At 42.2% G+C, this 126,419-nt stretch overlaps 2 protein-coding genes across 4 annotated transcripts; both read left to right on the top strand.

Annotated features, from left to right (window-relative positions):
* Window positions 1–7,006: 7,006 nt before the first annotated feature.
* On the top strand, window positions 7,007–83,117 carry LOC128689903 (beta-galactosidase-1-like protein 2; the record flags this gene model as incomplete). Of its 2 annotated transcripts, XM_070080707.1 has the most annotated exon segments (9): window positions 7,007–7,159; window positions 32,284–32,430; window positions 46,140–46,235; window positions 63,090–63,184; window positions 64,622–64,773; window positions 71,099–71,191; window positions 73,056–73,259; window positions 78,352–78,574; window positions 83,009–83,117. In XM_070080707.1, coding segments are annotated over 9 exon segments (1,232 nt in total), but the record flags the coding sequence as incomplete, so codon positions are not given.
* An 8,240-nt stretch (window positions 83,118–91,357) lies between these two features.
* LOC128689902 (mitochondrial nicotinamide adenine dinucleotide transporter SLC25A51-like) lies at window positions 91,358–125,029 on the top strand. Of its 2 annotated transcripts, none has more exons than XM_070080706.1 (5): window positions 91,358–91,632; window positions 101,805–101,985; window positions 108,254–108,365; window positions 118,490–118,754; window positions 120,136–125,029. In XM_070080706.1, the coding sequence occupies exons 2-5, from the start codon at window positions 101,805–101,807 to the stop codon at window positions 120,307–120,309; spliced, it is 732 nt and encodes a 243-aa protein (XP_069936807.1). In that variant the 5' UTR covers window positions 91,358–91,632; the 3' UTR covers window positions 120,310–125,029. The 2 variants fall into 2 exon arrangements, with proteins under 2 accessions (XP_069936807.1, XP_069936806.1); XM_070080705.1 differs by having other exon boundaries at window positions 91,362–91,802.
* The last annotated feature ends 1,390 nt before the right edge of the window (window positions 125,030–126,419 follow it).

Genomic DNA, 126,419 nt, shown 5'->3' with positions numbered 1-126,419 from the left:
TCGTTCAAGACACTGTGCACTGTGTACGTCAGGCCCATACTGGAGTATGCAACACCTGTCTGGAACCCGCACTTGATCAAGCACGTCAAGAAATTAGAGAAAGTGCAAAGGTTTGCGACAAGGTTAGTTCCAGAGCTAAGGGGAATGTCCTGCGAAGAAAGGTTGAGGGAAATCGGCATGACGACACTGGAGGACAGGAGGGTCAGGGGAGACATGATAACGACATATAAAATACTGCGCGGAATAGACAAGGTGGACAAAGACAGGATGTTTCAGAGATGGGACACAGACACAAGAGGTCACAATTGGAAGTTGAAGACCCAGATGAGTCAAAGGGTTGTTAGGAAGTATTTCTTCAGTCATAGAGTTGTCAGGAAGTGGAATAGCCTAGTAAGTGAGGTAGTGGAGGCAGGAACCATACATAGTTTTAAGATGAGGTATGATAAAATTCATGGAGCAGGGAGAAAGAGGACCTAGTAAGACTCAGCGAAGTGGCGGGGCCAGGAGCTGAGTCTCGACCCCTGCAACCACAATTAGGTGAGTACATGTATACAGTACGACCGCCGTATCCGCGTGTCCGGTTTCCAGTCATCTGCTCTTTACCATGGCCCGAAAATATTGCTTAATAATGTTAATATTGCTTAATAATGAGACCAAAGTAGTGATGGTGACAGTTTTCACAGCACAAGAGACGTCGTGAAGTGCTTCCCGTCAGTGATAAAAGTAGTTAGTTACTTAGTTAAAGATTAGCCGGTATTCTCCCGGCCCGGGCCTTGTCCAAGTGGTGGCCCGGCCTTGGCTCCCTCTTTAGGGAGTGTCTGAGACCTAAGTCTCCCATGGGAGGAGGCACAAGTACCTCCTCATCTTTGGGACCAACTGTCCCAAGGCCTAGCCACAAGCTAGGCCTCTCTGGTCTGCCATCCCCGCCACAAGGGGGCTAATGGGAATGACAGTCTTATGAGCTAAAGGCTCGGGCTCAGGCACCTACCCTACCCTAGAAGGGTTAGGCATGGTGTCGATCAGTGATAAAAGTACTAATTATCGATTTATTGTGTATAATTTACCAATTAAACTTAAACATAGGTATGTATGTAAACAAAAAAATTATTTAAATGTAGGCTTTGGTACTGCCACAGTTTAGTAAATGACTTAAAATCACTTGTTTCGTCATATCATTGCTATTATAAACTGCTCGTTGAGGCGGGTATTCAAACAGGATGAGGCTGAAATCCTTGAGATACCACTGCCACGAGTGTCCTCGGACCAAAACAAACACCTAGCTAAGTGCTGTGTGCTTGGTTCTTGTAGGATCAGTGGTGTAGTGGTAAGGTGATGCCTGCGTTGTTCTCTCTCTTGAGGCGGTACAAGGTTCGTAGGGTCGAGTCCTGGCTTAATGCAGTTTGATAAATGACTATATATATATATATATATATATATATATATATATATATATATATATATATATATATATATATATATATATATATATATATATATATATATATATATATGTATATGTCGTGCCGAATAGGCAGAACTTGCGATCTTGGCTTAAATAGCAACGTTCATCTTGCCATATAGGACAAGTGAAAATTTGTTTATGCAATAATTTCTCCAAAATCATTCTGAACCTAACGAAAAAAATATATTTCATTGTGTTTGTTTAGTATTAAATTATTGTAAATTTATCTAAAATATATTTAGTTGGATTAGGCTAAATTAATTTGCGCTTATTATACTAAGGTCAGGTAAGTTTTCTAAGGTTCTTTTGGTACAAAATTATTAATTTTTAAATTAACATAAATGAAAAAAAAAATATTTTAAATGTATATGAGAAAATTGTTACAAAGGACTTAATTTTAAATGAGTTCTTGTTAACTGACCAATTATACGTATTCGACACGACATTATATATATATATATACATTATATATTTTTTTTATCACACCGGCCGATTCCCACCAAGGCAGGGTGGCCCGAAAAAGAAAAACTTTCACCATCATTCACTCCATCACTGTCTTGCCAGAATGGTGCTTTACACTACAGTTTTTAAACTGCAACATTAACACCCCTCCTTCAGAGTGCAGGCACTGTACTTCCCATCTCCAGGACTCAAGTCCGGCCTGCCGGTTTCCCTGAACTCCTTCATAAATGTTACTTTGCTCACACTCCAACAGCACGTCAAGTATTAAAAACCATTTGTCTCCATTCACTCCTACCAAACACGCTCACGCATGCCTGCTGGAAGTCCAAGCCCCTCGCACACAAAACCTCCTTCACCCCCTCCCTCCAACCTTTCCTAGGCCGCCCCCTACCCCGCCTTCCTTCCACTACAGACTGATTCCTTCCACTACAGACTGATACACTCTTGAAGTTATTCTGTTTCGCTCCATTCTCTCCACATGTCCGAACCACCTCAACAACCCTTCCTCAGCCCTCTGGACAACAGTTTTGGTAATCCCGCACCTCCTCCTAACTTCCAAACTACGAATTCTCTGCATTATATTCACACCACACATTGCCCTCAGACATGACATCTCCACTGCCTCCAGCCTTCTCCTCGCTGCAACATTCATCACCCATGCTTCACACCCATATAAGAGCGTTGGTAAAACTATACTCTCATACATTCCCCTCTTTGCCTCCAAGGACAAAGTTCTTTGTCTCCACAGACTCATATATATATATATATAATATATATATATATATATAATATATATATATATATATATATATATATATATATATATATATATATATATATATATATATATACTTAAAAATTCGCAAACGGGCGAAATTATTTGCATGCATCTTCTCTCAGCTACCTGCACATTATGTATCAGAGTACACAGTACTTTTGCCTCTCATCCAGACTGAAGAGTGGAGAAAATGCTGTCTACTGTGCTACAGACTGCTCAGGTTCGAATCCTGTTGTGGGATGATAGATAAAATATTTATATATGTATGTATGTATGTAGCTCCATCAACGAATGCCAATTTTTTTCAACTGTCTCCAGTATATTAGTCACTTCTGTATTCAACTGAATAAGCCTGCTGCGCTGGAGAAACGTTTCAAAAGTAGAGGATCCGATTTGATGCATATATACGCTGCGTGTTATTCATGTGTTAATGTTTTAGTTTAGCTTTTAGTCACTTAACCAATTTCTGGCGCTGACTTACCAGTCCTTTGACTGGTAAGTCAGCAGATCTTATTGTTATGATCAAGGTTTCTGCCAACATAACTCTCAGTTAGTTGAGCGAAGGCTTCTGACAACATAACTCTCAGTTAGTTGAGTGAAGGCTTCTGCCAACATAACTCTCAGTTAGTTGAGTGAAGGCTTCTGACAACATAACTCTCAGTTAGTTGAGTGAAGGCTTCTGACAACATAACTCTCAGTTAGTTGAGTGAAGGCTTCTGCCAACATAACTCTCAGTTAGTTGAGTGAAGGCTTCTGGTAACATAACTCTCAGTTAGTTGAGTGAAGGCTTCTGCTAACATAACTCTCAGTTAGTTGAGTGAAGGCTTCTGCCAACATAACTCTCAGTTAGTTGAGTGAAGGCTTCTGGTAACATAACTCTCAGTTAGTTGAGTGAAGGCTTCTGCTAACATAACTCTCAGTTAGTTGAGTGAAGGTTTCTGCCAACATAACTCTCAGTTAGTTGAGTGAAGGCTTCTGGTAACATAACTCTCAGTTAGTTGAGTGAAGGCTTCTGCTAACATAACTCTCAGTTAGTTGAGTGAAGGTTTCTGCCAACATAACTCTCAGTTAGTTGAGTGAAGGCTTCTGGTAACATAACTCTCAGTTAGTTGAGTGAAGGCTTCTGCTAACATAACTCTCAGTTAGTTGAGTGAAGGCTTCTGCCAACATAACTCTCAGTTAGTTGAGTGAAGGCTTCTGCCAACATAACTCTCAGTTAAAGTGAAGGTTTCTGCCAACATAACTCTCAGTTAGTTGAGTGAAGGCTTCTGGTAACATAACTCTCAGTTAGTTGAGTGAAGGCTTCTGGTAACATAACTCTCAGTTAGTTGAGTGAAGGCTTCTGGTAACATAACTCTCAGTTAGTTGAGTGAAGGCTTCTGCTAACATAACTCTCAGTTAGTTGAGTGAAGGCTTCTGCCAACATAACTCTCAGTTAGTTGAGTGAAGGCTTCTGGTAACATAACTCTCAGTTAGTTGAGTGAAGGCTTCTGCTAACATAACTCTCAGTTAGTTGAGTGAAGGTTTCTGCCAACATAACTCTCAGTTAGTTGAGTGAAGGCTTCTGGTAACATAACTCTCAGTTAGTTGAGTGAAGGCTTCTGCTAACATAACTCTCAGTTAGTTGAGTGAAGGTTTCTGCCAACATAACTCTCAGTTAGTTGAGTGAAGGCTTCTGGTAACATAACTCTCAGTTAGTTGAGTGAAGGCTTCTGCTAACATAACTCTCAGTTAGTTGAGTGAAGGTTTCTGCCAACATAACTCTCAGTTAGTTGAGTGAAGGCTTCTGCTAACATAACTCTCAGTTAGTTGAGTGAAGGCTTCTGCCAACATAACTCTCAGTTAGTTGAGTGAAGGCTTCTGCCAACATAACTCTCAGTTAAAGTGAAGGTTTCTGCCAACATAACTCTCAGTTAGTTGAGTGAAGGCTTCTGGTAACATAACTCTCAGTTAGTTGAGTGAAGGCTTCTGGTAACATAACTCTCAGTTAGTTGAGTGAAGGCTTCTGGTAACATAACTCTCAGTTAGTTGAGTGAAGGCTTCTGCTAACATAACTCTCAGTTAGTTGAGTGAAGGCTTCTGCCAACATAACTCTCAGTTAGTTGAGTGAAGGCTTCTGGTAACATAACTCTCAGTTAGTTGAGTGAAGGCTTCTGCTAACATAACTCTCAGTTAGTTGAGTGAAGGTTTCTGCCAACATAACTCTCAGTTAGTTGAGTGAAGGCTTCTGGTAACATAACTCTCAGTTAGTTGAGTGAAGGCTTCTGCTAACATAACTCTCAGTTAGTTGAGTGAAGGTTTCTGCCAACATAACTCTCAGTTAGTTGAGTGAAGGCTTCTGCTAACATAACTCTCAGTTAGTTGAGTGAAGGCTTCTGCCAACATAACTCTCAGTTAGTTGAGTGAAGGCTTCTGCCAACATAACTCTCAGTTAGTTGAGTGAAGGCTTCTGCCAACATAACTCTCAGTTAGTTGAGTGAAGGCTTCTGCCAACATAACTCTCAGTTAGTTGAGTGAAGGCTTCTGCCAACATAACTCTCAGTTAGTTGAGTGAAGGCTTCTGCCAACATAACTCTCAGTTAAAGTGAAGGTTTCTGCCAACATAACTCTCAGTTAGTTGAGTGAAGGCTTCTGCCAACATAACTCTCAGTTAGTTGAGTGAAGGCTTCTGCCAACATAACTCTCAGTTAGTTGAGTGAAGGCTTCTGCCAACATAACTCTCAGTTAAAGTGAAGGTTTCTGCCAACATAACTCTCAGTTAGTTGAGTGAAGGCTTCTGCCAACATAACTCTCAGTTAGTTGAGTGAAGGCTTCTGCTAACATAACTCTCAGTTAGTTGAGTGAAGGCTTCTGCCAACATAACTCTCAGTTAGTTGAGTGAAGGTTTCTGCCAACATAACTCTCAGTTAGTTGAGTGAAGGTTTCTGCCAACATAACTCTCAGTTAGTTGAGTGAAGGCTTCTGCCAACATAACTCTCAGTTAGTTGAGTGAAGGCTTCTGCCAACATAACTCTCAGTTAGTTGAGTGAAGGCTTCTGCCAACATAACTCTCAGTTAAAGTGAAGGTTTCTGCCAACATAACTCTCAGTTAGTTGAGTGAAGGCTTCTGCCAACATAACTCTCAGTTAGTTGAGTGAAGGCTTCTGCCAACATAACTCTCAGTTAGTTGAGTGAAGGCTTCTGCCAACATAACTCTCAGTTAGTTGAGTGAAGGCTTCTGCCAACATAACTCTCAGTTAAAGTGAAGGTTTCTGCCAACATAACTCTCAGTTAGTTGAGTGAAGGCTTCTGCCAACATAACTCTCAGTTAGTTGAGTGAAGGCTTCTGCCAACATAACTCTCAGTTAAAGTGAAGGTTTCTGCCAACATAACTCTCAGTTAGTTGAGTGAAGGCTTCTGCCAACATAACTCTCAGTTAGTTGAGTGAAGGCTTCTGCCAACATAACTCTCAGTTAGTTGAGTGAAGGCTTCTGCCAACATAACTCTCAGTTAGTTGAGTGAAGGCTTCTGCCAACATAACTCTCAGTTAAAGTGAAGGTTTCTGCCAACATAACTCTCAGTTAGTTGAGTGAAGGCTTCTGCCAACATAACTCTCAGTTAGTTGAGTGAAGGCTTCTGCCAACATAACTCTCAGTTAGTTGAGTGAAGGCTTCTGCCAACATAACTCTCAGTTAGTTGAGTGAAGGCTTCTGCCAACATAACTCTCAGTTAAAGTGAAGGTTTCTGCCAACATAACTCTCAGTTAGTTGAGTGAAGGCTTCTGCCAACATAACTCTCAGTTAGTTGAGTGAAGGCTTCTGCCAACATAACTCTCAGTTAAAGTGAAGGTTTCTGCCAACATAACTCTCAGTTAGTTGAGTGAAGGCTTCTGCCAACATAACTCTCAGTTAGTTGAGTGAAGGCTTCTGCCAACATAACTCTCAGTTAGTTGAGTGAAGGCTTCTGCCAACATAACTCTCAGTTAGTTGAGTGAAGGCTTCTGCCAACATAACTCTCAGTTAGTTGAGTGAAGGCTTCTGCCAACATAACTCTCAGTTAAAGTGAAGGCTTCTACTAACATAACTCTCAGTTAGTTGAGTGAAGGCTTCTGACAACATAACTCTCAGTTAAAGTGAAGGCTTCTGCCAACATAACTCTCAGTTAGTTGAGTGAAGGCTTCTGCCAACATAACTCTCAGTGTAAAAGAATTTTAATGTACTTAAAAATCTGATCTCAGTTCTTCCCCCTGTGTAATGAATGTGTTGGGTGGTATGACAGAACTTCCACTCCATGTTAACAAATCTAACAATATTTTTCGTACGTAGTGCTGATGACAGCTAACTTCCAAGGCAACGTGGAGGAGAACCTGTCCGTGTTGAAGGAGCTTCAGCCAGACAGACCTTTCATGGTGGCGGAGTTCTGGACGGGATGGTTTGATCACTGGCTCGCCGACATCCATGCCACTTGGAACCCAACCAGTGAGCAACCTGACACTCTAGTTATATTGCTAGTATATTCATCCCGTTTTCTCAGTTACAGTCAGTATTTCACTGTCGCTAAGTTGGACGAGTCACTATTAATGAACCGTAAATATTGGCGATAATTTGGTCTGGTTCGTTCAAGCTCTGATAACGTTTTATGGTTTGTTCTATTTGACGTATTAGAATTGTGGGACGTTGAAATTGGTTATTTGTTTTAAATAATAAAGACAAAATAATCTGTTCAATTCAAACCTAACCTAAATTACTCTAACTTAACATAACTTAACCTAAACTTACCGAACCCAACCTAACTTAACCTTACGTAACCAACTTACTCTAACTTAACCTACTCTAAACTAACCTAACCTAATCAAACTTAACCTACTTGGGCCTCTGATACAATAAGTGTCAGGGGCCCAAGACTGTTCAAATGCCTCCCAGCATACATAAGGGGGATTACCAATAGACCCCTGACTGTTCTCAAGAAGGTGCTGGACAGGCACCTAAAGTCAGTACCTGATCAGCCGGGTTGAGGTTCGTACGTCGGTTTATGTGCGGCCAACAGTAACAGCCTGGTGGGTCAGACCCTGATCCACCATGAGGCCTGGTCGCAGACCGGGCTGCGGGGGTGCTGATCCCCGAAACCTTCTCTCGGTATACTACAGGTATACCAGTGATTCTCTAGCATCACCAGTGATTCTATAGCACCACCAGCGATTCTCTAGCACCATCAGTGATTCTCTAGCACCACCAGTGATACTCTAGCACCACAAGTGATTCTCAACCACCATCAGTGATTCTGTAGCACACCAGTGATTCTCTAGCACCACCAGGGATACTTTAGCACCACCAGTGATTCTCTAGCACAACCAGTGATACTCTAGCACCACCAGTGATTCTCAAGCACTATCAGTGATACTCTAGCACCACCAGTGATTCTCTACCACCACCAGTGATACTCTAGCACCAACAGTGATTCTATAGCACACCAGAGATTCTATAGCACCACCACGGATACTCTAGCACCACCAGTGATTCTCAAGCACAATCAGTGATACTCTAGCACCACCAGAGATTCTCAAGCACCATCAGTGATACTCTAGCACCACCAGTGATTCAGTACCACCAACAGTGATACTCTAGCACCACCAGTGATTCTCTACCACCACCAGTGATACTCTAGCACCAACAGTGATTCTATAGCACACCAGAGATTCTATAGCACCACCACGGATACTCTAGCACCACCAGTGATTCTCAAGCACAATCAGTGATACTCTAGCACCACCAGAGATTCTCAAGCACCATCAGTGATACTCTAGCACCACCAGTGATTCAGTACCACCAACAGTGATACTCTAGCACCACCAGTGATTCTCTAGCACCACCAGTAATACTTTAGCACCACCAGTGATTCTGTAGCACACAACTGATTCTCTAGCACCACCAGTGATTCTCTACCACCACCAGTGATACTCTAGCACCACCAGAGATTCTCTAGCACCACCACGGATGCTCTAGCACCACCAGTGATTCTCAAGCACCATCAGTGATACTCTAGCACCACCAGAGATTCTCAAGCACTATCAGTGATACTCTAGCACCACCAGTGATTCTCTACCAACACCAGTGATACTCTAGCACCACCAGTGATTCTCTAGCACCACCAGTAATACTTTAGCACCACCAGCGATTCTGTAGCACACAACTGATTCTCTAGCACCACCAGTGATTCTCTACCACCACCAGTGATACTCTAGCACCACCAGCGATTCTCTAGCACCACCAGGGATACTCTAGCACTACAAGCAATTCTCAGGCACCATCAGTGATACTCTAGCACCACCAGAGATTCTCAAGCACTATAAGTGATACTCTAGCACCACCATTGATTCTCTACCACCACCAGTGATACTCTAGTATACCACCAGTGATTCTCTAGCACTACCAGTAATATTTTAGCACCACCAGCGATTCTGTAGCACACAACTGATTCTCTAGCACCACCAGTGATTCTCTACCACCACCAGTGATACTCTAGCACCACCATTGATTCTCTAGCACCACCAGTGTTAATCTAGCATCACCAATGATTCTCTAGCACGACCAGTAATTCTCGAGCACCACCAGTGATTCTAAAGCACCATCAATTGTACTCAAGCACCACCAGCGATTCTCTAGCACCACCAGTGATACTCTAGCACCACCAGCGATTCTCTAGCACCACCAGTGATACTCAAGCATCACCAGCGATTCTCTAGCACCACCAGTGATACTCTAGCACCACTTGTGATACTCTAACACCTCCAGTGATTATTTAGCACCACCAGTGATGCTCTAGCACCACCAGTGATTCTCAAGCACCACCAGTGATACTCCAGCACCACTAGTGATACTCTAGCACCACCAGTGATTTTCTAGCACCACCAGTGATACTCTAGCACCACCGGCGATACTCTAGCACCAGCAGTGATTCTCAAGCACCACCAGTGATGCTCTGGCACCACCAGTGATTCTCAAGCACCACCAGTGATACTCTAGCACTACCAGTGATTCTCTATCTCCTCTTTTATCCCATAAACTCACGCAGAAGGAATAGTGCGGAGTGGCGCATAGATTACTACTGCAGTATTAATGTATGATTCCCTAGCATTTAATGTTTGTAGACACATCCTCAAGTTATTTCTTTCAAACTCATTTATTTCATAAAATAATCAAAATAAAACTTACAGAAACCAAAATCAATGCACCTTGAAGACGACGCTCGTCAGCAGTGAGATTTTGACGGTGACCGAAACTGGAAATCAGGAATTATAACACAGAATCCATCAGTCGTACGCCTCTGTAGGTGAAATATATAGAAAAATCCTTTTTATAAAATGTATCAGATATTAAAATTGGAAACATTTAGAAAAGGCCTAGTCAAGATATTTTGCAAGAAAAATTACCAGACCATTTAAAAAATAAAATGAGAGAATTGGCTCCTTCACGTAAAATTAAATATCTTCTGTATAAGATACACCAGGTTTTTTAAGTTTGAAACCGATCCGAGGGTTCTTTCTCAAGTTATTACATGGAAACTATCGGGGATGGTCTATGAAAAGTTGTCCATAAGGCACTTGTTCACTGTGTGGTGACCCTTCCCCGAGGTATATTTCACTTGTTCACTGTGTTGTGACACTTCCCCGAGGTATAGTTCACTTGTTCACTGTGTTGTGACACTTCCCCGAGGTATAGTTCACTTGTTCACTGTGTTGTGACACTTCCCCGAGGTATAGTTCACTTGTTCACTGTGTTGTGACACTTCCCCGAGGTATAGTTCACTTGTTCACTGTGTTGTGACACTTCCCCGAGGTATAGTTCACTTGTTCACTGTGTTGTGACACTTCCCCGAGGTATAGTTCACTTGTTCACTGTGTTGTGACACTTCCCCGAGGTATAGTTCACTTGTTCACTGTGTTGTGACACTTCCCCGAGGTATAGTTCACTTGTTCACTGTGTTGTGACACTTCCCCGAGGTATAGTTCACTTGTTCACTGTGTTGTGACACTTCCCCGAGGTATAGTTCACTTGTTCACTGTGTTTTGACACTTCCCCGAGGTATAGTTCACTTGTTCACTGTGTTGTGACACTTCCCCGAGGTATAGTTCACTTGTTCACTGGTATAGTTCACTTGTTCACTGTGTTGTGACACTTCCCCGAGGTATAGTTCACTTGTTCACTGTGTTGTGACACTTCCCCGAGGTATAGTTCACTTGTTCACTGTGTTGTGACACTTCCCCGAGGTATAGTTCACTTGTTCACTGTGTTGTGACACTTCCCCGAGGTATAGTTCACTTGTTCACTGTGTTGTGACACTTCCCCGAGGTATAGTTCACTTGTTCACTGTGTTGTGACACTTCCCCGAGGTATAGTTCACTTGTTCACTGTGTTGTGACACTTCCCCGAGGTATAGTTCACTTGTTCACTGTGTTGTGACACTTCCCTGAGGTATAGTTCACTTGTTCACTGTGTTGTGACACTTCCCCGAGGTATAGTTCACTTGTTCACTGTGTTGTGACACTTCCCCGAGGTATAGTTCACTTGTTCACTGGGTTGTGACACTTCCACGAAGTATAGTTCACTTGTTCACTGTGTTGCGACACTTCACCACTGTGTTGTGACACGTCCCCGAGGTATAGTTCACTTGTTCACTGTGTTGTGACACTTCCCCGAGGTATAGTTCACTTGTTCACTGTGTTGTGACACTTCCCCGAGGTATAGTTCACTTGTTCACTGTGTTGTAACACTTCCCCGAGGTATAGTTCACTTGTTCACTGTATAGTTCACTTGTTCACTGTGTTGTGACACTTCCCCGAGGTATAGTTCACTTGTTCACTGTGTTGTGACACTTCCCCGAGGTATAGTTCACTTGTTCACTGTGTTGTGACACTTCCCCGAGGTATAGTTCACTTGTTCACTGTGTTGTGACACTACCCCGAGGTATAGTTCACTTGTTCTCTGTGTTGTGACACTGCCCCGAGGTATAGTTCACTTGTTCACTGTGTTGTGACACTGAGGTATAGTTCACTTGTTCACTGTGTTGTGACACTCCCCCGAGGTATAGTTCACTTGTTCACTGTGTTGTGACACTTCCCCGAGGTATAGTTCACTTGTTCTCTGTGTTGTGACACTTCCCCGAGGTATAGTTCACTTGTTCACTGTGTTGTGACACTTCCCCGAGGTATAGTTCACTTGTTCTCTGTGTTGTGACACTTCCCCGAGGTATAGTTCACTTGTTCACTGTGTTGTGACACTTCCCCGAGGTATAGTTCACTTGTTCACTGTGTTGTGACACTTCCCCGAGGTATAGTTCACTTGTTCACTGTGTTGTGACACTTCCCCGAGGTATAGTTCACTTGTTCACTGTGTTGTGACACTTCCCCGAGGTATAGTTCACTTGTTCACTGTGTTGTGACACTTCCCCGAGGTATAGTTCACTTGTTCACTGTGTTGTGACACTTCCCCGAGGTATAGTTCACTTGTTCACTGTGTTGTGACACTTTCCCGAGGTATAGTTCACTTGTTCACTGTGTTGTGACACTTCCCCACTTGTTCACTGAGGTATAGTTCACTTGTTCACTGTGTTGTGACACTTCCCCGAGGTATAGTTCACTTGTTCACTGTGTTGTGACACTTCCCCGAGGTATAGTTCACTTGTTCACTGTGTTGTGACACTTCCCCGAGGTATAGTTCACTTGTTCACTGTGTTGTGACACTTCCCCGAGGTATAGTTCACTTGTTCACTGTGTTGTGACACTTCCCCGAGGTATAGTTCACTTGTTCACTGTGTTGTGACACTTCCCCGAGGTATAGTTCACTTGTTCACTGTGTTGTGACACTTCCCCGAGGTATAGTTCACTTGTTCACTGTGTTGTGACACTTCCCCGAGGTATAGTTCACTTGTTCACTGTGTTGTGACACTTCCCCGAGGTATAGTTCACTTGTTCACTGTGTTGTGACACTTCCCCGAGGTATAGTTCACTTGTTCACTGTGTTGTGACACTTCCCCGAGGTATAGTTCACTTGTTCACTGTGTTGTGACACTTCCCCGAGGTATAGTTCACTTGTTCACTGTGTTGTGACACTTCCCCGAGGTATAGTTCACTTGTTCACTGTGTTGTGACACTTCCCCGAGGTATAGTTCACTTGTTCACTGTGTTGTGACACTTCCCCGAGGTATAGTTCACTTGTTCACTGTGTTGTGACACTTCCCCGAGGTATAGTTCACTTGTTCACTGTGTTGTGACACTTCCCCGAGGTATAGTTCACTTGTTCACTGTGTTGTGACACTTCCCCGAGGTATAGTTCACTTGTTCACTGTGTTGTGACACTTCCCCGAGGTATAGTTCACTTGTTCACTGTGTTGTGACACTACCCCGAGGTATAGTTCACTTGTTCACTGTGTTGTGACACTTCCCCGAGCTATAGTTCACTTGTTCACTGTGTTGTGACACTTCCCCGAGGTATAGTTCACTTGTTCACTGTGTTGTGACACTTCCCCGAGGTATAGTTCACTTGTTCACTGTGTTGTGACACTTCCCCAAGGTATAGTTCACTTGTTCACTGTGTTGTGACACTACCCCGAGGTATAGTTCACTTGTTCACTGTGTTGTGACACTTCCCCGAGGTATAGTTCACTTGTTCACTGTGTTGTGACACTTCCCCGAGGTATAGTTCACTTGTTCACTGTGTTGTGACACTTCCCCGAGGTATAGTTCACTTGTTCACTGTGTTGTGACACTTCCCCGAGGTATAGTTCACTTGTTCACTGTGTTGTGACACTTCCCCGAGGTATAGTTCACTTGTTCACTGTGTTGTGACACTTCCCCGAGGTATAGTTCACTTGTTCACTGTGTTGTGACACTTCCCCGAGGTATAGTTCACTTGTTCACTGTGTTGTGACACTTCCCCGAGTTATAGTTCACTTGTTCACTGTGTTGTGACTCTTCCCCGAGGTATAGTTCACTTGTTCACTGTGTTGTGACACTTCCCCGAGGTATAGTTCACTTGTTCACTGTGTTGTGACACTTCCCCGAGGTATAGTTCACTTGTTCACTGTGTTGTGACACTTCCCCGAGGTATAGTTCACTTGTTCACTGTGTTGTGACACTTCCCCGAGGTATAGTTCACTTGTTCACTGTGTTGTGACACTTCCCCGAGGTATAGTTCACTTGTTCACTGTGTTGTGACACTTCCCCGAGGTATAGTTCACTTGTTCACTGTGTTGTGACACTTCCCCGAGGTATAGTTCACTTGTTCACTGTGTTGTGACACTTCCCCGAGGTATAGTTCACTTGTTCACTGTGTTGTGACACTTCCCCGAGGTATAGTTCACTTGTTCACTGTGTTGTGACACTTCCCCGAGGTATAGTTCACTTGTTCACTGTGTTGTGACACTTCCCCGAGGTATAGTTCACTTGTTCACTGTGTTGTGACACTTCCCCGAGGTATAGTTCACTTGTTCACTGTGTTGTGACTTCCCCGACTTGTTCACCACTTCCTCGAGGTATAGTTCACTTGTTCACTGTGTTGTGACACTTCCCCGAGGTATAGTTCACTTGTTCACTGTGTTGTGACACTTCCCCGAGGTATAGTTCACTTGTTCACTGTGTTGTGACACTTCCCCGAGGTATAGTTCACTTGTTCACTGTGTTGTGACACTTCCCCGAGGTATAGTTCACTTGTTCACTGTGTTGTGACACTTCCCCGAGGTATAGTTCACTTGTTCACTGTGTTGTGACACTTCCCCGAGGTATAGTTCACTTGTTCACTGTGTTGTGACACTTCCCCGAGGTATAGTTCACTTGTTCACTGTGTTGTGACACTTCCCCGAGGTATAGTTCACTTGTTCACTGTGTTGTGACACTTCCCCGAGGTATAGTTCACTTGTTCACTGTGTTGTGACACTTCCCCGAGGTATAGTTCACTTGTTCACTGTGTTGTGACACTTCCCCGAGGTATAGTTCACTTGTTCACTGTGTTGTGACACTTCCCCGAGGTATAGTTCACTTGTTCACTGTGTTGTGACACTTCCCCGAGGTATAGTTCACTTGTTCACTGTGTTGTGACACTTCCCCGAGGTATAGTTCACTTGTTCACTGTGTTGTGACACTTCCCCGAGGTATAGTTCACTTGTTCACTGTGTTGTGACACTTCCCCGAGGTATAGTTCACTTGTTCACTGTGTTGTGACACTTCCCCGAGGTATAGTTCACTTGTTCACTGTGTTGTGACACTTCCCCGAGGTATAGTTCACTTGTTCACTGTGTTGTGACACTTCCCCGAGGTATAGTTCACTTGTTCACTGTGTTGTGACACTTCCCCGAGGTATACACTTCCCCGAGGTATAGTTCACTTGTTCACTGTGTTGTGACACTTCCCCGAGGTATAGTTCACTTGTTCACTGTGTTGTGACACTTCCCCGAGGTATAGTTCACTTGTTCACTGTGTTGTGACACTTCCCCGAGGTATAGTTCACTTGTTCACTGTGTTGTGACACTTCCCCGAGGTATAGTTCACTTGTTCACTGTGTTGTGACACTTCCCCGAGGTATAGTTCACTTGTTCACTGTGTTGTGACACTTCCCCGAGGTATAGTTCACTTGTTCACTGTGTTGTGACACTTCCCCGAGGTATAGTTCACTTGTTCACTGTGTTGTGACACTTCCCCGAGGTATAGTTCACTTGTTCACTGTGTTGTGACACTTCCCCGAGGTATAGTTCACTTGTTCACTGTGTTGTGACACTTCCCCGAGGTATAGTTCACTTGTTCACTGTGTTGTGACACTTCCCCGAGGTATAGTTCACTTGTTCACTGTGTTGTGACACTTCCACTTCCCCGAGGTATAGTTCACTTGTTCACTGTGTTGTGACACGTCCCCGAGGTATAGTTCACTTGTTCACTGTGTTGTGACACTTCCCCGAGGTATAGTTCACTTGTTCACTGTGTTGTGACACTTCCCCGAGGTATAGTTCACTTGTTCACTGTGTTGTGACACTTCCCCGAGGTATAGTTCACTTGTTCACTGTGTTGTGACACTTCCCCGAGGTATAGTTCACTTGTTCACTGTGTTGTGACACTTCCCCGAGGTATAGTTCACTTGTTCACTGTGTTGTGACACTTCCCCGAGGTATAGTTCACTTGTTCACTGTGTTGTGACACTTCCCCGAGGTATAGTTCACTTGTTCACTGTGTTGTGACACTTCCCCGAGGTATAGTTCACTTGTTCACTGTGTTGTGACACTTCCCCGAGGTATAGTTCACTTGTTCACTGTGTTGTGACACTTCCCCGAGGTATAGTTCACTTGTTCACTGTGTTGTGACACTTCCCCGAGGTATAGTTCACTTGTTCACTGTGTTGTGACACTTCCCCGAGGTATAGTTCACTTGTTCACTGTGTTGTGACACTTCCCCGAGGTATAGTTCACTTGTTCACTGTGTTGTGACACTTCCCCGAGGTATAGTTCACTCTACTCTCTTAACTTTCTCACCTGTAAACAGGGAGTGTCACTACTCTCTTAACTTTCTCACCTGTAAACAGGGAGTGTCACTACTCTCTTAACTTTCTCACCTGTAAACAGGGAGTGTCACTACTCTCTTAACTTTCTCACCTGTAAACAGGGAGTGTCACTACTCTCTTAACTTTCTCACCTGTAAACAGGAAGTGTCACTACTCTCTTAACTTTCTCGCCTGTAAACAGGGAGTGTCACTACTCTCTTAACTTTCTCACCTGTAAACACGGAGTGTCACTACTCTCTTAACTTTCTCACCTGTAAACAGGGAGTGTCACTACTCTCTTAAGTTTCTGACCTGTAAACAGGGAGTGTCACTACTCTCTTAAGTTTCTCACCTGTAAACAGGGAGTGTCACTACTCTCTTAAGTTTCTCACCTGTAAACAGGGAGTGTCACTACTCTCTTAAGTTTCTCACCTGTAAACAGGGAGTGTCACTACCCTCTTAAGTTTCTCACCTGTAGACAGGAAGTGTCACTACTCTCTTAACTTTCTCACCTGTAAACAGGGAGTGTCACTACTCTCTTAAGTTTCTCACCTGTAAACAGGGAGTGTCACTACTCTCTTAACTTTCTCACCTGTAAACAGGGAGTGTCACTACTCTCTTAACTTTCTCACCTGTAAACAGGGAGTGTCATTAATCTCTTAACTTTCTCACCTGTAAACAGGGAGTGTCACTACTCTCTTAACTTTCTCACCTGTAAACAGGGAGTGTCACTACTCTCTTAACTTTCTCACCTGTAAACAGGAAGTGTCACTACTCTCTTAACTTTCTCACCTGTAAACAGGGAGTGTCACTACTCTCTTAACTTTCTCACCTGTAAACAGGAAGTGTCACTACTCTCTTAACTTTCTCATCTGTAAACAGGAAGTGTCACTACTCTCTTAACTTTCTCACCTGTAAACAGGGAGTGTCACTACTCTCTTAACTTTCTCACCTGTAAACAGGGAGTGTCACTACTCTCTTAACTTTCTCACCTGTAAACAGGGAGTGTCACTACTCTCTTAACTTTCTCACATGTAAACAGGAAGTGTCACTACTCTCTTAACTTTCTCACCTGTAAACAGGGAGTGTCACTACTCTCTTAACTTTCTCACCTGTAAACAGGGAGTGTCACTACTCTCTTAACTTTCTCACCTGTAAACAGGGAGTGTCACTACTCTCTTAACTTTCTCACCTGTAAACAGGGAGTGTCACTACTCTCTTAACTTTCTCACCTGTAAACAGGAAGTGTCACTACTCTCTTAACTTTCTCACCTGTAAACAGGGAGTGTCACTACTCTCTTAACTTTCTCACCTGTAAACAGGGAGTGTCACTACTCTCTTAACTTTCTCACCTGTAAACAGGGAGTGTCACTACTCTCATAAGTTTCTCACCTGTAAACAGGGAGTGTCACTACTCTCTTAAGTTTCTCACCTGTAAACAGGGAGTGTCACTACTCTCTTAAGTTTCTCACCTGTAAACAGGGAGTGTCACTACTCTCTTAAGTTTCTCACCTGTAAACAGGGAGTGTCACTACCCTCTTAAGTTTCTCAACTGTAGACAGGAAGTGTCACTACTCTCTTAACTTTCTCACCTGTAAACAGGGAGTGTCACTACTCTCTTAACTTTCTCACCTGTAAACAGGGAGTGTCACTACTCTCTTAACTTTCTCACCTGTAAACAGGGAGTGTCACTACTCTCTTAACTTTCTCACCTGTAAACAGGGAGTGTCACTACTCTCTTAACTTTCTCACCTGTAAACAGGGAGTGTCACTACTCTCTTAACTTTCCCACCTGTAAACAGGGAGTGTCACTACTCTCTTAACTTTCTCACCTGTAAACAGGGAGTGTCACTACTCTCTTAACTTTCTCACCTGTAAACAGGGAGTGTCACTACTCTCTTAACTTTCTCACATGTAAACAGGAAGTGTCACTACTCTCTTAACTTTCTCACCTGTAAACAGGGAGTGTCACTACTCTTTTAACTTTCTCACCTGTAAACAGGAAGTGTCACTACTCTCTTAACTTTCTCACCTGTAAACAGGAAGTGTCACTACTCTCTTAACTTTCTCACCTGTAAACAGGGAGTGTCACTACTCTCTTAACTTTCTCACCTGTAAACAGGGAGTGTCACTACTCTCTTAACTTTCTCACCTGTAAACAGGGAGTGTCACTACTCTCTTAACTTTCTCACCTGTAAACAGGAAGTGTCACTACTCTCTTAACTTTCTCACCTGTAAACAGGGAGTGTCACTACTCTCTTAACTTTCTCACCTGTAAACAGGGAGTGTCACTACTCTCTTAACTTTCTCACCTGTAAACAGGGAGTGTCCCTACTCTCTTAACTTTCTCACCTGTAAACAGGGAGTGTCACTACTCTCTTAACTTTCTCACCTGTAAACAGGAAGTGTCACTACTCTCTTAACTTTCTCACCTGTAAACAGGGAGTGTCACTACTCTCTTAACTTTCTCACCTGTAAACAGGGAGTGTCACTACTCTCTTAACTTTCTCACCTGTAAACAGGGAGTGTCACTACTCTCTTAACTTTCTCACCTGTAAACAGGGAGTGTCACTACTCTCTTAACTTTCTCACCTGTAAACAGGAAGTGTCACTACTCTCTTAACTTTCTCACCTGTAAACAGGGAGTGTCACTACTCTCTTAACTTTCTCACCTGTAAACAGGGAGTGTCACTACTCTCTTAACTTTCTCACCTGTAAACAGGAAGTGTCACTACTCTCTTAACTTTCTCACCTGTAAACAGGGAGTGTCACTACTCTCTTAACTTTCTCACCTGTAAACAGGGAGTGTCACTACTCTCTTAACTTTCTCACCTGTAAACAGGAAGTGTCACTACTCTCTTAACTTTCTCTCCTGTAAACAGGGAGTGTCACTACTCTCTTAACTTTCTCACCTGTAAACAGGAAGTGTCACTACTCTCTTAACTTTCTCATCTGTAAACAGGAAGTGTCACTACTCTCTTAACTTTCTCACCTGTAAACAGGGAGTGTCACTACTCTCTTAACTTTCTCACCTGTAAACAGGGAGTGTCACTACTCTCTTAACTTTCTCACCTGTACACAGGGAGTGTCACTACTCTCTTAACTTTCTCACCTGTAAACAGGGAGTGTCACTACTCTCTTAACTTTCTCACCTGTAAACAGGAAGTGTCACTACTCTCTTAACTTTCTCACCTGTAAACAGGGAGTGTCACTACTCTCTTAACTTTCTCACCTGTAAACAGGGAGTGTCACTACTCTCTTAACTTTCTCACCTGTAAACAGGGAGTGTCACTACTCTCTTAAGTTTCTCACCCCTGGCTGCCTTCAAGAGAGAGCTGGACAGATACCTAAAGTCAGTGCCGGATCAGCCCGGCTGTGGCTCGTACGTCGGACTGCGTGCGGCCAGCAGTAACAGCCTAGTTGATCAAGCCCTGATCCATCGGGAGGCCTGGTCGTGGACCGGGCCGCGGGGGCGTTGATCCCCGGAATAACCTCCAGGTAACCTCCAGGTAACCTGTAAACAGGGAGTGTCACTACTCTCTTAAGTTTCTCACCTGTAAACAGGGAGTGTCACTACTCTCTTAAGTTTCTCACCTGTAAACAGGGAGTGTCACTACTCTCTTAAGTTTCTCACCTGTAAACAGGGAGTGTCACTACCCTCTTAAGTTTCTCACCTGTAGACAGGAAGTGTCACTACTCTCTTAACTTTCTCACCTGTAAACAGGGAGTGTCACTACTCTCTTAACTTTCTCACCTGTAAACAGGGAGTGTCACTACTCTCTTAACTTTCTCACCTGTAAACAGGGAGTGTCACTACTCTCTTAACTTTCTCACCTGTAAACAGGGAGTGTCACTACTCTCTTAACTTTCTCACCTGTAAACAGGGAGTGTCACTACTCTCTTAACTTTCTCACCTGTAAACAGGGAGTGTCACTACTCTCTTAACTTTCTCACCTGTAAACAGGGAGTGTCACTACTCTCTTAACTTTCTCACCTGTAAACAGGGAGTGTCACTACTCTCTTAACTTTCTCACATGTAAACAGGAAGTGTCACTACTCTCTTAACTTTCTCACCTGTAAACAGGGAGTGTCACTACTCTCTTAACTTTCTCACCTGTAAACAGGAAGTGTCACTACTCTCTTAACTTTCTCACCTGTAAACAGGAAGTGTCACTACTCTCTTAACTTTCTCACCTGTAAACAGGGAGTGTCACTACTCTCTTAACTTTCTCACCTGTAAACAGGGAGTGTCACTACTCTCTTAACTTTCTCACCTGTAAACAGGGAGTGTCACTACTCTCTTAACTTTCTCACCTGTAAACAGGAAGTGTCACTACTCTCTTAACTTTCTCACCTGTAAACAGGGAGTGTCACTACTCTCTTAACTTTCTCATCTGTAAACAGGGAGTGTCACTACTCTCTTAACTTTCTCACCTGTAAACAGGGAGTGTCACTACTCTCTTAACTTTCTCACCTGTAAACAGGGAGTGTCACTACTCTCTTAACTTTCTCACCTGTAAACAGGAAGTGTCACTACTCTCTTAACTTTCTCACCTGTAAACAGGGAGTGTCACTACTCTCTTAACTTTCTCACCTGTAAACAGGGAGTGTCACCACTCTCTTAACTTTCTCACCTGTAAACAGGGAGTGTCACTACTCTCTTAACTTTCTCACCTGTAAACAGGGAGTGTCACTACTCTCTTAACTTTCTCACCTGTAAACAGGAAGTGTCACTACTCTCTTAACTTTCTCACCTGTAAACAGGGAGTGTCACTACTCTCTTAACTTTCTCACCTGTAAACAGGGAGTGTCACTACTCTCTTAACTTTCTCACCTGTGTCACTACTCTCTTAACTTTCTCACCTGTAAACAGTGAGTGTCACTACTCTCTTAACTTTCTCACCTGTAAACAGGGAGTGTCATTACTCTCTTAACTTTCTCACCTGTAAACAGGAAGTGTCACTACTCTCTTAACTTTCTCACCTGTAAACAGGGAGTGTCACTACTCTCTTAACTTTCTCACCTGTAAACAGGGAGTGTCACTACTCTCTTAACTTTCTCACCTGTAAACAGGAACTACTCTCTTAACTTTCTCACATGTCAGGAAGTGTCACTACTCTCTTAACTTTCTCACCTGTAAACAGGTAGTGTCACTACTCTCTTAACTTTCTCACCTGTAAACAGGGAGTGTCACTACTCTCTTAACTTTCTCACCTGTAAACAGGAAATGTCACTACTCTCTTAACTTTCTCACCTGTAAACAGGTAGTGTCACTACTCTCTTAACTTTCTCACCTGTAACTCTCTTACACCTGTAAACAGGGAGTGTCACTACTCTCTTAACTTTCTCATCTGTAAACAGGGAGTGTCACTACTCTCTTAACTTTCTCACCTGTAAACAGGGAGTGTCACTACTCTCTTAACTTTCTCACCTGTAAAAAGGGAGTGTCACTACTCTCTTAACTTTCTCACCTCTAAACAGGGAGTGTCACTACTCTCTTAACTCACCTGTAAACAGGGAGTGTCACTACTCTCTTAACTTTCTCAAACAGGAAGTGTCACTACTCTCTTAACTTTCTCCCCTGTACACAGGGAGTGTCACTACTCTCTTAACTTTCTCACCTGTAAACAGGGAGTGTCACTACTCTCTTAACTTTCTCACCTGTAAACAGGGAGTGTCACTACTCTCTTAACTTTCTCACCTGTAAACAGGGAGTGTCACTACTCTCTTAACTTTCTCACCTGTAAACAGGGAGTGTCACTACTCTCTTAACTTTCTCACCTGTAAACAGGGAGTGTCACTACTCTCTTAACTTTCTCACCTGTAAACAGGGAGTGTCACTACTCTCTTAACTTTCTCACCTGTAAACAGGGAGTGTCACTACTCTCTTAACTTTCTCACCTGTAAACAGGGAAGTGTCACTACTCTCTTAACTTTCTCACCTGTAAACAGGGAGTGTCACTACTCTCTTAACTTTCTCACCTGTAAACAGGAAGTGTCACTACTCTCTTAACTTTCTCACCTGTAAACAGGAAGTGTCACTACTCTCTTAACTTTCTCACCTGTAAACAGGGAGTGTCACTACTCTCTTAACTTTCTCACCTGTAAACAGGGAGTGTCACTACTCTCTTAACTTTCTCACCTGTAAACAGGGAGTGTCACTACTCTCTTAACTTTCTCACCTGTAAACAGGAAGTGTCACTACTCTCTTAACTTTCTCACCTGTAAACAGGGAGTGTCACTACTCTCTTAACTTTCTCACCTGTAAACAGGGAGTGTCACTACTCTCTTAACTTTCTCACCTGTAAACAGGGAGTGTCACTACTCTCTTAACTTTCTCACCTGTAAACAGGGAGTGTCACTACTCTCTTAACTTTCTCACCTGTAAACAGGGAGTGTCACTACTCTCTTAACTTTCTCACCTGTAAACAGGGAGTGTCACTACTCTCTTAACTTTCTCACCTGTAAACAGGGAGTGTCACTACTCTCTTAACTTTCTCACCTGTAAACAGGGAGTGTCACTACTCTCTTAACTTTCTCACCTGTAAACAGGCTGGACAGATGTCACCGGATCAGCTGTAAACAGGAAGTGTCAGGGAGTGTCACTACTACTCTCTTAACTTTCTCACCTGTAAACAGGGAGTGTCACTACACTCTTAACTTTCTCACCTGTAAACAGGGAGTGTCACTACTCTCCTAACTTTATCACCTGTAAACAGGGAGTGTCACTACTCTCTTAACTTTATCACCTGTAAACAGGGAGTGTCACTACTCCCTTAACTTTCTCACCTGTAAACAGGGAGTGTCACTACTCTCTTAACTTTCTCACCTGTAAACAGGAAGTGTCACTACTCTCTTAACTTTCTCACCTGTAAACAGGGAGTGTCACTACTCTCTTAACTTTCTCACCTGTAAACAGGGAGTGTCACTACTCTCTTAACTTTCTCACCTGTAAACAGGGAGTGTCACTACTCTCTTAACTTTCTCACCTGTAAACAGGGAGTGTCACTACTCTCTTAACTTTCTCACCTGTAAACAGGGAGTGTCACTACTCTCTTAACTTTCTCACCTGTAAACAGGAAGTGTCACTACTCTCTTAACTTTCTCACCTGTAAACAGGGAGTGTCACTACTCTCTTAACTTTCTCACCTGTAAACAGGGAGTGTCACTACTCTCTTAACTTTCTCACCTGTAAACAGGGAGTGTCACTACTCTCTTAAGTTTCTCACCCCTGGCTGCCTTCAAGAGAGAGCTGGACAGATACCTAAAGTCAGTGCCGGATCAGCCGGGCTGTGGCTCGTACGTCGGACTGCGTGCGGCCAGCAGTTACAGCCTAGTTGATCAAGCCCTGATCCATCGGGAGGCCTGGTCGTGGACCGGGCCGCGGGGGCGTTGATCCCCGGAATAACCTCCAGGTAACCTCCAGGTAACCTGTAAACAGGGAGTGTCACTACTCTCTTAAGTTTTTCACCTGTAAACAGGGAGTGTCACTACTCTCTTAAGTTTCTCACCTGTAAACAGGGAGTGTCACTACTCTCTTAAGTTTCTCACCTGTAAACAGGGAGTGTCACTACCCTCTTAAGTTTCTCACCTGTAGACAGGAAGTGTCACTACTCTCTTAACTTTCTCACCTGTAAACAGGGAGTGTCACTACTCTCTTAACTTTCTCACCTGTAAACAGGGAGTGTCACTACTCTCTTAACTTTCTCACCTGTAAACAGGGAGTGTCACTACTCTCTTAACTTTCTCACCTGTAAACAGGGAGTGTCACTACTCTCTTAACTTTCTCACCTGTAAACAGGGAGTGTCACTACTCTCTTAACTTTCTCACCTGTAAACAGGGAGTGTCACTACTCTCTTAACTTTCTCACCTGTAAACAGGGAGTGTCACTACTCTCTTAACTTTCTCACCTGTAAACAGGGAGTGTCACTACTCTCTTAACTTTCTCACCTGTAAACAGGAAGTGTCACTACTCTCTTAACTTTCTCACCTGTAAACAGGGAGTGTCACTACTCTCTTAACTTTCTCACCTGTAAACAGGGAGTGTCACTACTCTCTTAACTTTCTCACCTGTAAACAGGTGTCACTACTCTCTTAACTTTCTCACCTGTGTGTCACTACTCTCTTAACTTTCTCACCTGTAAACAGGGAGTGTCACTACTCTCTTAACTTTCTCACCTGTAAACAGGGAGTGTCACTACTCTCTTAACTTTCTCACCTGTAAACAGGGAGTGTCACTACTCTCTTAACTTTCTCACCTGTAAACAGGGAGTGTCACTACTCTCTTAACTTTCTCACCTGTAAACAGGGAGTGTCACTACTCTCTTAACTTTCTCACCTGTAAACAGGGAGTGTCACTACTCTCTTAACTTTCTCACCTGTAAACAGGGAGTGTCACTACTCTCTTAACTTTCTCACCTGTAAACAGGGAGTGTCACTACTCTCTTAACTTTCTCACCTGTAAACAGGAAGTGTCACTACTCTCTTAACTTTCTCACCTGTAAACAGGGAGTGTCACTACTCTCTTAACTTTCTCACCTGTAAACAGGGAGTGTCACTACTCTCTTAACTTTCTCACCTGTAAACAGGGAGTGTCACTACTCTCTTAACTTTCTCACCTGTAAACAGGGAGTGTCACTACTCTCTTAACTTTCTCACACCTGTAAACAGGGAGTGTCACTACTCTCTTAACTTTCTCACCTGTAAACAGGGAGTGTCACTACTCTCTTAACTTTCTCACCTGTAAACAGGGAGTGTCACTACTCTCTTAACTTTCTCACCTGTAAACAGGGAGTGTCACTACTCTCTTAACTTTCTCACCTGTAAACAGGGAGTGTCACTACTCTCTTAACTTTCTCACCTGTAAACAGGGAGTGTCACTACTCTCTTAACTTTCTCACCTGTAAACAGGGAGTGTCACTACTCTCTTAAGTTTCTCACCCCTGGCTGCCTTCAAGAGGAGTGTCACTACTACTCTTAAGTTTCTCACCTGTAAGCAGGGCTGTGTCACTACTCTCTTAACTTTCTCACCTGTAAACAGGAGGCCTGGTCGTGGGAGTGTCACTACTCTCTTAACTTTCTCACCTGTAAACAGGGAGTGTCACTACTCTCTTAACTTTCTCACCTGTAAACAGGAAGTGTCACTACTCTCTTAACTTTCTCACCTGTAAACAGGGAGTGTCACTACTCTCTTAACTTTCTCACCTGTAAACAGGAAGTGTCACTACTCTCTTAACTTTCTCATCTGTAAACAGGAAGTGTCACTACTCTCTTAACTTTCTCACCTGTAAACAGGGAGTGTCACTACTCTCTTAACTTTCTCACCTGTAAACAGGGAGTGTCACTACTCTCTTAACTTTCTCACCTGTAAACAGGGAGTGTCACTACTCTCTTAACTTTCTCACCTGTAAACAGGAAGTGTCACTACTCTCTTAACTTTCTCACCTGTAAACAGGGAGTGTCACTACTCTCTTAACTTTCTCACCTGTAAACAGGGAGTGTCACTACTCTCTTAACTTTCTCACCTGTAAACAGGAGTGTCACTACTCTCTTAACTTTCTCACCTGTAAACAGGGAGTGTCACTACTCTCTTAACTTTCTCACCTGTAAACAGGGAGTGTCACTACTCTCTTAACTTTCTCACCTGTAAACAGGGAGTGTCACTACTCTCTTAACTTTCTCACCTGTAAACAGGGAGTGTCACTACTCTCTTAACTTTCTCACCTGTAAACAGGGAGTGTCACTACTCTCTTAACTTTCTCACCTGTAAACAGGAAGTGTCACTACTCTCTTAACTTTCTCACCTGTAAACAGGGAGTGTCACTACTCTCTTAACTTTCTCACCTGTAAACAGGGAGTGTCACTACTCTCTTAACTTTCTCACCTGTAAACAGGAAGTGTCACTACTCTCTTAACTTTCTCACCTGTAAACAGGGAGTGTCACTACTCTCTTAAGTTTCTCACCTGTAAACAGGGATCAGTGTCTCGTACTACTGCTGCGGCCAGCAGTAACAGCCTAGTTGATCAAGCCCTGATTCTCACCTGTAAAAACCTCCAGGGAGTGTCACTACTCTCTTAAGTTTCTCACCTGTAAACAGGGAGTGTCACTACTCTCTTAAGTTTCTCACCTGTAAACAGGGAGTGTCACTACTCTCTTAAGTTTCTCACCTGTATACAGGGAGTGTCACTACCCTCTTAACTTTCTCACCTGTAAACAGGGAGTGTCACTACTCTCTTAACTTTCTCACCTGTAAACAGGGAGTGTCACTACTCTCTTAACTTTCTCACCTGTAAACAGGAGTGTCACTACTCTCTTAACTTTCTCACCTGTAAACAGGGAGTGTCACTACTCTCTTAACTTTCTCACCTGTAAACAGGGAGTGTCACTACTCTCTTAACTTTCTCACCTGTAAACAGGGAGTGTCACTACTCTCTTAACTTTCTCACCTGTAAACAGGAAGTGTCACTACTCTCTTAACTTTCTCACCTGTAAACAGGGAGTGTCACTACTCTCTTAACTTTCTCACCTGTAAACAGGGAGTGTCACTACTCTCTTAACTTTCTCACCTGTAAACAGGGAGTGTCACTACTCTCTTAACTTTCTCACCTGTAAACAGGGAGTGTCACTACTCTCTTAACTTTCTCACCTGTAAACAGGGAGTGTCACTACTCTCTTAACTTTCTCACCTGTAAACAGGGAGTGTCACTACTCTCTTAACTTTCTCACCTGTAAACAGGGAGTGTCACTACTCTCTTAACTTTCTCACCTGTAAACAGGGAGTGTCACTACTCTCTTAACTTTCTCACCTGTAAACAGGGAGTGTCACTACTCTCTTAACTTTCTCACCTGTAAACAGGGAGTGTCACTACTCTCTTAACTTTCTCACCTGTAAACAGGGAGTGTCACTACTCTCTTAACTTTCTCACCTGTAAACAGGGAGTGTCACTACTCTCTTAACTTTCTCACCTGTAAACAGGAAGTGTCACTACTCTCTTAACTTTCTCACCTGTAAACAGGGAGTGTCACTACTCTCTTAACTTTCTCACCTGTAAACAGGGAGTGTCACTACTCTCTTAACTTTCTCACCTGTAAACAGGGAGTGTCACTACTCTCTTAACTTTCTCACCTGTAAACAGGAAGTGTCACTACTCTCTTAACTTTCTCACCTGTAAACAGGGAGTGTCACTACTCTCTTAACTTTCTCACCTGTAAACAGGGAGTGTCACTACTCTCTTAACTTTCTCACCTGTAAACAGGGAGTGTCACTACTCTCTTAACTTTCTCACCTGTAAACAGGGAGTGTCACTACTCTCTTAACTTTCTCACCTGTAAACAGGGAGTGTCACTACTCTCTTAACTTTCTCACCTGTAAACAGGGAGTGTCACTACTCTCTTAACTTTCTCACCTGTAAACAGGGAGTGTCACTACTCTCTTAACTTTCTCACCTGTAAACAGGGAGTGTCACTACTCTCTTAACTTTCTCACCTGTAAACAGGGAGTGTCACTACTCTCTTAACTTTCTCACCTGTAAACAGGGAGTGTCACTACTCTCTTAAGTTTCTCACCCCTGGCTGCCTTCAAGAGAGAGCTGGACAGATACCTAAAGTCAGTGCCGGATCAGCCGGGCTGTGGCTCGTACGTCGGACTGCGTGCGGCCAGCAGTAACAGCCTAGTTGATCAAGCCCTTATCCATCGGGAGGCCTGGTCGTGGACCGGGCCGCGGGGGCGTTGATCCCCGGAATAACCTCCAGGTAACCTCCAGGTAACCTGTAAACAGGGAGTGTCACTACTCTCTTAAGTTTCTCACCTGTAAACAGGGAGTGTCACTACCCTCTTAAGTTTCTCACCTGTAGACAGGAAGTGTCACTACTCTCTTAACTTTCTCACCTGTAAACAGGGAGTGTCACTACTCTCTTAACTTTCTCACCTGTAAACAGGGAGTGTCACTACTCTCTTAACTTTCTCACCTGTAAACAGGGAGTGTCACTACTCTCTTAACTTTCTCACCTGTAAACAGGGAGTGTCACTACTCTCTTAACTTTCTCACCTGTAAACAGGGAGTGTCACTACTCTCTTAACTTTCTCACCTGTAAACAGGGAGTGTCACTACTCTCTTAACTTTCTCACCTGTAAACAGGGAGTGTCACTACTCTCTTAACTTTCTCACCTGTAAACAGGGAGTGTCACTACTCTCTTAACTTTCTCACATGTAAACAGGAAGTGTCACTACTCTCTTAACTTTCTCACCTGTAAACAGGGAGTGTCACTACTCTCTTAACTTTCTCACCTGTAAACAGGAAGTGTCACTACTCTCTTAACTTTCTCACCTGTAAACAGGGAGTGTCACTACTCTCTTAACTTTCTCACCTGTAAACAGGAAGTGTCACTACTCTCTTAACTTTCTCACCTGTAAACAGGGAGTGTCACTACTCTCTTAACTTTCTCACCTGTAAACAGGGAGTGTCACTACTCTCTTAACTTTCTCACCTGTAAACAGGGAGTGTCACTACTCTCTTAACTTTCTCACCTGTAAACAGGAAGTGTCACTACTCTCTTAACTTTCTCACCTGTAAACAGGGAGTGTCACTACTCTCTTAACTTTCTCATCTTAACTTTCTCATCTGTAAACAGGGAGTGTCACTACTCTCTTAACTTTCTCACCTGTAAACAGGGAGTGTCACTACTCTCTTAACTTTCTCACCTGTAAACAGGGAGTGTCACTACTCTCTTAACTTTCTCACCTGTAAACAGGAAGTGTCACTACTCTCTTAACTTTCTCACCTGTAAACAGGGAGTGTCACTACTCTCTTAACTTTCTCACCTGTAAACAGGGAGTGTCACTACTCTCTTAACTTTCTCACCTGTAAACAGGGAGAGTCACTACTATCTTAACTTTCTCACCTGTAAACAGGGAGTGTCACTACTCTCTTAACTTTCTCACCTGTAAACAGGAAGTGTCACTACTCTCTTAACTTTCTCACCTGTAAACAGGGAGTGTCACTACTCTCTTAACTTTCTCACCTGTAAACAGGGAGTGTCACTACTCTCTTAACTTTCTCACCTGTAAACAGGGAGTGTCACTACTCTCTTAACTTTCTCACCTGTAAACAGGGAGTGTCACTACTCTCTTAACTTTCTCACCTGTAAACAGGGAGTGTCACTACTCTCTTAACTTTCTCACCTGTAAACAGGAAATGTCACTACTCTCTTAACTTTCTCACCTGTAAACAGGTAGTGTCACTACTCTCTTAACTTTCTCACCTGTAAAAAGGGAGTGTCACTACTCTCTTAACTTTCTCACCTGTAAACAGGAAGTGTCACTACTCTCTTAACTTTCTCACCTGTAAACAGCGAGTGTCACTACTCTCTTAACTTTCTCACCTGTAAACAGGAAGTGTCACTACTCTCTTAACTTTCTCACCTGTAAACAGGAAGTGTCACTACTCTCTTAACTTTCTCACCTGTAAACAGGGAGTGTCACTACTCTCTTAACTTTCTCACCTGTAAACAGGGAGTGTCACTACTCTCTTAACTTTCTCACCTGTAAACAGGAAGTGTCACTTCTCTCTTAACTTTCTCACCTGTAAACAGGGAGTGTCACTACTCTCTTAACTTTCTCACCTGTAAACAGGGAGTGTCACTACTCTCTTAACTTTCTCACCTGTAAACAGGAAGTGTCACTACTCTCTTAACTTTCTCACCTGTAAACAGGGAGTGTCACTACTCTCTTAACTTTCTCACCTGTAAACAGGAAGTGTCACTACTCTCTTAACTTTCTCATCTGTAAACAGGAAGTGTCACTACTCTCTTAACTTTCTCACCTGTAAACAGGGAGTGTCACTACTCTCTTAAGTTTCTCACCCCTGGCTGCCTTCAAGAGAGAGCTGGACAGATACCTAAAGTCAGTGCCGGATCAGCCGGGCTGTGGCTCGTACGTCGGACTGCGTGCGGCCAGCAGTAACAGCCTAGTTGATCAAGCCCTGATCCATCGGGAGGCCTGGTCGTGGACCGGGCCGCGGGGGCGTTGATCCCCGGAATAACCTCCAGGTAACCTCCAGGTAACCTGTAAACAGGAAGTGTCACTACTCTCTTAACTTTCTCACCTGTAAACAAGGAGTGTCACTACTCTCTTAACTTTCTCACCTGTAAACAGGGAGTGTCACTACTCTCTTAACTTTCTCACCTGTAAACAGGGAGTGTCACTACTCTCTTAACTTTCTCACCTGTAAACATGGAGTGTCACTACTCTCTTAACTTTCTCACCTGTAAACAGGGAGTGTCACTACTCTCTTAACTTTCTCACCTGTAAACAGGGAGTGTCACTACTCTCTTAACTTTCTCACCTGTAAACAGGGAGTGTCACTACTCTCTTAACTTTCTCACCTGTAAACAGGGAGTGTCACTACTCTCTTAACTTTCTCACATGTAAACAGGAAGTGTCACTACTCTCTTAACTTTCTCACCTGTAAACAGGGAGTGTCACTACTCTCTTAACTTTCTCACCTGTAAACAGGAAGTGTCACTACTCTCTTAACTTTCTCACCTGTAAACAGGAAGTGTCACTACTCTCTTAACTTTCTCACCTGTAAACAGGGAGTGTCACTACTCTCTTAACTTTCTCACTTGTAAACAGGGAGTGTCACTACTCTCTTAACTTTCTCACCTGTAAACAGGGAGTGTCACTACTCTCTTTAAGTTTCAAACATGAAAATGGAAAGTGTCTGCACAATTCAGTTTTCCTTTTAAGTTTCCAGTTGTATTAGTCAAGCAAACTAGGATTACTCGGAGGGTATATCAATCTGTAGTGGGTAGGAGGCCAGGTAGGGGTCGTCCTAGGAATGGATGGAGGTGGGTAAAGGAGGTTTTGTGTGCGAGGGGCTTGGACATCCAAGAGGCATGAGTGAGCGTGTTATGATAGAAGTGAGTGGAGGCAAATGGTTTTTACGCCTAGAGGTGCTGTTGGAGTGTGAGCGAGGTAACGTTTATGAAGTGATTCGTGGAAACCGGTTAGCCGGACTTGAATCCTTGAGGTGGGAAGTAAATTTTATTAGTTAAAATTTTCTCCATCTGTCTCTCTCTCCCTCTCTCTCTCTCTCTCTCTCTCTCTCTCTTTTTTTTTTTTTTTTTTTACACAGGGTTTGACAAGGTTAAGGATCCCTAGCTTTATTGACAGCTATATTACAGGTTAAGGATTCCTAACTTTATTGGCAAGCTAAGAGCTGTTACCTACATCAGCTCATTTGAAAGCATTTTTATTGTTATGAGACATACAAGTACGGAACAGGATGAAGTTGGAGCCATCTGTGGGCCAGCATTTTCATTTGATCAACTGACTTTATCTCGTTGACATCATTATGCTGTACGAATGTGTTCCATACTCGAGTCATCCTGGGTATGTATGATCTCAGATGGAGTGATGTTCTGGAGAAGGGTACAGCCAGAGTGAAGTTGCTGCTTTCTGACCGTCTTGTGGCATAAAAGCTTGTTTCACGCTGTCCTCGAAGTGGATCCAAGTGTGGTATTTTGACAATATTGGCCTTGTACATAACAGTAAGGCCACCCACATCCCTCCTATGTTGAAGGCTCTGCTGAAATGACAGATCTATCCAGGATGGGTCCAGGCGAGAGATGAGACGTCTTGCTCTGTTCTCTACTCTGTCAAGCAGTCGCAGATGAGAGGGGGGGCAGGCAAACCAAGAAAGTGGAGCATACTCAAGGTGTGAGCGTACTTGTGCCTCGTACAGGATCTTGCAACCCCTACTGTCAAGCAGATGCGAGATACGCTACAAATCTTCAACAAGTTATTTAAATGTCTTGTAAATGCTCATCAGCGGTTACTTTCTTCAGTATTATCTCACTGTTATTAATACTGCTTCGCTACTTACAACATTTTTTTCTAGTTATTTATTTCTCACTGTTAACATTTACATTTTGTCATATAATTTGTAGCCACTGATTTTATAACATATTTCTTTTCTAATCCCCCTAATAATCTTATTTTTTTCTATTTCCTTTCATCAACATCCTGTTTCGCCTGTTCCCGGTGTTACTCACTGCATCTCTTCCTCCATTATATAAAGACTTCGCAGACACACTGGAGGAAATCTTGCAGTACAACTCCTCGGTCAACATGTACATGTTCATCGGTGGGACGAGCTTTGGCTTCATGGCTGGTGCTAACACTCTCGACATCTGGCCAAACTACGGTCCTGACGTCTCCTCTTATGGTTAGTCTCTCTTAGTAACTACACATCATACAAAGTATTGGCACTGTTCTTCCCACTTGGAGAATTATAACGTCCTCACCAGTCTTTCAAAGTGTAGTCCCTTTGTATCTTACCTCCAAGACGTCAACATCTTCGTCCATATTTCATTTCAAAACGCTCTGAAGTGCGACCTTCCCCATCCTTCAGAGCGCAGGCACTGTGCTTTCTACCCCGAGAACTACATAATATCCGCTTATTCTACAGAGTGAGGCATTGTACTGCCACCTCTAGGCCTGAATTATCCCCACCCATTCTACGGAGTGCAGGAACTGTACTTTCAAGTTGCAGACACATTCACCAAGCTAGCAACATTCCCACCCATCATGGAGAGTTTAGATACTACTTCTAACCTCCAGAACTATCACATCCCTACCTACCCGTTATTAGAACTCCAACATCACCAACTATTACAACCTAGGATTTCAAATGGCCTGTTATCCCAGGTGTAATGGGAGCAAATAAACACAGTAGAAAAAGTTTAGACTTATATTATCCTTCACCAATTTAGAACAGCAATATGTACACTATGTACAGTGATAAATATAGTGCACTCCACGGTAAGCAAGGCAGAAATAGAAGCCACAAGATAGCAGACCGTGCTTCAACCAGCTCTAGAGTGGGAATGACAAGGGCAGACAGGAGAGCGGTATCCACATAACCTCTGCGATTGTCAATCCCACCTTCTTATTGGCTAGAACCTGGTCACTAGTTGAACGATGGGGCCCCATCATCAACTCTTAGCAACCTGGTTCGCTGGTTGGGGGAGATAGCCTGTAAATGAGGGTGTGTCCATGCGCCGAATAAAGGTTACGTACTCTTTGCATGCCACACCAACCATCTCTGAGTAAATATTATATAGTATCACAACATCCCTCTCCATCCGTCAGAGTAAACTAACTATACTTCCCACTTAGGAACTGGAAATTCACATTTTCTTTCGTAGCGCAAGTACAGTACCTCCCGTGTTAAGTAAGTAAGTAAGTAAGTAAGTAAGTTTATTCAGGTATACACAAATACAGTTACATAGAATTATCATACATAGCAGCATATGTGTAGAGAACCTAGGATAACCCAAAAAAGTCAGACAGAGTGACTTATTTCCATTGGGGTCCTTTTACCTTATTATTATTGTATAAAGGTTATAATATTTTCTTATTATTCTACAATGAAGATAACATCTTATTATCATACTAAAAAGACTATCTGCTACATCAAGGTCATTAAGACTATCTACAATACGAGGGTCATTACAAGGAATAAGGTAAAATTTACACGTATGTTAGCTAAAAAATAGAAAATCATTCCCCTCCCTTTCTGTAGCTACATTCATCAGACACCTTTTGGCACTCTTCTTGAACTGGTTCACGCTATGACTGGCTTTGACATGTGCGGGTAGTCTGTTCCATTCCTTTATTGCTGTACAATAAAAGGTGTTTGAAGCCTGGCCACTGACTGTGGGTACTACAAAGTTGTGCTCTCTCCCCCTAGTACTATGATTGCTTTGGTTCCCAACCTTGACAAAATTGACAGCAAGATATTCTGGACATTGTTTGTGAGCAATTTTATAAACATGATTTAGCTTCAGTTGTTTTACTCTGTCTTCAACATTCAGCATATCCAACTGCTGTAATTCATCCTGGCCTACATGTTCTCTTGGTCCCAGCCCCAGGATGAATCTTACGATTTTGTTCTGGGTGATTTGCAGTCTATCTTTCAGTTTTTTTGTCAAGGCAGAGTACCAAGAAGTGCAAGCGTAATCCATATGGCATTGTATAAGGGCTAGACATAGGGTCCTGCGAGCCTCAGTAGGTAGACACTGTGCTTGTCTATACAGGAACTTCAGTTTGGCATTCGCTTTCTTTACTACACTGTTCCCTATCAATTCTCCTGACATGCATGGGTCAAAGGGGATTCCCAAATATTTTACTGATGAAACCAAAGTGATGGGCTCCCCATTACATTGAACATTAAAATTATTTACCCTTCTCAGTTTATGTTTCGTGCCAAAGAGAATGGCTTCAGTTTTCCCTAGGTGTAATGATAGTTTGTTGTCTACTAACCATTTGCTGCAGGACTCCAGTTCCAGTGTTAAAACATTAGCAATATCTTGCGGGTCTTTACCTGACACTAACAGAGCACTGTCATCTGCATACAGTAGGAGTTTGCACTTGACACTGATAGGCATATCATTGACATAACATAAGAATAATAAGGGACCCAGAATACTACCATGGGGAACTCCACATGTTATCGGCAGGGGTTCTGATTCTGTTTTGTTGATTTTGACTATTTGTCTCCTGTTGCTAAGGTAGGACTTAAACCAGTCTACAGAACCTATAAGAACATAAGAACATAAGAACGAAGGAACACTGCAGAAGGCCTACTGGCCCATGCGAGGCAGGTCCAAGTCCCTACCGGCTTAAGCCAATGCACCCAACCTAGTCAGGTCAGGTCACATTGACTCAAGGGAGGAACACGGCAACCGACCCGTTAGCACAAGCTATCAGGTCTAACTCACACCCACCCACATCTACTCATGTATTTATCCAACCTATTTTTAAAGCTACACAACGTTCTGGCCTCTATAACGGTACTTGGGAGTTTGTTCCACTCATCCACAACTCTATTACCAAACCAGTACTTTCCTATATCCCTCCTGAATCTGAATTTTTCCAACTTAAAACCATTGCTGCGAGTCCTGTCTAGGCTAGATATTATCAGCACACTATTTACATCCCCTTTATTTATTCCTGTCTTCCACTTATAAACCTCAATCATATCCCCCCTAATTCTACGTCTTTCTAGAGAGTGCAGTTTCAGGGCCCTTAGTCTATCCTCATAGGGAAGGTTTCTGATACATGGGATCATCTTTGTCATCCTCCTTTGTACATTTTCCAGAGAATTTATATCCATTCTGTAATACGGTGACCAAAACTGTGCAGCATAATCTAAATGAGGCCTAACCAAGGATGTATAGAGTTGAAGAACAACCTGAGGACTCCTATTATTTATGCTTCTTGATATGAAGCCAAGGATTCTATTAGCTTTATTGCGAACACTTATGCACTGTTGTCTTGGTTTCAGATTACTGCTAACCAGAACTCCTAAATCTTTTTCGCAATCCGTAATATTAAGATCTACATTATTTAGTTTATATGTGGCATGGTTATTGTCCTGTCCAACATTTAGAACTTTGCATTTGTCTATATTAAACTGCATCTGCCACTTCTCCGACCACTGCATCAGTCTATTCAAATCTTCCTGGAGTGCTCGAATGTCCTCGTCAGAATGAATTCGACGGCCTATTTTGGTGTCATCGGCAAACTTGCCGATGTCGCTCTTTATGCCCTCATCTATGTCGTTTATGTAGATTGTGAACAGCAGGGGGCCCAACACTGACCCCTGTGGAACACCGCTCGTGACGCTTCCCCACTCTGATTTCTCCCCATTTATGCAAACTCTCTGCTGCCTATTTGTCAACCATGCCTCTATCCAGGAAAAAATTTCTCCTCCTATTCCATGTGCTTTAATTTTCCTCAATAGTCTCTGATGTGGGACCCTGTCAAAAGCCTTACTGAAGTCCATATACACAATATCATATTCGTTACCATGATCTACCTCCTCAAATACCTTAGTGAAAAAAGTTAATAAATTCGTAAGGCAGGAACGTCCCTTTGTAAAACCATGCTGAGATTCGTTGATTAATTTATGCTTTTCAAGGTGGCTACGAACTGCCTCGGCAATTATTGATTCCATAAATTTTCCCACTATGGAGGTTAGGCTTATTGGTCTATAGTTCGAAGCTAAGGACCTGTCACCTGTTTTGAAAATAGGTATCACATTTGCCATTTTCCACTTATCTGGCACCATGCCAGTTTGTAGTGATATGTTGAAAAGATTAGCCAAAGGTGTGCTAAGCTCCTCTTTACATTCCTTTAGAACCCTTGCATACAGTTCATCAGGGCCTGGGGATTTGTTAGGTTTTAATTTATCTATTTGCCTAAGGACCATGTCACTTGTGACCCTAATAGTGCACAGTTTATTATCGTCCTGTTCTACATAATTTATCATTACTGGAATATCACTGGTATCCTCCTGTGTAAAAACTGAGAGGAAGTATGTGTTAAAAATTCTACACATTTCCTTATCACTGTCAGTGAGCTGACCCGAGGAACTTTTGAGTGGGCCTATCTTGTCCCTGATCTTACTTCTGTATACCTGAAAGAATCCTTTTGGGTTAGTCTTCGATTCTCTTGCAACTTTAACCTCATAATCTCTTTTTGCTTTTCTAATTCCCTTTTTTATTTCTCTCTTTAACTGAATATATCGATTTCTTAATTGCCCCTCTCCTCTTTTGATTTGCCTATATATGCCTCTCTTTTGACCAATCAGATATTTTAATCTATTGTTCATGCATTTAGGATCATTTTTGTTTGATCTGATTTCCCTATTTGGAACATAATTTGACTGAGCAGCTAGAACTATGCCCTGGAAAGCATCATATCGGCAACCATCACCACCTACCTGACCCCTAGTCAGGTCATTCCAGTTCAGCCCACCTAAGTAATTTTTCAGTCCTATGAAATCAGCCAAGCGAAAGTCAGGGACGGAGACTTGATTGCCATTATTAGGGGAATTCCATGATATGTTAAAACTGAGTGATTTGTGATCACTCTCCCCAAGCTCATCATTAACCTCAAGATTATTAATTAGTGTTTCCCTACTGGCAAGAACCAAGTCAAGGAGGTTATTTCCCCTAGTTGGCTCTGTCACAAACTGTTTTAAAAAACAATCCTGGATCGTATCAAGAAAGTCACCCGACTCTAAATTTCCTGTCAAATTGCTCCAATAGCTTGAAGTTTATTACATAATATATTGTGGTTGACAGTATCGAAGGCCTTTTGCAGGTCTAAGGTTACCATGCCTATGAGGTTCCCCTTTGACATTTCAGTTCTCAGGTAATCCATCAGATTAATAAGGGAGGTGTCGGTTGAGTAGGATCTTCTAAAGCCCGATTGATAGCTATGGAGAATGTTGTTGTCATTAAGGTACTTAACTACTTGAGAATACACCGCCCTCTCCAGAATTTTAGATATTATACTGAGTATACTAACAGGCCTATAGTTGCTTACATCAGACCTACTATTTTTCTTGAAGATAGGAGTGACTCTGGCCTCCTTGAACCCCTCCGGTACTGTATTAGTGGTGATTGATAGATTTATTATGTGAGCAATAGGGATTGACAGTTCAGAAGCACCATCTTTTAGGAACTTAGACGGGATGTTATCAGGGCCTGTGCTCTTAGTTGGGTTTAACCTGCTTAGTTCTTTTTGAATAAAGTCATGAGATACACTTACTAGTTGACAACTGTTTGGGGTTACCCCTTTATTGGTATAGTATGTTTGAAACTTATCAGAGTCTGTGTTAAAGGTATTTGATGCAGCTGGTAGTTTACTTACTAGTGTTGATGCAACAGATGTGTAGTAGGAATTAAAGCTATTTGCCACCTTAGATGTTTCGTGGCATACCTCATTATCGATAGTGAGTACTATGTTAGACCTATCTACTGGCTTATGGCTATACCCCAACTGTTTTAGTTGTTGCCAGAGCTTTCTGGGGTTATGCTTATACTCTTCAATTTTTGAGCAGTAGTGCTTTGCCTTTGCTCCTTTTATAAGTCTCTGTACTCTGTTCCTCACCCTTTGGAATTCATTTAGTGCTGCAATATCCTGTCTGTTTGCTTTAAATCTTTTTAGCAGCTGGTCTCTGAATTTCATATTATCTAATATCTCAGTATTCATCCAGGGTTCAGTTCTTCGTTTAATCCTAACCTCTTTAACTGGTGCAATATTATCAAGGATGGTAGTGAACATTGTTTTGAATTTTTCCCAGGCATCGTTTACGTCCGTGCAACTTGTTATCTCTGTCCAGTCACAATTGTGTAGCCTATTTACCAGTGTTTCTTTACTGTAGTTTCTAGTTGACCTCATTTTTATTGTCCTGTGTAGGCCTATCCTATCCCTAGTTATTTTCCTGGTGCAGTAAATGATGAAATGATCACTAAGACCTGTGGTAATGACGCCTGACTGACTAATGTTCTCAGAGCGGTTACAAAGTATGTGGTCAATTAGGGTGGCTGAGAACTGTGTGATCCGGGTTGGAGTATTAATTAGTTGAGTGTAACTATTTATTCCTAGAATTTGCTTATACCTTTTGCATAGCCCGTTATTTTGCTGCTGAAAACAGATATTAAAGTCGCCCAGTATTATTGTCTCGCAATTGTTTTCAACTCTGGACAAGACTCTGGAAAAGTCTTCTAAGAACTGGTCCTGGGTAGGAGGGCGGTAACTAGTTCCTACTAAGATGGGTTTGGTCTTAGGAAGCAGCACTTCAAACCATAGAATCTCCAGTTTATTGTTATTTAAATCAGGTCTTGGGTTGTAAGCTAAGTCATTTCTAATGTAGGCACATACTCCACCACCCTTTCTGTTCCTATCTAAGCGTTTTATATTGTAACCATCTATTTTGACCTCGTCGTCAGTCACCGTATCATCCAACCAAGATTCAGAGATGGTTATAACTGCCGCCCTAATTTTGTTCACACTTACAACATCCCACCCGTCTTGCAGAGTATATGCATTTGCTTCCAATCACCAGAATCGCAACATTTCCACCTGTTCTTCAAAGTGAAAACACTGTTCTTTCATCTTCAAGAACGGCTGCATCCCCACACTTCTTTCAGAGGAAAGAAAACATCTCCAACCATCCTTTAAGTTTAGGCACTGTATTTTCCTCCCTTCGAATTGTGATCTCTCCTCCCATCATTTAGAGTGCAGACACCATTCTTCCAAGTTCCAGAAGTGCAACATTCCAATTGGCTGTACAGAGTGTAAGCATTGTAGAACACTTTCCATTTCCAGAACTGCAGCATCCTCACTCATCCTACAGAGTACAGGCACTGTAATTCCTACTTCCAGAACTAGATCATCCTCACATATGCTTCACAATGTGGTCACTTTACATCACACCTCCAAAACCACATCATCACCAAATGTTTACATTACATAGATTGTGCTTCCCACCTCCTGAACTGTAACATCAACACCCATCCTTCAGATAGCTTGTACTCTTCTTCCCACCTCCAGAAATGCAAAATCTCCAACCATCCTTCAGAATTTAGGTACTGTACTTTCCATCTCCAGAACCAAAACGTCCTCCCACATAACTCAGAGTGCAGGCACTCATTCTTCACTGCGGTGACGCTCTGCTAAAAAATCCTACTTAACTGCAACATCCCTACCGATCCTCGGGGTAGAGGTATTGTATTTCTTACCTCCAGAACTGCTACATCCCCACTTATCCTTCAGAGCGCAGGCAATGTATTTCCCTCAGGATGAACCGGTACACCCTTACCCATCATTCAGACTGCGAGCATTGCACTCCTCTCTTCCAGAACTATAATATCCCTACCTATCCATAGACTGTGGGCATATTACTTCCCATTTCCAGAACTATAGCTTCCCTAGCCATCTATCAGACAGCTGGCACAGTACTTTCTAACTGCAGAACTATAATTCTTCTCTATTGTTCGTATCGCTCTTGGGCCGTACGGACAGGCTGCGCAGTAGCTCCTGACTCTGTTGATTGCTGCGCAGTTTTCCTCAGTGCACTCACAATGGCGGAAGGTGCACGTAGGCGAGTCAACACCGTCTGCCTTCAATTGGTGACAGGCTCGTTCAACAATCAGAATACACATCTACTGCTTACTGCGATACTCCGAGATACATATGGTATCAATAATGAAGATCTTTATGGTGTCTCTTTGAACGGAAATTCGAGGCTTTTTGTCAAATTCAGACAAAATAGTACTTACGAAAATATGGTTGCCACTTATCAGGATGTGATCAAAACTGTTAATCCTGGTGTCACTGTTCGCCTTCACGACGTCTCCCGTTTTTACACCTGGATCAAGGTACGAAACGTTCCTTTTGAGGCGGACGAGAGTGATTTGAGGAATGTTTTTGCACGCTATGGCACGGTTCATATGGCAACTATGGGACGGTGGCATGATGGTCCTCTAGTTGGTATGCTGGAGGGGTCTTTCTCCCTGAAAATGTCCCTCAAGCACCCTATTCCGTCGTATGTGGTTATGGAGGACTTTCGTACGCAAGTGTACGTTACGTACTCAGGACAAAGGCGTACGTGCAGGCTTTGTGGGATGTATGACCATATGGCGGCGCAATGCCCTACAAGACGTGATAAAACGACGGAAGTAAGGCGGTTTGATGTTTCAACGGAGCAGCGTTCATATGCTGCTGCTACACAACAACATATATTGCCTCGTAAATCATGGAGTGAGGAGATAGAGGGTGAGGTTGAAGACTCGCCGATATGTCTAACCCTCCCTGGTGCAGTGGAGGACGTGGGCGTGGTATCGGCGACGACAGAGGAAGATCTCGTTCATACTCAGGTTGACGTGGAGCAATCTATTCAAGAAGTTCTGAATGTTTTATTGGATGCTTCCACATCTGAGGGGCTTCACGGTGGTTTAGAGGATGTAAGTGTGAAGGAGAAGGACGGGGCATCCTCCGGGCATATTTCTGAACATCAGGTTGTGGTCGTGGAAGTTCATAGGAACAACAGTTCTGAAGATGAGATGGATACTGGCCGCAGTTCTCGTAAGAGAGTGGCGGTGATATCTGACTCTCAAGATGTTTTGACACCAGGACAACGGTCGGGGAACAAAGCATGGTGCGATGTGACTCGTAGAGACAAGGGCAAATCTACATGTGTTCAGCATGTCAAGGAGAACGACACAGGGGGGGGTGGGGGAAGAAGTGGAGATACACACAAGGGAACCAAGAATGTCAAGGTATCCAAGGGTAAACCTCCAATGAAACGTTCAAGTGTATTACTTTAAATATAAATGGGCTACGGTCTGTTGAAAAACGTAAGTATTTGGAGGTTTTGTTAAAAAATTATGTACCCGATGTTGTATTCTTACAAGAACACAATTATAAATCTTTAGGTGAATTGCTGATTCCTGAATATATTTTGTACATGGGCTGTTCTAATAGACTGAAAGGTGGTGTAGCAGTGTTAGTTAAAGAGGCTAGCCCGTTTTCTTTGCAAACATATGAGGTAGGAGAGGAGGGGAGGGTTGTTAGGGTTGATGGGGTTTGGGGTGGGGTACGGGTGGCCTTCCTGGGGGTGTACGGACCGGCGGAAGGTGACATGCGTGTAAAAAATGCGTTTTTTAGGGACGTGTTGGTGTACCATTTAAGATCACTGCCAGTCGTCACGATTATTGGGGGTGATTGGAATTGCATTGATCGTCGCAAGGATGTCGAACCGAGAGGGAGAGGTTTTTTTTCAGGATATTTAGGGGACCTTTTGCGGAGTGTTAATGTTACGGATGTGGGGGGGGGATGAGGTGGGTGGGGTCATGCATACGTTCGTTAGAAGGGAGTATGCGGCAAGACTGGATCGCATATACGTTTCTAGAGGTGTCAGCGTCAGGAGTGTACGTGTGCTAAATGTGAGCTTTTCTGATCACAGAGGTGTTATGGCGGATGTTGACTGGGTAGGATTACCGAGGCGTTACAGAGGTTTCTGGAAGTTGAATGTGGGTTTAATGCACAAAAGAGGTGTGAGGGAAGATTTTGTGAGTGCTTGGAGAGGATGGTGGGCTGAATGGCAGGAGGGAATTGATATAGTCGAATGGTGGGATACTGTCGGTAAGGTGAAGGTGAGGAATTTTTATCAGCAGCAAGGAAAAGAAGACAAGAGAATGCAGTATGGGCTCTTGAACTATCTTGAAAATCAACTGCAAGCATGTTATACAAAGGGTGGGGGAGTGTATCCGGTGGTTGAAATTGAAAATTTAAAACGCTTAATTAGAGACTTTCACAATCGTATTTTTGATGCGGCGCGGATAGCAAGTGGAATTGATGAGGTTTTATGGGGTGACCGTCCTTCGGCGTTTGTCTTGCGAGAGCAGGGCAGACGCCGTAAGGCGACAGAATTAATGGGATTAGAGGTTCAGGAGTCATTGGGAAACTTTAGTAGGGGGCAGGTCCTTCAGTCAACGGAGGCTATGAATACCTTTGTAGACGCATGGTATGAATTGCAATACAAAAATGCTGGGATTTCTAAGGGGGCGCTGGGAGAAATGGGTGAATATGTACGTTGTAATCTAGAGTACATGGACAGGTTGGCTTTGAATGGACCTATAAGTGAAGAAGAGATTAGGTTAGCTGTGGAGGGTATGAGTGTAGGGAAGTCGCCGGGGATTGACGGAATCCCTTGTGATTTTTACAAGGACAATTGGGATTGTATTCGCGATTTTTTGGTGATATTATTTAATGCCATGAAAAGTAGTGGCATTATGGGACAGCAACAAAGAACAGGGGTGGTTGTTCTAGTCCCGAAAAAAAAATCTGGGAATTATATACATAATTATAGGGCAATTTCATTAATGTGTGGCGACTATAAAATTTTTGCGAAATTATTAGGAAATAGGATAAAACGGGTTTTGGAGAGAGTTCTGGACGAGGGACAATATGGTGTGCCAGGACGATCTATGTGTGTGGGACAAGGAATTATTCGCAGGTTCATTGAGGAAAGCGGGAGGGGTAATAAGGGTGGAATATTAGCTTTAGATTGGCACGCTGCATACGATTGCGTGGAGAGAGATGCATTATGGAAGTTTATGCAGTGGCAAGGTTTCGGAAAGGAAATTGTTAGTTGGGCACAGGTTTTGTACGAGCAGGCTACGTTTAGGGTGCAGGTAAACGGTAGGTTGGGAAAAGTTGTTAGGATGCATAGGGGATTACGGCAGGGGTGTCCTATATCACAAATTCTTTTTGCGTTGATTCAGGACCCGTTTTTTAGAGCCGTGAGGGGGATTGTACGACAGGATGACAAGCAAGGTTGGGTGGGGGTACAATCAGGAATTATAGGTTACGTGGACGACACTACGGTTTTATTTCGTGGAGCCAAGGTTTTAGGAAAAGTGAGCGAATTGGTGGAATGTTTCGGGAAAGCAACCGGAATGACGGTTAATAGGGAAAAATCAATGCTTATGGAGGTGGGGGATTGTGCGGGTGTGGTATTAGGCCAGAGGGAAGGCTGGCCTTTAGTAAATCAAATTAAGGTGTGTGGGATTGTGCATAGGGATAACATACAGGATGCGAGGAAGGTGAATTCAAGTGAGGCTGTAGAAAGGGTTTTAGGTCGTTTAACAGGTTTGAGGGAAGGAGGCTTGTCTATACATCAGCGCGCAATTGTGGTGAATGTGATTTTGTTCAGTAAGTTGTGGCACGTGGCATGTATTTATCCGTTACATCCATATGATGAAAAGCGTATGTTAACGCGTGTATATAGATATATTTGGGGTTCAGGTTGTGATTGGTTAACGAGGGATGTGGTGTCGCTCCCGGTTGGCCGGGGTGGCCTGGGGCTAATGAATCTGCATAATAGAATGTTAGGCATGTATGTCAAGCATAGCTACTTGAGAGAGGGTAGAATGGCTGGCACGGGTTTGACCTGGATAAGACGGGACTTGGTACGTTGGTTGACCGGCACGGATGTAAAGAGATGTGAGGACATGTTGAGGATGTTAATTTATGTAAAAGATCCACGCAAGATCAAGATCGGCAAATTGGCACTGGTAGAGGGCAGGGAGGTAGTGGCTAAGGTGGAGGGAATATATCCAATGTATGCATGGAAGGACATATGGGGTCGTTTAAAAGCATTAAGGTTACGAGCCAAGGTCAGGGAGATAATGTTTAAATTTTTACATAATATACTGCCGTCTGGGGAAGTTTTAGCGAATAGGCGCGTGCAGGAGGGGGGGCTGTGTTGTGTGTGTGGAGATCCTGATACGGTCTTTCATGCAGTTTATTTCTGTAAGAGATTGGAACACGTAAGGTTGTGGTTTGGTAAGGTGTTAAGAATGGTGGGTGGGGGTGGGTTTAGTGTCTTAAGAGCTTTAAGTTTAGATGTGGGGGGGGTCGAAACACCGGTACAGAATGCAATCGGATATTTAGTGACGGATTTTGTATATACGTCATGGGTATATAGGCATTTATCTGTGAGGGAGAGAATCAGAGCACTGGTAGCGATATTTTATGGTACACAACAGAGAAATAAAGACATTACGGGAAACAGATGGTTTTTCTTTTTTTCAAAGGGATATTGCAGATTCAAGGTCAGGGATTTATGGGAGTTAATACCTTAAAGGGTACACGAGGCTGGCTTCTTGAATATGTGTGAGTGAAGGTGGCATACGATTGGTATGGGTGTGGTTTAATGTATAAATGATAGGTATGATCGTTAGTTTGGATGATGTTTTATTCAAACAAATATATATATACTATTGCTTGGAAACTAATTTTTGTTCTTAAATTGACGTGATTAAGAGAGTGGGTCTCTTGTGAAGCAAACTCATGAACTGCATGACAGGTGTTATGTAAAAGCACCTTGAGCAACTTATATATATAGTTTTTCATTTTATATTTTCCTTGTATCAGCCATGTGGATGATACCTGGTAACGTTCTGCTTGGGGTCTCCTGGGATATATGTTTTGGAATGTGATCAGATATGAGGGTAACAATTTTGTATTATGTGTACATAATCTCTCGTGTGTGTGTGTATATGTGATAAGAATGTGGTGTGTGTATGTTGCATAATGTTACTTGTTTAGCAATTCAGAATTATCTCATGCTATTAAGTGGAACCCTTTGTGTAATGTACTGAATATTTTTGTATCTTTGCAGTAGTCAAGTAAATTAACTACCAGTTTCATTACATATCGTTCGTTTTTGGATATTTTGTTATATATGCACTTGTTTATGTATTATGTCTTTACAAAGGTTTTATTGACATAAAATCAACCACTAAGGCATATTATTGATGAATAGTTTCTCTTTGTTTATAATGTATATAAGAGGGTTTTAATTAAGGTAACGAAGAATTTGTATATTCTTGTGTTACCTTAGGATAGGTACATAATGAATAGGGGACGGACGAATATTTATAACCGTTCTTGTGTATATATTGACAATTGTAATTATACTTACTATGAATGTAATGATAGGTAATCCTATGATTATTTAATGTATTGTATATTTTTTAAATTATAAAAAAAAAAATGTTTAAGGCTTTAATTTTTGTTATAATGTTATACGTATTGTTGTATGTTTTTATATGATTTTTCATCATGTATGGTTTAGGGAAATACTAGTTGGCTTAGGTGTAAATATCGGATATGTGCAGCAGCATACTTTATAAGGTGTATTATGTTCATGTATTATGTTTTGTATACCTGTTTAATGAAGGATGGATTTTTATATATTTAATATGTTGTTATATGACGTTTTAAATAAAATATAAAAAAAAAAAAAAAAAAAAAAATTCTTCTACCCAGCATTCAGCATGCTGGCACAATACTTTCCACTACCAGAGCTAAAACATCCCTACCCATCATCAGACATGCCAATACAGTACATCTCACCACCAGAACACTTGTGGCTTGATAATTCAATATAAATAAAAATAATTAAACCGTTCTCACTTTTCACGAAAAAGCTTCGCTATTGTGATTATTAAATCAATCGTATATAACATTCATTACGTAGCTCATTATTCACCCTGTGTTTCTTTGCAGACTACGATGCAGTGTTGACGGAGGCCGGAGATTATACTGAGAAGTACACACTTGCCAAGGAGGTGCTCGCCAGGTACAACCCTCTGGAGGGAACTGGTGAGTAATAGCAAGAGTGCTCCAAGAACAGCAAGAAAACCACAGACACAAGGGTACCGGAGACACAGAGTACCAGAGACATAAGTGTACCTCAGACAAACAGGGAACCAGAGACATAGGGGAACCTCAGACAGACAAGGTTCCAGAGACATAGGGGTACCTCAGACAGACAGGGTACAGAGACATAGGTGTACCTCAGGCAAACAGGGTACCAGAGACATAGAGGTACCTCAGACAGACAGGGTACCAGAGACATAGGGGTACTTCACACAGGCAGGGAACCAGAGACATAGGTGCACCTCAGACAAACAGGGAACCAGAGAGATAGGGGTACCTCAGACAGACAGGGAACCAGAGACGTATGTGTACCTCAGACAAACAGGGTACCAGAGACATAGGGGTACCTCAGACAGACAGGGAACCAGAGATATAGGGGTACCTCAGACAGACAGGGAACCAGAGACATAGGTGTACCTCAGACAAACAGGGTACCAGACACATAGGGGTACCTCAGACAGACAGGGAACCAGAGACATAGGTGTACCTCAGACAAACAGGGTACCAGAGACATAGAGGTACCTTAGACAGGCAGGGAACCAGAGACATAGAAAGTACCTCAGACAGAGAACTACAAAAAGGCAGGGGACCTCAGACGACATGGAACCACAGACATAGAGGGTGCCTCAGATAGATAGGGAACCACAGAAAGGCAGGGTACCTCAGATATAGAGGATACTTCAGATAGACAGGGAACCACAGAAAATCAGGTACCTCAGATACAGATGGTATCTCAGCCAGTCAGGGAACCACAGAAAGGCAGGGTACCTCATATATAGACGGTACCTCAGTCAGACAGGGAACCACAGACAGACAGGGTACCTTAGACAGGCAAGGTACAGTGGTGACCTGTACTTAACTCTGTGAAGAAGTGTCTTGTGTGCTCCCGTGGACTGAACCAAGATGCCCTCCATCGAGCAACTTTACCAGCAACTTAAGGAAGAACTGTGGGTAGCGAAGATGCAGATACGGCGATTGACCGAGGAAAACAAGAGGATTCGTAGTAGTCCTCCTGTTTCGAGTCCTCAGGCCAAGAAGGGATCGTGGTCAGTGGCTGGACAGCAGGGGACGACGAAGTTGACGATCAAGAAGACGAATGGAAAGCCAGAAACGATGAAGAAGAAAGAGACTGCTGTGGAAACTCCTGTGGAAACCTCCAACGCATTCTCGGTGCTACCCGACGAATGTGAGTCGACTACTGGGATCGTCACGACGAACGACAATAAGGAAGGTAAGAATATTGTTGTTGTTGGGGATAGCCAGGTTAGATACATGGATAGGGCATTCTGCTTGAAGGACAGGAGTAGGAGACAGAGGGTTTGCTTTCCTGGGGCTGGGATGGAGGACATTGTTAGCCGGCTTGACAACATCATGAACGGTAATGGGATCAATCCTATTATTTGCCTCAGTGCTGGAGGCAATGATGTAGGCAAGTGTAGAAGTGAGGATTTAGTTAGAAAGTTCAGGACAGCTATAGACATAATTAGGAAGAAGGGGGGGGGCGCCCTGTTATATGTGGCATTTTGCCAAGAAGAGGTGTTGGTAATGAATGGTTGTCCAGAGCAATTGGTATTAATTGTTGGCTGGATAAACATTGTAAGGATAATGCAGTACCATTCATTGACAACTGGGACAACTTCTATGGCCGAAATGACATGTATGCCAGGGATGGGGTTCACTTATCCAGGGCAGGTGTGGGTTTTCTTGCTAACTCAGTTGAGGGGGTTGTTAGGACATTAAACTAGGATTAGTTAGAGGTATGGGTTTAGAAATGATAAATAATGAGTATGGATATATTGACTTACGCTCTGATATTAAGAATCATAATAGTAACTGTCATGGAGTAACTCTGGGTAATGATAATTTCAGAAATTGTGTAAAAACAAAGATGAATAGGAAAAATGTGCAGAAGAAAAAACATATGATGGTATTTTATGCTAACAGTCGAAGTGCAAGAAATAAAATTAATGAACTACGTTTGGTAGCATGTGCTGGGAACTTTGATATCATTGCATTAACTGAAACGTGGTATGATTTAAAGAGTCGGGATGTGACTGCTGAGTGTAATATTCAGGGATTTAAGTTGTTCAATGTGGATAGATGTAATGGGAAGGGGTGAGGAGTTGCATTGTATGTTCGAGAAAATATTAATTGTTGCATAAAAACAGGTGTAAAAATAGATGGAGCAGTAACAGAGTCTGTTGGGTAGAGTTCGTGGAGGGTCAAGAAAAACTAATTCTAGGTGTAATATACCGACATCCAGGCTTGGATCACGATAGAGGGAGACTTCTTTGGGACGAAATTGTTAGGGCTTCTGGATACAGTAACATAGTCATAGTAGGGGACTTTAACTTTAGTCAAATTGACTGGAATTCTTTGACAGGTAATCTAGAGTCCAGTGATTTTATGGAAACAGTTCAGGACTGTTTGCTGAAACAGAGCATAACTGAGCCTACAAGGGGTAATAATTTGCTAGACCTAGTCTTATCAAATAAGGAAACACTCGTGAATAATCTGGAGATCAATGAAGAGCTTGGCGCAAGTGATCACAAATCCATCACTTTTAGCATTAATTGGGAATGCAAGAATAATGATAATACAGTAAAAATCCCTGATTTTCGTTCTGCCGATTATAATGGACTTAGGGAGCATCTGTCTAATCTTGATTGGGGTTATCTAGCTAATGATTTTATTGACGATAATCATACTTACGAATATGAAGGGATCTGCTTTTATGATTGTTTTCTTAATAATGTGCACAGTGCCCAGAGTATATACATTCCCCAGAGAGAAATTAGGTCTAATAATAACGATCCCAAATGGGTTAACAGGAGGCTAAAGCATCTATTAGGGGAGAAAAGGGGAATTTATAGGCGCATCAGAAGAGGAGAGGTTAACCTTACTGACCAATATGTTCAGCTTAGAAGAGAAGTAAAAAAGGCGATTAGAAAGGCTAAACGTGACTATGAAATTAGAGTTGCTAATGAATCAAAGACTAATCCAAAGGGGTTCTTTCAAGTGTATAGAACGAAGGTGAAGGAAAAAGTAGGACCTCTGAAAACTGGGAATGGACAGCTGACGGATAATGAACTGGAAATGTGTTCCTTATTTAATGACTATTTTTTGTCAGTTTTTACACAGGAAGATGTAAATGAGATTCCAGTAATTAACAATTATTTAGTTCCTGATGAATTTAAGTTAACTAATATTATTGTCACGAGGGACATGGTTATTAAACAGATAGACAAACTGAAACAAAATAAGTCCCCGGGACCCGATGAGTTGTTTTCCAGGGTACTAAGGAATGCAAGCTGGAGCTTAGTCAGCCATTAACGAGTGTATTCAATGCGTCCATCCTTACCGGTGTTGTGCCAGAGTTGTGGAAGATGGCTAATGTGGTTCCTATATTCAAATCAGGGGATAAGTCCACTCCTTCAAATTACCGTCCAATAAGCCTGACATCTATAGTGGGCAAGTTATTAGAATCAATTATAGCTGACATTATCAGAAGTCACCTTGAAGAGCATAACTTGATAAATGAATCTCAGCATGGATTCACGAGAGGTCGTTCCTGCCTGACAAACTTGCTGACGTTCTTCAATAGAACATTTGAGGCAGTTGACAGTGATAAGGAATATGATATTGTTTATTTGGATTTTAGTAAAGCCTTCGATAGAGTACCTCACAAGAGACTTAAGAAAAGTGGCAGCTCATGGTATAGGAGGTAAAGTTCTAGCATGGATTGAGGCATGGCTTACCAATAGAAAGCAGAGAGTTACCATTAATGGAGTGAAATCTGAATGTGGATTAGTCACTAGTGGCGTTCCAAAAGGATCAGTTTTAGGCCCTCTCTTGTTCATAATTTACATTAATGACCTTGATGAAGGGATTACGAGTGACATGAGTAAATTTGCTGATGATACAAAGATAGGCCGTATAATTCACTCTGAGGAGGATATCAATGAACTCCAGGACGATTTGGACAAATTAATGTCTTGGTCTGAAAAATAGCAGATGGATTTCAATGTGGATAAGTGTAAGGTACTTGCCCTTGGTAATGAAAATAACCCTCGAAGCTATAATCTAGGTGAAGTAGAGCTTGATCATACAGAATGTGAAAAAGACTTGGGAGTCATGGTAAGTGGAAATCTAAAGCCAAGACAGCAGTGCCTTAGTGTGCGCAACAAGGCCAACAGATTACTTGGATTTATCTCAAGAAGTATAAGTAACAGAAGTCCAAAAGTTATTTTACAGTTCTATACATCATTAGTGAGACCTCATTTAGATTATGCTGCTCAGTTTTGGTCCCCTTACTACAGGATGGATATAGACTCATTAGAGAACATACAGAGAAGAATGACTAAAATGATTTACTGTGTAAGGAACCTCCCGTATGAAGATAGACTCAAAGCCTTAAATCTCCACTCTCTGGAGAGGCGTAGAATGAGGGGAGATATCATTGAAGTGTATAAGTGGATGACGGGCATAAACAAGGGAGATATTAATAAAGTACTGAGGGTGTCGAACCAGGTAAGAACCAGGAATAATGGATTTAAGTTGGATAAATTTAGATTTAGAAAGGACATAGGTAAGTACTGGTTTTCTAACAGAGTTGTAGATGCGTGGAACAGTCTTCCCAGTGGGGTGATAGAGACTAGGATCTTGGGTAGCTTTAAGAAGAGACTGGACAAATATATGAGTGGGAGGGGCTGGGTTTGATTGGTGTCATTGGGTACGGGAGTTATTTCTAGGGAAGCTTTAGGTAGTAGTCGTTTTGATAAGGACCTGCCTCGCATGGGCCAGTAGGCCTTCTGCAGTGTTCCTCCATTCTTATGTTCTTATGTTCTTACCTCACATATAGAGGGGTACCTCAGAGGCAGAGAACCTCAGACATGGTACCGCAGAGAGGCAGGGTACCTCAGACAGGATACCACAGCCAGGCAATGAACCACAGACAGACAGAGAACCACAAACAGATATGGAGCCTCAGACAGACAGGGTATCTTAGGCAGGGAACCACAGACAGACGGTACCTTAGACAGGATACCTTAGACAGTCACATCAGAGAAGCACAATAGACAGGCACGTCAAACAGGCATATCAGACAAGCACATCAGATAAGAATATCAATCACATCAGACAAGAACATCAGACAGTCACATCAGACAGACACATCAGACGGGCACATCAGTCACATCAGATAAGAATATCATTCACATCAGACAAGAACATCAGACAGTCACATCAGACAGACACATCAGACAGGCACATCAGTCACATCAGACAGTCACATCAAACATGCACATTAAACAGGCACATCAGACAAACACATCAGTAACATAAGTCACATAAGACAGGCACATAAGACAAATACATCAGACAGGTACATCAGCCAAGTACATCAGACAGGCACATCAGACAAGCACATCAGACAGGCACATCAGACAAGTACATCAGTCAAGTACATCAGACAGGCACATCAGACAGGCACATCAGACAGACACATCAGACAGGTTCATCAGCCAAGTACATCAAACAGGCACATCAGATAAGCACATCAGTCACATCAGACAGGCACACCAGACAGGTACATCAGACAAATATATCAGACAGGTACATCAGTAAAGTACATCATACAGGCACTTCAGACAGGCACATCAGACAGGCATATCAGACAGGTACCTAATGCAGGCACTGCAGACAGGTACATCAGCCAAGTACATCATATAGGCACATCAGAGAGGCACATCAGACAGGCACTTCAGACAGGAACATCAGCCAAGTACATCAGACAAGCACATCATACAGGCACATCAGACAGGTACCTCAGACAGGCACTTCAGACAGATACATCAGCCAAGAACATCAGACACATCAAACAGGCACATAAGACAGGCACCCCTGACAGATACATCAGTCAAGTACATCATACAGGCACATCAGACAGGCACATCAGACAGGTACATCAGCAAGTACATCAGACAGGCACACCATACAGGCACATCAGACAGGTACATCAGCAAGTACATCAGACAGGCACATCAGACAGGCACATCAAACAGACACACCAGACAGACACATCAGACAGACACATCAGACAGACACATCAGACAGACACATCAGACAGGCACATCAGACAGACACATCAGACAGACACATCAGACAGGCACATCAGACAGGCACATCAGACAGGCACATCTGACAGATACATCAGACAGGCACCTCTGACAGGCATATCAGACAGGCACATAAGACAGACACATCAGACGGACACATCAGACAGGTACATCAGACAGGTACATCAGACAGACATATCAGACAGGCACATCAGACAGGCACATCAGACAGGCACATCAGACACATCAGGCACGTTAGACAGGCACATCAGACATGCACATCAGACACATCAGGCACGTCATACAGGCACATCAGAGAGGCACATCACACAGACACTTCTGGCAGACACATCAGACAGGCACATCAGACAGGCACATCAGACAGGCATATCAGACAGGCATATCAGACAGGCACATCAAACAGGCACATCAGACACATGAGACAGGCACATCAGACAGGCACATCAGACAGACACATCAGACAGGCATATAGGACAGACACATCAGACAGACACATCAGACAGGCACATCAGACAGACGCATCAGACAGGCACTTGAGATAAACACATCAGACAGGCACATCAGACAGACACATGAGACAGGCGCATCAGACAGACACATCAGATAGGCACATCAGACAGGCACAACAGACAGACACATATGACAGGCACAACAGACAGGCACATCAGACAGGCACATCAGACAGACACATATGACAGGCACAACAGACAGGCACATCAGACAGGCACATCAGACAGGCACATCAGACAGGAACATCTGACAGACACATCAGACAGGCACCTCTTACAGGCACATCAGACAAGCACATCAGACAGGCACATCAGACAGGCACATCAGACAGGCACATCAGACAGGCACACCAAACAGGAACATCAGACACATCAGACAGGCACATCAGACAGGCACATCAGACAGGCACATCAGACAAACACATCAGACATACACATCAGACATACACATCAGACAGACACATCAGACATACACATCAGACAGACACATCAGACAGGCACATCAGACAGGCACATCAGACAGGCACATCAGACAGGCACATCAGACAGGCACATCAGACATGCACATCAGACAGGCACATCAGACAGGCACATCAGACAGACACATCAGGCAGGCACATCAGACAGGCACACCAAACAGGAACATCAGACACATCAGACAGGCACATCAGACAGACACATCAGACAGACACATCAGACAGGCACATCAGACATACACATCAGACAGACACATCAGACATACACATCAGACAGACACATCAGACAGGCACATCAGACAGGCACATCAGACAGACACATCAGACAGACACATCAGACAGGCACATCAGACAGACACATCAGACAGGCACATCAGACAGGCACATCAGACAGACACATCAGACAGACACATCAGACAGACACATCAGACACACACATCAGACAGGCACATCAGACAGGCACATCAGACAGGCACATCAGACAGACACATCAGACAGGCACATCAGACAGGCACATCAGACAGACACATCAGACAGACACATCAGACAGACACATCAGACAGACACATCAGACAGACACATCAGACAGTCACATCAGACAGACACATCAGACAGTCACATCAGACAGTCACATCAGACAGGCACATCAGACAGTCACATCAGACAGGCACATCAGACAGGCACATCAGACAGGCACATCAGACATGCACATCAGACAGGCACATCAGACAGGCACATCAGACAGATACATCAGACAGGCACATCAGACAGGCACACCAAACAGGAACATCAGACACATCAGACAGGCACATCAGACAGACACATCAGACAGACACATCAGACAGGCACATCAGACATACACATCAGACAGACACATCAGATAGACACATCAGACAGACACATCAGACAGGCACATCAGACAGGCACATCAGACAGACACATCAGACAGACACATCAGACAGGCACATCAGACAGACACATCAGACAGGCACATCAGACAGGCACATCAGACAGACACATCAGACAGACACATCAGACAGACACATCAGACAGACACATCAGACAGGCACATCAGACAGGCACATCAGACAGGCACATCAGACAGACACATCAGACAGGCACATCAGACAGGCACATCAGACAGACACATCAGACAGACACATCAGACAGACACATCAGACACACACATCAGACAGACACATCAGACAGACACATCAGACAGACACATCAGACACACACATCAGACAGACACATCAGACACACACATCAGACAGACACATCAGACAGACACATCAGACAGACACATCAGACAGACACATCAGACACACACATCAGACAGACACATCAGACAGACACATCAGACAGACACATCAGACACACACATCAGACAGACACATCAGACAGACACATCAGACAGACACATCAGACACACACATCAGACAGACACATCAGACAGACATATCAGACAGACACATCAGACACACACATCAGACAGACACATCAGACAGTCATCTGTAATTAAAAAGTAAACGAAGATAATAACGGGATCAATGACACATAATACCCAGCAGCATGGTGCGGTAGATAACACTCAAACTTACTCTCTGTGACCAGTTTCTAGACTCTCACTAACAAACTTAGAAATATTGTTTTCTTTGTTTATTTGAAGTAAATTATGGAAACTGGACTTAAAGTAAGTTAAGGTAAAGTTAGGTTAAGTTAGGGTGGGTGGAGTTAGGTAAGTTAGGTGAGGTTAGGTTGGGTGGAGTTACGTAAGTTAGGTGAGGTTAGGGTGGGTGGAGTTGGGTAAGTTAGGTGAGGTTAGGGTGGGTGGAGTTAGGTAAGTTAGGTGAGGTTAGGGTGGGTGGAGTTAGGTAAGTTAGGTGAGGTTAGGGTGGGTGGAGTTAAGTAAGTTAGGTGAGGTTAGGGTGGGTGGAGTTAGGTAAGTTAGGTGAGGTTAGGTTGGGTGGGGTTAGGTAAGTTAGGTGAGGTTAGGGTGGGTGGAGTTAGGTAAGTTAGGTGAGGTTAGGTTGGGTGGGGTTAGGTAAGTTAGGTGAGGTTAGGGTGGGTGGAGTTAGGTAAGTTAGGTTACGTTACGGTGGGTGGAGTTAGGTAAGTTAGGTGAGGTTAGGGTGGGTGGAGTTAGGTAAGTTAGGGGAGGTTAGGTTGGGTGGGGTTAGGTAAGTTAGGTGAGGTTAGGGTGGGTAGAGTTAGGTAAGTTAGGTGAGGTTAGGTTGGGTGGGGTTAGGTAAGTTAGGTGAGGTTAGGGTGGGTGGAGTTAGGTAAGTTAGGTTAGGTTAGGGTTGGTGGAGTTAGGTAAGTTAGGTGAGGTGATGGTGGGTGGAGTTAGGTAAGTTAGGTTATGTTAGGGTGGGTGGAGTTAGGTAAGTTAGGTGAGGTTAGGGTGGGTGGAGTTAGGTAAGTTAGGTGAGGTTAGGGTGGGTGGAGTTAGATAAGTTAGGTGAGGTGATGGTGGGTGGAGTTAGGTAAGTTAGGTTATGTTAGGGTGGGTGGAGTTAGGTAAGTTAGGTGAGGTGATGGTGGGTGGAGTTAGGTAAGTTAGGTTAGGTTAGGGTTGGTGGAGTTAGGTAAGTTAGGTGTGGTTAGGGTGGGTGGAGTTAGGTAAGTTAGGTTAGGTTATGGTGGGTGGAGTTAGATAAGTTAGGTGAGGTGATGGTGGGTGGAGTTAGGTAAGTTAGGTTATGTTAGGGTGGGTGGAGTTAGGTAAGTTAGGTGAGGTGATGGTGGGTGGAGTTAGGTAAGTTTGGTTAGGTTATGCTGGATGGAGTTAGGTAAGTTAGGTGAGGTTATGGTGGGCGGAGTTAGGTAAGTTAGGTGAGGTTAGGGTGGGTGGAGTCAGGTAAGTTAGGTGATGTGATGGTGGGTGGAGTTAGGTAAGTTAGATGAGGTTATGGTGGGTGGAGTTAGGTAAGTTAGGTGAGGTTAGGGTGCGTGGACTTAGGTAAGTTAGGTGAGGTTAGGGTGGGTGGAGTTAGGTAAGTTAGGTGAGGTGATGGTGGGTGGAGTTAGGTAAGTTAGGTTATGTTAGGGTGGGTGGAGTTAGGTAAGTTGGGTGAGGTTAGGGTGGGTGGAGTTAGGTAAGTTAGGTGAGGTTAGGGTGGGTGGTGTTAGGGAAGTTAGGTTAGGTTAGGGTTGGTGGAGTTAGGTAAGTTAGGTGAGGTTAGGGTGGGTGGAGTTAGGTAAGTTAGGTGAGGTTAGGGTGGGTGGAGTTAGGTAAGTTAGGTGAGGTTAGGTTGGGTGGAGTTAGGTAAGTTAGGTGACGTTAGGGTGGGTGGAGTTAGGTAAGTTAGGTGAGGTTAGGTTGGGTGGGGTTAGGTAAGTTAGGTGAGGTGATGGTGGGTGGAGTTAGGTAAGTTTGGTTAGGTTATGCTGGATGGAGTTAGGTAAGTTAGGTGAGGTGATGGTGGGTGGAGTTAGGTAAGTTAGGTGAGGTTATGGTGGGCGGAGTTAGGTAAGTTAGGTGAGGTTAGGGTGGGTGGAGTCAGGTAAGTTAGGTGATGTGATGGTGGGTGGAGTTAGGTAAGTTAGGTGAGGTTATGGTGGGTGGAGTTAGGTAAGTTAGGTGAGGTTAGGGTGCGTGGACTTAGGTAAGTTAGGTGAGGTTAGGGTGGGTGGAGTTAGGTAAGTTAGGTGAGGTTAGGGTGGGTGGAGTTAGGTAACTTAGGTGAGGTTAGGTTGGGTGGAGTTAGGTAAGTTAGGTGAGGTTAGGGTGGGTGGAGTTAGGTAAGTTAGGTGAGGTTAGGTTGGGTGGGGTTAGGTAAGTTAGGTGAGGTTAGGTTGAGTGGGGTTAGGTAAGTTAGGTGAGGTGAGGGTGGGTGGGGTTAGGTAAGTTAGGTGAGGTGAGGGTAGGTGGAGTTAGGTAAGTTAGGTTAGGTTAGGTTGGGCGGAGATAGGTAAGTTAGGTTAGGTAAGGGTGGGTGGAGTTGGGTAAGTTAGGTGAGGTTAGGTTGGGCGGAGATAGGTAAGTTAGGTTAGGTTAGGTTGGGCGGAGGTAGGTAAGTTAGGTTTGGTCAGGGTGGGTGGAGTTAGGTAAGTTAGGTGAGGTTAGGTTGGGTGGGGTTAGATAAGTTAAGTGAGGTTAGGATGGGTGGAGTTAGGTAAGTTAGGTTACCTTAGGTTGGGCGGAGATAGGTAAGTTAGGTTAGGTTAGGTTGGGTGGAGATAGGTAAGTTGGGTTAGGTTAGGGTAGGTGGAGTTAGGTAAGTTAGGTGAGGTTAGGGTGGGTGGAGTTAGGTAAGTTAGGTTAGGTTAAGTTGGGCGGAGATAGGTAAGTTGGGTTAGGTTAGGGTGGGTGGAGTTAGGTAAGTTAGGTGAGGTTAGGGTGGGTGTAGTTAGGTAAGTTAGGTTAGGTTAGGTTGGGCGGAGATAGGTAAGTTAGGTTAGGTTAGGGTGGGTGGAGTTAGGTAAGTCAGGTGAGGTTAGGGTGGGTGGAGTTAGGTAAGTTAGGTTAGGTTAGGGTGGGTGGAGTTAGGTAAGTTAGGTTACGTTAGGTTGGGCGGAGATAGGTAAGCTAGGTGAGGTTAGGTTGGGCGGAGATAGGTAAGTTAGGTTATGTTAGGTTGGGCGGAGATAGGTAAGTTAGGTTAGGTTAGGGTGGGTGGAGTTAGGTAAGTTAGGTTAGGTTAGGTTGGGCGGAGATAGGTAAGTTAGGTTAGGTTAGGTTGGGGGGAGATAGGTAAGTTAGGTTAGGTTAGGTTGGGCGGAGATAGGTAAGTTAGTTTATGTTAGGTTGGGCGGAGATAGGTAAGTTAGGTTAGGTTAGGTTGGGCGGAGATAGGTAAGTTAGGTTAGGTTAGGTTGGGCGGAGATAGGTAAGTTAGGTTAGGTTTCGTTGGGCGGAGATAGGTAAGTTAGGTTAGGTTGGGCGGAGATAGGTAAGTTAGGTTAGGTTTGGTTGGGCGGAGATAGGTAAGTTAGGTTAGGTTAGGCGGAGATAGGTAAGTTAGGTTAGGTTAGGTTGGGCGGAGATAGGTAAGTTAGGTTAGCTTAGATTGGGCGGAGATAGGTAAGTTATTTTAGGTTTCGTTGGGCGGAGATAAGTAAGTTAGGTTAGGTTAGCTTGGGCAGAGATAGGTAAGTTAGGTTAGGTTTGGTTGGGGGGAGAAAGGTAAGTTAGGTTAGGTTAGGTTGGGCGGAGATAGGTAAGTTAGGTTAGGTTTGGTTGGGCGGAGATAGGTAAGTTAGGTTAGGTTAGGCGGAGATAGGTAAGTTAGGTTAGGTTAGGTTGGGCGGAGATAGGTAAGTTAGGTTAGGTTAGGTTGGGCGGAGATAGGTAAGTTAGGTGAGGTTAGGGTGGGTGGAGTTAGGTAAGTTAGATGAGGTTAGGTTGGGCGGAGATAGGTAAGTAAGGTTAGGTTAGGTTGGGCGGAGATAGGTAAGTTAGGTGAGGTTAGGGTGGGTGGAGTTAGGTAAGTTAGGTGAGGTTAGGTTGGGTGGGATTAGATAAGTTAGGTGAAGTTAGTTTGGGTGGAGTTAGGTAAATTAGGTTAGGTTAGGTTGGGCGGAGATAGGCAAGTTAGGTTAGGTTAGGTTGGGCGGAGATAGGTTAGTTGGGTTAGGTTAGGGTGGGTGGAGTTAGGTAAGTTAGGTGAGGTTAGGTTAGGGTGGGTGGAGTTAGGTAAGTTAGGTTAGGTTAGGTTGGGCGGAGATAGGTAAGTTAGGTTAGGTTAGGGTGGGTGGAGTTAGGTAAGTTAGGTGAGGTTAGGTTAGGTGGAGTTAGGTAAGTTAGGTTAGGTTAGGGTGGGTGGAGTTAGGTAAGTTAGGTGAGGTTAGGGTGGGTGGAGTTGGGTAAGTTAGGTTAGGTTAGGTTGGGCGGAGATAAGTAAGTTAGGTGAGGTTAGGTTGGGCGGAGATAGGTAAGTTAGGTTAGGTTAGGTTGGGCGGAGATAGGAAAGTTAGGTTAGGTTAGGGTGGGTGGAGATAGGTAAGTTAGATTAGGTTAGGTTGGGTGGAGATAGGTAAGTTAGGTTAAGTTTGGTTGGGCGGAGAGAGGTAAGTTAGGTTAGGTTTGGTTGGGCGGAGATAGGTAAGTTAGGTTAGGTTAGGTTGGGCGGAGATAGGTAAGTTAGGTTAGGTTAGGTTGGGCGGAGATAGGTAAGTTAGGTTGGGTTTTGTTGGGCGGAGATAAGTAAGTTAGGTTAGGTTAGGCGGCGATAGGTAAGTTAGGTGAGGTTAGGTTGGGCGGAGATAGGTAAGTTAGGTTAGGTTAGGTTGGGCGGAGATAGGTAAGTTAGGTGAGGTTAGGTTGGGCGGAGATAGGTAAGTTACGTAAGATTAGGTTGGGCGGAGATAGGAAAGTTAGGTGAGGTTAGGTTTGGCGGAGATACTTAAGTTAGGTGAGGTTAGGGTGGGCGGAGGTAGGTACGTTAGGTGAGGTTAAGTTGGGCGGATATAGGTACGTTAGGTGAGGATAGGTTGGGCGGAGATAGGTAAGTTAGGTGAGGTTAAGTTGGGCGGATATAGGTAAGTTAGGTGAGGATAGGTTGGGCGGAGATACTTAAGTTAGGTGAGGTTAGGGTGGGCGGAGATAGGTACGTTAGGTGAGGTTAAGTTGGGCGGAGATAGGTAAGTTAGGTTAGGTTAGGTTGGGCGGAGATAGGTAAGTTAGGTGAGGTTAGGTTGGGCGGAGATAGGTAAGTTAGGTGAGGTTAGGTTGGGCGGAGATAGATAAGTTAGGTTAGGTTAGGTTGGGCGGAGATAGGTAAGTTAGGTGTAAGCAAGGCAAGTAAGGTTGGACTGGATTAACTTAGGTTACATTCCTTAAACCTATTTAACCAGAAATTAACAGATTAAGAATTACCACTTTGACACGTCTCTCAAGACGGTGATTGTTCATCACCCGCGAGCATCAGTACTGCTGAGACACACTTGTTCTATCTAGGCAGGAATATTGCTGCACACTAACAGCACCTTTCAAGGCAGGTGAAATTGCTGACCTAGAAAATGTACAGAGAACCTTCACGGCGCGCATAACGGAGATAAAACACCTCAATTACTGGGAGCGCTTGAGGTTCCTAAACCTGTATTCCCTGGAACGCAGGCAGGAGAGATACATGATTATATACACCTGGAAAATCCTAGAGGGACTAGTACCGAACTTGCACACGAAAATCACTCACTACGAAAGCAAAAGACTTGGCAGACGATGCAACATCCCCCCAATGAAAAGCAGGGGTGTCACTAGCACGTTAAGACACCATACAATAAGTGTCAGGGGCCCGAGACTGTTCAACTGCCTCCCAGCATACATAAGGGGGATTACCAATATACCCCTGGCAGTCTTCAAGCTGGCACTGGACAAGCACCTTAAGTCGGTTCCTGACCAGCCAGGCTGTGGCTCGTGCGTTGGATTGCGTGCAGCCAGCAGTAACAGCCTGGTTGATCAGGCCCGATCCACCATGAGGCCTGGTCACAGACCGGGTCGCGGGGGCGTTGACCCCCGGAACTCTCTCCAGGTAAACTCCAGGTAAACTCCAGGTAAACTCCAGGTAAACAAGAATGTTAACTTATTTCTTATATTCTGGCTTGTATCTACAAGCGTGTTAACTTGTGTCTTATCTTCTGGCTTGTATCTACAAGCATGTTAACTTGTGTCTTATCTTCTGGCTTGTATCTGCAAGCTTGTTAACTTGTGTCTTATCTTCTGGCTTGTATCTACAAGCATGTTAACTTGTGTCTTATCTTCTGGCTTGTATCTACAAGCATGTTAACTTGTGTCTTATGTTCTGGCTTGTATCTACAAGCTTGTTAACTTGTGTCTTATCTTCTGGCTTGTATCTACAAGCATGTTAACTTGTGTCTTATCTTCTGGCTTGTATCTGCAAGCTTGTTAACTTGTGTCTTATCTTCTGGCTTGTATCTACAAGCATGTTAACTTGTGTCTTATCTTCTGGCTTGTATCTACAAGCGTGTTAACTTGTGTCTTATCTTCTGGCTTGTATCTACAAGCATGTTAACTTGTGTCTTATCTTCTGGCTTGTATCTACAAGCATGTTAACTTGTGTCTTATCTTCTGGCTTGTATCTACAAGCTTGTTAACTTGTGTCTTATCTTCTGGCTTGTATCTACAAGCATGTTAACTTGTGTCTTATCTTCTGGCTTGTATCTACAAGCATGTTAACTTGTGTCTTATCTTCTGGCTTGTATCTACAAGCTTGTTAACTTGTGTCTTATCTTTTGGCTTGTATCTACAAGCATGTTAACTTGTGTCTTATCTTCTGGCTTGTATCTACAAGCTTGTTAACTTGTGTCTTATCTTCTGGCTTGTATCTACAAGCATGTTAACTTGTGTCTTATCTTCTGGCTTGTATCTACAAGCGTGTTAACTTGTGTCTTATCTTCTGGCTTGTATCTACAAGCATGTTAACTTGTGTCTTATCTTCTGGCTTGTATCTGCAAGCTTGTTAACTTGTGTCTTATCTTCTGGCTTGTATCTACAAGCATGTTAACTTGTGTCTTATCTTCTGGCTTGTATCTACAAGCATGTTAACTTGTGTCTTATCTTCTGGCTTGTATCTGCAAGCTTGTTAACTTGTGTCTTATCTTCTGGCTTGTATCTACAAGCATGTTAACTTGTGTCTTATCTTCTGGCTTGTATCTACAAGCATGTTAACTTGTGTCTTATCTTCTGGCTTGTATCTACAAGCATGTTAACTTGTGTCTTATCTTCTGGCTTGTATCTGCAAGCTTGTTAACTTGTGTCTTATCTTCTGGCTTGTATCTACAAGCATGTTAACTTGTGTCTTATCTTCTGGCTTGTATCTACAAGCATGTTAACTTGTGTCCTAACTTCTGGCTTGTATCTACAAGCTTGTTAACTTGTGTCTTATCTTCTGGCTTGTATCTACAAGCATGTTAACTTGTGTCTTAACTTCTGGCTTGTGTCTTCAAGCTTGTTAACTTGTGTCTTATCTTCTGGCTTGTATCTACAAGCTTGTTAACTTGTGTCTTATCTTCTGGCTTGTATCTACAAACTTGTTAACTTGTGTCTTATCTTCTGGCTTGTGTCTACAAGCATGTTAACTTGTGTCCTAACTTCTGGCTTGTGTCTTCAAGCTTGTTAACTTGTGTCTTATCTTCTGGCTTGTATCTACAAGCTTGTTAACTTGTGTCTTATCTTCTGGCTTGTATCTACAAACTTGTTAACTTGTGTCTTATCTTCTGGCTTGTGTCTACAAGCATGTTAACTTGTGTCTTATCTTCTGGCTTGTGTCTACAAGCATGTTAACTTGTGTCTTATCTTCTGGCTTGTGTCTACAAGCATGTTAACTTGTGTCTTATCTTCTGGCTTGTATCTACAAGCATGTTAACTTGTGTCTTACCTTCTGGCTTGTGTCTACAAGCGTGTTAACTTGTGTCTTACCTTCTGGCTTGTATCTACAAGCATGTTAATTTGTGTTCTAACTTCTGGCTTGTATCTACAAGCTTGTTAACTTGTGTTTTAACTTCTGGCTTGTATCTATAGCTTGTTAACTTGTGTTTTAACTTCTGGCTTGTATCTACAAGCATGTTAATTTGTGTTCTAACTTCTGGCTTGTATCTACAAGCTTGTTAACTTGTGTTTTAACTTCTGGCTTGTATCTACAAGCATGTTAATTTGTGTTCTAACTTCTGGCTTGTGTCTACAAGCGTGTTAACCTGTGTTTTATCTTTCAGTGGAACACCCTGAGCCACCAGCACAGCGCAGCAAGGTAGCCTACCCCACCACACCTGTCACACACTCTCTCGACCTGTCCACGCTGCTGTCACAGGTATGTCCACCACACCTGTTACACATACTCCACCTGTCAACACTGTCACACACACTTCACCTGTCCCACAGTGTCCCACACTGTCACACGTTGTCCCACACTGTCACACACTGCCCCACACTGTCACACACTGCCCCACACTGTCACACACTGTCCCACATTGTTACACACTGTTACTGTTACACACTGTTACTGTTACACACTGTCCCACACCGTCACACACAGTCACACACTGTCCCTTACTGTCCCACACCGTCCCACACTGTTACACACTGTTACACACTGTCACACACTGTTACACACTGTCACACACTGTTACACACTGTTACACACTGTTACACACTGTCACACACTGTTACACACTGTTACACATTGTTACACACTGTCCCACACTGTCCCACACTGTCACACACACTGCCCCACACTGTCACACACTGTCTCACACTGCCCCACACTGTCACACACTGTCCCACACTGTCACACACTGTCTCACACTGCCCCACACTGTCACACACTGTCCCACACTGTCACACACTGTCCCACACTGTCACACACTGTCCCACACTGTTACACACTGTTACACACTGTTACACACTGTTACACACTGTCCCACACCGGCACACAGTCACACACTGTCCAACACTGTTACACACTGTTACACACTGTTACACACTGTTACACACTGTCCCACACCGGCACACAGTCACACACTGTCCAACACTGTCCAACACTGTCACTCTGTGTGTGATGGTGTGGGACGGTGTGTAACAGTGTGTAACAGTGTGGGACAGTGTGTGACAGTATGTAACAGTGTGTAACAGTGTGGAACAGTTTGGGACAGCGTGGGACAGTGTCACACACTGTCCCACACCGTCACACAGTCACACACTGTCCCACACACTTCACCAAGGTATTCCTTCCTACGATCAAGGATCACTCAACAACTCTTTATAAGGAACTCTGAGTCCTGATTGTTGTAACCAGGCAGAGGAACTCTGATGCTTGCATGCAACAAATCTCTATTTCTCTCTCTCTATCTCTCTCTCTATCTCTCTCTCTCTCTCTCTCTCTCTCTCTCTCTCTCTCTCTCTCTCTCTCTCTCTCTCTCTCCCTTTCTCTTTACTAATAAAGTCCCTATTGGCCAAAACGTCTTCTCGATAAAATGCTCTAAAATTTAACATGCTGGGACTCTCACCTCCCGTGTTAATTATTCTCTCCAGCTTCCCGTGTTACTGATTCTCGCACTTCCCGTGTTATTAAACGCATCTCCTATTTCCCGAGTCGATTATTTTCTCTTTCAGTTCCAGTGTTAATAAACGAATTTATCGGACTCACCTTATTAATAAGTGTATCTCTCCCCCTGATATTAACTGATATTAACTTCTCTCTCCCTCGCTTCCGCTACTAATAACAAAGTCTCTGATACCTGTCTCTCAGCACCTCAGCATCGAGACGGAGGATGGTCCTGTCAGCATGGAATTACTGCCTATTAATGATGACAGTGGTCAAGCACATGGTTACATCGTCTACAGCACCATTGTTTACCTGGCTGCCCCTAATGCCACGCTCATGATAAAAGGCCATGTCAGGTTAGTAAAGGTTCCTCTGGTCAGGTCAAGTCAGGTCAGGATCACACCTACATCCTTTAACCATGCTAGAGATACGAGGCTATAGTGACACAACCAGTAGAGTGACACAGCCAGTATAGTGACATAACTTGTATAGTGACACAGCCAGTTTAGTGACACAACCAATACAGTGACACAGCCAGTATAGTGACACAGCCAGTATACCTGGAGATATCTGGAGAAAGTTTCGGGGGTCAACGCCCCCGCGGCCCGGTTTGAGACCAGGTCTCTTGGTGGATCAGGGTCTTATCAACCAGGCTGTTATTGCTGGCCGCACGTAAACCGACGTAAGAACCACATCACGGCTGATCAGGTACTGACTAAGTGTTCGTGTGCAGATTTGGGACTAGGTCCCTCTAGGTTTTTCCAAGTTTATATTATCATGTATCTTTCTCACCTGTGTTCCAGGGAGTACTAATCAGTAATTTAGTTGCTTTATTATACTTATACGTGCCGTGAAAGTTCTCTGTACATTCTCCAGGTCTGTAATTTCGCCTACCTTGAAAGGGGCCATTAGTGTACAGCAATATTCCAGACTAGAAAGAACAAGCGATATGAAGAGAATCTTCATGAGCTTGGTATCCCTAGTTTTGAAGGTTCTCATTATCCATCCTTTCATTTTCCAAGCAGATTTGGTAGATACATTATTGTGATGTTTGAGAGTGAGATCCTCTGACATTATCACTCCCAGGTCCTTCATATTAGTTTTTCTGCTCTATTGTGTGATTGGAATTTGTTTTATACTTCTATACTCTTTTATTTTCCTCGAGTTTTCCATAGCGAAGTAATTGAAATTTGTCCTCATTGATCTTCATCTTGTTTTCTGAGGCCCATTTAAGATTTGGTTAATGTCCACTTGGAGATTTTCAGTGTCTTAAATGGGTGATACTATCATGCAAATCCGGGGTGACATCCGCAAAGGAAGACAGGGTGCTGTGGCTTACGTCTCTGTCTATGTCACATATGAGGATGGGAAACAGGGTGGGAACGTGTACTGTACCTTGTGGAACAGAGGTTTTCACTGTAGCCACCCTGACTTTACTTTATTACTTGACTTTTACTCTTTGTGTACTGTACGTTAGGCAGTTTTAGATCCATCTACCAACTTTTCCTGTTATTCCTTTATCACGCATTTTGTGCGCTACTACGTCATGGTTGCACTTGTCGAAGATTTTCGTAAAGTCTCGGTATACTATATCTGTATTTTGTTTGTCCTCCAGAGTATTTAAGATCTTGTCATAGTGGTCCAGTAGTTGGGACAGACAGGAGCGACCTGCTCTAATCCCATGCTGCCCAGGGTTGTGCAGCTGATGGGTATCTAAATGCCTGGCGATCTTGCTTCTTAGAACAATTTCAAAAATTGTTATGGCGTGGGATGTTAGTGCTATTAGTCTGTAATTCTTTACAAATGCATTACTGCCACCTTTATGGAGTGGGGCTATGTCTGTTGTTTTTAGTGACAGTGGGATGAACCCTGTTTCAATGCTCTCTCTCCACAGAATGCTTAAGGCACGTGACAGGGGCTTCTTGCAGTCCTTGATGAACACGGAGATATACACAAATTACTCCTCTCTCCTATGTACGGGTTATTTATGTATTGTTCCAATCACGGTATTGTGCCTGTGTGTTATTTAAGAAACGGAGTTGTACGAGTCTGGGCATGTCATTTATTGTTTTTCCAAAGTCTTGTGGTGTTAAGATAATATCAAAAATTTTTGAATTAACCGAATTTTGAGTCTCTCTCATAAAAAAATCATTAAGATTGTCGACTCTTAGTCTGGTTAGCGGCTCACTAAACGCCGAGTCGTACTGGGACTTCAGTATCTCACTCATTTCTTTGCTGTCATCTGTGTAAGTCCCATCTCATCTAACAAGGTCCAATACTGGCTGTTGTTTTTGCCCTTGATATGGCATAAGAAAAGAAGTATTTTGGGTTTCTTTCAGTTTTATTTACGGCATTAAGTTCTTCCCGTGTTTCTTGTCTCCTGTCTGATTCCTTTAGCTTAAGTTCGATATTTGTTATTTCTCCGACCAATGCCTCCTTTTGTAGTTCAGATATACTAGCCCCTTTTAGTAGCACTGTGATTCTTCGCCTTTGCTTGTATAGGGAGCGTCTCTCTTTAGTTTACATCTTTCTTCTTAAAGAAATGTGCCTTGAGCATATCTCAAGTGCCACAGTCAAGAAAATTGACCTAATTTGCCCGAAATGCTATACATAACAAGGGGCTTTCTATATAGTGGTATGTCATTGTTGTCATCTAGGCCTGTATACCTTGTACTTGTAGAAATAATGATTATTATTATTATTATTATTATTATTATTATTATTATTATTATTATTATTATTATTGGGATGTTCCCTTCTGTGCCAGTACAGTTCCAACATGTTAGTCACTGGCACGGCCATATTATTTAATTTTCATTTATAGAACTGTTGTAACTAATACTAGAGACGTCATTAATTTGTACTTTAACTTTTGGAAATATTTTTTGAACACCACTGAAGTTTTGCTTTCCCTCCCATTAAGGATTTTTGACGAATTTCTGTAAGGCTACGCATTCCTCTAATTTTTTTTCACCTGGGTTTGATCAGCGGGAGGTTTAATTTCTTGTGAACCTATAAGATTGAAGGGTAAGGTTCAATTTTCCTTCGGGACATTAGCTCAAAATGTTTGGTAATATTCTGGGAGGAATTACATTTAATATTGTTCGGCTACATGAATGTGTGGTATAAAACCTCAGGAAATTTATCACAAAAGCATCACTGTATATTATCATATTTGAGTGGTAGACTGTATCTGTGCTACGTTACACAGGGACATCACAGGTGATGGTTAACTATATACATTTGCAGCCTTGGTCCCTGACCCAACTCTCACCTCCTGGGACATATCATAAGTAGTATTTAATACTCTTGCAGCCTTGGTCCCTGACCTAACTCTCACCTCCTGGGACATATCATAAGTAGTATTTAATACTCTTGCAGCCTTGGTCCCTGATCCAACTCTCACCTCCTGGGACATATCATAAGTAGTATTTAATACTCTTGCAGCCTTGGTCCCTGACCCAACTCTCACCTCCTGGGACATATCATAAGTAGTATTTAATACTCTTGCAGCCTTGGTCCCTGACCCAACTCTCACCTCCTGGGACATATCATAAGTAGTATTTAATACTCTTGCAGCCTTGGTCCCTGACCTAACTCTCACCTCCTGGGACATATCATAAGTAGTATTTAATACTCTTGCAGCCTTGGTCCCTGATCCAACTCTCACCTCCTGGGACATATCATAAGTAGTATTTAATACTCTTGCAGCCTTGGTCCCTGACCTAACTCTCACCTCCTGGGACATATCATAAGTAGTATTTAATACTCTTGCAGCCTTGGTCCCTGACCTAACTCTCACCTCCTGGGACATATCATAAGTAGTATTTAATACTCTTGCAGCCTTGGTTCCTGACCCAACTCTCACCTCCTGGGACATATCATAAGTAGTATTTAATACTCTTGCAGCCTTGGTCCCTGACCCAACTCTCACCTCCTGGGACATATCATAAGTAGTATTTAATACTCTTGCAGCCTTGGTCCCTGACCCAACTCTCACCTCCTGGGACATATCATAAGTAGTATTTCATACTCTTGCAGTCTTGGTCCCTGACCCAACTCTCACCTCCTGGGACATATCATAAGTAGTATTTAATACTCTTGCAGCCTTGGTCCCTGACCCAACTCTCACCTCCTGGGACATATCATAAGTAGTATTTCATACTCTTGCAGCCTTGGTCCCTGACCCAACTCTCACCTCCTGGGACATATCATAAGTAGTATTTAATACTCTTGCAGTCTTGGTCCCTGATCCAACTCTCACCTCCTGGGACATATCATAAGTAGTATTTCATACTCTTGCAGCCTTGGTCCCTGACCCAACTCTCACCTCCTGGGACATATCATAAGTAGTATTTCATACTCTTGCAGCCTTGGTCCCTGACCCAACTCTCACCTCCTGGGACATATCATAAGTAGTATTTCATACTCTTGCAGCCTTGGTCCCTGACCCAACTCTCACCTCCTGGGACATATCATAAGTAGTATTTAATACTCTTGCAGTCTTGGTCCCTGATCCAACTCTCACCTCCTGGGACATATCATAAGTAGTATTTCATACTCTTGCAGCCTTGGTCCCTGACCCAACTCTCACCTCCTGGGACATATCATAAGTAGTATTTCATACTCTTGCAGCCTTGGTCCCTGACCCAACTCTCACCTCCTGGGACATATCATAAGTAGTATTTAATACTCTTGCAGTCTTGGTCCCTGATCCAACTCTCACCTCCTGGGACATATCATAAGTAGTATTTCATACTCTTGCAGCCTTGGTCCCTGACCCAACTCTCACCTCCTGGGACATATCATAAGTAGTATTTAATACTCTTGAACATTAAAATGGTATGAAATACCGACAGATTGTTAGGTAAGACACATATGCAACAGTTAGGTATCTTTATTTCGAAACGTTTCGCCTACACAGTAGGCTTCTTCAGTCGAGTACAGAAAGGTTGATAGAAGCAGAAGATACTTGAAGACGATGTAATCAGTCCATCACCCTTAAAGTTTTGAGGTGGTCAGTCCCTCAGTCTGGAGAAGAGCATTGTTCCGTTGTCTGAAACAATATGAAGTTGAAGTGACAGAATGGGGCCTTTATATAGTGCCAGGAGGTGAGACGTAGGTTGCTTTGGGAGGGCAGGTCCTTCTCAAACCCAGCCGTTCTCACTAGTAGAGGTTGTCGAAGTGGTCTGTACCAAGATACCCTTGTGTTGCAGTGTCTGACAGAATGAACATTAAAATGGTATGAAATACCGACAGATTGTTAGGTAAGACACATATGCAACAGTTAGGTATCTTTATTTCGAAACGTTTCGCCTACACAGTAGGCTTCTTCAGTCGAGTACAGAAAGGTTGATAGAAGCAGAAGATACTTGAAGACGATGTAATCAGTCCATCACCCTTAAAGTTTTGAGGTGGTCAGTCCCTCAGTCTGGAGAAGAGCATTGTTCCGTTGTCTGAAACAATATGAAGTTGAAGTGACAGAATGGGGCCTTTATATAGTGCCAGGAGGTGAGACGTAGGTTGCTTTGGGAGGGCAGGGCTGGGTTTGAGAAGGACCTGCCCTCCCAAAGCAACCTACGTCTCACCTCCTGGCACTATATAAAGGCCCCATTCTGTCACTTCAACTTCATATTGTTTCAGACAACGGAACAATGCTCTTCTCCAGACTGAGGGACTGACCACCTCAAAACTTTAAGGGTGATGGACTGATTACATCGTCTTCAAGTATCTTCTGCTTCTATCAACCTTTCTGTACTCGACTGAAGAAGCCTACTGTGTAGGCGAAACGTTTCGAAATAAAGATACCTAACTGTTGCATATGTGTCTTACCTAACAATCTGTCGGTATTTCATACCATTTTAATGTTCATTCTGTCAGACACTGCAACACAAGGGTATCTTGGTACAGACCACTTCGACAACCTCTACTAGTGAGAACGGCTGGGTTTGAGAAGGACCTGCCCTCCCAAAGCAACCTACGTCTCACCTCCTGGCACTATATAAAGGCCCCATTCTGTCACTTCAACTTCATATTGTTTCAGACAACGGAACAATGCTCTTCTCCAGACTGAGGGACTGACCACCTCAAAACTTTAAGGGTGATGGACTGATTACATCGTCTTCAAGTATCTTCTGCTTCTATCAACCTTTCTGTACTCGACTGAAGAAGCCTACTGTGTAGGCGAAACGTTTCGAAATAAAGATACCTAACTGTTGCATATGTGTCTTACCTAACATTTAATACTCTTGCAGTCTTGGTCCCTGATCCAACTCTCACCTCCTGGGACATATCATAAGTAGTATTTAATACTCTTGCAGCCTTGGTCCCTGACCTAACTCTCACCTCCTGGGACATATCATAAGTAGTATTTAATACTCTTGCAGCCTTGGTCCCTGACCTAACTCTCACCTCCTGGGACATATCATAAGTAGTATTTAATGCTCTTGCAGCCTTGGTCCCTGATCCAACTCTCACCTCCTGGGACATATCATAAGTAGTATTTAATACTCTTGCAGCCTTGGTCCCTGACCCAACTCTCACCTCCTGGGACATATCATTAGTAGTATTTAATACTTTTGCAGCCTTGGTCCCTGATCCAACTCTCACCTCCTGGGACATATCATAAGTAGTATTTAATACTTTTGCAGCCTTGGTCCCTGATCTAACTTTCACCTGCAGGGACATGGCACAAGTGCTGGTCAACGGGCAGGTCATCACCAAACCATACAGTAACCCACTCGACATCAGCAAGTTCGGCTTCTGGGATGGACTGTGAGTAACTCCACGAGTTTATGTACCCTGGATGAACTATACTTGTGTGTTCGAAGAGGAGCGCTAAATCCTTAAGGCTATTCAGCGCTTGGGGAATGCGAGACTATCAGATATTTAATGAACTAGAGAGAAGCTTTAATTTAATTTCCTGGATCATGAACTCTTCACTAGCATTAGAAAGATCAAGAGATCATCCACAGCATCGCTAGTCAAAGGGGCACTAACGTAGAGATTAAAGCCTGTCAAACCCATACCTTTGTTAACATTTTTTCTCATCGGCATATTAATATTATTTGTAATATAGCAGCCTAGCTGCCGTGCAAGAGATCTGGATTCGAAGAGCTTTATGCACTCTTCCATTCCTTGGATCACATCTGATTACCTCGCATTTCTCAAATGCTGTAAGAAAAATGTGAGCATAACAGACCATAACACGGGTGGGGATAGAACCCGTGATCAGAGTCTCAAAATTCCAGACCGTCGCGTTAGCCACTGGACCAGCTAGCCACAATAAGATTCGTCCAACTAGGTCATGTTGACGGCTTTGGGGGGACTTGAGCTAGAGTTCGTCACGGCCACGCTAGCTGGAGATTCGTCTGTAAAAACTTGCATTTGTGGTCACAGTGGTGCCTATGCTAACCTTCCTATGGTGCAGAAATATACCTAGTTGGACGAATCTTATTGTGGCTAGCTGGTCCAGTGGCTAACGCGACGGTCTGGAGTTTTGAGACTCTCTGACCGCGGGTTCTATCCCCACCCGTGGTATGGTTTGTTTGCAATCGTGTCATTACGATTTCATAAGAACCTAAGAAAGAAGGAACACTGCAACAGGCCTACTGACCCATGCGGAGCAGGTTCATGTCCCCCCCCCGGATTAACCCAATGACCCACCCCCCCCGGATTAGCCCAATGACCCACCCAGTCTGGTCACCTCCACTCAAGGAAGGAGCACGGCGCCACCCACAGCAGCACAAGCTAGGCAGGTCCAACTCACACCCACCCACACCCACACCCACTCATGTATTTATCTAACCTATTTTTAAAACTACACAACGTTTTAGCCTCAATAACTGTACTCGGGAGTTTATTCCACTCATCCACAACTCTGTTACCAAACCAGTGCTTTCCTATATCCTTCCTGAATCTGAATTTTTCCAACTTGAAACCATTGCTGCTAGTCCTGTCTTGGCTGGAAATTTTCAGCACGCTATTTACATCCCCTTTATTTATTCCTGTTTTCCATTTATACACCTCGATCATATCCCCCCTAATTCTACGCCTCTCGAGAGAGTGCAGATTCAGGGCCCTCAGTCTATCCTCATAGGGAAGATTTCTGATACATGGGATCATCTTTGTCATCCTCCTCTGTACGTTTTCCAGAGCATTTATATCCATTCTGTAATACGGTGACCAGAACTGAGCAGCATAGTCTAAATGAGGCCTAACCAAGGATATATAGAGTTGAAGAACAACCTGAGGACTTCTATTATTTATACTTCTAGATATGAAGCCAAGAATTTTGTTAGCTTTATTGCGAACACTAATGCACTGTTGTCTTGGTTTCAGATTACTACTAACCAGAACTCCTAAATCCTTTTCGCAATCAGTAGTATTAAGATCTACATTATTTAGTTTATATGTCGCATGGTTATTTACCTGTCCAACATTTAAAACTTTGCATTTGTCAATATTAAACTGCATCTGCCACTTCTCTGACCTTCGTGAGTCATGTTGAGCATAACAGTTTTATTAATCCTTAAATGAGACTTCCTGTTATCGTTGTTAGAATATTAACCAATTATTTTGACCGCTGGACATATTAGTACTGCATCTGGCTAAGACACAAACTTTCGTGCCCTGGCAGTGATAAGGAGCTGACCTTGCCTGGCGATGACGCTGTAGCAGAGGTGACCATCCTGGTGGAGAACTTGGCAAGGGTCAACTACGGCACGCCCGACAAATATAATCAGAAGAAGGGGCTTTGGGAAGGACCTGTGCTTATAGATGACCTTCAGATCAATAGTTGGATTATGTATCCGCTGGAATTCAAGGCAGACATGGTCAATAGGTGAGGTAACGTTGAGCAAGTGTTTACAGTGAGTAATGTTGGCTAGGTGTTCAGAGGTGTAATGCTCAGAGGTATTTACATTATTATTTTTTCATCATCATCATCATAATAACACATGATAAACTTGTATAGGCATTACAATGCTTAATTGAAAAGATGTCTTCAATAAGGATTAATCACTGAGACTAGAATAGTGCGAGTTTTAAATGGTGAACTGATAGCACAACCTGACAGTCCTTGCAGAGAGGGGCAAAGAGTATCTCCATGAGGTGTCTTGTGTCGTGTATCCAACACAGTCAGGAGAGTATGCTTTCCCATACCCAACTTCCTGGAGTTTACCTGGAGAGAGTTCCGGGGGTCAACGCCCCCGCGACCCGCTCTGAGACCAGGCCTCATGGTGGATCAGGGCTTGATCAAACAGGCTGTTACTGCCGCTGCACGCAATCCAACGTACGAACCACAGCCCGACTTTAGGTGCTTGTCCAGTGCCTGCTTGAAGACAGCCAGGGGTCTGTTGGTAATCCCCCTTATGTATGCTGGGTGGCAGTTGAAAAGTCTTGGGCCCCTGACACTTATAAAATTGATAGCCAAAATATAACAGTAGGTCTGATGGAAAATAGCATATTAATCTGACTCAGATCAAAGCCGTTGTTATACTTTTATTGCAAAGAGTACAGGAAACTCGTCCAAAAAATTAACAAAACAGTATAACTGTAATGAGATGTGGAAGAAGTAAAAGTGTATTGTGTTGTAAACCTGTGAAGATGGCGACAGCGAAACAAAACATCAGACGAGAAGGTTGCCTTTCCGGATGGTTCCTCTAATTCTTGTTACCAGAACCACATTATTACTGATTTGGGGTGACCAACGAGCCATGTACCGTAGGGTATTTTAAGGTGGGTGTAAGAAGAAGATTTTGTTCGGATTTCTAGACCAGGATCACCCAAGGAAAGTCAGTGCGTCATCGAGGGACTGTCTTATTTTCATTGGTACGACCAACACCAGTCGACTAACACACTGTATTCACATACAGGTACACATAAATACAGTTAAATAGGTTATCATACATAGCAGTAACACAAAGTGACTTATTTCCATTGGGGTCCTAATTACTCGCACGTATTTCATAACTGTGGGAACCTGTGAGGTGCTCGACTCTGAGGCAGTCACTACTGACGCTGCTGATGCAAAAATTAACAACTCTGCACTCACAAGTCTCCACTGTTTATTCGTCTTTGCTAGTACAAATGGGACGGACTAGAAGAGTCCCACCTCCGCGTGCACGAAAATGGAACAGAATTTATGAGAAAATGGAGGCTGTCCCTAGCTAAAGTTTCTCCTGTAACTCTTCTAGGTTAATCTGACCCCTGTGAGCCTTCTACTCATCGGTCACGTGCAAGAGGAGAATGGTACCTGAAGACAATTGATATTTTAGTGACTGGATTATGACTTAAACTGCACTAGATTCTTGGGTGTACTCTAAGATAGTAGTATATGCAACTGATACAGGGTTCAATGGTTAGACCATTGAACGGGCACTACTATAACCTACTCATAGCTATAACCTACTCATAGCTATAAAGGAAGTGAAAAAAAAAACACTTCTTTTCTCATGCCAAATCTAAGGAAAAAACAACAACCAGTATTGGGCCCCTGCTTACGCGGGATGGGACATAAACAGATGACAGCCAAGAAATGAGTGAGATACTAAAGTCCCAATATGACTCAGTGTTCAGCGATCCACTGCCCACTCTAAGGGTCGACAATCCAAATGAATTCTTTATGAACGAAACCCAAAATTTGGTCATCTCAAAAATCTCGGATATTATCCTAACTCCACATGACTTCGAAGAGGTAATAAACGACATGCCCAGAGCAAAGTCCCAGGCCGCCACGGTAATAAGTTCTGCTCCACAAGGCACAGTACCTGTCGCCATTCTATTCCTCATCCTCATTTTGACATAGACAGAACTGTAAGTCATAGCTCCGTGTCTTCCTTTGCGGATGACACCCGGATTACAATGGCAGTGACCTCCATCGAAGAAACCGGGAGACTCCAAGCGGACATCAACCAAATCTTCGAATGGGCCACTCAAAACAATATAAAGTTCATCGCGGAGAAATTTCAACTACTCAGATATGGGAAACTTGAGGAAATTAAAAATGTATCAGGGTATACGACAAATTCTAACCATACAATAGAGCGGAAAAGTAATGTGAAGGACCTGGGAGTGATAATGTCAGAGGATCTTGCCTTCAAAGACCACAACAATGTATCTACCTCATCTGCTAGGAAAATGATAGGATGGATAATGAGAACCTTCAAAACTAGGGATGCCAAGCCCATGACGATTCTCTTCAAATCGCTTGTGCTCTCTAGGCTGGAATAAGATAAGATAAGATTTCGTTCGGATTTTTAACCCCGGAGGGTTAGCCACCCAGGATAACCCAAGAAAGTCAGTGCGTCATCGAGGACTGTCTAACTTATTTCCATTGGGGTCCTTAATCTTGTCCCCCAGGATGCGACCCACACCAGTCGACTAACACCCAGGTACCTATTTGCTGCTAGGTGAACAGGACAATAGGTGTAAGGAAACGTGTCGGAATTTCCACCCGCCGGGAATCGAACCCGGGCCCTCCGTGTGTGAAGCGGGAGCTATAGCCACCAGGCCACCGGGCCACACCCCTGTAGAGTGTACAAAGAACTTTCAGTGCACACATAAGTGCGATAAGGCACCTAAATTACTGGGAACGGTTGAAGGTCCTTGATCTGTATTCCTTGGAACTCAGGCGAGAGAGATACATGATAATATACACTTGGAAGGTCCTGGAGGGATTGGTACCAAACTTGCAGACGAAAATCACTCCTTATGAAATCAAAAGACTCGGCAGGAGATGCAACATTCCCCCGATGAAAAGCAGGGGTGCCACGCGTACATTGAGAGACAACACAATAAGTGTCCGGGGCCCAAGACTGCTCAATTGCCTCCCAGCATACATAAGGGGGATTACCAATAGACCCCTGACTGTGGTTCGTACGTCAGCTTGCGTGCGGCCAGTAGTAACAGCCTGGTTGATCAGACCCTGATCCACCGTGAGGCCTGGTCTCAGACCGAGCCGCGGGGGCGTTGACCCAAGAAACCCTCTCCAGGTAAACTCCAGGTACTCACTCACTCTTTATTTACGTTAATTACCAGTCCCAGTGATGCTAATAACACATACAGTAGTGTCAGTTCTAATTAAATGCAACTCCCAAAATTAATTTACATGACAATATTATTCACAAAGTTAATTTTATCCACAAATGTTAATATTATTCTCGGATGTTAATGTTATTTATAACTATTAATAGTATTCATGAATATTAATCTGAATCACAAATAGCCATCACACTGGCGAGGAAACTTTACACCACATTTCCATATTTTCCGCCTTTGCTAACTGTCTCGCCTTACCCTTGAATGAGAGCCTTGGTGGTGAAAGGTGTTGATGGATCGACACCATGCCTAACCCATCTAGGGTAGGGTAGGTGCCTGAGCCCGAGCCTTTAGCTCATAAGACTGTCATTCCCATTTGCCCCCTTGGGGCGGGGATGGCGGACCAGAGAGGCCTAGCTTGTGGCTAGGCCTGGGGACAGTTGGTCCCAAAGATGAGGAGGTACTTGTGCCTCCTCCCATGGGAGACTTAGGTCTCAGACACTCTCTAAAGAGGGAGCCAAGACCGGGCCACCACTTGGAAAAGGCCCGGGCTGGGAGAATACCGGCTAATCTTTAATAATAATAATGTGTTGATGAAAGGATATGGAGCTACTGTATGGCCCTTACTGCTTCTCTCGCCTTGAGTCACACACCTAGATAATACACGTCTAGTTTAATATCTTTATTATCATCTTCAACGCTTGTTATTAATCTAATTAGACGTATTATTATTATTATAATCCAGGGGGAGGTACTAAACCAGTAGGATTATACAGTGCCTGGGGGGGAAGTGGAAGGTATTCAGGTTTAATTCAGGGAGCTGGATAACAGATCCAATTCCCTAGATCAAGAGCCCCTCACCAGCATCAACTAGAATTCAGTGGTTCCCAAACTTTTTCAGCTTGTTACCCAATTTAACATGCCACATAAAGCATGTTACCCTTTTCACAAAATGTTGTTATTATTGATATATATGGCTAAACGTGAACGTATACAGCCTGGCATACTCTGCTAATCCTAGCAAAACCATTGAAAACGTAAGAACCACACATACATTGTATATAAAATTAATAATAGCTACAAATTCACAGTAACAGTGGGTAAATACTAACTATATACTGCACAGGGCAGTACACATACATACCAGCTTATATCTACCTCGGCTGATGCTCACAGATAAACTGACAGTGTGAAATAGAGGCAGCCTCAGGAAGTGAGTGACGCGTACTGGACAGGTCGATCTGGGCTACTGAGTGACTTTTGTCCTGAAGCATACTTGTCAAAATACTTTTGGGTTTCCACACACTTAGCTATATATTTCTTCTTTTCTAATACTGTATATTAGTTTTTGATGTTTATTGTTATTTGGTTTAACTTTATTACTTACTTATATTATTATTATTATTATTATTATTAAGGGGGAAGCGCTAAACCCGGAGGATTATACAGCGCCTGGGGGGGATGTGGAAGGCATTCAGGCTTAATTCGGGGAACTGGAGCACAGATCCAATTCCCTAAATCAAGAGCCCCTCACCAACATCAAGGAACCTTCCTTGAGGGGTACTTACTTATAATAGGTTTACTTTACAACTTTATATACTAAGACAAAGTTAACAATAATCCTCATACCGGGTACCGCATTGTTTTCTTGATTTTCAGAATTCATAACTTTTTTCTGTCACCCCTCCATTACCCCCCAAAAATGGTTAAATTACCCCCAGGGGGTAATTTACCCCCAGTTTGGGAACCATTGAACTAGATAGAAGTAGAATCTCAGCAGAAAGCTTCGGTGTGGACTTCCAAGCCTTGTTCTCTGTACTCTCTTGTCTTTCCCACGTACTTATGGGTTTAGCACTTCTCATTAATTAAAATAATAATCTTGTGTGGTGTAACAGTCTGACGGGATGGATGGAGTTCAGTGGTTCCTTGACGACACCTGCAGTGTACCGCGCCACTCTGGACATCTCTGACACACCTCAAGACACTTGGCTGGACATGAGAGCCTGGAACAAGGGTGTTGTCTTCATCAATGGTTTTAACCTGGGTCGCTACTGGCATGTTGGTCCCACCAAGACCTTGTACTTGCCGGCGCCGTTGCTCCAGCAAGGAACCAATGAGGTTTGTCAAATCCACAGTGCTATCATTAATTTACATTATATCTCTGCTCATGATTAAATTTATGTTATTATTCCAGTTATCTCTCTCTCTCTCTCGTGTGTGTGTTTGTGTGTTTTCTCAAAGAGTTGTTTTCGAGAGTTAATGCAGTGCTCCTGTTCCCTTATCTCAGATAAATTCAGCCGACATCTACTAGTCAAGAGTCCCTCCGGGTTCTATCGTACTCTTGAAATTGTGAATGTAGGAAGCCTCGACCACCACCACCACTAGTTCATCCACTTTTAAAAGACCCTAAAATTAAATATTCTATCGTAGCAATCACTCAGCTGTCCGGTTGTTCCAAGTCTCTTCCTCTCAAACAGCTTATTTTTGTTTACCCTGTCGATTCTTAATAGCAGTAGTAAAACTTACTCCTGTGAGACCTAACCCGTTACTTTTTCCCATTTTGATGCGTCATCCCTTACTGTTACTCTGCCTTCTTGTCAGGAACTCCTGACCCACTGGAACACTTGATCATCTTATTTCTGGACTCTTATCTAGGGTGGTAATGCAATCCATCCATCTTTGTCGTTCGTGTTTTATCTCGTGGCTGTCATGGAACTCTAAGTCTATAAGACATGAATTTTATCCCCAAAACCTTCCTGGATTTATCTGAAAAACCTCTCCAAATGCTTTAACAACTTTTTCTTTGCAATTTCTTTAAAACCTTTCAAAAAATGTATTTTAACGATACTGGCATGTAATTCAGTACCTCTTTACTCATTTTCTTGCACTGGGACCAGTTTTTTTCGGCAACTGTTGTTGGAGTGTTGTTCGAGTGAGGTAGCAATAACACTAATAAGACTGTTATATTGGAGAGTAAGACGAGCCCGGCCTTTCTCACACGACTTCCTCTGCCCTGGTCGGAATCGAACTGAGAGTCGCTTCCCGGCAGACGGTCTAGGCGGGGCGTGGTTTAAATAACACTAGTGTAATGTACAGAGACCCAGAAGAATTGACGCATATAAAGAAATACATATTACTTGTGGAAAATTAAATTTACGTGGATGAATCTCATTAGATACATACAAGTAAATGGTAACAAAGATAATTATTATTTATCAAAGTTACAGAGACAAGTAGGAATTTTTAGGACACCTAGGAAAGACTTGGCAGACGATGCACCATCCCCCCAATGAAAAGCAGGGGTGTCACTAGCACGTTAAGAGACCATACAATAAGTGTCAGGGGCCCGAGACTGTTCAACTGCCTCCCAGCACACATAAGGGGGATTACCAACAGACCCCTGGCAGTCTTCAAGCTGGCACTGGACAAGCACCTAAAGTCAGTTCCTGATCAGCCGGACTGTGGCTCGTACGTTGATTTGCGTGCAGCCAGCAGCAACAGCCTGGTTGATCAGGTGCTGATCCACCAGGAGGCCTGGTCACAGACCGGGCCGCGGGGGCGTTGACCCCCGAAACTCTCTCCAGGTAAACTCCAGGTAGGTCGCAAAAAATGTCCCCCTTCGATACCTACCACCTATCTCTCCACAAGTTGCTCTAGACCTATATTAATTGCAAATGAAATGTACACAGATGACAGCAAGGAAATGAGTGAGCTACTCAAGTCCCAATATGACTCAGTTTTTAGCAAGCCACTAACCAGTCTGAGAGTCGAAGATCAAAATGAATTTTTTATGAGAGAGCCACAGAATTTGGTTAACATAAGCCTATCCGATGTTATCTTGACACCAAATGACTTCGAACAGGCGATAAATGACATACCCATGCACTCTGCCCCAGGGCCAGATTCATGGAACTCCGTGTTCATCAAGAACTGCAAAAAGCCCCTATCACGAGCTTTTACCATCCTATGGAGAGGGAGCATGGACACGGGAGCCGTCCCACAGTTACTAAAAACAACAGACATAGCCCCACTCCACAAAGGGGGCAGTAAAGCAATAGCAAAGAACTACAGACCAATAGCACTAACATCCCATATCATAAAAATCTTTGAAAGGGTCCTAAGAAGCAAGATCGCAACCCATCTAGAAACCCATAAATTACACAACCCAGGGCAACATGGGTTTAGAACAGGTCGCTCCTGTCTGTCTCAACTATTGGATCACTACGACAAGGTCCTAGATGCACTAGAAAACAAAAAGAATGCAGATGTAATATATACAGACTTTGCAAAAGCCTTCGACAAGTGTGACCATGGCGTAATAGCGCACAAAATGCGTGCTAAAGGAATAACAGGAAAAGTCGGTCGATGGATCTATAATTTTCTTACTAACAGAACACAGAGTAGTAGTCAACAGAGTCAAGTCTGAGGCAGCTACGGTGAAAAGCTCTGTTCCACAAGGTACAGCACTCGCTCCCATCTTGTTCCTCATCCTCATATCTAACATAGACAAGGATGACAGCCGCAGCACCGTGTCTTCCTTTGCAGATGACACCCGAATTTGCATGACAGTGTCTTCCATTGCAGACACTGCAAGGCTCCAGGCGGACATCAACCAAATCTTTCAGTGGGCTGCACAAAACAATATGAAGTTCAACGATGAGAAATTTCAATTACTCAGATATGGTAAACACGAGGAAATTAAATCTTCATCAGAGTACAAAACAAATTCTGGCCACAAAATAGAGCGAAACACCAACGTCAAAGACCTGGGAGTGATCATGTCGGAGGATCTCACCTTCAAGGACCATAACATTGTATCAATCGCATCTGCTAGAAAAATGACAGGATGGATAATGAGAACCTTCAAAACTAGGGATGCCAAGCCCATGATGACACTCTTCAGGTCACTTGTTCTATCTAGGCTGGAATATTGCTGCACACTAACAGCACCTTTCAAGGCAGGTGAAATTGCTGACCTAGAAAACGTACAGAGAACCTTCACGGCGCGCATAACGGACATAAAACACCTCAATTACTGGGAGCGCTTGAGGTTCCTGAACCTGTATTCCCTGGAATGCAGGCGGGAGAGATACATGATTATATACACCTCTGAAGGAGGGGTGTTAATGTTGCAGTTTAAAAACTGTAGTGTAAAGCACCCTTCTGGCAAGACAGTGATGGAGTGAATGATGGTGAAAGTTTTTCTTTTTCGGGCCACCCTGCCTTGGTGGGAATCGGCCGGTGTGATAATAAATAAAAAAAAATACACCTGGAAAATCCTAGAGGGACTAGTACCGAAATTGCACACGAAAATCACTCACTACGGAAGCAAAAGACTTGGCAGACGATGCAACATCCCCCCAATGAAAAGCAGGGGTGTCACTAGCACGTTAAAGAGACCATACAATAAGTGTCAGGGGCCCAAGACTGTTCAACTGCCTCCCAGCATACATAAGGGGGATTACCAACAGACCCCTGGCAGTCTTCAAGCTGGCACTGGACAAGCACCTAAAGTCGGTTCCTGACCAGCCGGGCTGTGGCTCGTACGTTGGTTTGCGTGCAGCCAGCAGTAACAGCCTGGTTGATCAGACTCTGATCCACCAGGAGGCCTGGTCACAGACCGGGCCGCGGGGGCGTTGACCCCCGGAACTCTCTCCAGGTAAACATCACCAGGATTTCTGATAAAATTTAATATAAATTTGTGGACTGTATATTAAAATTAATAAATGATTACATATACACATATATATAACAGAAGGAGAATTTATACTCATAACACTCACCAATTAGTCTGGGGATTATTGTGTGTCATATACAGAACCCCCCTCTAAATAAATTTATGATGATAATACTGGCCAGAATTACAAACATAATTTAGATAGCTTATCTGAGGTTCCTGGAGTTGTCTTGTACATCTGTTTAATGCTCAAGTTATGCAGGACTGCACATCCAACAATTTCGGCTCCTATTTGAGAGGTTTTAAACCCAATATAACCCCTAGAGCGACGAATATTAAGCACATTACATTAAAGTGCCCGTAACATTAAAAAAAACAATGGCGTCTCTACCCCTTCGTCAGTGCAGGCGCAGAGCCTCCCTGTCGACTCCATTCTCTAAAATACACTTTTAATCAGGTTTATTTACACAGTATAATTTTGGGAAATTATTTTCCACATTACTCACACTGCCATGTTTGAAAAGAATGATAGAAGACCTTCAGTTCTTGGGTTATTCTTGTTCTGCTGTTCCACTCTGGATATATTTTGTCTGGTCTCACTACCTTTGTTATGCAAAAATTCTTTCTATAGTTCCACCTCTTGTTATTTTGCTTTGTAGCTCTTGTTGGTATTTTCTGACTCCTGTGTCCTCCGTTAGCTCTGAATTTCTTCTGTGAAGACCTGTGTGTGTGTGGGGAGGGGAATCTATATTTTGTCTGCCTGATGATTTTCTTCCTGATGTAGGTATTTTACATATATGCTGCTATGTATGATAATCTATGTAACTGTATTTGTGTATACCTGAATAAACTTACTTAGCTTTGCTTCCCTGCAGGTGGTGGTTTTCGAGCAGTACACGGCAGCATCTGAGATCGTCTTCAGCGATGTTCCCATCCTCTCCTAAACCTGCAATATTATCTTGCTAATAAATTCATGGAATATCAGACCAGAGTTTATTACTTGACTCCTCGTCAAGGAATCCTGGTTAACTTAGCAGGAAATAGGTTCCTAAGAGTTAGTCGAATCTAGTGGCTGGTATCAAGGACTCTATTGGAAATACGTCCTCTTGGCTGACTTTTTAAGAGTAATTTACATATATGTTACTAGGTATGATAATTGTTTACCTGGAGTTTACCTGGAGAGAGTTCCGGGGGTCAACGCCCCCGCAGCCCGGTCTGTGACTAGGCCTCATGGTGGATCAGAGCCTGATCAACCAGGCTGTTGCTGCTGGCTGCATGCAATCCAACGTACGAGCCACAGCCCGGCTGGTACAGCCCTGGTACTTATATGTACCAGGTACATATAAGCATGCTTGCTGGAAGTCCAAACTCCTCGCACACAAAACTTCCATTACCCTCTCTCTCCACCCTTTCCTAAGCCGATCCCTACCCCGCCTTCCCTCCGCTACAGATTTATACACTCTCGATGTCATCCTATTTCGTTTCAACCTCTCTACATGTCCAAACCATCTCAATAATCCCTCCTCAGCCCTCTGGATAATAGTTTTGGTAATCCTGCACCTCCTCCTAATTTCCAAACTACAGATTCTCTGCATTATATTCACACCACACATTGCCCTCAGACATGATATCTCCACTGCCTTTGAGGTACCACTGCTTGGACTTCTTGTGACTCACTTAATATTTGTATATATAACTAATTATTATTGTGACCGGGTGTGGACATGTCAGAGGCTCATTACTTTGTAATCTGTTCATGATTGTAACCATGTATAGGAGTGTAGATGGTTCATTACCTTTGTAACTTGCCATGATTGTGACCAGATCTACCTGGAGTTCATTACCTTTGTAACTAGTTCATCTATCATAACTTTGTTGCTCTTCCTTGGACCCATTATGTACCTCTGTAATCGTTTGACTACCACCCACAGGATAGGTATGGAGTGACTATCACTCACAGGATGGGTATGGGGTGCATAATGAAGATATTAAACTAACTCCACTGCCTCCAGCCCTCTCCTTGTTGAAACATTCACCACCCATGCTTCACACCCATACAAGAGCGTTAGTATAAATATACTCTCATACATTCCCTTCTTTGTTTTCATGGATAAAGTTCTGTCTCCACAGACTCCTCAGTGCACCATTCACCTTTTTCCCCTCGTCAGTTCTATGATTCACCTCATCTTTCATAAACCCATTTGCTGACACGTCTTCTCTCAAATACCTGAATACATTCACCTCCTCCATACTCTCTCCCTCCACTCTGATATCCAATCTTCTGTTACCTATATTTTTTTATCCTCATCGCCTTGCTGTTTCCTATATTCACTTTTAATTTTCTTCTTTTGCATACCCTACCAAACTCATTAACCAACCTATGCAACTTCTGTTCAGAATCTTCCAAAAGCACAGTATCATCAGCAAATAGTACACTAGTGGCAAGTATGGGTATGGGGTGCATAATAAAGATATTAAACTGAAACTGTCCTGCCTACAACAAACACAGCATTTATTTGTTTCCCATGCACATCATGAAGGATATGAGCATGTGACTTCCCAAAACCAGTGTTCCCTTCATCTTCACCTACACACCCCGCCCCCTCCCGGGCAGCGTGGGGGAGGAGGCATTGCCTGGTCCCCCAGGCCACGATGTCAGTGATGGCACATGGTGTGCCGGGTTCACGGGAACTTCCACTGCAGGGAAAGCGTCGTGGAGTTCGACCGCGAGGCAGCTGTCAGGTGTGCCACAGGCAGTGTGCTCTCAGTTCCTCAAGCTTCAACATCCGTGCACACGGTGGGTGTCTGGGCACCCGGAGGGCTCCAGGTGGAAACAACCAATAGCCCCTCCCAACAGACAGAGGTGATAGCTGCCGCGCCTTCACCTTTGCAGAGGAACTGGGATCTTCAATCAAATTGGCGTCCACCAGGACGTTGACATGTCCCCAGTGCAACTCTCCCTCAGGCTGCTAGTGGAGTCGCTGGCTTCTTCGACCTCTTGGGGAGAGTCGATGATGCTCCTGCAAGCAGCAGATCCTGGCACAACCTGCTGCTGTTTGCAATGACTGTCTGGCTGCCCTGCCGAGGAGGGACAGGCACCTAGCAACATCTGTTGTTGGGGCAATGCATGCATTCCTTAGAATGTTTTATAATTGCTCATTACTCTGTAAATTGTTCATGACTGTAACCATGTATTAACGTGTTTATGATTCATTACCTTTGAAACTTGTCATGATTGTGACCTAGTTCATTACCTTTGTAATTATTCATGAGTGTGACCAGCTCTACTTGGAGTTCATTACCTTTGTAACTTTGTCATGATTGTGACCAGATCTAGTTCATTACCTTTGTAACTTGTTCAGCTATCAAAACTTTGGAGTCCAGTCCCTGGACCAATTATGTACCTCTGTAATCCTTTGACTACCGCCCACAGGATGGGTATGGGGTGCATAGTAAAGATATTAAACAACAAAAATGCCTGGTCCCAATCTGGACACTCTCACCACACCCAACCCTCACACACTGCACAACACTTCCATTATTTACACTGGAACGATGCACTGGAAATGTCCTCTCGCTGCTCTGGAATCTTCCCAAATTATTGTTATAATCATAGGGGAGGGCTAAACTTGTGGAAAATATATAGTATATTTTCCGAAAATAGTGTATTTGTATGTAAATTAATAAAATATATTGTATTTAATAAAAATTATATTATAAAAAATGGGAAGCTCGGCGCCTGCGCTGTCGAGCAGAGACTCGCCATTGTGTTTTTGAATGAGCAAAGAAAACGTTAGTGAAAACAAGAAGAATTTTCGTCGCTCTAGAGGTTATATTGGGCTTACACCTCTCAAATAGGAGACAAAATTGTTGGATGTGCATTTCTGCATAATTTGAACATTAAATAGATGTACAGGACTGCTCCAGGAACCTCAGATAAGCTATCTAAAATATGTTTACAATTCTGGCCAGTATTATCATCATAAATTTAGTTAGACGGAGGTTTTTGAGTATTATACGCAGTAATCTCAAGAATAATTGGTGAGTGTTATGATTATAAATTCTCCTTCTGTTATATAAATGTGTATATGTAATCATTTATTAATTTTAATATACAGTCCACAAAAATTATAATAATTTTACCAGAATTCCTGGTGTGTATGTACATCTCATTTGCAATTAATATAGGTCTAGAGCAACTTGTGGAGAGATAGATGGTAGGTATCGAAGGGGGACATTTTTGTGACCTAGGTGTTTTACCTGGAGTTTACCTGGAGAGAGTTCCGGGGGTCAACGCCCCCGCGGCCCGGTCTGTGACCAGGCCTCCTGGTGGATCAGAGCCTGATCAACCAGGCTGTTGCTGCTGGCTGCACGCAAACCAACGTACGAGCCACAGCCAGGCTGATCAGGAACTGACTTTAGGTGCTTGTCCAGTGCCAGCTTGAAGACTGCCAGGGGTCTGTTGCTAATCCCCCTTATGTGTGCTGGGAGGCAGTTGAACAGTCTCGGGCCCCTGACACTTATTGTATGGTCTCTTAACGTGCTAGTGACACCCCTGCTTTTCATTGGGGGGATGGTGCATTGTCTGCCAAGTCTTTTGCTTTCGTAGTGAGTGATTTTCGTGTGCAAGTTTGGTACTAGTCCCTCTAGGATTTTCCAGGTGTATATAATCATGTATCTCTCCCTCCTGCATTCCAGGGAAAACAGGTTTAGGAACCTCAAGCGCTCCCAGTAATTGAGGTGTTTTATCTCCGCTATGCGCGCCGTGAAAGTTCTCTGTACATTTTCTAGGTCGGCAATTTCACCTGCCTTGAAAGGTGCTGTTAGTGTGCAGCAATATTCCAGCTTAGATAGAACAAGTGACCTGAAGAGTGTCATCATGGGCTTGGCCTCCCTAGTTTTGAAGGTTCTCATTATCCATCCTGTCATTTTTCTAGCAGATGCGATTGATACAATGTTATGGTCCTTGAAGGTGAGATCCTCCGACATGATCACTCCCAGGTCTTTGACGTAGGTGTTTCGCTCTATTTTGTGGCCAGAATTTGTTTTGTACTCTGATGAAGATTTAATTTCCTCATGTTTACCATATCTGGGTAATTGAAATTTCTCATCGTTGAACTTCATATTGTTTTCTGCAACCCACTGAAAGATTTGGTTGATGTCCGCCTGGAGCTTTGCAGTGTCTGCAATGGAAGACACTGTCATGCAGATTCGGGTGTCATCTGCAAAGGAAGACACGGTGCTGTGGCTGACATCCTTGTCTATGTCGGATATGAGGATGAGGAACAAGATGGGAGCAAGTACTGTGCCTTGTGGAACAGAGCTCTTCACCGTAGCTGCCTCGGACTTTACTCTGTTGACGACTACTCTCTGTGTTCTGTTAGTGAGGAAATTATAGATCCATCGACCGACTTTTCCTGTTATTCCTTTAGCACGCATTTTGTGCGCTATTACGCCATGGTCACACTTGTCGAAGGCTTTTGCAAAGTCTGTATATATTACATCTGCATTCTTTTTGTCTTCTAGTGCATTTAGGACCTTGTCGTAGTGATCCAATAGTTGAGACAGACAGGAGCGACCTGTTCTAAACCCATGTTGCCCTGGGTTGTGTAACTGATGGGTTTCTAGATGGGTGGTGATCTTGCTTCTTAGGACCCTTTCAAAGATTTTTATGATATGGGATGTTAGTGCTATTTGTCTGTAGTTCTTTGCTGTTGCTTTACTGCCCCCTTTGTGGAGTGGGGCTATGTCTGTTGTTTTTAGTAACTGTGGGACGACCCCCATGTCCATGCTCCCTCTCCATAGGATGGAAAAGGCTCGTGATAAGGGCTTCTTGCAGTTCTTGATGAACACAGAGTTCCATGAGTCTGGCCCTGGGGCAGAGTGCATGGGCATGTCATTTATCGCCTGTTCGAAGTCATTTGGTGTCAAGATAACATTGGATAGGCTTGTGTTAATCAAATTTTGTGGCTCTCATAAAAAATTAATTTTGATCTTCGACTCTCAGTCTGGTTAGCGGCTTGCTAAAAACTGAGTCATGTTGGGACTTGAGTAGCTCACTCATTTCCTTGCTGTCATCTGTGTAGGACCCATCTTGTTTAAGTAGGGGCCCAATACTGGACGTTGTTCTCGATTTTGATTTGGCATAGGAGAAGAAATACTTTGGGTTTCTTTCGATTTCATTTATGGCTTTTAGTTCTTCCCGCAATTCCTGACTCCTAAAGGATTCTTTTAGCTTAAGTTCGATGCTTGCTATTTCTCTGACCAGTGTCTCCCTACGCATTTCAGATATATTGACCTCTTTTAGCCGCTCTGTTATTCTTTTCCGTCGCCTGTAAAGGGAGCGCCTGTCTCTTTCTATTTTACATCTACTCCTCCTTTTTCTTAGAGGAATAAGCCATGTGCATACATCGAGTGCCACCAAGTTAATCTGTTCTAGGCATAAGTTGGGGTCTGTGTTGCTTAGTATATCTTCCCAGCTTATATTGGTTAGGACTTGGTTTACTTGGTCCCACTTTATGTTTTTGTTATTGAAGTTGAATTTGGTGAATACTCCCTCGTGACTAATCTCATTTTGTCGGTCTGGGGCTCTGTGCATACATGTCTGAACCTCAATTATGTTGTGATCTGAGTATATTGTTTTTGATATGGTGACATTTCATATCAGATCATCATTGTTAGTGAAGATGAGGTCTAGTGTATTCTCCAGTCTAGTAGGCTCTATTATTTGCTGGTTTAAATTGAATTTTGTGCAGAGATTTAAAAGCTCGCGTGAGTGTGAGTTTTCATCAGAGCTGCCTCCTGGTGTTATTACTGCAACAATATTATTTGCTATATTCCTCCATTTTAGGTGCCTTAAGTTGAAATCCCCCAGGAGCAAGATGTTGGGTGCAGGAGCTGGAAGATTTTCCAGACATTGGTCAATTTTTAACAGCTGTTCCTGGAATTGCTGGGATGTTGCATCCGGAGGCTTGTAGACTACCACAATGACTAGGTTTTGGTTCTCGACCTTTACTGCTAAAACTTCCACTACATCATTTGAGGCATTTAGCAGTTCTGTGCAAACAAGTGACTCTGCAATGTACAGGCCAACCCCCCCCCTTTTGCCTGTTCACTCTGTCACATCTGTATAGGTTGTAACCTGGGATCCATATTTCGTTGTCCAAGTGATCCTTTATGTGGGTCTCAGTGAAAGCCGCAAACATTGCCTTTGCCTCTGCAAGCAGTCCACGGATGAAAGGTATTTTGTTGTTTGTTGCTGGCTTTAGACCTTGTATATTTGCAAAGAAGAGTGTTATCGGACTGGTGGTATTGTTGGTACTGGGGGGGATTTTTTTCCGGCATTAGTATCTGTATCTGTTGGTTTGGAGTGGAGGCCATCGACTGTGGTTCCACTCCAATAATGACTGGATTTGGTGTACGATTTCTGCCATTTCCTGCCAGTTTTTTTCCTTCCTGGCACTAAAAAACCTCTCCCTCTTGAGTGGCTGTGGCTACCCAGGTTTTCCCATGGCCTGGATGTTTTGTATCTTTTTGTCCCCTTTAGATGGTATGCCTGGCAATTTAAGTTATAGCACAGTCTTTCCTGTACTGAAGAGGTACACAGTTCAGGGTGAAAAAGCTTACATGAAGGGAGTTTGCATTTTCCTGTTGTCATATGGGCATGGCATTTTCTAGGGTGGTCATAGTTGCACGTCCCATCTGTTTTTCCAGATTTCCCATGCCAGCAGATACCGAGTGCATAGTATGTGCACAGGCTTGGTTTCCGTTTGCCTTGGGTTTCTGTGACTGTATTCCCTGTTGGTGCATGTTTCCCTGTCTTACTTCTATCCTCCCTAGCACCAACAATGGAGCTCCCACCAGTTGTTTTTGGTAATATATCCTCACTATTGCTAGTGGAGTCCTCTTGTTTGCTATTTCCTGCGGTATTTCTAGTTTGTAATATTGGTTTTATCTTATCTTTGACTACACTTGTTTCCCTACTATGGCTCCTGTCCCCTATGAGGTCATTTATATGTATTCCTTCCTGCGTATAATTCCCGACTACCTGGACAAAATCTCCAGCTTCACCATTACTGTCTCCCAGGACAGCATCTCCAGCTTCACCATTACTGTCTCCCAGGACAGCATCTCCAGCTTCACCATTACTGTCTCCCAGGACAGCACCTCCAGCTTCACCATTACTGTCTCCCAGGACAGCACCTCCAGCTTCACCATTACTGTCCCCCAGGACAGCACTATCAGCCCCACATTTACTGACTACCAGGACATCATCTCCAGCCTTACAGTTTCTGACTACATGGCCAGTATCAAGGGCAGTACCATTCAGCCCAGACTTTTTATGTTCCCATCTGTTGTAGAAAGCTTCCAGGTTTTCTATGAAAGCAGCTTTGATGTTGACCTCTTTTAATACCCTTGTGATTTTAGTCCACAGATTTATCTCATTTGGGCATACCCAAAATCACTTCCCTGTTTTAATACTGCTTGTAGCTAGTTCTTGGATATCTGCACAAGGGGCGTGACACCAATTTCCACAAAAATTTATGCATGTGGAAGCCCGTTTGTTTGACTGACCACAGACTACACACAGCTTCATAGTGATTTGAATGGTTGATTTACTGCAATTCTACTAGCAACCTCTTGAATATTCTATTAATAACCTCCTTAAATGAAGCTCTAGCTATTTGTATTTCTGTTTCTAACTGTTTTTGTATATTGGACAGCTTACCGTGCACGTTCCTGATATATATTTAATGTTTGTGTTTATAAGGGCGCCTACAACCCCATCCGTTTACAGTCTGCTTTATTGTCCAACGAAACCGTTTGAAACCAGTCCAGGGTTCGGACCAGTCCAGGGTTCGGACCAGTCAAGGGTTCGGACCAGTCAAGGGTTCGGACCAGTCGATCTGATCTGATCAGTGGGTCACTTATTTAAACCATACTGGTCGGTGATTTGAGCTAACACATGAAGGATCTACTGGAAATTATCTACCCGAGTAATATGTGATTTGATTGATACAAAAGTATAACTTGCGTGTAACTTTGATAAATAATAATTATCTTTGTTGCCATTTACTTGTGTGTATGTAATGAGATTCATCCAGGTAAATGTAATTTTCCATAAAACCCATAGGATTATATAGCGCATGTAGGGGGGGGATGGAAGGCATTCAGGGTCAATCAGGGAACTGGAGCACAGATCCAATTCCCTAGATCAAGAGCCCGTCACCAGCATCTAGGAACCTCCCTTGAGAGGGGGGGGATCTTCCCAGAACATTCACACTGAGTCCTATTCAGTCGTGACCTGGTCAGCCTCTTGCTATATAACCCTTGTGGTTTAGCGCTTCTTTCTGATTATAATAATAATAATGGTCATCCTCTTTAATCACAAGTTATCCTTGAAAATCCCGCAGCTAACCCACCAGTTCTACCAGCAGAAAGTCAGTTCTGTGGCAGTTCTGTGTAGCACCTTCCCAGGATACCTCTGTTACCACTGACGGTAAGCATAGCAGTGGTCAGGCTCCACAGATGGCCACTGACAGCAACAGTAAAGCCCCACTAATAGCCCCTGACAGCAGTAATGACAGCAGGGAGTTTGTGTGTGGCTGGGGAGCACAGTTCATCAATATTATTGTCACCTTCCCCGTCAACAAGGTTATGTTCCGTCAGGTAAGTTATCACCTTCATTAAGTTTATTCAGGTATACACAAGTACAGTTACATAGATCATCATACATAGCAGTCATATATAGCAGTCATATACAGCAGTCATACATAGCAGTCATATATAGCAGTCATATATAGCAGTCATATATAGCAGTCATATATAGCAGTCATACATAGCAGTCATACATAGCAGTCATACATAGCAGTCATATATAGCAGTCATACATAGCAGTCATGCATAGCAGTCATACATAGCAGTCATACATAGCAGTCATACATAGCAGTCATATATAGCAGTCATACATAGCAGTCATATATAGCAGTCATACATAGCAGTCATACATAGTAGTCATACATAGCAGTCATACATAGCAGTCATACATAGTAGTCATACATAGAAGTCATACATAGCAGTCATATATAGCAGTCATACATAGTAGTCATACATAACAGTCATACATAGGAGTCATACATAGCAGTCATACATAGCAGTCATACATAGCAGTCATACATAGTAGTCATACATAGAAGTCATACATAGCAGTCATATATAGCAGTCATACATAGTAGTCATACATAACAGTCATACATAGCAGTCATACATAGCAGTCATACATAGTCATACATAGCAGTCATACATAGCAGTCATACATAGAAGTCATACATAGCAGTCATACATAGTAGTCATACATAGCAGTCATACATAGCAGTCATACATAGCAGTCATACATAGAAGTCATACATAGCAGTCATACATAGCAGTCATACATAGCAGTCATACATAACAGTCATACATAGCAGTCATACATAGTAGTCATACATAGAAGTCATACATAGCAGTCATATATAGCAGTCATACATAGTAGTCATACATAACAGTCATACATAGAAGTCATACATAGCAGTCATACATAGTAGTCATACATAGCAGTCATACATAGCAGTCATACATAGAAGTCATACATAGCAGTCATACATAGCAGTCATACATAGCAGTCATACATAGAAGTCATACATAGCAGTCATACATAGCAGTCATACATAGAAGTCATACATAGCAGTCATACATAGCAGTCATACATAGCAGTAATACATAGCAGTCATACATAGCAGTCATACATAGCAGTCATACATAGCAGTCATATATAGCAGTCATACATAGCAGTCATATATAGCAGTCATACATAGAAGTCATACATAGCAGTCATATATAGCAGTCATACATAGCAGTCATACATAGCAGTCATACATAGCAGTCATACATAGCAGTCATACATAACAGTCATATAGCAGTCATACATAGCAGTCATACATAGCAGTCATATATAGCAGTCATACATAGCAGTCATACATAGCAGTCATACATAACAGTCATACATAGCAGTCATACATAGCAGTCATATATAACAGTCATACATAGCAGTCATACATAGCAGTCATACATAGCAGTCATACATAGCAGTCATACATAGCAGTCATACATAGCAGTCATACATAGCAGTCATACATAGCAGTCATACATAGCAGTCATACATAGCAGTCATACATAGCAGTCATACATAGCAGTCATACATAGCAGTCATACATAGCAGTCATACATAGCAGTCATACATAGCAGTCATATATAGCAGTCATATATAACAGTCATACATAGCAGTCATACATAGCAGTCATATATAGCAGTCATATATAGCAGTCATACATAGCAGTCATACATAGCAGTCATACATAGCAGTCATACATAGCAGTCATACATAGCAGTATATATGTAGAGAACCTAGGATAACCCAACATGGTCAAAGTGACTTATTTACATTGGTTATATCTGTCTGTTATGTGGATGAGAGACAGTGTAGGTTCCAGGATGAGAGACTGTTCCAGGATGAGAGACTGTGTAGGTTCCAGGATGAGAGACTGTGTAGGTTCCAGGATGAGAGACAGTGTAGGGTCCAGGATGAGAGACAGTGTAGGTTCCAGGATGAGAGACAGTGTAGGTTCCAGGATGAGAGACTGTGTAGGTTCCAGGATGAGAGACTGTTCCAGGATGAGAGACTGTTCCAGGATGAGAGACAGTGTAGGTACCAGGATGAGAGACTGTTCCAGGATGAGAGACTGTGTAGGTTCCAGGATGAGAGACAGTGTAGGTTCCAGGATGAGAGACTGTGGGTTCCAGGATGAGAGACAGTGTAGGTTCCAGGATGAGAGACAGTGTAGGTTCCAGGACGAGAGACAGTGTGGGTTCCAGGATGAGAGACATTGTAGGTTTCAGGACTAGAGACAGTGTAGGTTCCAGGACGAGAGACAGTGTAGGTTCCAGGACGAGAGACAGTGTAGGTTCCAGGATGAGAGACAGTGTAGGTTCCAGGATGAGAGACAGTGTAGGTTCCAGGATGAGAGACAGTGTAGGTTCCAGGATGAGAGACAGTGTAGGTTCCAGGACGAGAGACAGTGTAGGTTCCAGGATGAGAGATAGCGTAGGTTCCAGGACGAGAGACAGTGTAGGTTCCAGGACGAGAGACAGTGTAGGTTCCAGGATGAGAGACAGTGTAGGTTCCAGGATGAGAGACAGTGTGGGTTCCAGGATGAGAGACAGTGTAGGTTCCAGGATGAGAGACAGTGTGGGTTCCAGGATGAGACACAGTGTGGGTTCCAGGATGAGAGACAGTGTAGGTTCCAGGATGAGAGACTGTTCCAGGATGATAGTGAAGGTTCCAGGATGAGAGACTGTTCCAGGATGATAGTGAAGGTTCCAGGATGAGAGATCGAAGGTTCCAGGATGAGAGACAGTAAAGGTTCCAGGACTTGAGGATGAGAGACAGTAAAGGTTCCAGGACCTGAGGATGAGAGACAGTAAAGGTTCCAGGACCTGAGGATGAGAGACAGTAAAGGTTCCAGGACCTGAGGATGAGAGACAGTAAAGGTTCCAGGACCTGAGGATGAGAGACAGTAAAGGCTCCAGGACCTGAGGATGAGAGACAGTAAAGGCTCCAGGACCTGAGGATGAGAGACAGTAAAGGCTCCAGGACCTGAGGATGAGAGACAGTAAAGGCTCCAGGACCTGAGGATGAGAGACAGTAAAGGCTCCAGGACCTGAGGATGAGAGACAGTAAAGGCTTCAGGACTGTGCCTGCACATATTGTAGTTTTTATTTTCCTAAAGTTACATGTTTTTTTGTTTACTAATCTGTGTTCCATTCCTTAGAAAAGTGAATATCCATTTTCCTACTTTTCCTGTTTTAACATTTATATTTTATGGGCTATCACTCCATGACCTGATTTATCAAATGCCTTAGTGAAGTCTGTAGAATATTAGAAGTAAGATAAGATAAGATTTTTTTCGGATTTTTAACCCCGGAGGGTTAGCCACCCAGGATAACCCAAGTAAGTCAGTGCGACATCGAGGACTGTCTAACTTATTTCCATTGGGGTCCTTAATCTTGTCCCCCAGGATGCGGCCCACACCAGTCGACTAACACCCAGGTACCTATTTGCTGCTAGGTGAACAGGACAACAGGTGTAAGGAAACGTGTTGAAATGTTTCCACCCTCCGGGAATCGAACTCGGGCCCTCCGTGTGTGAAGCGGGAGCTTTAGCCACCAGGCCACCGGGCCACCTCAATATGGTGGTTTTCTCTGGTGCCTACCATTATATTATTTCATTTAAACTATATTATTTGTACAGAATAAAGAATTAAGCAATGTTATAATTTTTTATACTCAGGTCTCACTTCAGCAGGATATTAATAGTGAGCAAAAATTGTCCAAAATTGATGCTGAGGTACATTTGAGATCATTTTTATGGGCACAAATGGTCCTCTTACCCTAAATAACTTAACCTAACCTAACCTACCCTAAACCTAACCTAATGTAATCTGCCCTAAGGTATCCCAGCCTAACCTAACCTAATTGTATCAACCAAATCTTCTAATGGGCTGCAGAAAACAATATGAAATTCAACGATGAGAAATTTCAATTACTCTGATATGGTAAACATGAGGAAATTAAAACTTTATCCGAGTACAAAACAAATTCCAGCCACAAAATAGAGCGAAAAACAAACGTCAAAGATCTGGGAGTGATCATGTCAGAGGACCTCACCTTCAAGGACCATAACATTGTATCAATCGCATTTGCTAGAAAAATGACAGGATGGATAATGAGAACCTTCAAAACTAGGGATGCCAAGCCCATGATGACACTTTTCAGGTTGCTTGTTCTATCTAGGCTGGAATATTGTTGCACACTAACACCACCTTTTAAGGCAGGTGAAATTGCTGACCTAGAAAATGTACAGAGAACCTTCACGGCACACATAACAGAGATAAACTACCTCAGTTACTGGGAGCACTTGAAGTTCCTGAACCTGTACTCCCTGGAACGCAGGCAGGAGAGATACATGATTATATACACCTGGAAAATCCTAGAGGGACTAGTTCCGAACTTGCACCCGAAAATCACTCACTACGAAAGCAAAAGACTCCACAGACAATGCAACATCCCCCCAATGAAAAGCAGGGGTGTCACTAACACATTAAGAGACAACACAATAAGTGTCAGGGGCCCAAAACTGTTCAACTGCCTTTCAGCATACATAAGGGGGATTACCAATAGACCCCTGGCTGTCTTCAAGCAGGCACTGGACAAGCACCTAAAGTCGGTACCTGACCAGCCGGACTGTGGCTCGTACGTTGGATTGAGTGCAGCCAGCAGTAACAACCTGGTTGATCAGGCTCTGATCCACCATGAGGCCTGGTCACAGACTGGGCAGCAGGGGCATTGACCCCCGGAACTCTCTCCAGGTGAACTCCAGGTAAACCTAACCTAATCTAACCTAAACTAATCTAATCTAATCTAATCTAATCTAATCTAATTTAATCTACTCTAACCTAACCTAACCTAACTTATTCTCTCCTACTTTAACCTAAAGTAATGAATAACAATCAGTAATGATTATTATTCATTAATGAAAATCACCCTGACACAGCTACTGCAAGCTGTGTTGGCAACCTATACACTGACAATGTTGTGAACCACTTTAGGAAAGTCATAAAGGAACGAGAGGTACAGGCCTCTATGGACAGATATGTTGTGCGACAGAAGTCCAGTGACTCTCAAGCTGGTCCTAGTGGCATTGAAAGAAGGAGGGAAGTAACCCCAGAAAAAGACTTGCTACCTCAAGTCCTAATGGAGTAGGATTCCCCTTCTAAACATTAAAAACTTTGACACTCTCCCCTCCTTCCATCCCATCAATCATCACCAGATCTTCATTAAAGGTAAGTGTCAATTATTCTATTATGATTATCCTATTGCATTAAACATAATATTTCATGTGGTAAAAGTTTTTTTTTAATACTTTTGGGTGTCTTGCACGGATTAATTTGATTTCCATTATTTCTAATGGGGAAAATTGATTCGCTTTCCGATAATTTTGCTTTACGATGAGCTCTCAGGAATGGATTAATAACATGAACTTGGGGTCCACTGTATTGAGAATTTCACAGAATCAAGGGATCACCACCAACAGTTGCAGTGCAAACAACATAAGTGAGCATGCACTATATACAGTGCCATCTGTGATTGCCAGCCAAACTATTTGCCAAAAATACTAGTCTCGTAATTTTTGACCGGACTTTTTAAAAAAGTTGCCAGACGATCTGTTGCTGATAAGTTGTTGTGCCTTAATTATTAATATTAATTATTGCCATTGTGTAATTCAGTCAATTCTTATAATTACAAAGCAACATTGTATACTAGTATCATAGTAACATTGTCTACTAGTTATATTAACATTATATACTAGTTATCATATTTTTATTTTATTATTTTATTATCACACTGGCCGATTCCCACCAAGGCAGGGTGGCCCGAGAAAGAAAAACTTTCACCATCATTCACTCCATCACTGTCTTGCCAGAAGGGTGCTTTACACTACAGTTTTTAAACTGCAACATTAACACCCCTCCTTCAGAGTGCAGGCACTGTACTTCCCATCTCCAGGACTCAAGTCCGGCCTGCCGGTTTCCCTGAACCCCTTCATAAATGTTACTTTGCTCACACTCCAACAGCACGTCAAGTATTAAAAACCATTTGTCTCCATTCACTCCTATCAAACACGCTCATGCATACCTGCTGGAAGTCCAAGCCCCTCGCACACAAAACCTCCTTTGCCCCCTCTCTCCAACCTTTCCTAGGCCGACCCCTACCCCGCCTTCCTTCCACTACAGACTGATACACTCTTGAAGTCATTCTGTTTCGCTCCATTCTCTCTACATGTCCGAACCACCTCAACAACCCTTCCTCAGCCCTCTGGACAACAGTTTTGGTAATCCCGCACCTCCTCCTAGCTTCCAAACTACGAATTCTCTGCATTATATTCACACCACACATTGCCCTCAGACATGACATCTCCACTGCCTCCAGCCTTCTCCTCGCTGCAACATTCATCACCCATGCTTCACACCCATATAAGAGCGTTGGTAAAACTATACTCTCATACATTCCCCTCTTTGCCTCCAAGGACAAAGTTCTTTGTCTCCACAGACTCCTAAGTGCACCACTCACTCTTTTTCCCTCATCAATTCTATGATTCACCTCATCTTTCATAGACCCATCCGCTGACACGTCCACTCCCAAATATCTGAATACATTCACCTCCTCCATACTCTCTCCCTCCAATCTGATATTCAATCTTTCATCACCTAATCTTTTTGTTATCCTCATAACCTTACTCTTTCCTGTATTCACCTTTAATTTTCTTCTTTTGCACACCCTACCAAATTCATCCACCAATCTCTGCAACTTCTCTTCAGAATCTCCCAAGAGCACAGTGTCATCAGCAAAGAGCAGCTGTGACAACTCCCACTTTGTGTGTGATTCTTTATCTTTTAACTCCACGCCTCTTGTCAAGACCCTCACATTTACTTCTCTTACAACCCCATCTATAAATATATTAAACAACCACAGTGACATCACACATCCTTGTCCAAGGCCTACTTTTACTGGGAAATAATTTCCCTCTTTCCTACATACTCTAACTTGAGCCTCACTATCCTCGTAAAAACTCTTCACTGCTTTCAGTAACCTACCTCCTACACCATACACCTGCAACATCTGCCACATTGCCCCCCTATCCACCCTGTCATACGCCTTTTCCAAATCCATAAATGCCACAAAGACCTCTTTAGCCTTATCTAAATACTGTTCACTTATATGTTTCACTGTAAACACCTGGTCCACACACCCCCTACCTTTCCTAAAGCCTCCTTGTTCATCTGCTATCCTATTCTCCGTCTTACTCTTAATTCTTTCAATAATAACTCTACCATACACTTTACCAGGTATACTCAGCAGACTTATCCCCCTATAATTTTTGCATTCTCTTTTATCCCCTTTGCCTTTATACAAAGGAACTATGCATGCTCTCTGCCAATCCCTAGGTACCTTACCCTCTTCCATACATTTATTAAATAATTGCACCAACCACTCCAAAACTATATCCCCACCTGCTTTTAACATTTCTATCTTTATCCCATCAATCCCGGCTGCCTTACCCCCTTTCATTTTACCTACTGCCTCACGAATTTCCCCCACACTCACAACTGGCTCTTCCTCACTCCTACAAGATGTTATTCCTCCTTGCCCTATACACGAAATCACAGCTTCCCTATCTTCATCAACATTTAACAATTCCTCAAAATATTCCCTCCATCTTCTCAGTACCTCTAACTCTCCATTTAATAACTCTCCTCTCCTATTTTTAACTGACAAATCCATTTGTTCTCTAGGCTTTCTTAACTTGTTAATCTCACTCCAAAACTTTTTCTTATTTTCAACAAAATTTGTTGATAACATCTCACCCACTCTCTCGTTTGCTCTCTTTTTACATTGCTTCACCACTCTCTTAACCTCTCTCTTTTTCTCCATATACTCTTCCCTCCTTGCATCACTTCTACTTTGTAAAAACTTCTCATATGCTAACTTTTTCTCCCTTACTACTCTCTTTACATCATCATTCCACCAATCGCTCCTCTTCCCTCCTGCACCCACTTTCCTGTAACCACAAACTTCTGCTGAACACTCTAACACTACATTTTTAAACCTACCCCATACCTCTTCGACCCCATTGCCTATGCTCTCATTAGCCCATCTATCCTCCAATAGTTGTTTATATCTTACCCTAACTGCCTCCTCTTTTAGTTTATAAACCTTCACCTCTCTCTTCCCTGATGCTTCTATTCTCCTTGTATCCCATCTACCTTTTACTCTCAGTGTAGCTACAACTAGAAAGTGATCTGATATATCTGTGGCCCCTCTATAAACATGTACATCCTGAAGTCTACTCAACAGTCTTTTATCTACCAATACATAATCCAACAAACTACTGTCATTTTGCCCTACATCATATCTTGTATACTTATTTATCCTCTTTTTCTTAAAATATGTATTACCTATAACTAAACCCCTTTCTATACAAAGTTCAATCAAAGGGCTCCCATTATCATTTACACCTGGCACCCCAAACTTACCTACCACACCCTCTCTAAAAGTTTCTCCTACTTTAGCATTCAGGTCCCCTACCACAATTACTCTCTCACTTGGTTCAAAGGCTCCTATACATTCACTTAACATCTCCCAAAATCTCTCTCTCTCCTCTGCATTCCTCTCTTCTCCAGGTGCATACACGCTAATTATGACCCACTTCTCGCATCCAACCTTTACTTTAATCCACATAATTCTTGAATTTACACATTCATATTCTCTTTTCTCCTTCCATAACTGATCATTTAACATTACTGCTTCCCCTTCCTTTGCTCTAACTCTCTCAGATACTCCAGATTTAATCCCATTTATTTCCCCCCACTGAAACTCCCCTACCCCCTTCAGCTTTGTTTCGCTTAGGGCCAGGACATCCAACTTCTTTTCATTCATAACATCAGCAATCATCTGTTTCTTGTCATCCGCACTACATCTACGCACATTTAAGCATCCCAGTTTTATAAAGTTTTTCTTCTTCTCTTTTTTAGTAAGTGTCTACAGGAGAAGGGGTTACTACCCCATTGCTCCCGGCATTTTAGTCGCCTCATACGACACGCATGGCTTACGGAGGAAAGATTCTTTTCCACTTCCCCATTGTATATTTCTTATATTAACATTGCATATTTGTTATCATATTAATGTTGTATACTAGTTATCATATTAACATTGTATACTAGTTATCACATTAACATTGTATACTAGTTATCACATTAACATTGTATACTAGTTATCACATTAACATTGTATACTAGTTATCATATAAACATTGTAAACTGAAAACTTTGTCTTGACTGATAAACAAATATTCTTGTTGTAACTCTGAATTTGTAAAAAAATTATTATTTTTGCTTTGATTTTTTTAGGTTATACAAGTATATATCACGTTTTGCTCATTGCTGTTATAACCTAGGCAAAATAATTTGCAGTGCAATTCCAGAACTGTGTTATTCCCTCGTCCCATCACTGTTGCTTCTTCATTTGTCTTGAGGCAGAACTCTGCCTTAGTATAATTTGTCCACTTTTTCTTGGCCAGGGTTAATTTTTTTGCCCTAGTTGATGTTTTAATCTTATTCTGTATATTATCCTGCATGCTGAAACTATTAATGCACTCTCCACAACAGTAATTTAAAAATTTCCAAATATTGGGGCCTGTCAATTAAAAATTTTTAAATAGGTAACTTTTTGGATATATTTTTATTTATATTTATTTTAGCTTTCATTTTGTATTTCTCAGCAATGTAACTCAAATGTAGTTAGGGAGAAGTCAGACTGTTATTAAATATAACTACCATTTTCTGAATAGATCAGTGAGGTTATGAAACTTGAACTAGCCAGCAGGATCTCCTACATGACCTGTCCTAACACTCAGCAGTGAGTAAAGACATGTGTAGGCTTACATTAATATGTAAGGCTCATCATAACTACATATTAAAAAGTGATTGATTAATACCATCCTTATTAATGGTGTGTCAGATGCTGCACGGAGTGTCACCAGTGAGTGCAGCCAGACAGCTGAGCAGAGAAGGTTGCATCAGCCTGTACCGAGGCATCCTGCCACCGCTCTGTCAGCGAACAATATCCACCTCCATAATGTTTGGCATGTTTGAGCAGTATGGAAAGTTGCTCAGATATTACAACCCACATATATCACATGGTACAGTGCTTCAGTATATCACATGGTACAGTGCTTCATCATAGCACATGGTACACTGCTTCAACATAGCACATGGTACACTGCTTCAACATAGCACATGGTACACTGCTTCAACATAGCACATGGTACACTGCTTCAACATAGCACATGGTACACTGCTTCAAAATAGCACATGGTACAGTGCTTCAACATTGCACATGGTACAGTTCTTCAACATACCACTTGGTACAGTACTTCAACATACCACTTGGTACAGTACTTCAGCATATCACATGGTACACTGCTTCAACATAGCACATGGTACACTGCTTCAACATAGCACATGGTACACTGCTTCAACATAGCACATGGTACACTGCTTCAACATAGCACTTTACTACTGAATATCAACAAAACATTTTTGTAATGACTTTATTTTATTGTTTTATTTTGGTATTTCATGTTTTACTTTACTTTTTATGCTGTTAGTACTGTATTTTATACTGTAAGGTTTAGGATAAACACTGTGTACAACACAAATAGTTGTTTATTTCCCAGAAATTTGGCATAAAAAACATGGTCGTAAGTCGAGCAGGTCGTAAGTCAGATGGTAGGTGTATAGACAAACCCTGCTTCGTGCTTTTTGGAAACAGAGCATTAAATATCCAGCTAAACATATCAATAAATGGTTCACCCATTACAAGACACACTGAGGGCAAATTTCTAGATCACCTTGACTGTAATCTTAAATTTCAGACCCACATTCAGCATATAACTACAAAGTTTCCAAAACAGTAGGTATCCTTTCCAAGATATGATACTATGTACTCCAAAGGGTGCTCCTTACTTTATATCACTCTAATACATATACCCTTACCTCACCTATGGTATTTGCGCTTGGGGATCTACCACGGCCAGTCACCTTAAACCTATAATAACCCAACAAAAAGCGGCGGTGCAGATGATCACAAACTCCTGCACCAGACTACACACCTCACCACTCTTTAAAAGCTTGAACTTAATATATAAAATATACACACTTATTATTGTGCCTACTATATACATATACAGAACATTGAACTCCAATATCAACCCTCCACTCAAACTTCTCCCAGACAGCTTCAACAGAACACAGGCATAACACAAGGCACAAAACACTTTTTGACATCCCTCATTTCCGTCTCACACTATGCAAAAATGCAATGCACATAGGCCTGAAGACCTGGAACTTTTTGCCCGAAACAGCAACAGGTACCCTACCCACAAATCAATTTAGGACTATACTCAGAAATCATCTCATCTCTCAATAACAACCATACCCACACTATGCTAAACTCAAACCAATTGTAAAGCAACTCTCCCAAATATTGTATTATCCCTTAACTATTAAGCCATTATTACAATCTTAAAAAAGTATGTTTCATTAATTGTACTACCTCATATTAATAACCCTTTGACTTTTGGCTGTATATATACGTCTTATGATCCAGTGTTTCTGACGTATTAATACGCCTAAATTCTAGCGGCTTCAAATCAAGCAGGAGAAAGCCGGTAGGCCCACATGTAAAAGAATGGGTCTGTGTAGTCAGTGTGCGCAGTATAAAAAGAATCCTGCAACATGCAGTGCATAATGGGGGAAAGAAAACTCTGACCGTGTTTATGGATTAAAATGCCGACTTTGAGGTGTATTTTCGTATAGTATTTATGGCTGTATTTTCATTTTCTTGGTCTCATTTGATAGAATGGAAAACATATTACAGAAACAGAGATGATTTTGATTAGTTTCATGATGAAAAGGACCTTGAAATTGAGCTCAAAGTAGTGGAAATGTTCGATTTTTGCCAATGTTCAAGAATAAATAAATCACACCACCCATCCAATACACGTCAGCTGTCTAATATTCTGATATTCTTTCACAAGTGCACTGATATTATTTATATAATTTTTACAATAATGCAATAGTCTGTATAATGGTAAATCTTCTATTTTTTGTGTGAATAAAAATTCAAAATAGAAAGCAAGAGTAATATAAGAGGGACCTGGAGACATGACTGATGAATAGAGAAGATGCTATTTTAGTGCCAGAAAATATCTGCATTGTTTATTCTGGACCCTATTTTGAAATTGGCATCTTTGTTAATTTGTGTGAAATTGGCCAAATTGCCAATTTCTGACCACTTTATTGGGTAGTTGAAATCAGTAAATGGGCTGTTTCTTGGACTCAATCCATAGAACAAATGGAGTTCTAAAGAAGTAGCTGTGAGTTTGGTCGAGTGGAACAATGGAATTTGACGAAAATAGGGCTCAAAGTGGGCGAAATCGCCGATGCATATATATCGCCGAGATCGCTAACTTCACAAGAGCGTAATTCCATAAGTTTTTCATCAAATTTTGTACTTTTGGTGTCATTACCATCGGGAAAAGCTTCTCTGTCATTTCATAAGAAAAATTAATTTTTGTTTTTTCAAATATTTTGCGACAGACACACAGGATTTGGGGTAGCGACAGTCAGAAGGTTAATAATAGAGTAACAAATTTAATTACAAACTTAAAAATGTATGTTTGCATCATAAATTGTACTACCTCATATTAATAATAGAGTAAAATATTGAATATTTGTAATCTACCATTCTTGACCTGTTTAGACTTAAGTAGTCTTTAAGTATTAGGTTAAGTCTGCCCAAAATGCCTCGGCATGATAGTGGCTTTCTTTGTACCAATCAGATTATGAAATGTAAACACACATTGTAACCTTAGCAAAGAAATGAAATTTTGATTCTGATTTTGTACAGTCCATCAACATAGCATATGGTACAGTACTTCAGTATATCACATGGTACTTCAGTTTATTATAAAGCTCACCTATATAGTGGGATTATTTTGTAAATGTGATTGAGAAAGCGTATGCTAAATTGAATAGCTTAAACCAGGGGTTCCCAACCAGGGGTGCTCGCACCCCCTGGGGGTGCGAGACATCATTCCAGGTGGTGCGAGAAGCAACATAGTTCCCCGTTTTGAAAAACTCACAAGCAAGTTAGTTTAATATGTTTATTATGCACCCCATACCCATCCTGTGGGCGGTAGTCAAAAGATTACAGAGGTACATAATTGGTCCAGGGACTGGACTCCAAAGTTTTGATAGCTGAGCAAGTTACAATGGTAATGAACTAGATCTGGTCATAATCATGACCAAGTTACAAAGGTAATGAGCTCCAGGTAGAGCTGGTCACTCATGAATAATTGCAAAGGTAATGAATCATAAACACATTAATCATGAGAATTTACAAAGGTAATGAGCTCCAGGTAGAGCTGGTCAAAATCATGACAAGTTTCAAAGGTAATGAATTATAAACACGTTATCACATGATTACAATCATAGACAAATTACAGAGTAATGAGCAGTTAACAAACATAGTAGGGAATTCATCCAATGCCCCAACAACAGATGTTGCTAGGTGCCTGTCTCTCCTCGGTAGACAGCCATTGCAAACAGCAGCAAGTTGCCCTGGGATCTGCTGCTTGCACGAGCACCATCGACCCTCCCCAAGAGGTCCAAGAAGCCAGTGACTCCGTTAACAGCCCGATGGAGAGCTCCCCTAGGGACATGTCAGCGTCCTGGTGGACGCCAAGTTAGTTGATTGAAGATCCCAGGCCCTTGTGTGTACGGATGTTGAAGCTTGAGGAACTGAGTACACACTGCCTGTGGCACCTGACAGCTGCCTCGCGGTCGAACTCCACGATGCTGTCCCTGTAGTGGAAGTTCCTGTGAGCCCGGCACTCCCTGCAGTGCCATCGCTGACATCGTGGGTTAGGGGAGAAGTACCCTCTACAGATGGGGTGGTGCTGGTAGTTGGGTGGGTGAGGCGGGGGAGACGGGCAGGGGTGAGGCGTTATGAGAGGGTCACTGTTTACTACTCACGCCCTCCCCCTCCCCCCCAGCGGAGAGGGGGGGAGGCGCTGACTGGTCCTGACTCTACAACACCAAATCCTCTGAAACTGCACAACACTTCAACTATTTACGCTGAAACGATGCACTGGGATGTCCGTTCGCTGCTCTGGTATCTTCTCAAAGCATTCACACTGAGTTCTGTTAAGTAGGGACCTGGTCAGCCTCTTTGACCAGGAGCTATCCTTGAAAATCCCGCAGCTAGCCCGCTACACAACCTGCCATGTCGGCCATGTTGAGCCCTGCACAAGCAAGAAAGAGGAACAAAAGAGTCATTTAAAGAAAGTAACTATTTTTTGCATGGTATATTCAAATGTTAATCGGAAACATCCTTTCTTGTCCATATGTTTGATTTTTTACGTATTAAAAAAATAAAATTCCTTTCTATAGGTTTGAAAACTAGTTCTTTATTTTACTTTTTTGTATATATTTCAAGGAAGAGTTATTATTTTTGTAAGGTGTATTCAAATATCATTCTGTGATATGTTTCTTTTCTGTAAGTCTGATTTTTGCTCACATATTATATTAGAAAGTGAAATAAATATCTTCTTTTGATAAAATTTAATATGATTCCACATCCTTTATCCTTGAACAAAGTTTAAACTGTAGGAGGTGCGAGGTTAGAGCAAAAATTTTATGTGGGTGCGGGAGTAAGAAAAGGTTGGGAACCACTGGCTTAAACTATGAAGGTCTTCCCATGTGCTGTTAAATTTTTGTTCTATTCAGCTTTTCAGCTTTTTAATTGTGCTATTCAACCTTTCTTGTGCTGTTGTACCTCTGAAAGCTGCAACACAACACTAGCAACTAGTACCTCTGACAGCTGCAACCCAACACTAGCAACTAGTACCTCTGAAAGCTGCAACCCAACACTTGCAACTAGTACCTCTGAAAGCTGCATCCTAACACTAGCAACTAGTACCTCTGATGGGATGAGTACCAGAGATGGGACATAGAAACAAGGGGTCACAATTGGAAGCTGAAGAGTCTGGCAAGCGATGTAGTGAAGGCAGGAACCATACATAGTTTTAAGACAAGGTATGATAAAGCTCATGGAGCAGGGAGAGGGAGGACCCAGTAGTGGTCATTCAGCCAGGAGCTGGGTCTCGACCCCTGCAACCACAATTAGGTGAGTACAGCTGCAACACAATACTAGCAACTAGTCCCTCTGACAGCTGCAACCCAATACTAGCAATGGCACAACACTGGTAACAAGCAACACTGACATATCAAATGTTTTTTATTTATTTATTTATTAATTTGAACATGATATAGAGAAGTACAAAGGAATACAGTTATTAAAGTGCAACATGCCAAAGCCCCTTGTATGCAGAGCATTATGGGCTGGCTTAAAATTAACTTAAGATTAACTAAGCAATGATATATTCAGTGGTAAAAACATTATTGTAAACAGATAACAATTTAGCACAAATGAGTATTACAAAGACAGGTCATATGGCCATTTACTGTGTTGCCGTGCATTCAGTAGAATGGAGTATTCTGTTAGGTAATGTAATTAAAAAATAACAAAGTTTGATTGGGTCACAAGTTAGACATTTATGAGATACAATAATGAGAAACATTTATGAGATACAATTTATGAGATACAATTATTCAGTATTTATTTAGTTGTGGGTGAGTAAGTGATTTTTGAGAAGAGACTTGAATTTATAAACAGACATTGTTTCTTTTATATTCACAGGTAATGAATTCCAGAATTTAGGGCCTTTTATGTGCATTGAGTTTTTGCATAGTGTGAGATGGACACGAGGAACATCAAAGAGTGATCTGTGCCTTGTGTTATGGTAATGTGTTCTGTTGAGGTTGGTAAGGAGATGTTTGAGGGGAGGGTTTATATCAGAGTTAAGTGTTCTATGTATGTAGTAGGTGCAGTAAAAAGTATGGATGTTTTGTATGGTGAGTAGGTTTAGAGTTTTGAATATTGGTGGAGTTTAAGCTGTTTAAGAACTCCGTTCAGTTCCAAAATATGGAGCTTGACACCTGACATTGCAAACAGGTTTAGAATCTGTCAACTGCTGCAAGACTTGTTAAACAACATTCCCTTAACCTGATATAATTGACTGAAAGTTAATGATTGATTAAAAATATAAAATCTTACATAATTTGCTAAAAAATATTTGAATCACCAAGTATTAAAGTCAACAAAATTAGCAGTTCAGTTTAGATAGCGTCACCTCATATTAAAATCTATTAAAATAACATTCAAGCAATCAAATTTGATCTGTTCCTTTTTAAATACTTATTAAGTCTTGGTTATAAGGAATAAAGATTTGTATTTGCAATTTCATTAGTTTGTCTACCCAAAATTCACTTTGTTTATTACAGGTGCAACTGTAGCATTGGCTGCCATGCTTGCAGGTTGCACCGAGGCAATACTATGTCCGTTTGAGCGCATCCAGACACTCTTGCAAGATAAGAAGTTCCATGGTAAATACAGGTCAGTGATGATGCTAGTACGATACATGTTGTCTCTGTTCAGAATACAGTGAGCTAGTGACAGTGACAGTACAATGACATTTGACATAATACAATGAGGTGGTGATGGTGACACTATATTAACATTTGGAACAGACACATACAGGATTTTTTTTATTTGCACATTACAGTGTTTCGCTCAACGCCGGGCCTTGTCAAATATAGCCTCTCCTCACTTAACGACAGAGTTCCATTCCTAAGACCACGCTGGTAAATGAATTTGTCACTAAGTGAGGAGCATACTATAATGGTAGTGAGTTTGTGTCAACCATACTTGATGTTGTTTTACCCCTTTCACTGTCGAGACCCCTGCTCACAAGCTTACTCTCAGTGTCGAAGAATTTAAAAAAAAAATTTTTTCTTATGATAGAAAATCTTTTCCTGATGGTAATGGCACCAAAAGTATGAAATTTGGTGGAAAACTTACGGAATCACTCTCTTGCGAAGTTAGCGGTCTTGGAGATATTTACGCATCGGCAATTTCATCCACTTTGAGCCCTATTTTTGGCCAATTCCATTGTTCATAGCTATTTCACTAGAACTCCATTTGTTTTTTCGATTGAGTACAAGAAACTGTCCATTTACCAATTTCAACCACCCAATAAAGTGATCAGAAATTGGTAATTTGGCAAATTTCATACACAATTCAAGTAAGGCCAATTTCAAAATAGAGTCCAGAATTAACAATACAAACTTTCCTAGCACTAAAACAACATTTTCTCTGTTCACTAGTCACGTCTCCAGGCCCCTCTTATATTACGCTTGCTTTCCATTTTTAATTTTTATTCACTCAAAAAATAAAAGATTTACTGTTATGCAGACTACTGCATTATTGTAATTTTTTTTTTTAACACACTGGCCGATTCCCACCAAGGCAGGGTGGCCCGAAAAAGAAAAACTTTCACCATCATTCACTCCATCACTGTCTTGCCAGAAGGGTGCTTTACACTACAATTTTTAAACTGCAACATTAACACACCTCCTTCATAGTGCAGGCATCCCATTTCCAGGACTCCAGTCCGGCCTGCCGGTTTCCCTGAATCCCTTCATAAATGTTACTTTGCTCACACTCCAACAGCAAGTCAAGTATTAAAAACCATTTGTCTCCATTCACTCCTATCAAACACGCTCACGCGTGCCTGCTTGAAGTCCAAGCCCCTCGCACACAAAACCTCCTTTACCCCCTCCCTCCAACCTTTCCTAGGCTGACCCCTACCCCGCCTTCCTTCCACTACAGACTGATACACTCTTGAAGTCATTCTGTTTCGCTCCATTCTCTCCACATGTCCGAACCACCTCAACAACCCTTCCTCAGCCCTCTGGACAACAGTTTTGGTAATCCCGCACCTCCTCCTAACTTCCAAACTACGAATTCTCTGCATTATATTCACACCACACATTGCCCTCAGACATGACATCTCCATTGCCTCCAGCCTTCTTCTCGCTGCAACATTCATCACCCATGCTTCACACCCATATAAGAGCATTGGTAAAACTATACTCTCATACATTCCCCTCTTTGCCTCCAAGGACAAAGTTCTTTGTCTCCACAGACTTCTAAGTGCACCGCTCACCCTTTTCCCCTCATCAATTCTATGATTCACCTCATCTTTCATAGACCCATCCGCTGACACGTCCACTCCCAAATATCTGAATACATTCACCTCCTCCATACTCTCTCCCTCCAATCTGATATCCAATCTTTCATCACCTAATCTTTTTGTTATCCTCATAACCTTACTCTTTCCTGTATTCACTTTTAATTTTCTTCTTTTACATACCCTACCAAATTCATCCACCAACCTCTGCAACTTCTCTTCAGAATCTCCCAAGAGCACAGTGTCATCAGCAAAGAGCAACTGTGACAACTTCCACTTTGTGTGATTCTTTATCTTCTAACTCCACGCCTCTTGCCAAAACCCTCGCATTTACTTCTCTTACAACCCCATCTATAAATATATTAAACAACCACGGTGACATCACACATCCTTGTCTAAGGCCTACTTTTACTGAGAAATAATCTCCCTCTTTCCTACATACTCTAACTTGAGCCTCACTATCCTCGTAAAAACTCTTCACTGCTTTCAGTAACCTACCTCCTACACCATACACCTGCAACATCTGCCACATTGCCCCCCTATCCACCCTGTCATACGCCTTTTCCAAATCCATAAATGCCACAAAAACCTCTTTAGCCTTATCTAAATACTGTTCACTTATATGTTTCACTGTAAACACCTGGTCCACACACCCCGTACCTTTCCTAAAGCCTCCTTGTTCATCTGCTATCCTATTCTCCGTCTTACTCTTAATTCTTTCAATAATAACTTTAACATACACTTTACCAGGTATACCCAACAGACTTATCCCCCTATAATTTTTGCACTCTCTTTTGTCCCCTTTGCCTTTATACAAAGGAAGTATTGTAAAAATAGTATAAATAATATCACCACATTTGTGGAAGTATATTAGATCCACTAGTTGATGTGTATTGGCTGTGTGACGTGATTTGTTAACTCTTGAATATCGGCAAAATTCAAACATTTCCGCTTGTTTGAGCTCAATTTCAAGGTAAACTGTTTAAAATCATCTCTATTTCTGTAATATATCTTCCATTCTATCAAATGAGACCAAGAAAACGAGAATACACTCATAAATACCATATGAAAATACATCACTAAGTTGGTGTCTTAAACCAAAAACACAGAGTTTTTCTTTCTCGTGCACTGCATGCTGCAGGATTTTTTTTTATACTGCACATAGTGACCACTCAAACCCATTCTTTCATATGTAGGCCTACTAGTTATCTTTCGCAAGATTGTAAACCGCTAGAATTTTGGCATAACATTACAAAGCCAACACTGGCTTGCAAGCCGTAATATTACAGGACTGACAGTGAAAAGTTAATGTCACCTTTGCATCATTTATAACATTTCTAGTATATTTTTAAATGTTTGTACAGTAGTGTACTCTATAAAGCCTCTCCTCACCTAGCGACATACTCATTTACCGACGACTCAGAGTTACGATGGGCTCTCTGCCGAGTGTGCATACCTAAATGTATATTAGAGCTGATTTCCTCAATTCTGTTTATTACAATATACACGTACAGTACACTGCTGTATAAACATTTAAAAATATAACAGAAATGTTATAAATGGTGCGAAGGTAACATTAAAACAATATTAAATATGGTTGACACAAACCCACTACTGTATTGTAATACTCAGAATAGAGGAAATCAGCTCTAATATACATTAATTAGATATGTATATGGTCAGAGAGCCCATCTTAAGTCCAAGTCATCGGTAAGCAAGCACATCGCTAATTGAGGAGAGGCTGTACTTCAAGTACTATGTACTGGTGAGAGCCTAGTGTTGAGCTAAAACTTATAGAAATAAAGCACTTGTCTGTACTTGTATCTGTTTTTTTTTTACACAAATCAATTTTACAGGCTAAGAGCTGTTGACTCATGAAATCGTAATGACACGATTGCAAACAAACCATACCTACTTCTGCTTATTTCAAAGCTCAGCCCTATCGAAGGTATACAGCCACCCCTTGGATGCGACCCATACCAGTTGGGTAACACCTAGGTACCTGCATACTGCTAGGTGAACAGGGACATATATATGTCCTGGAAATGGGAGGTATAATGCCTGCTCTTTAAAGGAGGGGTTTGGGATATTGGCAGTTTGGAGGGACTTCTTAACTGTCGTATCTGAGCTCCTCTGCAAAGACAGTGGTTATGTATGAGTGATGGTGAAAGTGTTGAATGATGATGAAAGCATTTTTTCTCTCTTTTTGGGTTTTTCTTTCTTTTTGGGTCACCTTGCATTGGTGGGAAATGGCTGATGTGTTAAAAAAAAAAATGTATATGTACAGTAGGGCCCTACTTCTACTGCAGGTTAGGTTCCAGGCTACTGCCGGAAAGCAGAATGCCATTTGTTTTCACTTATAACTGTCAGATAATAAGTGTACATTAACATATATTAAGTTAGCAATAGAACAAGGCATTAAAAACAATAAAAAGTAAAATACACACACAGTACACTCATTACTTACCGCCTGATTGCAACCCCAGCTTTCAGTGATATAATGCCAGTGAATCGATTTGTGCTAATGTTACGTATGCTTCACTTCTCAGACAAAACCAGGCCTGACAGAAACGACTGGTTATATAAGATTAGGCATGTGTTTGTGTATCTGAAAGAGAAATTCAATATGTATTTTTATCCCTTCAAAGGAAGACTCTCTATCAAGCAGTACATACCAAGCAAGAGGAAACCCTTTGATATAAAGCTGTTTGTGCTTTGTGATTGTTACAGTGGTCTGGTATTGGATATTATTGTGTACACTGGAAGTTATACATTGCAAAATACCAGGAAGTTATTGGGCATCTCTGGTGATGTGGTTAGAACAATGATAGAACCATACCTTGGTAAGGGGCATATATTATATACTGATAACTGGTACACAAGCCCCTCACTCAGTGATTTTTTGCGAGTGAACATGACAGAGGTGTGTGGCACAGTGTGTGCAAATCAGAAACATATGCCCAGGTTTGACGCTGGCACTCGTAGAGGTGAGGTGCAGGCGTTTGCTGCCAATGACATCATGGCATTTCGGTGGCATGACAAAAGAGATGTCACACTGTTTTCATCAGTTCACCCTAATGAAATGGCAGACACTGGCAGGCAGCATAGAGAGAGCAATGAACCCATTCTAAAACCTGCATCTGTGATTGATTACACCTTCAATATGCGTTCTGTGGACAAATGTGACATGCAGATTGGGTTTGCTGATTGTGTTTGCAAGAGTTATAAGTGGTACATAAAACTCTTTTTCCATCTTCTGGACATTTCCATGCTCAATGCTTATAATATGTATAAGATGAGGACCAGAAACAAACCACAATACTGCGAATTTTGTTTGTCTGTCATCAGACAAATAGTATTCAAGTACCAAGGAAGAACACCTGCAATAGACCGCCCACCAAATTTTCAACAACTTCCTTCTTGTTTGAAGCATGGTGATCACTTCCTGGTAAAACTGCCTGCTACTGCTTTCAAGAAAAAGGCTCTTAAGAGGTGTTACGCCTGTGCACATACAAGGAAACGCCCACAACAACGCAGAGACACTCGTTTTATGTGTGAGGAATGTAAAACACCACTGTGCATGACACCATGTTTCAAAGACTTCCACAGGCTGCAGAACTTCTAGAAACATTCCCTGTGACTGTATTTGTGTATATAAAATATAGAAAAATAGTAATAAACAACATTTCATATCGTTTGTTTGTGTAAATAGTTTCTGTAAACAAAACAATGACAACATTGTTTATGCCCTTATTGTGTAGTATTGAAAAAGAAATAACTTACAAAATACTGATCATATTGGTCTCACAGGCCATAAAAGTTACTTGGAAAAATAAAAATTAAAAAATAATAGAAAATAGTACATAAAACAGTAAATAAAAGAATACCGGGTGATGGCAGTCGGCGATGTTGCCACATTGTGCCCTTTTTTTGTCAACTTCACACCTCCATATCTCGGTAAGTATTGATGGTAAAAATTTTTTGTTTAGCCTATAATGTTTAGAAAAAAAAACTATTTTTTCATAAGAATTTTTTTTTTTTCTGAAATTTGGCCGACCCTGAGAACAAGTCTCTGAGAGGACCTGTCGACCCCCAAAGGGTTAAAGAGCCCTAGAGCGATTAAATGCATAGAGTGTAAACTCATTACTTACCTTCAAATATTTGTAGTCTTAATGTAGGGTGAGAGATGAGTAAATGACATTAAACAAATAAACTAGAGAGAGAGGGAGAGAGAATTAAGATTAAGAATGAGTACATGAGTGAGGACAGCTGTAAGTTATGTAAACAAACCAGCCGAACGCGTATGGTTTTAGTTCACTCCGGCAAGCTGACTAGAAAAACATCTCATATTTATGTTAATTTATTCTACTGTGGGTATATTTATCATGTTTATATGTTATGTAGTGTGTTTATTATATAATTTTGAAAAAAGTATTATAGATTGATTAAGCAAAATATCTATATTAACATTTTATACGACATTTAATGTGCCTCAGAGTGATTTTAATGTTGTGTTATTATTATTAATATGACATCTTCAAGACTAATAAGACACTCTTAGTGATTTTAATGTGTACCTGCATTCCAGCACAGTAAGTAAGTTTATTTAGGTACAGGTACACAAGTATAATTATCAGAGTATACATAAAATATGAAATAACTTTAAAACGCTTGAAATTTTGGAAAGTTTCCGAACATAATGGAGAGACGCGGTGCTCACAGAGAATGTAAACAAACCGAGTGGCGTGTGCTGTATTAGAAAGATGGGGAGCCGTATAAACAGTTTTGGTTATGTAGTTTGAAATCGCCGTATTAGCAGAACGCCGTAAAGCAAAATGCCCTAAAGTGGGGCCCTACTGTACTAAGCAATTTCAAAAGTCAAAGTTGAAGACTGCTAAGTCCTTACTGCTGAGAAAAGCTGCTACCCCCACAGCTGAGAAAATATAAAAGTGACATTAACAAAGAGACATATTGCACTTCACTTGATTCAAGATCACAATGCCTCTGAATTACTGTCTTTATCTCTGACCAGTGTATGTAATACCATACTTGTCTTTGCTGCTCAGTAAGGAGGGGTGCACCTCTGGCAGGACAGTGATGGTGAAAGTGTTTCTTAATTTTTGGGTCACCCTGCCTCAATGGGAGACAGCTGGTGTGTTAAAAATAATGAACCAAAATTAAGGATTAAAGATTAAGGATTTTATTTCTTTGCATAGTTTACAATGTGTAATTACAATTTTGATTTGCTAATAACAAAGAAAATCACTGATACACTGGGGTATTTGAGGCAGACTAAACATAATGCTTAACAGACTACTTAATACTAGACATATATATCATTGTTGGTTCAAATAGAACAATGTTTTTTTATATTTTAGCAGAGGTAGTAGTGGTTTAGCAGTAATTGAATTAACAATTAATTGATTAACAAGTTTCAGCATTATATTTTGGCACATTATACATAATGAGATTGAGACCATTTTAGTTATGAAATAATCTTATAATATTTGGAAATTTTTGAGTTGATGGTGGTGGTAATATAAAGTGTTTATGTGGTTAATTTTGGGAGATGGGTTGATTTCTAAGTAGAGCCTTGAATTGGTGTGCAGGAAGGGGCTCTTTTGTATGTTCAGGCAATGAATTCCAGAATTTAGGACCCTCTATATGCATAGCATTTTTGCATAGGGAGAGATGGATGTGTGGGATATCAAAGAGTGTTTTGTGTCTTGTGTTATGCAAGCGTGTTCTGAGAGGAGGGTTAATATTGGAGAATAATGTTCTGTGTATGTAGTAGGCACAATAATATGAGTGGGTATTTTGTATGTTAAGCAGGTTCAAGCTCTTAAATAGCAGTGGGGTGTGTTGCCTGGTGCAGGAGTTTGTAATCAACCTCACATCAGCTTTTTGTTGGATAATTAAAGGTTTAAGGTGATTTGCTGTGGTTGAACCCCATTCACGAATACCATAGGTGAGGTAAGGGTAGATGAGAGAGTGGCAAAGAGCAAGAAGTACCATTTGGGGTACATAGTACTGTATCTTAGAGAGGATGCCAGCTGTTTTGGAGATTTTTTTTGGAGGTATGCTGTATGTGGGTCTGAAATTTGAGGCAGCTGTCAATGTGGAGCCCTAGAAATTTTCCGTCAGTGTGTCTTGAAATGGGGGAACCATTTACCGATACGTTTAGCTGAATATTTGCAGCTCTGTTTCCTAACAGTATGAAGTAGGTTTTGTCGATATTGAGAGTAAGTTTGTTGGTCGTCATCTAAGTGGATATTTTTAGTAGCTCATCATTTAGTGTTTCTGAATATGGTTTGGTTTCATTGAGAGAAGAAGAACAGGTTTAAGTAGTTTAGAAGCATTAGGGAGGTCATTGATGTTAATAAGAAAGAATTGTGGTCCAAGGACACTACCCTGGGGAACTCGACCAAGAACAGGCTGAGGGGTAGAGGCAACACCAATATTCAATACACTAAACCTACTCACCATACAAAACATCCACACTTATTACTGCACCTATTACATACATAGAACAATTAACTCTGATATTAACCCTCCCCTCAAACATCTCCTTGCCAACCTCAACAGAACACATGACCATAACACAAGGCACAGATCACTCTTTGATGTTCCTCGTGTCCATCTCACACTATGCAAAAACTCAATGCACATAAAAGGCCCTAAAATCTGGAATTCATTACCTGTAAATATAAAAGAAACACTACCTGCTTATAAATTCAAGTCTCTTCTCAAAGATCACTTACTCACCCAAAACCAAATAAATACTGAATAACTGAACCTTATAAATTGTATATCTTAAATGTTTCTCACAATTATATCACATAAATGTTAAACCTAAAACCCAATCTAACTTTATTATTTTTTAAATACACTACCTAACAGAATACTCCATACGACTGAATGTACAACAATGCATGCAACCATATGACCTGTCTTTGTAATACCTATTTGTGCTTTATAGTTATCTGTTTACAATAATGTATTATCACTGATTTCATCATTGCTTAGTTAATTTTAAGCCAGCCTGTAATGCTATGCATAGTATAAGTGGCTTTGGCATGCTGCTCTTATCTGTATTTTTTTGTACCTCTGTATGTATGCTCAAATTGTTAATAAATAAAATAAATAAAAAAAACACCATTTGTGCATACATACTGGTTCTATTGCTAAGATATGATTTTAGATAATCAAGTGAGTGTCCTCTGACCCTGTAATGTTCGAGTTTTAGGTGCAAGAGATTGTGGTCAACTTTATCAAATGCTTTCTATAGGTCTATGAAGAGGCCCAATGGAATTTCCTTTTTTTCCAGCACCGTATATAAAAGTTCAAGCATATGTATAATTGCATCATTTGTACTTTTGCTTGACCTAAATCCAAACTGGCAAAGGTTAAGTATGTTGTGGGGTACAAAGTAGGAGTAAACTTGCTTGTGAATTATTTTTTTTAAGATTTTAGATAGAAGGGCTAAGTTTGATATATCTTTCTTTCTTTCAACACACCGGCCGTATCCCACCGAGGCGGGGTGGCCCAAAAAGAAAAACGAAAGTTTCTCCTTTTACATTTAGTAATATATACAGGAGAAGAGGTTACTAGCCCCTTGCTCCCGGCATTTTAGTCGCCTCTTACAACACGCATGGCTTACGGAGGAAGAATTCTGTTCCACTTCCCCATGGAGTTAAGAGGAAATAAACAAGAATAAGAACTAGAAAGAAAATAGAAGAAAACCCAGAGGGGTGTGTATATATGTGCTTGTACATGTATGTGTAGTGTGACCTAAGTGTAAGTAGAAGTAGCAAGACATTCCTGAAATCTTGCATGTTCATGAGACAGAAAAAAGGACACCAGCAATCCTACCATCATGTAAAACAATTACAGGCTTTCGTTTTACACTCACTTGGCAGGACGGTAGTACCTCCCTGGGTGGTTGCTGTTTACCAACCTACTACCTAGGTTAATATATATGATATATGTCTATAGTTATTTAAATCAGTAGGATCACCTCCTTTGTGGATTGATGTAACTCTTGCCATCATAATTATAGTCTAATATGAAATCTACATTATAACTTGCTGTAGGATAAACTCATACAAAAATGGTGTCTGTATCTTCTTTCATGTATCACCTATTTAATTTTCATTAATGACCACACATGAGAATGATTGAAGCTACTCATACACATATTAAATTTGAAACTATGAACAAGATGGTGGAATTGACCTACAAAAGTCAGAAAAATTCTGCAGCTACAGAGTTTATTTTGAATCTTTGTAAGATCTGCCGGCAGTCTTGATAATATCTAGAACTTGTAGTAGTGAAACTTAGAGTGTATCCTTAAGTTATGCTCAGTTACTGATTATTATTGCCTGGCTGTCATCAACCATAAAAGTATTGTGTTTATAGATAATACCCAACCATTACATTATATCTTAATTATGAGCACTCAGAAAATACTTTTTTTTTTTTTTTTTAGAAACAGCCTACACATAGCCCAAGATCTGAGGCAGTATGGGGTGTCAGAGTATTACCGTGGGATAGTTCCCATACTTCTGCGCAATGGACCCAGCAACATTCTCTTCTTCAGCCTGAGAGGTCACATAAAAGAAAGTCTACCAGCTGCTGGCAACACTTGGTGGAGCCACATCATCAGAGACTTTGTTTCAGGTGCTGTCTTGGGAGCATTCATCTCCACTGTCATGTACCCACTTAATGTCATTAAGTCTCACCAGCAGTGCCAGGTGAGAACCAATGTATTAGTTTAGTAAATATTTAAGATAAACTTGTGTATATTGTATTAAAGTGCTATAAATATTGATTAATGCAAAGTGAGAAACAAGCACACACTTTTTTGACCTCAGCTAAAGTGGATTTCTGAAGCAAATGTATATATACATAGATATGCCTTACCTGTGTTTTGGATTTATAAATAGTTTTTCCACTTCTATATCTTTTCTGATAGAGTTGGATCACAGTTTGAGATATTTCCCTGTGATCACTTGAGATAGGTCTTTCCCTGTGATCATATGGGATAGGTCTTTCCCTGTGATCACTTGAGATTGTGTATATTCCTGTATGTTTTTATTGTGAGGTATCGCTGTTAGAGATACCTTAGTGTTTGTATATATTGGTATGTATATACTTAACAGTAACCTTATCTCAGTATAGTCATAATGGAAACAAATACTTTCTTTTTGGGCATTTTCTTTGTTTTCAGTCTGTCAGCATGTCCAATAACAGCTTATATAATGCTCATGTTCAGTAATGATATTCTTTGATTTAGTTTTCTTTCAACACACTGGCCATCTCCCACCAAGATAGAGCTGCCCAAAAAGAAGGAAATGCATTCATCATCATTCATTCAATAGCTGTCTTCCAGAAGTGTGCAAACATCATAATTGAAATGAACCTCTGAACTACAATCTCCTAACCCTCCTTCAGAGTTCAGGTGCTGTACTTCCCACCTCCAGGACTCAAGCCCAGCTAACCAATTTCCTTGAATCCCCTCACAAAATATTACTTTCTTACACTCCAAAAACATGTCAGTCATAAAAATCACATGCCTCTGCTCATATTAGTCTAACATCCTCTCATAAACCTGCTGGATGGTCAGGCTCTAATCTAACATCCTCTCATAAACCAACTGGATGGTCAGGATCTAATTTAACATTTTTTTTTTATTAAGAAGTCGGCTGTCTCCCACCGAGGCAGGGTGACCCAAAAAGAAAGAAAATCCCCAAAAAGAAAATACCTTCATCATTCAACACTTTTACCTCACACATAATCACTGTTTTTGCAGAGGTGCTCAGAACACAACAGTTTAGAAGCATATACGTATAAAGATACACAACATATCCCTCCAAACTGCTGTCATTAAATGTGCTGGAGGGTCAGGCTCTTGTCACTCAAAACCATATTTTTTATTCCTTCTTCCAATCCTTCCTGAGATGGTCTTTGCCCCTCCTTCCTTCCACTCTAGATATATACACCCTCTTGGTCATCATTTTGGCTCCGTCCTCTCTACATGCCCAAAATACCTCACCCCCTTCTCAGTTTTCTTTATGATACCCTTATTAACTCCTAACTGACTTTGATATATATTCATTTTTTTATATTCATCAGGTCGGTGGTCCGTTTCAGCCAATACACCGAACATTTCTTGAAGTCTATAATGCCCGAGGAAGAAAATTCAGAAAGATTTTCCATGGCGTTCATGTGAATTATTCTCGAGCGCTGGTCTCTTGGGGGATAATAAATACTATGTATGAGTTGCTACACAAACTACTCTACAGTTAACTTGGCAAGATGGTTAGTAGCAAATTGTTCTCATTGGTTACAAATTGTTCATATTGGTTACAAATTGTTCACATTGGTCACAGATTGTTCACATTGGTCACAAATTGTTCACAGTGGCTACAAATTTTAAGATGTTCTTGAAAGTTTTTGCCATTGTTTTCAGTTTTATGTTTGAGAAGTTCTTGTGCTGAGACAATACACAATAGCATGCAGTGTGAAAGCATGTTTACTAACAATGTATAAACACAGACATACACACCTTACAATAAACGTATATTCAATAAGAAATACACACATTGGTATAGGCAGCCTCTCCTCACTAAGCGACGTACTCATTTACCGATGACTCAGACTTACAATGGGCTCTCTGACCAGTATGCATACCTAAATAATGTATGTTTGAGCTGCTTTCCTCTGTTCTGTTTATTACAATATACAGTTCACTGCTGTATCAAGATCAAGAGAATTTAGGTAAGACTCCATTGGAGTGAGTGGGGAAGACATCCTAGGACAGGCGAAGAATAGCGTTGAAGAGGAGTGTCCATAGTCGTAGAAAAAGTGCCAGGCCTTAACCCAGCAGCTAGGCGATCGTGGGATAGACTGCAGAATCAGGAGTGGCTAACAACGTGGAACGCATGAGAAGTAAGCTGTGCAGGTTGAAACTCGAATGGTGGGTATATCTTGAACTGGAAGGTGATTGGTAGCTGCAGATTGGCAGGATGGAGAGGGAAGCAAAACTTCGAGGTGATTGGTTGTTTTTTTATTTTTTGTTAGAGGTGGCAGTTACGTCATGATTGGTGGGTGATATTTCTTCATAGCTGTGTCCATATTACTTCCATTTTCCAGGCATGGAGCCATTTTGAAGTCTTTTGTGTGCAGATTTTGATAATAGAGTAAATTTGACCAAGTGTACCTGGAGAGGGTTTTGGGGGTCAACACCTCTGTGGCCTGGTCTGTGACCAGGCCTCATGGTGGATCAGGACCTGATAATTCAGGCTGTTACTGTTGGGCGCATGCAACCCGACGCACAAACCACAGCCCGGATGGTCAGTTACTGACTTTAGGTGCCTGTCCAGCGCCTTCTTGAAGAGAGCCAAGGGTCTATTGGTAATCCCCCTTGTATGTCGGGAGGCAGCTGAACAGTCTTGGGCCCCTGACACTTATTGTGTTGTCTCTTATCGTGCTAGTGGTGCCCCTGCTTTTCATTGGGGGCATGTTGCATCATCTGCCGGGTCTTTTGCTTTCATAGGGAGTGATTTTCATGTGCAAGTTTGATACTAATCCCTCTAGGATTTTCCAAATGTATATAATCATGTATCTTTCCCGATTGCGTTCTAGGGAGTACAGGTTGAGGAATTTCAAGTGTTCCTTGTAATTGAGGTGTTTTATTGCAGTTGTGTGTGCCATGAAGGTTCTCTGTACATTTTCTAGGGCAGCAATTTCACCTGCCTTGAAAGGTGCTGTTAGTGTGCAGCAATATTCCAGCCAAGATAGAACAAGCAACCTGAAGAGTGCCATCATGGACTTGGCATCCCTAGTTTTGAAGGTTCTCATTATCCATCCTGTCATATTTCTAGCAGATGCACTTGATACAATGTTATGGTCTATGAAGGTGAGATCTTCTGACATGATCACTCCCAGGTCTTTTACATTAGTTTTTGGCTCTATTGTGTGGTTGGAATTTGTTCTATACTCTTATGTATTTTTAATTTTCTCACGTTTTCCATATTGGAGTAATTGAAATTTCTCATCATTGAATTTCATATTGTTTCTGCAGCCCATTTAAAGATTTGGTTGATGTCTGCCTGAAATCTTGCTGCATCATCAGTGGAGGACACTGTCATGCAAATTTGAGTGTCATCTGCAAAGGAAGACATGGCACTGTGGCTTATATCCCTGTCTATGTCAGATATAAGGATGAGAAACAAGATGTAAGCAAGTACTGTGTCTTGTGGAGCAGAGCTTTTCATAGCCGCCTCAGACTTTACTCTGTATACTACTATGTACTCTGAATTCTATTTGTTAGGAAATTATAGATCCATCTACCAACTTTTCCTTTTATTTCTTTATCACGCATTTTGTGCACTATTTCACCATGGTCAGTGGCGTTGCTAAGGTAGGTGTCACCCCCATGAAATCAAAGGGCAGGGGGATGGGGGAAGTAAACTATAGTTACGTCACTACTGCATGTCCAATGACTAATGTTTTGCAATGAGAATGTTTAAGGGCCATAAACCGAACAGGAGAATGCTTCTCAACTTTATTAATGATAAAATAAAAATCGTAGTAATATTGAGAAACAAACTCGGATACCACTTTGAGTACAGGCAACAGATCCTACATTTTTCATCTTCAACAGTGCAAAAAACAGAACTTGAAAAATAAAGAAAAAGTTGCAATATCAGAGAAACACTAGTTCTGATTTGACCTTGAGTACATGTAAACATCTCAGTGAATCTGATCTTACATTTTATTGCCTTTAATCCTGCATCATCAAAATCAATGATTTTCCCTATTGTGGCATGCAAAGAGTACGTAACCTTTATTCGGCGCATGTACACACCCTCAATTACAGGCTATCTCCCCCAACCAGCGAACCAGGTGACTGAGGGTTGACGATGGGGCCCCGTTGTTCAACCAGTACCCAGGTTCCAGCCAATGAGAAGATGGTTTTGGCAATTGCAGAGGTTATGTGGGTACCACTCTCCTGTCTGCCCTTGTCATTCCCATTCTAGAGCTGGTTGAAGCATGGTCTGCTCTCTAGTGGCTTCTATTCTGCCTTGCTTACCATGGAGTGCACTAATACCTATCACTGTACATAGTGTACATACTTCTGTTCTAAATTGGTGAAGGATAATATAAGTCAAAAGTTTTCTGCTGTGTTTATTTTGCTCCCTTTACACCCAGGATAACAGGCCATTTGGACTCCTGAGTTGTAATACCTATACAGGCCTATTTTGACTATAATCACTCAAGAGGATATAGAAATGAAGGATTCTTCTCTTATGTTGCTACAGCACTGTTTTGGGCATTAGTGTCACCTTCTTTAGAGGCTCTATGGTGACACCCCTAGATGGTGTCACCTGGGGTGGCGACCCCCTCTCTTACGATGCCACTGACCATGGTCACACTTGTCAAAGGCTTTTGCAAAGTCTGTGTATATTACATCTGCTTTTTATTTGTCTTCTAGAGCATCCAGGACCTTGTCATAGTGGTCCAGTAGCTGGGACAGACAGGAGCGACCTGCTCTAAGCCCATGCTGCCCTGGGTTGTGTGACTGATGGGTGGCAATCTTGCTTCTTAGAACCCTTTCAAAGATTTTTATGATGTGGGATGTTAGTGCTATTGGTTTGTAGTTCTTTGCTATTGCTCTACTGCCTCCTTTGTGGAGTGGGGCTATGTCTATTGTTTTTAGCAGCTGTGGGATGATCCGTGTCCATGCTCCCTCTCCATAGAATGCTAAAAGGTCGTGATAGGGGCTTCTTGCAATTCTTGATGAGTCCCAGGCCCATGAGTCTGGGCCTGGGGTAGAGTGCATGGGCATGTCATTTATCATCTTTTCGAAGTCATTTGGCACCAGGATAATACCAGATAGGTTTATGTCTACCATATTCAGTGGCTCTCTCATAAAAAATTCATTTAGGTCTTCGACTCTGTCTGGTTAGCAGCTCGCTAAAAACTGAATCATATCATGACTTGAGTAGCTCACTCCTTTCCTTGCTGTTATCTGTGTAAGACCCATCTCGTTTAAGTAGGGGCCCAATACTGGATGTTGTTCTCGACTTTGATTTGACATAAGAAAATAAATACTTTGGTTTTCTTTTGATTTCATTTATGGCTTTTAGTTCTTCCAGCATTTCGTGGCTCCTGTAAGATTCCTTTATCTTTAGTTTGATGTTTGCTATTTCTCTGACCAGTGTCTCCCTACGTATTGTAGATATTTCTTTCTTTCTTTTTTTAACACACCGGCCGTATCCCACCGAGGCGGGGTGGCCCAAAAGGAAAAACGAAAGTTTCTCCTTTTACATTTAGTAATATATACAGGAGAAGAGGTTACTAGCCCCTTTCTCCCGGCATTTTAGTCGCCTCTTACAACATGCATGGCTTATGGAGGAAGAATTCTGTTCGACTTCCCCATGGAGATAAGAGGAAATAAACAAGAATAAGAACTAGAAAGAAAATAGAAGAAAACCCAGAGGGGTGTGTATATATGTGCTTGTACATATATGTGTAGTGTGACCTAAGTGTAAGTAGAAGTAGCAAGACATACCTGAAATCTTGCATGTTCAAGAGACAGAAAAAAGGACACCAGCAATCCTACCATCATGTAAAACAATTACAGGCTTTCGTTTTACACTCACTTGGTAGGACAGTAGTGCCTCCCTGGGCGGTTGCTGTTTACCAACCTACTACGTATTGTAGATATATTGGCCTCTTTTAACCGCTCTGTTATTCTTTGCTTTCGCCTGTATAGGGAGTGCCTCTCTCTTTCTAGTTTACATCTCCTCCTCTTTTTCCTTAAAGGAGTGCCACAGAGTTAATCTGTTCTAGATTTAGGTTGGGGTCTGTGTTGCTTAGGCTATCATCCCAGTTTATATCATTTAGGACTGAATTTACTTGGTCCCACTTTGTTTTTGTTATTGAAGTTGAATTTGGTGAAGGCTCCCTCGTGACTGATCACATTTTGTTGGTTTAAGGTGAATTTTGTGCAGAGATTTAAAAGGGTGCAAGGGGCTAGTAACCCCTTCTCCTGTATATATTACTAAGTGTAAAAGGAGAAACTTTAGTTTTTCCTTTTGGGCCACCCCACCTCGGTGGGATACGGCTAGTGTGTTGAAAGAAAGAAAGATTTAAAAGCTTGTGTATGTGTGAGTTTTCATCTGAGCTGCCTCCTGGTGTTGTCTCTGCTACAACATTATTTGCTATATTCCTCCATTTAAGATGCCTTAAGTTGAAATCCCACAGGAGCAAGATGTAGGGGGCAGGAGCTGGAAGATTTTCCAGACTGGTCAGTTTTCAAAGCCTGTTCCCAGAATTGTTGGGATGTTGCATCTGGAGGCTTGTGTACAACCACAATGACCAGGTTATGGTTCTCGATCTTTACTGCCAAAACTTCAACTCCAGTTAACAACAAAAGGCACAATACCGTGAATGGAACCATACACAAATAACCCGCACATAGAAGAGAGGAGCCTACGATGACGTTTTGGTCCAACTTGGACCATTTACAAAGTTACACTAATAAAAAGGAGAGGAGGAGGGGTATATATAGGCAGGAGGTGGTAGTAGTAGTAGTAGTAGTAGTAGTAGTGGTGGTGGAGGTAGAAGGTAGTTGTAGTGGGGAAGGTAATAAGGAGGAGGAGCCAGTCAAATACTAAGAAAGAAGAGCACTGCAAGGGAGCTAGGTGCCCACAGAGGGTAAGAGCAAGAACACAGAGGGGAGAAAAATAAATAATGAAGGAACAAATACACAAGGCAGAAGAAAGACAACCCAAAGGAGAAAAAGGAAAGAGGAAAGGGGAAGAGGGAGAAGAAGAAAAAGGAGAAATCAGGTTAAGTCACGGGTGTTCTGAAGTTTGGAGCATTTAACAATGTAGTGGGAAAGGAAGGAATCTACAGAGATGAAGCCAGGACTAAGATTCATACAAGGAAAGTTGTGTATTAGGGAGGATTCAACCAGATGGCGACTGTTGAAGTTAGAAGTAGGGAAGACAGTTTTAGCAATCAATCAATAGGATGGCTGTGATCTGTGACATGACAGAAAAGAGCATTGTTAGTGTTGGCAAGCCTAACACTACTTTTGTGCTCCCTAAGTCTGTCAGAAAGAGATCGGCCAGTTTCTCCAAAGTATTGAAGAGGACAGGAGGAACAAGAAATAGAGTAGACACCAGGAGCATCTGTAGAGGAAGGAGAGGTATGAACGAGATTAGTGAGGAAAGTAAGTTTGATGTCTAAGGAACTTGGTATTCCTCAACATCCTATCATATCCTCTAGAGGTTCTGTCTTTTATTCTCTTGCTTCTTGGCTGGCCAAAACCTTCACTCCCTTTCATGGTACTTTTTGTCCTGCCCACCTCTGTCACTCTCAAGACTTCATTGAATGGGTTTGCT

The sequence above is a fragment of the Cherax quadricarinatus genome, unplaced genomic scaffold (assembly GCF_038502225.1).
Source record: "Cherax quadricarinatus isolate ZL_2023a unplaced genomic scaffold, ASM3850222v1 Contig816, whole genome shotgun sequence".
NCBI classification, from domain to species: Eukaryota; Metazoa; Arthropoda; class Malacostraca; order Decapoda; family Parastacidae; genus Cherax; species Cherax quadricarinatus.
This window is presented reverse-complemented; position numbering and strand designations above follow the sequence as displayed.

Bases quoted from the DNA above. Each gene is read 5' to 3' on its own strand.
- LOC128689902 (XM_070080705.1), top strand. From the start codon at position 91,662: ATGGCCACTGACAGCAACAGTAAAGCCCCACTAATAGCCCCTGACAGC. The intron at 108,366-118,489 runs GTCAGTGATGAT...TTTTTTTTTTAG, and splicing joins AAGTTCCATGGTAAATACAG to AAACAGCCTACACATAGCCC. The intron at 118,755-120,135 runs GTGAGAACCAAT...TATATTCATCAG, and splicing joins AGTCTCACCAGCAGTGCCAG to GTCGGTGGTCCGTTTCAGCC.